Source organism: Delphinus delphis, chromosome 18, assembly GCF_949987515.2.
Source record: "Delphinus delphis chromosome 18, mDelDel1.2, whole genome shotgun sequence".
In the NCBI taxonomy this organism is placed as follows: Eukaryota; Metazoa; Chordata; class Mammalia; order Artiodactyla; family Delphinidae; genus Delphinus; species Delphinus delphis.
This window is the reverse complement of record NC_082700.1, coordinates 77,876,281-77,989,219: the sequence shown is the minus strand read 5'-3', so window position 1 is coordinate 77,989,219 and position 112,939 is coordinate 77,876,281. Positions and strand designations below refer to the sequence as shown.

Genomic DNA, 112,939 nt, shown 5'->3' with positions numbered 1-112,939 from the left:
CACGTTTCGTAAGGACTCACACATTAAAGGCCGTGGGTACGTTTGTTCTAAAAGCAAGGCAGAGCACAAACCCTCTCCCCACCACTGGCCGCGTCCCCGGGACCTCCTTCCTCGGCCCCGCCGCCGGGCAGCGGCAGGACAGGCTGGGGGCCTCGGCGGGTCCTGCGTGCACTGCTGGGCCTGGACCCTCTCCTCCCTCCAGAGAACGGCCCGGCTGACGGGAGAAAATGAGCTCCAGACAGCAATCCCGAATCAGAGGGACACACGACTTGTTTAAAATGCCCATGCGCACTTTATTAATAAAAACTAACAGTGCCAAGTTAAACAAGTCAAACAATTTAAGTCTCTTTATTCCACAAAATATTACAGAAAAGTCTGTTTGTGTTCCGATAGAAAGACAAGTATTTTAGAACAGGCAGCTAACAGCAACTGTGCAGTTAATGGTTCTTGGTGAATAAGTTTTAAAAGAGACTACTGCCTGTCCTGAAATTCCTTTTTCTTTTTATAAAAAAAGAACTATTAAAAATGATTGACAAATTTTGAGTTAAAAAACTGTTAAAACATTCTCTATATTTAATTTCAACTTTATAATAGATTACAGGAAGATGCTTACGAAACAAATACAACATTTGTTTCAGTACATGTCTTTAAATGACAGACTTAGAAGTATGTAAACAACTATATAATAAAAGTTCCCAAACGCTGCCTGTAAGAAATCAGGCACATTTTACCATAAGCATTAAACCACTCCGAGCTCTCAGACAGTCTCCAAAGCTGCACCAGCGTGGCAGTAAACTCCTACCAAACCAAACACACAGAAACGAAGAAAGAGCTTCGCAATTCATCGGCTGCAACACAGAACAAAACCCAAGTAGAAACCCGATGGAGTCACGCAGTCAATATAATTTAAGGGAAATAAGGTCGTAATAAGACGTCGAGAGGCAGTGCCTCGCCATCTGCCGGTTCCGTGGTGCCTCCCCCTCGGCGGCTGCCTCGGGCCCGCCGGGCAGCAGGGCCTGTACCTCCCTCGGCGCGGACGGAGCGCAACGTCTCCAGCAAACTCGGCAAGAACTGTGAAGGGGCGAAATGAACTCTGAATTTAAAAAACAGCAAACGAAAACACAAAATCCAGAAGAGTAAAGAGAGGCCGTGCGTCGGCACCAGACAGCGCAGCTCGTCAGGACCCCGCAGAGGACGGCGCGTTGCGTATCGGTGGCGCGTGCCGAGCCCGGCGGCTCAGCGAGCTCTTCTTGGGAGGAGGGCAAAGGAAACAGAAAGACCCACGTTCACAGCAGTTCTCCTCCCCAGACGTGTCCCCGGAGCCGGCGGGGCTCAGTCCTCCCCCTCATTCTCGTTGAGGTCCTCGTCCTCGTCGTCGTCCTCCCCAGCGTACGACACGGGGGTCTCCACCCGGGACCCGCTGTACTGCGACCCGCTGGAGCTCGTGGCCAGCGCCCCGTCCGCGCCGTTGGCCAGGTCACTGCAAGGACAGGAGGTGTCAGTGGCGGCGTCTGCGGCGCCAGAGACGGGCCGGCACCCCCGGGAGGTCCGGGTGTTCTCAACTACACGAGCAGAAACGGCAAGCCTTACCCACGTGCAGCACAGAACCCAGCGCCCCCGAGGCTGACGCCACCCGTCACGCCCCCTTCACACATCACCACTGGACGAGGGGCTCCGGCAGGGCCCTGGCAGGGCCCCGACACTGAGTCCTCCCCATTTATCACCATGTCGGAAGCGAGACTCGGGCACACCAACCGGAAAAGCCCCGAGACTCTCCTCCCAGGGCTCCGCCTGTGACTTCCCTGACCTCCCTGAAGGCTGGGAGCCGGGGAGTAAAGGGGCACCCAGGGAGCGTGTGCTGGCGTGTGCGTGTGTCCGCTTGTGGCAACGCCACCCCAGGCCCCACCCTCAGCTCCTCTGGTGTCCGTGCTGAGCCAGGAAGCTGGGGGTGACGGGCGCGTCTTACTGCAGCCTGCGCCTCCAGGACGGCCCCAAGGACACATGGCTCTTGCAGGTTTTATTCTTTGGAATGCCGGCCCCGGGGGTGGGCCCAGGCGGGGACCATGGACCCAGGGGGCAGAGCTGCGGGGCTGGGCTCTAGGGGCTGGGCCCAGGCCGGGGGGTGATGCTAGCATCTGAGGTCGAGGGCACAACCCAGTGCCCCACAAGGCACGGGCAGCATGCACAGCAAAGGGTGGTCTGGCCCAAAATGCCAACAGGCCCGCAGGCGAGACCCTGGCCTACAACGGAGGGGCTTCAGGAGCCAAAATCCTGGGCAAAGACCCCCGGCTTCAGCCACCGCCCGCGTCCCAGCACAGCGCACACGAGACGCGAAGGGTCAGCTGTGGTCAGTTACGGTCCCAGGGCACCAACGGGAGATGGCCACGCCCACCACGAGGGGAGGGAAGGCGACGTTTCTTCTGAGCTACAACTTGCTCAGGCACCGTCCCAAGTCATTCAGTGTCTTCATGTCTGAGCTGAACAGCAAGGGAAGGCCCCGAGGGGACCCCGACCTAGAGCTACAACTTGACACAGGTCATCCAGGCTCCAGACTCGGAGGAGGCCTGTCTCCACGCGGAGACACAGCGGCACCCTCGGGGGGGCCCTCACAGCATCCTCTCTGCACCCAACCTGCGGCCTTCAACTGCTCTCCACAAAACGGAGGAGCTTACTTGGTAAACCGTGAGTCTGTTTGAAGATAACAGGACATGAAAGGGTCAGAACCACCCTGGAAACGCGGCCGTGATACACTTGAATCAGACGGCACGGGGCAGGGGAGGGTGATGACTGAGTAAAAGGGTTCTTGTCCCGCCACGCGGGTCAGGACCCTGAGAGGCCTGTGGCACCACAGAAAGCCCACAGGGCAGAGCTGCACAGATTCCTAACGTTAAAGGTGTTTTCCCGTTATCAGAAAACCACACGCATGTATCTTGATACCTCTCACTGGTATTTACTGACGCTGCTCTTGGACAAAGTAATCCCACATCTGGGAAAGCCAGCCTGGAGGCCAAGCCAGGAAGAGTGGAAAACTGAGCCATCAGGCGGCTCGTTGTCGCTTTTCTTGTAACTGGGAACCACCTAAACGTTCAACCAGAGGGCAGCTCAATGCACAAAACGGGCCTTTGTAAGAACAGCGCGTCCACCACTAAGGTCAGCTTCTCTTCTGAGATGGTAATGGCTTTGCTTCCCTCTTTAGAAAACCTGACGTGAGCCTCTGAAGTTTAATCAATAAAAACAATTTCTGCAAGAGGAACGTTTAGGAAACACCCAAATTCCACCTCTTGGTGTAACCAGTGTTCAGATTACACCAAGCGGTAGATTCAGAGTTAAAAACGGAACCAGCCTCAGCCCAAACCCAAACAGACGCAGACACCCTGGGGCCTCCCTCAGCCCCGGAGGTCGACACAGACCCCACGGGCACTGGGGCCCTCGCGGGGCGACCCCGCCCCTCCCTCAGGGCCGCACTGTTGCCGGGCCAGCGCTGCACGGGGACCAGAGGACACGGTGCCCGCAGAGCCCCCTCGAAGGCGTGCACACGTGACTTATTAGTCAATTCCATTTTGTTGGACCTACACTCTGCTGATTTCACTTACACTTTAGGAACATTTATTGATGTTTAGAATTGATATAAATAGGTATGACACATAATACCACATAAAAAATAAAACCACTGTTTTGTCAATGCCTAACGTTGGTATTACTTTACATTTATCTTCAAAGAACTAAGACAAACCCTGAGGTCTGACACTTCTGCTCTGTGGGACTGCTAGGTCAAAAGTCAAATACACATTGATTTAAATGATAAAACTCCTTCAATAATATCAAATACACTCAATACACGGTAACGTGAAAAAAAGGAACCTTATATGCGTATTGTGACTTCAAGTGTATTAAAAAGAAAAAGGAAAAGAAGAGATGGAGAAACGGCCTCTGTCACTCAGGCTGCGGCCGTGGGGTTCAGGGGGCTCTGCCCGCACTTCACTGAAGTACTTTTCAAAAAAATAAGAGCTGTGCACTACTTTTAACCTTTAGAGGAAAGAAACCAATCAGAAAAGCAAATCTCCTTTGCACAAAGGACGAGCTCTGAGTGACTCTCGGGCGGCATCCGGAGTGGGGGGAGGTCTGCCCTGCTCTGGGCGCCCCGACTCCGGGCGTCCCGCTGCCAGGTGACAGTGGCCCCACCACCCCCAGGCCCCACCGGGGACGGCGGTTACCTGGCAGAGAGCCTCGTGCCGTTGGCAGTTGAAACAGCCGACGTGACAAAGACACCGCCGAGCGATCCCTGAGCCATTTCTGGAAAGAGAAAGAAAAGAAAGCAAATTTCACAAAGCAGAGACCGCAGGAAACAGGCCCACGAGCTGAGACGGGACGGCTCTCCAGGCGAGGCCCCTCGGGCCGCCCAGCGCCATGCCCGCTACCAGCCAGAAGGCAGCCCGCTCGCTGGGCCCGGCCACCGGACCAAGCCTCGCGAAGACAGCATGGAAGTCCTCCCTTTACTTCTCTGAATCGGCGCGGCCACCGACGACGCCACCGCTGTGCCACGGGAGGGCAACCGCCACCACAGCGCAGAGGCGGGACCCAAGGGGAGGAAGGACCTACGTCAACCCCCGTCCTGGACGCAGCTGTATCGCCAAGAACGGGGGCCGTGGGGAGGGCAGCTGCTGCATCCAGAGGGGGTGGGAGGCGCCCCCACGGGACGCTCTGAGGCCAGATGCCCACTTATTCGGGGCCACTTGGGAGCGCTCGGGGGTAATCCACACCAGAGGCGCAGGGGCAGCGTCTCCTCTCTCACCGCAAAGCCCTTCCCCTCGGCGGCTGGGACCCCCCAGCTCAGCCAACGAGCCGGCAGAACGGACGCCGGGGACCCAGGAGGCTCCCCACACCTGCCGTCGGGGGCAGGCCCAGGGCTGCCGAGACGACGCTTTTCTCGGTCACTCTGCTGCAGTGACTAAGCCACTCCCTGGGGTCGGGTCCATGCCTGCCACGCTCCTCACAGACCTGGGGCCCTACCTGGAAGGTGAGATCCTGACGTAACACCTGCACCGTATGAACCACACGGCTCGGCCTTGTCGCCACCCCCCCCGCCCCCCTGTCCCGAGGGGCCACGGCCCCGCCAGATGGCGTCCTGCTGCTGCCGCATCGGCACCCCACAGCCCGCCACCGTCCCACGTCCCACGTCCCATTTGTCTCTGCTCTGGGCACCGGGCGCGAGCCAACCCCAGCGGAGGGGGCGGGCGTTCCGCCCAGGACGGAGCGGACCTGTCACGTAGGGTTCCAGCGCCTTCGGCACCAAACTTCTCGCCACCTTCAGGTCGTCGGCGGAGCAACTCCCGGACTCCAGCCCGCAGGCCATCCCCATGCGCTTCAGCACCTCGATGTCATCGTGGATTTCAAACGTGTTGTCGAAATTAAACAGGTACTCAAACCTAGAGGAGAAAGTCACCGTCAGAAGAGCGCCGTCTCCACGACAGAGCTGGACACCTGGCTCGGGGGCCCCGAGCGGGACACCCCACTCACCCCAAACCTCCCTCAGCCACAGAACCCACCACCTCAGCGCCAGCAACCAGGGAGCGCGGGTGGCACCTACGCAGCCCGGGGCTGCCGGCCGCCCCAGGACGCCCCGGGCTGGGCCCCGAGCACCGCCTGCTGCCCTGACAACACTCCTCCTTCCCGAGGAGCCGCACACTCAGGGAAGGGAGGAGGACACCTGCAAGGTAATGACGCTGAAAAGATCGCACTTGGTGGCTATAAGCTAGACCCGCAGCAAACCAACCAGACGGGCCACCTTCTCTCTGCCCCCGCCCCCCGACCAGGCGTCTTCACGCGGCCAAGGCCCTTCCCACCACGACCTACTTGTCGTTGGAAATGCTGCAGTCGATGACCGTCTTCTTGCTGGTGTTCACGATGATGAAAGGCAGGTGGATGACGGAGTTGGCGGGGGGCGGCCGGCTGGCCTGCTGCTCCGCCTGGCGGTTCCTCTGCACCAGGTTCTTAAAGGCGATTTGCTAAAAAGATGCACGATTGACGCGCACCCACACCTGCTGCCACCGGCCACCTAACCCTCCCTGGGCGTCCTCAGCGGCCCTGCCCGGCACCCCCTCAGAGACCAGAGCAAACACGCGGAGGGGGGCCGACGCCAGCAAACGGCAGTCCCGCTGCCCCCACGGCGGCGCTGCGTTACCTGCAGGATAAGCTCTTGGAGCTGCGACTGTTTCTGCTTTATCCTTTCCAGCCTTCTCTGTCTCTCCACCTTCAAAGACAAGCCATCGGCATGAGACATCATCACAACTGGCTTTCACAGCATATTTTAAAATCCAAGGCAACACAGGGTCACCGAGGAAAGGTCCTCGCCGAAGACGTGTGCCCTGGGCCTGACGGTGGGGCAACAGAAGAACCTAGAACATGGCAGACGCTGCGGGCACAGGCCAGTTTCTCTTAATCTCAAAACTACACAAGCTTCTTCCGTCTTCTCGTCTTCTGGACACGGCTATGGTGTCTTTTTGAAAACCCCACAAACTGGGATGCAGAGTTCACCCACACTGGGGGAAACCCCCCCCGGACCGGGCCGACTGCCCTGCCACCAGTGTCCGCGGCCCCAGACGGCCGGAGGGTCACCGTCAAGTGGGAAAGCACGGACGCGATCAGGGGCTTCAGGACGCGGGGAGACCTGCCCCCCACCGCCGCCCAAGACACTCAGCAGGCGCCAGTGGTGCAGACGACCGACGCCTGCTAGGAACACGCGGCGGACGCAGGGCTGGAGGTACCTCTAGGTTCTGACACTCCTGGGCGGAGTTGGTGGGCAGACCGATCCACTTGATCTCCTTCTTCTCCTTGGAGATGATGTTCATGGCCATCAGCACATTCAGGGCGTCGTAGACCCGCCGTCTGATGTTCTTCTGGTCGTAAGCCTGGCGGAGACAGAGGGAGATCTCCAGACAGCCCAAAACCCGAGCACACTCGAGGCTGGGCACCGTCCGCAGCCCCCGTGAGGCAGCCCCCCGCATGGCCCCGCTCGGCCCGCCAGCCCAGGCAGGGGGCGTCGCCACAGGGAGGCGGCCGACACACGGGGCCGGAGCCGGTGCGCGCTGTGGAAGCGCCGGGGACGCGGGGGCATCACCACACAAGCGGGCCGGGAGACCTTTGGAAGTGCTTTCAGAGCTTCTCTGCATGTCTGAGGCCGTCTGAGACACAGAGGGCCGGGGTGTCCCGCCCCGCCAGCCTCGCGGCCCTGCCAGCCCCGCCGGCCCTGCTGCGCACACGCTCACCGACTCGTTCGGTAAGATGTGGTTGTCCGCGGCGCTGAACTCTGCCACCAGCTCGTCCGCCACCTCGTTGTAGGACGTGGTCCCCTTCCGCTGCACCTTCTCGCAGACCTTCATGGAGAAATGCCTCAGCCCCTTGCCGTTCTTCTCCCCTTTCCTGCTACGCTTCCTTCAAAGACACAACAGGAGAGCACTGGCCTCAGCACACAGCGCCAGCCCAGGATCCAGACCCGCCTCCTAGGACTGGCGGGCGCCTCGAGGGGTCCCGCGGGCTGCGCTCAGCAGAGCAGGGACGGGAGCCTGGCTCCGTCTCCCCGTCCAGGGACCCCCTCCTTCCTTTAAAGGCTGGAGAACAAACTTAAGTGGCCGGACCTTACACGTGTATCTTCAGCTCTCGGGAAAAGTGGGGCACGTGACCCAAAGGGCAGACCCCAGGACACGTCCGATGTGTATCGGGACGCCAGACAACGCTGCTTCTTAAAAAGATGTCGACCGACATCAGGGGTTACGGAAGTTCTGCTGCACATACAGGAATCTGGGGGCAAACGTGAGCCAGTGCAGACACCCTGATGGCCACGTGGCTGCCGGCGCCCAGCGCTGAGGCTGGGGCGCTTCCCCTTGGCGGGGAGCCCCAGCGCCCGACCTTCCTGAGTCGCCACAGCGAGGAAACGGTCGCCCCAAGTTTCCAGCTGGCGAATTGCGGGAGCTGATGCTTTAGAACCAAAAATGCGGACACGATTCTACATCTTTGCTTTCGTTTGCTCTTAGGGAAGCTGCACAGCTGGCCTCTGAGTAAAGTCGCTTTCACATCGCTTTGCTTTTGGAGGAAAGGAACAGGGTGGTGTGGCCGTCACACAGGGCTGTCCCCACGGCCACATTTAGCTGTTTAGGAGAAGCTGCTGCGAAACCCGCCACGTTTATTGGGGTTCGAGAAACGGTACTTTCTGGTACAGACAGCGCAAAGTGTGAAAGTTACCGCTGTGTTGAGAAGCCAGAGCCCACCCCCAAAACCGCAGTGGGGTCACCACCCCCAAAACCGCAGGGCGGCGCGGTCCACGCGTCTACTCCGGGCACGCGCTGGCCAGGGCCCGATCCTCTGGCGTGCTGGTCGGCCACGTAGCCAGAGGCTGGGGGGTAAATTCTAGGCGAGTGCTCACCCGGCAGACCAAGGTGAGGGGTCTGAAGACTGGTTCTGGGAGACAAAGTGGGTGTTAGGGGTGTGTGGGCTTCCTACCACGATAGTGTTGGGCGCTGCAGGTCTCTGAGGCGTACCAATTACCTACAGTCAGAAGAGACAATTCAAAACAGTCAGAATCTCCTCCACACGATGCTGCCGCTTCATCACTCTCGTTACCTACAGCCGCCGCCGAGCTCTATTAACCACAAAGGTCAGAGAACAGTCACGTGGGCACCCAACGGGGACACCTGGAGCCCTGGGCAGCGGGGGACGCCTGGCGGCCTGGCCGGGCCTGGAGACGACTCCGAGGGGGACTCCCACGTTCCTCTTTTACTTCCTTTCCTTTCAGTGACACGAGACAGGATAAAACGCTATGCTTCAGCGGTGCTAAAATGAGGCCCCAAATGAAGGAAAAAGGAACGCAGGGCTAGCGAGGCTTGCCAAGCGGGGAGCCCCGGGCACCCCAGACAGCACAGGGCGGAGGAGAGGCAATGGCACCGGGGCCGCCCCCGACATCCACACACCCGTCCCTGCACAGAAGGCGTCTTCTGACACCAAACGCTCAGAACTCTGGTCCCATCCGTCGACAGTCACACATTACGGGGACACGGGGACACTGCCTCGTCCAGCCACGTAAAATCCTAGCTTCCCAAAGAGCTCGTGCCCGACCCAGGAAACCACTCGAAGCACCACTTCCTGGTGACTGCACGGGGATGGCGCCGAACATGTCAGCACTGGTCCCCAGCACTGGGCGCGTGGAGAGCAGGCCGTGTCCCGGCTATTTTAAGCTGGACACTCCCGCTAGTCCGCTGCTTAGTGGGATAAGGGCTACCTGCCGTGGCCCTGGGACAGCTGACCTGGCACGTTGCAAATTATCCCTAAGCCCAGGTCACCTGTCAATGTTAATGATCTGCAAAAGCCACAGAAAGGAGAACAGCTCAGCTCAACTGCGTTCTTTTAATTCACGCTCCCAGTGACTGAGGCATCGTCACCGTGTTTTTCAAACTGCAGTTCACTCTCATCCCAAAGACATGCGATCAAATAGCTAGCGTTCTGGAAAGTGAGGCAGGATGGAAACGAGGGTGAAGCCCCAGAGGCGAGGGCCCCGGGTCTCGGCGGGAGGCGCGTGCAGCCAAAGCCTGTGGCCACTGGCTCGGGAACCTCGAGACCCGTCCCTCTCAGCACTCCGCCCGCTACGTCCTCAGGAGAGCAGGCTCGGGACGCCGGCCCAGCCCTGCGTGGCCGGCAGAGGCCAGGCTGCTGCCGCTGCCCCCAAGAGGGGTGCCCAGCCTCGGTGTCACTGCCCCACCGGACACAAAGGCCCACTCCACCGTCCACCCCTAAGGACACCTCCCGTGGGTTCCACTGTTCTGCAAGGAGAACAGAGCACCAGGCACACAGCAGGGCCCAACAGGTGCTCACTGCAAGGGCAGCCTCCTTCGACAACAGGACAGGTGAGCGGGGAGCGCACCCTGGGCCGGCGGGCCACTGCCCACGGCCCCGCGGAGGACACCACAGGTTGTGTCCCCTCACTCCCCTATTTTCACTGTTTTCCATGGACTTCCCTCCTGTGGGAACCTGCCAGCTCTTCTGCTTTTAGCCCTGTGTCTGTAGAGATGGACAGGCATCTGTGGCAGGCCAGCTTTAACTCTGAGAACGGGCATTCTGGGAAGAACACATTTCCACAACTAGCTGGGCTCCGAGACGGCTTGGGGCAAGTCAGCAGTGGAACTTCAGGTGGATAAGCTGCAGGTCGGAAAGGCACCACCAGAAAACTCTTCACGTTAGCTTCCTCCCAACTATTTAAACTGGTACTAATGACAGAACTGTTGCTATAATCACCAAGCTATTCTCAGGCGTGACTCTGCTATAACGTAACGCACAGTACCTATAAAATAAAATGATGTGGATTATAACTTCTATCAAAAGGACATTTATTGGATATCTGTGACGTGCCCAGCAAGGCCTAGGACTCCCACACACCACGGATTTGAAAAATCACAGCAATGCTGCTGAGCAAACGTGGTCCCAGCTCCCTGACGGGGGGCGGCCACACCGCTGCCCGGGGGCCGCCTGGCGGGGCGGTGGGCGCTGAACGCCCCTCCTCGCACGGCCCCGTGGAGCCCGTGAGTCCCGTCGGGAAGGGAGCCGCCAAACCCCACAGGTGGGAGCTGACGGGCCGGTGGGAGTGCTTGGAGGAGAGGCGCCTGGCACAGTCCCAGGAGCGCAGGCCCACCTCTGACCCCCTCCCATCGGCCAGGATGGGCAGGGAAGCCCCCGCCCTGCAGCACCTGACGGCCGGCAGAGCCCTGAGCCCGCCGTGAGGCCCGCACGGACACCAGTCTCGTGTCCCGGGCCGGCAGTCGGCCCGCCCTGAGCGGCCAGCCTGCACCAGCTCGGGCCCAAGAGCACGCGTCACCCCAGGAAACACCATCAGGGCAGACGCGGGACCAGCGTGGCCGGCGGGGAAGCTGCCCTGGCCTGGCCGGGTCCCGCCGTCCAGCGGCACACACAGGAAGGCCCAAGCCGGGGGAGGACACACGGCACTGGCCACGTGCTCCTGAAACCTGCGGGCCCAGGAAGGGAAGCCACAGGGCCAACCGTGCACCACCCTCCCGGCCTTACCACTTGCTGAGCGATGTTGACATTGGACTGTCCGAACGTTTTTGGCAAGAGCTGCTTCCCAAGCGTGTTTACTGTGGAGGGATGAACGGCCACTAAGGACACCACACCTGCAACGCAAGGAGACCAGAGGTCACGCCCTTCCTGAACTGAGGCTCCAAGTGCCAGTGTCAGGGTGAAGCTGCCCCTTGGGAGACAGCCTGACTGCCCCCGACCGTGTTAGACCCGCGGTCCGCCGCAAGCGCCGCTACGAAGCCCGATGCCCAAATCTGAGGGGGCTGCCGCTCTCCCTACGACGACCCCTACCCGCCCCTGTGCCCTCGCGTCCAGGGATCGGGGGCTCCGGGGCACCCAGGCCGTCACCAACCTACCCGACCCCTGTGGGCTGTCTGCCCACCGACAGAATGCTCTGCTGGGACCACAGGCCCCGAAGCTAAACGGCTCTTCAAGTCTGCAATTCTAGACAATTACAGAACTTCACAGTTGGAACTAACTCGTGTTCCAACACCTCTCTGTGTGCTGGCAACCTGGCGTAGAAATCTAACGACCTGCTTTTCCTCGAGAGTAGAATCCGCTTCTGCTTCCAGGAGGACTGACTTGTGAGGAGCTGCCACCTCTTTAACAGTCAGATAACCTAACACACAGCTGGGGAAACACCTCAGGGGGGACGGAAACGTTCCTCCCCTCAGCACGAGCCCGCTGAGAGCGCTGTGTGCCCACACCAGCCTCGGCCCCAGGGACACAACGGTGAACCCCTGGCCCCGCCGACACCAGAGGGCACGCGTGCCCGGGGAAACCAGCAGGCGGGCCCGGGGGCACGAGCGTCCTGGAAGGGCCGGGACGTCTCAGGTGAGAAGACATGGATTTCCAGCCCCACTGGCGGGACGGAGAAGCCCCGTGTGGACAGGACCCCCCGGTTCCCTAAAGCACACGGGCTCCGGGCCCCCAGGGTGGGTGGCGGGGGTTCTAGAGGCGGGGAGCCTTGCACCAGGCTGCCACCGGAGGGTGTTTTCCTTCACTTCCACCAGGTTCAGCAAGAGGGAGAGACACGGCCTTCCGTCTGGCCTGGTCCGAGGTCTCATTTTTGAACTCTTCACAATCCATGCATTTTAAATACACTTCTTCAAATTCCAGTAAACAATGAATTCTGATGCTACGTACGAACAATGAATCATTTCTATTAACCTAAGTTGACGAAGACAGATATGCATCCTTCAACTGCCTAAATATTAATATTTTTACCAATCAACACCAAAACAATTTAAACTATTGGCTGTAAGCAAAATAGGTTTATCTGCTTTGAGTTTTTTATATTCCTCTAAAAATAGAGATCTGTATCTTAACAAAAACAAATATTTAAAAAATTGTTTTGGATATGAGAAACATTTTTTAAAAGACACAAAATTATTCTGTTTTGCACTGAGAGATTTAAAATACACTTAGGCAATTAAACATACCACGTTCAGATTTACATACAGATAAGTAACTAGGAAGTTTAAAAATACGGAATTGGTTATTTTCACTAAAAAGAATAACTTTTTTTTCAATTTGCAAATGATTCCATTTTCAACCACCCGTGAGCGCGGAAGCTCGCCGGGTCAAAGCCCACAGCAGCTGTCCGGCACGGCTCCTGGCGCCGGCCTTTAAAGCCATTTGTCCGTCGTTATGCGGAGGCCACATCCACGGAGGGCTGCGTGGCCACCTCGCCGCCGGTCTGCAGGTCCGGCTGCGACACCCAGCCGCTACCCGGGCTCCCGCCTTTGCCCAGCTCGGGGCGGGGAGAACTCGGGGGTGGACCGGGCCAGCCCCTCCTCACCTGCACCCATGCCGCCTGTCCCACCCCGGGGATCTTCCCCTTGCGTGTACGCTGCAAATACAAGTAATAACTTTGCAGGCAGCCTTAGCGCCAGTACACAGCACGCACAGAATCACGAATGCCATTTCACTGTCTCTGCCGAAAAGCTCCCCACTCCGCCCGGCCAGCAGCTACCGCGCTCAGAGCGTTCACTGCGTCTTCCACGCTTCCCACACACGCCCACGCATCCACGGACAATGTGAGTGCTGTTTGCGGGCCTTTACATCTAGAAGGTAGTACGTACTGTACACATTCTGCAACTCTGATTCTGATGTTTTTGAAACTGACCCACAGAGAGATCTAGCTGACTTCCTCGAAGGCTGGGCCGATTCCATTTTAATATCAGGTGTAACTATACAAACATACAATGTAATATCTACATGTTCCCGGTGCCCCTTCTCCAAGGGAACCTGGGTCCCAGGTGACCTTCTGCGTCACGGGATTCAGCCCAGCGCTGGCCTGCGGCTGTTCTGCGGCACGGGTACGCACACGCACGCACCCCAGCACCCTCTCCCAGGTTTCTGACAACTGTTGACTCAGTTGAGATTGGCTACTTTTGGTCAACGTCGGGCATGGAATGGTATTCCGCTTTTGGTTTAATCTGGCCAGAGCAATCAGAATGCTTTACACGTTTTCCTGATAAACGTGCCACACACAACCCATTTATGGGGGCGGGGGCGTAACGTCTCAGCCACAGGGAGGCTAAATTACAACACGAGCTAGGAATCTGCTCCCTGGACATAACACCGCTTTAGCCATAAAACGTATACAGAGCCTTTCTTAAGGGAACTACCAAACAAAGTATTTTCAAATATAACATTATGAACTAGAGAATTCCTTTCAAAAAAGCGAGTTAAGAATATATACTGTCTGACCTGTTATAACCATTAACAGAAAAAGGATTCTAAAATTATTACATAGGTTTATCATTAGTAACCATATCATTAATATCCAGAGGTTTTAAGATACCTTAAAGTATGAAAACGTGAGGTTCAGTGTTTTCTTGAGAATAATTTTAAGCAAACGTTTAAAAATTTCCAGAACCTAATGTTTGAAGAGTTACTATTTGCCTGCCATGCTACAAATACCCTGTGGGCTAACGTGGCCAAAAGGGTCAGGGTCAGGCGGCCACTCGCACGCTGGGTCTTCCCAGCCCCGCCAGCCGCTGGCCTCACTGGCACTGGAAGAGCCCGGCGGCTTCCTTGGTTCTCAGGCATCAGCGGGAGCTGCCCTCTTGGGCCATTACAGCGGCCACACCTGCCCACGTGGACACACCACTCACAGGCAGGCCCTGCGGGAGCTCCCGCATAGATCAAGGGGCAGCATTCACGGGCCTGGGGCGCCCTCTGGCCGTCTTGGCGCCCTGACCCCGGCCACTCCTGGGCGACTCCCCACCACGTCCTGGGGAGCAGCCTTCCACCTCCCCGAGAACCATCCCCACCTGGAACGTCCTCTGAGCCCCCGCCCTGCCCCAGGGGGCCACAACGGGGAGGGGCACCTCGTCCTCCTACAACAGGCCTCCCAGCAATACCGGAAGCTGAGTTCACCCTGCGGGTGTGTGTCTGGAGGGTAGGTTCCGAGTCTCAAGAATCGTAAAGTGACACCAAGCCTCCAGCCGCACGTCACTACTAAGTTCTCGCCTCTGCTGCCCGAGAAGCCCATCCTCAGGCTGAGGGACAGAGTGACCCGGAGTGACCCGCGTTCCCAGAGGACGCCCCTCACCAGTGAGATGAGGACCCGCCCTGGGAAACAGCACGTCCCGGGAGTGGAAGATGGTGGCCTACGCGCACCCAGTACTCAGGTGCCCAGAGCTGCCATCGGGCCACAAAAGGTGGCACCAGATGTTGCCGGGAGAGGACAACGCAGGTCCCAGGACACCACGTGCATGGACACCAGGTGTCAGACGCTCCCGAGGAAACGTGCGCTTAAACACACGTCTACGTCTTCAACTGCACCCTTGGGTACGATCAGCGCTTTTTTTCAGTGAGCACGTATTATCTGTTTGATGAAAACTTTCCAATTTGAAAGGCAACAGCAAGCATGCCGAAGGCAGACACAGATCAGAGGAAGGCAGGCCCTGCGGCTGCGGCCCCGCAGCTGCGGCCCCGCACGGCACGGCCTGGTCCACCAGGCATCACAGGCCAGCACCTCGAGGTGGGCGTCCTTCTGACCCAGCAAATCCACAGCTGGGAGACCGGCTCAAACACACCCACTAGCAGGCGTCCATCCCGTGTCCCTACAGGAAGGAAACTGCAAAGCTTGGGGCCCCCGGGAAGAGGGGCCGCAACGCCCCGCCCCACCCCCTCCCCTCAATCCCAAGGGTGCAGACAGACGTCGAGGCTCATTCAGGACACAGCGCGGACGAGGAGACGCCGCTCTCTCACGGGGGCACCGCACGCCCGCAGGCTTGAGGTGGGCTTCACGGGCATCAGCGTGGCTGCCCTGAGGCGGAAGGAGTATCCGTGCCCTGTGCTGTGTTCTCTTCCTCACACTTTTCCCGAATCTCTGCGTATAGCACGCAACTTACTAACCAAAATAAACTGCGGCGCTGACCCCGGTCCTTCGGGGGCTCCAGGCAGGCAGCTCCCCAAGTGGGGCTCCCACCGCTGACAGGGGTCTTCACGTCAGGGCACTCACACCCACCCCACACTAGACACGCTTATCCAGAGACGTGCCTTCCCGAGACGGGTGCCCTTACCTTTTCCAGGACTAAGGTTCTGGTCGATGAAGACCTTGAGTTCCCCGTTGGCTTCAATTAGACCGGCCTGTGGGGGCAACGACAACACAGTGAGCAGGCGTGGGGAGCGCGGCAGTCCATCCAGCAACCCGCCGCTCGCACACCTCGCCGTCCCCACGCAGCCGCGAGGCCCGGGGGCACGTGCTGGCTCACCCACCGTCATCGGCTCTCAGCAGCGGGAAAAGGATCCTGTCAGCCTCTGAAGCTCAGCCTTTGGGACACCGTGCAACACTTCCCTTAGTTATCAACTAAGTCACATGGCATTTCACATTTGGGATCAGCGATGCGTAACCACGGGTGGGGCCACCGGGAAAGCAAACTGGTGCTCTGGCCTGAGAACAGCACCTTTGGTTCCGTCAGCGTGCCGGACACCACGCTCCCAGCATCAGGACAGACCTCTGTGCATGGGGGGCGTGGGCCTGGGGCCCGGGGCGCGTCCGTCCCCGCCCTTCACGGCCACGGGATGCACCCAACACCCCCCAGCGGCCCCCTCGTCCCAGGGCGACCAGAGGGGCACAGGGCGGCACCTCACGGTCAAGCGTGTTTGGGGCACCAGCACGATGGGCCGCTTGAACGAAAGAAGCGTGTGCCCGACACGTGCGACTACGGAGGGCTCGGAGCACCACCCAAACTGTCACAGTGACGGCCTCGGGCGAGACACGCTGGGGACCCGGACCTCCACAGACCAGCCACGGTACCGCCCTGCCCGCCCGCGTCAGGCCGTGTGGCGGCAGCCTCCCCACGTCTGGGAACCGCCAGCGTTTCTCTGCTCCGCCAAGCGCCAGGAGGGGCACCTGCAGCCACACCCTGGACCCAGCGGCTCTGCTCGGAGCGGGGCCCGAATCCAGCCCTCCCGACCGGACCTGGCCGCCAGACACGGATATGTGCGTGTGCACATACAGACGCACACAGACACGCGTGCACGTAAACACACACACCAACGCACGCCACACGCTCACACGCAGACACGCGTGCTCGTAAACACACACCCCAACGCACGCCACACGCTCACACGCATGCTCGTAAACACACACACCAACGCACGCCACACGCTCACACGCAGACACGCATGCACGTAAACACACACACCCCAACGCACGCCACACGCTCACACGCCCACACACACGCTCACACACGCTCACACGCCCATATACACAGCAACGCACACCTCGCACGTGCCCGCAACAACCAGGTGTGAAAACAAAAGCTAACGGAGACCCTGCCCAGCGCCCCCCGAGACCGGCCGTGGAGAAGCCCACCTCAGCCCTGCACCGAGGTGGGCTGGGCGGGCACGTCCGTGAGGCGCTCAAACGCACGCACATCCCCCATGGGTAGACGGGGGAGCCCCCCGACCTGCTGAGGCCCCAGACAAAGGCAGGCCCCACGGGGGAGGGGCCACCCACAAGCTGAGCCCAGCAACGCCCTGTAGCCGTTTCCTGACCCCCCAAGAAAACGAGGGGGAGGACCAAATGCCTGACCACCAGGACCGCCGCGGATCACGGCTGGGGAGCCCGCATCTCACGGGTCCCAGAAACGCCCCAGTAATGCAGGCTCGGAGCCCCAGAGCCCCAGAGCGAAGACCCGCCACGGCCAGGAAGGGCCGTATGAGGACACGCACCTGAAAGAGGCGACGAGAGAGGCTGGTCCCCCTCGCCTGGACGGCAGCACCGGGCAGGGGGCCCCAGGCCCCCCGCCCTTCCCTCCGGCTTCCGTGTTCCCCGTCCTGCTCCCCCAGAGCTGACTCCGCGTGGACGCTGCAGCCGCAGAGCAGAGACCCGATGCGGACATGCCAGCTGGCGGTCAAGGAGGTCTGCCTGCCCCCATGACGAGGCCAGTGCCCGCAGGGCGCAGGGGCGGCCCGCCCTGGGGACCAGCGTCCCCTGCGCCGAACAATGCCGCTGCCCCCGTCGGCCAGGGCCCCGCCTCCGGCCTGCTCGGTTCTCACGCTTGGCCCGCAGCGACGTGACCCACGATAGCTCGGCAGCTCACGCCCAGGAAGTCCTGCGTTGGGGCGCTCGCCCCCCACCCCGGACGCAGGGCCCACCCTCCGTTCCTCGGCCGCAGGCTCTCCGCAACGGCTGCCCGGCCAGAGCCGACGGGCACAGCCCATCCTGCAAACTGCTGAGGGTGGGGCAAAGGGCCACCCTTCTCTGCCAGCCCCAGCCTCCCACCTAAGCCAGGGGAACTTGGACCAGGAAACATAGGAGAAACGAGGCAAACGGCTCACGAGCTCTGGGGCAGAGCCGGCTCCGCAGCGACACTGCACAGAAGCGGCCTCCTGACCCTGGACGCCACGCCGCCTGCACCCACCGCGCGGCGCTCCAGAGCCTCCCACACTCCAGCGGGGAGCCACTGCGGAGACGGGGCCGGAACCCACGACAGCGCCTGCGTCTCCCGCTGGGCTCTCAGCGGTCCCCTCACGGACATCTGGGCCGCCGCAGGGCCCCCCACCGGTGCCAGCTGACCCCCCGTGGTGACACCACCCAGAGCCACGGATCGGGCTCCGCCGCCTCCAGAGAGACCCCCCCCCCCCAGAGCGGCCGGGTGCTCGGCCCTGATCTCCCAGCAGGGGGGAGAAGCCTGTGACACCCGACACCCGACTGAGGCCCAACGGCCCGGAGGGGCCCGTCCCCTCACACGGACGGCCGCGTGGACGGCAGCCCGCACCCAGCCAGGCTCCCAGGTGCAGAAACTCCCTCTACGTCCCTACACAACGTGTCAGAATCACAGAGGAGACACAAGCTCGCCTGCATGTGAAGGAAACAAACACCTGAGAAATCCTCCCTTCAGACAACCTGAAGCGCCGCACCAGCACCGCGGGGACCTCCTCGCTGAGCCTGGAGGAGCCGCCTGGACCTGGGGCCTCGGGGGCTCCCGCCCTCACCGGGGACCCGTGGGGACCGCGGGCTGTGCCCCACAGCGGGGTCGCCCCTCCTCCTGTGCCGCTCGCTCGGGGTGCCGCGAGGACACCAAGGCCCCCCCGGGATGGCCGCCAGACCCAGGGACAGACCCCTCGGCAAGGCCACCCGCACCCAACCCTCCCCGGCTGCTGGGAGAACACGTGTGCTGTTACTTTCGGCCACTGCATTTTGGGGTCACTGTTCCCACCCAGAGATGATGCCGGTTGCAGGTTTCCTCAGAACATAACAAAGCGCTGCCGTTCACCATCCGGCCGCCACTCTGGGGGCAAACCTCACAGCCGTGGGCAGCCGCGGCCGTGACCCCTGGGTGTGACGCGACCGCAGACCATCAACTACACACGGTCACAGCCCAGCAATTTCTCAGGCCCCCGACCCCAGAGGAGGCCTTTCTGAGGGACTAAGCGAGCGGCACTGGCCTCGGGGGGGCGGGCGACAGCCACAGTCAAGCAGCTCGAGACGTCAGAGCGACGGCAGCGGAGCAGGGCAGACCCTCGAGGCCACCCCGCTGCCGAGACGGCTCCACCTCACCTTCTAGACCTACCAGGGACGCTGCACACAGACGTCGCCATCACCCCTGAACCCGAGGCCCCTCTCGCCCGGCTCTGTGGGAAGGTGACAGAGTCGTCTGCGGGCCTGAAGACGACTCAGGCCAACACCCTAGCCCGCCCCAGGCTCCGTGTGGGGACAGCATCTCTGCACCGCCCCTGCCCTGCAGGACACCGCACCGGAGCGGGACAAACCACGGACGGCGCAGACCTTGGGAGAGGAGCCGGTCCACCCAGGTGCGCATGGAGGGGTCGCAGGCGTCGTCACCCACAAGCCACCCCAGTGCAGCCTTCTCTAAAACGCCCGCGTCAGGAGCAGGCCTCAGGGCCTCTCCCCGCACCTCGCAGCCCAGAGGCCACGAGCTCAGGGCCTTGACAACAGGCATCAAAACACAGGTGGCGTTTGACCCTCGAGACGTATTTCTGAAATTGCAGTGAATTGGAACATCAGCGCTCTGGACTCGCTTTCTGACAAAATCTTTGTACTTAAGGTGCAAACCTGGCTTCCTCTAGGGAAACACCATGCTGCTCAATCCATTACATGCAAACCAACAACAAAGGCACTCGTTTGCCATAACTAACCTTAATTTTCCTTAGAAAAACCATATTCTGCCTTTTGTGTTTGTAGTTAGCGGAAAAAGTCGGTTGCTCAGTTACAGTAGGTACAGCTATCCCGTTCACAGTAGCCATGACGGTAAGACACGCGTTCCCCAAACACACAATGCTGCTAGAAAGAGCTGAACCAATTAAGAACGAAAGCTGAGAAGCTGACAACTACTTTACTTAAACTAGCAAACCTTCCTACTGCCGACACCACCACGCTCCAGGCTTGAGAAATGCAAAGTGGGGCCCCAGCTCGTCGCCTGCCCCCAGGAGGCGTGACCTGGCTGAGCCCTGCCGCATCTCCCCCCCAGTCTGCCTCTGCATCACCTCCCGGCCTCCTTCGCTGGACCCCGAGGATTCCGCACAGGCCAGGGCCCGCCCACCGGGGAGGGGTGCTGAGGGAGCCAGTTTGCACGCACACGCACGCACGCACCTTCACCTCAGTAACCTCCTCCTGACTCATCCTGAAAGGCTGCGGCACTTCCCGAGCCACACGGGCACACCCAGCGCATCAGTGCTGTCATGGTGACGAGAAAAAGCCAAAATCCATCATCGCTGGCCCTCGTGGAAATCATGAGAAAACCTAGTCCACAGCATTCCTTAACGTCAGCACTGACGCGCATACAAGAGAAATACGAGGTCCTTTCAGCACAGCAGTCACAGGAGCAGCCCTAACGTAAAAGGACATGGACCCCGAAGAACACTGCCCCCCTCGCCGGGGGACACGCACCCGGTGAGTGAGCCAGGCCCCCCACTGGCGGGACTTCGCGCCTGCCCAGTCCCCTCCCCCGGGCGCGGCCTGACCTGGTGGCCAAACCCGCAAAGGCCAGGGCAGCTCACGAGGGACCAAGTCGCCTGCCCGCTGGCTCACCGCCCCTCCCACCTGCATCTTGTGTCCATCTCTGTCTCTCCCCATCTCTCTGTCTCTGTCTCCCTCTGTCTCCTCGGCCCCCTCACTTGCTCTCATGATTTGAGGGCGACAAGTGGCCCCCGGGGGCCTCGGGGACCATCGAGGACACCTTTGGGTCCCGTGCTCCTGCCGCAGACGCCACAGGTGACAACACTGCTCTCCAGGTCCCTAGACTCTGGGTGACCTGCTACGGAGCTGACCGAGGCCACCTGCCACGGAAGGGCCACCACGGAGACACTATGAACCAATGAGGCCGGAGCGCCAGGGCGAGGGCTGAGGTCCATCACGTGAAGAAAGACTCCAGGTGGACAGCACAGCTCGGGAGGCTGTGCCTGGAGCCTCAGATCCAGCTCCTGCCACAGACACCACAGAACAGGTGAAACCGGCCCCTGGCGCTCACAAGGCGGTACAGGGGAGGCTGCCTGAACGAGTGAGGACCCAGGGCCACATCCACGTGAAACAGCCCACAGGGCCCCAGTGGCAGAGCCCCTCGGGGTTCAGGACCAGCGGGGAGACACTCGGGAAGCAACGTGCAGCATTTGGGGTATTTCTCTTCTTTACTTATTTGCATTATTTTTTGAGGTACGGCTGATGTACAACATCATACAAGTTTCAGGTGTAAAGGTTTCTCACCTTCGAGGGACACGGCCTGGAACATCTGATGCCACGACAGTAGCAGTGTAACCAGTCCCGGGGGAGGCAGGACGGTGGGACAGCCCTGAACCGAGTCACTCAGGACGCGACAGGGGTGCGGGCCCCTCCCCCCCGCACACATTTGAGGTGGCCCACGAAGCCGCCTCTCATCGTTCGTATTTACCAACATGAAAACGCCCGGGACAAACCCGTGGAGAAGAACAGCAGGAGAAGACCGTCTGGGAGCACGTATGCAAAGCCGTGTAACGGACGTGTAAGTTACTCCCAAAACAACCCCCAAAATCTAACAGCAAGGCCACCCTGGACTGTGATTTCAGACGACTCTTAACTTTCTTTCCGACTCTTACATGGATTTTTAAATAAACCCTCTACTTCCGTAACTGGGCAAACATGAGGCTCCCGCCACTTCCTCAACAGAGGATCCAGACGCCCCAGGATCCCGAGATCCAGGAAGCACGAGGTTGGGGGGCTGCAAGCCACGGCTCTGAGGCCGGGACCCCCGCCCCGGGACCCCCCCAGTATCCACGGAGAGGAAGCCAGGTGGCGGCCAGAGCCACGGTGGCCACGGCCACAGTGAGTGGCCTGAGCCACAGGCAGGGAAGCATCGGCCACAGGTCTGGAGAGGAGACGGCCAGCGAGCGCCAACGCTTCCCGCACCAGGCCCAGGGCTCGCCACCAGTGGGGGTCACACTCACAAGGCCCAGCGGGCTCCAGGGATCGGGGGGCACAGGCGGGGCCAGGAACCAGGGTGAGGCTGCAGAGTTCAAGTGAGATCCTGACCCCCTGCCGGGATGCTGGCTACTGTCCCCGAGGGGCACACGACCGGGAGGCAGGGCACAGCCCAGCCCGCGTCTTCTGCTTCCTCCTTAGGGGCCCTGACGCCCTGCTCGGAAATGCCAGGGCTCCAGGGCCTCCCATAGGGCATCAGAGCCCCCCGCACCCCCAGAGACCCACGTGTGAAGGAGCGCTTCCCCCCACTCCGCCCCCCAACCTGCTCCCAGCGCCACGCAGATCGTCTAAACCATCACCTTCCACCCACCAGAGAGCAGGTGCCGCCCCACTCCCAGCCCCCAACACCAGGTCCTGGGGCTCCCGTCAGACCCGGCCTCACCCTCCCTAGAAGGACGCGGCCTCTAACCCACAATCTGGCCGGCCTCACCCATCATGGACAGAAAAACAGCGAATTCACTCCACAACAGGTGCAAGCGCAAGACTGCCCTAAGAAAGCGTGACACAGCTCCGGGACAACTTCTACATGCCTGCTTGCGTCCTGCTTTCTGGCCTTTCTGCGGCAGATCTGCAGGGGTATAGCCCCGCCGCACCCTCTGCCAGGCGACGGAGACTGGGACCCCGCCCTTCTGCAAGTCGCCCCCAGGGGAACATGATTTCAGGTTCTTTAGGACCAGAAAGGCTGACCCAATGGGCGGGCTTCTCCCCTTCCCCAAAGCCCCCAAGGCCTGTTCTGGGTTTGCCCCTCGTCCGCCCTCCTACCCACTGTGCCCGGCCCGCGGCCCCTCAAGGGGAACCCCGTCCCCCGACCCAGCGCAGCAGGCCCTTCCCCCCAACAAGTCCCTGCTGCCCACACCCCACGGGCACGTCCACACTGCAGCCAGGGTCCTCCCTGCACCCCGATGCTGGCGGCCTGGGGCCCTCGGCTGCACGAGTGGGTGTTCACCCCCAGAGCTCTGATCAGATCCAGATGCCATCGATTCAGCATGAGACATTTTCACTCAAACCCTGATTTTTCTGAAATGCAAATGAAACAACATAAAGATGAGACCCACGCCAGGTACTCAAGTCCCCAAGACCAGGAAGCAGAGGACAAGCCATCACGTAACAGCTGAGGCCGAGACCACGGCCCCAGAGGGGCAGGAACACAGACCCGTGCCGGCCGCGGTCACACTGCACCGGGACGACAGGGAAGGAAGAACGTTCAGACACCTGGAAACTACTGTTCCTAACACGAAACTGCCAGGTGTGAACTCTGGTGTGCTCTCCATGGTGTAGCCTGAAATGATGGTATATCTGCCACTCGTGCTGACGACAGAAGAACCAAATCTTAACGTTTTGCTGTGAAATGACGACAACAGTTTCACGAACATCCTTAGTTCCTGGAGTGGATGCAAATCAACAGGAAATCGGCACCCGAACGGAGGACGCAGCACGGGGCGCGTTCGAGTCACAAAGAAACGTGATGTCTTAAAAGGAACATATTCAGTCTCTGAATCAAAAATGCAAACTAAAACAATGAATTTAAAACCTCACCCATCAAATGGAGCGAGTCTGTGGGTTTTTAAATTAGCAAACTTGGTGTTAAAAACGGGCGGTTAAAATGGGCTCCGACAACCTGATGGGAGTAGATGCGACTCGGCACGCCCGCCCCAGGAAGTCCTCTGAGGACGCCTCAGGCACGGCGCACACGTGTGTGAGCGTCCACCCGCAATTACACTGCCAGGAACCCGTCCTGGGTTATCATTGTGGATCTGTGCAAACGTGAGAAGACTGAACTGGAAGCCGCCAGCATCCCCACGGCTGGGGCCTGGGCACGGGGGACACGGCAGAGGGGCTCTGTCGAGTTAACCCAGCCCCACCCCTTCAGGACCCTCCGAAGACCCGCGTGTCAGACCGCCACTCGGCTGTGTTCGCTTCTAAACGCCCACTTGTGCCGCTTATGTTTGTTATTAAACGCGTGGAAAAAAGGGCAAACAATCTAGGTCGCATTCAGCACCTTTAAACGTCCTCTACGTCCTCCCTCCATCCTGCAGAAATCAAAGCTGGGCCTTACGGGCTATGGTTTATGCAAGAAACGTGAATCGATGGACCCGTTCGCCAAGAAAGGGCCTTCGCTCTACAGCCAGGGGGCTGGGAGGGCAAGCATAGGTGTTTGAATTTTACAAGATGAGTTTAGGAATGTATCCTTTTTTATTATTTCCCAGTTTAGGTCACTTTTTCGGTAAGTGACCACCTACGATTCCCCAACGTGTCAAATAAACGCACAGCTGCTAAAGATGACACAGGAGAAGAGAAAGCCCGACTGGGGGAAACAGCGACAGCACACGGACGTGGACGGGGTAGACGTGGGACGCACAGAACGTTCACACGTGGGTAAAACCTTTGTTATGTACAACTAAGTGAAGATCCAACAGGAAGAACCTACAAACCCCCAACAATCCCCTCAGATGCCGCTGGCAGATGGCTCCTTTCTCTTGTTCTCGTTCTCCTGGAGCTTTTCCAACTCTGGCCCAACTAACAATGCATTTACGATCACGAGAAACATTCCTTGAACTTTTTCAGTAATTCACACTTGTTCCTTGCGGAACTTCTGCTAAAAGGAAAACCCAAGGTTTGTGACAAAAACGCCCGCTGGTGCGACGTCAACCAGCAAAGACAAACTCACGGCTGCCACAGTGAACCCCTGGGGTGGCGAACCCTCTGCGGGATGGGCCAGGAAGGGCCGGCAGGTCTGTCACCGGTGACTGGGCAGGGAGGCAGAGCCGCACGGCCCGCGGCCCGGTCCACAGGCAGAATCCCACCCTGGGTACCATCCAGCAAGCGCTCCGTGTCCCTCTGGGCCCTCGGTGACACGAAGTCATCTGTCGGGACACCGGGGTACAGGTGTCAGGAGGTGCTGCGTTTCAGGGCCCAAGGGAGGCCCAGGGGTTTCACTCTGTCAAACCAGAATCCCCTTAAAATCTGGATCCTGTGAACACAGGACCTTGATGAACAGAGTCCTGAGCTCAAACAACAGAGGCCGGGCTTCCCTGGTGGCACAGTGGTTGAGAGTCCGCCTGCCAAGGCAGGGGACACGGGTTCGTGCCCCGGTCCGGGAGGATCCCACATGCCGTGGAGCGGCTGGGCCCATGAGCCATGGCCGCTGAGCCTGCACGTCCGGAGCCTGTGCTCCGCAACGGGAGAGGCCACAACAGTGAGAGGCCCGCGTACCGCAAAAAACAAAAACAGAAACAAAACAAAACAAAAAAAAACAACAGAGACTGAGAGAAATAAGTCCAACTTCACCCTGGACCCTCGAAATCCGTGCAGCACATCTGCTCCGGGCCCAGATAGCGCCACCACTCTTGAGCCACCACCGCCGGCTCCCGTCCAGGCCCGCGCAGCGTAGACAGACTCCGTACCGGCCGTGCCCGTCTGAGCAGAGGGGCCGGGTTGAGTCCCACCTCCATCTGGGCCAACACGATGCCACACTGCAGAGGTCTGGCCCTCACGCCACGAGTGACCCAGGGCTGTGGCCCAACCCCGCTCCCCCCGAGGCCCAGCCCCCCTCAACAAACAGCACAGAGCCACAGGAGGAGAAGCCAGGGCTGGCGTCCGAGCAAGAACCACGCTGTTCTACGCTGCAGAAAAACGAGGCTTGCTCAACACCAAAGAGAAGGGCTTCCAGCGAGGGACTGTGTGCGGAAAACGCCCCGAGGGGCCACAACGCGCGTCAGGCTGGGTGCCGAGCCCCAGGTCCACAGCGCACCCCGGGCTGACTCGCTCACCGAGGAGCAGGGCTGAGAAAGCATCCTGGCTGTACCAGGAGACAGACAGCATTTTCCACCAGGTGCGACGCAGCCGCGGGGTCCAGGGCGGCACTGCTGGTCCTGCCACAGCGTCCTGCTCTTCACACGGCCTCAGAGTTTCTCCAACTTCACTCCGGGCAGAAAAAAGGTGATTCCGAGACAGGAAAAGCCCGTCGGCAAACAAGCACAGCAGTGCTGGCTGCACCGCTTTCGCCGCAGCGGGCTGAGCTCTCTCGCTCATGTCTCAAGCGGGAAGAGAAGCACCGTCAGCGCCCGGCGGGCCCCCACCTCACGGCCTGAGAGACACGGCCGGTCCCGCCAGCCCAGATCCCCTTCCGCGGCCCGAATCTCATCACCGAGGCCCAGGCCTGGGAAACAGCATTCAGGACGTGTGTTTCTAGACAAGCTCATTAAACCAGGCCTCGTTATGCATCCCTCACAAGCCTAGATTCCACGCGTGTTTCTTCGGTCTCCTGCCCTCAGTAACACAATCCAGGGGCTTTTCCATAACCTCACGGAACGCAAAGTGCAACCACAGAGCAGCTCCACGGTGAGGTCCCCGAGCCCTGACGGCAACTCACAGGCCCTTCCGGGACTGCTGGGGCCAAACCGCGGCTCACCTGCCCTCTGCCCCCAACCTGAAGCAGGGAGGGGAGGGTCCCAGGAACATCTCCGCAAACGCAGGCCTGAGATTTCACGAATCGACTACCCCCCACCTGCTCTTTTCAAACCTTTGTGACGCTGGAGGAGGACTGGTCCTCCCAGTGGGGACGCCAGCCCCGTGTCCTCCTTCTGAGGGTCACTCCGACGGCCGGGGCGGGGGCTAGTCACGGGCTCACTCCCTGCGGCCCCTCCAGTCCAGTTCTAGAACAACTACAGCCGCTACACAGGCCCTTTATCTTAAACCCACAGTCTTCCAAAGGCCAATGGCACCAAAGCACTCATCAGGGCCACAGACCCTGGGTCACTCATGGCGTGAGGGCCAGACCTCTGCAGTGTGGCCCCACAGACACAGGGACACGCGTCCACCACACGTTTAGCACGCGCACACGCTCAGCACACACACACTCAGCACACACACACTCAGCACACACACACATGCAGACGCACACACACGCACACGCTCGGCCCCCTACACGCACACGCTCAGGAAACAGACACACATGCACAACGTCAGACGCCATCCACTCTCTACTTCACACAACTGCAATTTTTAGTACGATGAGACATCTCTGCTGGTGACAGTTTTCACATTTCCTTCCACGCCTACATTCACCGCAGGAGCGTCCTGGGCACTGGAAGCCCTCCCATCAGGATCTGTCATGGGACCAGAGGCACAAAACAAAACCCACAGATACCCGGCTTCATAAATCAATAACCAATGAACTGCATTTCCACTCAGCAGGGTGACAAGTCCCCGTGGGGGAGGGAACAGGCAGCCCCAGGACGGCGCCGCCAACAGCGTCGCCACCACCTTCGACCCGCGCGCCTCTGACCCACGGGCCTCGTCGCAGGAAATCGTGGCAACACCGCCACGTGCACATTAAGGACAGCCCCTGAGCTCTGGTGTGAGTCCCACACACGAGGGCCGAGGGTCCCGGGAGCAACGAAGGGGCCAGGGAAGTTAAGGACGGCGCGGAGACCCACTTTCCAGAGGGAACGGTGGTGGTGAACCCCCGAGCCACCAGGCTTCTTTCCACGTATTGCCGGAAAATGGTTAAACGCGGGAATGACAGCGTTTTGTCCAGACGCCTTTTAGAAAAACACACGAAGACTTCACCTCTTCGTGCACTAGGCACAGAAGCCCCACGGCGGGCGGGCAGCTCGGCCTCAGGCGCACCGGCCTGTGCCCTCACCCTCCCGTGCCCTCACCCTCCCCACCCCCACCCTCCAGGGTTCAGGGGGAACGCGCCGCTTGCTCCCGACTCTGCTCCACCCTCACCGCCGGGGTCACCGTCACGGCTCCGGCAAACCCCAAACCCCACGCGAGGCCGGCAGCACGCAGGGGTCCTCGGCCCAGTAGGGCAGGACCCTGGGCCCGACGCACCTACGACGGGGTAGAGAGAAGCTCCAGGTACGCCCAGGAGACTGGCCCACCCGCAGGGGGACAGCCCACGCTGCCCCGTCCCAGCCCCTCCAGCCCCAGCAGTCCCCCACGGAGCCCCCAGAGCTCTGTCGAGCTGGAGTCCCAGCCCACCACCCCCTTCAACTCAAGGGGCTTTGATCTTACACGAGCGACCACACTGAGGCCCCACTGCTTAAGTTACCGCTGGCTGCCAGGGTCGGCTTCCCAGGCTCAAACGTCACACCCTCCTTAAGACTCAGGCAGCGGGACACGGGCCAAGCCCTGACCCGGCCGTGGCCTCCAGCCCGCCGACCCCCAGCCCCAGTGAGACCTGGTTCCAGCACACTTGACGGCCCCTAGCTCAGCAAAGGCAAGGCCACTTCACCTGCATCTCCTCAGGCCGGTATCACCACGGCGCCGACCTCCACGGCTGGTGTCACCTACTCACATCGCAACGGACGGTCCTGCATCACTCCACCCAGCCACCGGGCTGCCTGCGCTTTGCGGGGCTGTGTCTCCAGGAGGGACCATCGGAAGAGGCCGCTAAGCAGTCCTCCTCCTGCAGCCGGGCCCGGGGCCGTGACCGTCTGTCTCTACTTCCCCCAGACGCCCCGGAGCAGGAAGATGGCTCTCCTCCAGGGGTTCACACAGGAGGGCAAGAAACTCAGCCCCCGAACACCAGCCCCGGCACCGCAGCGCCCTTACTGCACGCCTGCTGCCCGGCCCGCGTCCTTGGGGCGAACATAGCAGAGAAGCAGGCACGGCCTTCGACCGACAGAGATGATAAACTCATACCCACAGACACCACACAGGGGCACCCGAGTCCACACACGCTGGCGGGAGGACTTCACACCTGTTATGTGGTCCCACAGATACAGACACATTTTACGCCTCCAGCTGTGTCTCGGGCTGTACTTCCGTGCAATTAATGAGTGAATAAGTCCACGGCCTCTTTTCCCTAACGTTCACAGAACAGCACATTCTGAGAAACACTGAAGGACAGAGCTGGGGTTTCAGTTAACTATTACCAAGGGTAGCACAGGGCTACACGGCCCATAAAATATATTTGGGGGCCTAAAAGCCTGTTTCTTGCAAAATGTGAAGAGAAATCACTCACTACGTCCTATAGCTTCATAACAAATATAAAGCTAAAGGAGAATTTTTTACCACATTTTGTCCATCACGGAACTTCACTCTTTCTGAGAAAAAGAGTTGCCGAAACCAGTGCTCAGCGCTTTACGGATCGAAGCTGAACTAGCTTCCCGCGAGGTACACAAGGCAGGTGCTCGGGGCGCAGCCCAGGGCCGGGCCCAGCCCTCCTGCACTCAGGGCGTCCTCCCACAAGGGCATGATTGATTTACGAGTTAACCGTCGGCAGGACCCAGAAATTGGGCTGCGACTGAGCCTCCTAAGGGAGCTTACCGCCCGGCGTTCAGGCCTGCGAAGCCCAGGCGGAGGCCGGCGCACGGCTCCACACAAGCTGTGGGTTTCTCCTCTTCTTTTCACCTTTACCTTGTTTCACGTGCTTTAAAAGCCTGAAAATCAACTCTTCTGTGGTTTATGTGTGGTCATTCTGAAACAAAGTGGGAACCTACCAAGAACACAGCACTAGGCAAACGTCTGTCCAGCAAGAAGCAAACATACTTACATCTTTTGCCATGTTACCAGATCCGTGAAATCGATGCTATAAATGTTCACCCTCCAGAGAAGAAAAAAGGTTTTTCTGGTAAGAAGAAGGAAAAACGAGGAATGAGTAAGGATGAAATAAGAAGTAACACCAACGTTCCCCCAGCACCACCGCTGTCCCCACTGCCCCTCCGGGTAGCAGGTGCCTTCCTTTCCAAACCCTCACACCCCATCCCCAGAGCGCGCGCAGCCCAGAAATGCCCCCTACCTTGGAGACTTTAAAGTCATCCCAGGCAGGGCAGCCCGTCAGCCACCAGGATGCCCGCCCAGCCTCCCTGACGCGCACAAAGACCCCGCGCGGATAAGCCTGGCACCGCGGCCCCGCGCACACGCGCTCCCACTGGCGCTCCCGGCCCACCCGCGACCACCGGCCGACCGGTAACTCTGACAGGTGGGCTTCCGGGGTCCCGGCCTCCGGCCTGTCACTAGGCCGCGGCCGCCACCCGCGAGCGCCCCCCGCGCGCCGGAACCGGCAGTCGGCGGGCAGGTGGGCCCGGCGCCGCCCGGACCCCGTGCCCCAGACCCCGCGCGCTCGGACCCGCCCCGCTCCGACCCCCGCCGGGTGCGGACGCGGACGCGCGCGCCGCTCCGCCTGGAGGCCGCCCGCAGGCCCCGCCCGGGACCCCGGCCCGCGACCCCGCTGGGCCGGTCACCTGGGCGCCCACGCGGCGGCCCTCGGCGCGCGGGGACCGGGTCGGCGCACGCGGCGCGGGGGCGGGGGGCGGCGGGGTCCGCGGGCGCTCAGCGCGCGCGCCCCTCCGGGACCCCGGCCCGCCGCACCTGGCGGGCGGTCGGCGCGCGGACACCGGGCGCGCACACGCGGGCGGGCGGGCTGAGGGCGGCGGTCCCGGCGGCGCTCGGCCGGGGTCCCTGCCCTGCCGAGGCGCCGGGGCGCGGGGCTCACCCTGCGAGCGTCGGGCGGCGTGACGTGCGCGGCGCGGTGACGTGGGCGGCGGCCCGGCTCCCGCAGCGCGCCTGCGCGCCTTTTCGCGCCTTCGGCTCCCTCCTCCTCCTCCTCCTCCTCCCCCCTCCCCTCCCCCTCCTCCCCCTCCCCCTCCCGCCCGGAGGCCCGCGCTCGAGCTCCGAGGGGATGGGCTGCGCCTGCGCGTGCCCGCGTGTGTGCGCGCGCCGACCGGGGATGGAGAGGAGGGCCTGGCCCAGGACGCGGCGGTGCGCGCGCGGGGTAGCCGGGCCGGGGATGTGTGCACGTGTGCGCACACGGGGGATGGGAGCCGGGGGTGCACGGGCGAGTGTGCGCACCCGGGGAACAGGGGCTGGGATGTGTGCACATGTGTGCGCACCTGGGGGATCGGGGCAGGGGGTGCACGGGCGTGTGTGCGCACATGGGGGACAGGGACCAGGGTGCAAGCGCGTGTGTGTGCACTCGGGGGACAGGGGCTGGGGGTGTGTGGCTGTGTAGGCACACGGGGAACAGGGCAAGGTGTGCAGGTCAGTGTGTATGCACACGGGGGCCAAGCGATGGGTGTGCATAGCCAGGGGCAAGGTATACTGTGCACACGGAGGACAGGGGTCGAATGTGTGTGCGCGCGTGCACGTGCAGATGTGCGGACTTGGAGGAGCAGGGTTCCAGTGTGTGCGCAGCGTGTATGTGTACTCGCGGAGGAGAAAAGCAGGCTGGGTTTGTGCCCGTGGGCGTGTATGGGCGGGTGCATGTGTACGTGCACAGGAGGGAGAGGAGGCCAGGCGTGTGCCTGTGCAGGTGCACGGAGAAGACCGGGTGTGTGCGCACGCCGCGTGGAGGGCCCTGTCCACTGGGTGCTCTCCTGCTCCTGCCTTGCCGGTGGGCTCCACGCCCACGCCCGGCCTCTGGCCAGATTCCGTGTCCTCGGGGCAGAAGGGTGCGGGTTTGCTCCTTATCGCCGGGTGGACTGGACCTAGTGGATACTGAGCCCTGGACACTTGTCCCTCCTGTAGCCCACCACCGGCAGGGCCAAGGGCATGGGGCTGGCTGCCGGAGACCCAGCAGAGGGTGGGCGGGGCCTGGGAGCCAGTGCAAAGGTCAGCGCCTAGTCAGAGAACTGGAGGGTGGATAGAAGGCCCCTTCCCTGCACCTAGGGTGTCGCTGCCCCCACCCAGGACTGGGAGCGTTTCACGATTAACCACTGTTATGCTGATTATGCCCACACCAGCTGGCAAAGCCACTCCAATCTTTTTTTTTTTCAATCTATATGATTGCACGGGGTCTTGGTTGAGGCTGGGCTCCTTAGTCGGGGCACATGAACTCAGCTGCGGCATGCGTGTGGGATCTAGTTCCCTGACCAGGGATCGAACCCTGGCCCCCTGCATTGGGAGCGCGGAGTCCTATCAGGGGATAGGGAAGTCCTATCAGGGGATAGCGAAGTGGGACGCCACCAGGGAAGTCCCACCACTCCAGTCTTGAACTGTTAATGCCCTGGTTAGCGCTGGTTTCTTGAAGAGCAGAAATCTTCCCATTCTTTCTGCTGATTAGTACACTGCACTTAGAGAAACAGGGATGGAGAGGAGAAGGGGGGAATAAAAGGCTTCAGAGGGACAGTCCTGCTTTCCTGCGGGCAGAGCACCTCGCTTCTCTGTGGTGAAATGCACACCGCTCCCCAATGGCCACCAGGGCCCCATGGTGTCGGAACCTACAGCCCTCCGTTCTGTCCCTCAAGTGGTCATGTGTTACTAGCCCCACAGTTCTTTCCCAGGAATTCTTTCTTGTTTACTATATTGGAATCTTCACCCCCAGACGGCAGGTGGAAGCCCACTCCCAGCCCTTGGACCCAAGTGCACAGCCAGCAAGCCTCTTGGTGACGGCTGGGGGCTCAGAGTGAGAAAGAAACGCTGGGCCAGAGTACGACTCTTAGACCTCTCCCTACAGAGTCAAGATTCCAAGAATTCAACCACATTGACACGGATAACTAGCTCTCATATTCAAAATAATTTCTGCGCAGAAGTCACTAGTGAAACATTCTGAACTCGCAGGAGCTACCGCAGCACTAAGTCTGCTGAGGCTGGTTTGCGTGGAACCTCCCTGCCTCCATAGTCAGGTGCCCCCCAGAGCCCCTGTGCCTGTGTTAAAAGGTAACAGAATACAATTTGGGGTTGAGCATCCAAAGGCTTTTTGCCACTGCCCCACCTTAAACCCCTAGGCTGGCAGAACAGTAACCTTGGTGTGTGGGGAGCCGCACGCCCGTGTTCATCTGATCGCTCCACGTCCAGTCTGCGTCGGGGGGTGTACAGAAGCACAGCCCGTAGTGCCGCTTCCGTTCAGTGCTGACTCGCTCCTCCTCCCAGGGGCTGTATCACTGCTGTGTCGTGCAGGACACCACAGGAAAATGGTGCTACTCTGTGTTTTATTAGAAGGAAGTGACCCGTCCTTCCCAGGAAAACGGCTCACCTCTCACAAGCTTCCTCTTTCTTTGGGCACCTGCTCTGTTGAGTCTCGGAGTGTGATATAAAGCCTTCCCCCACCCCCACTAAACTCTCCTTTAAAGAGAGAGAAAGTTTTCTAATCCCTTGAAAATCTGAATTCTAAATCTGTCTGTTAGATATCCAGTTTGTCTTCGGTTCCCTTCTCAATGACTGGCCTTTTCTCCAGCAGTTTTCTGTTTTCCACCTTCTTGGGTAACCATGGCAATGGTGACATCAAGAGGTGGGAAGACAGGGAGGGGGGCAGGGGCTCATGGGACTTACGGGCGGGGTTCTGCATATGGACAAGTGACATTTTCTCTTTCTTTGGCCAAATATCAATAACGGCATCTTTAGAAAATTTTTTTCTACTTATTTGTGTGTAACATGAAATGTAAGTGAATTGGGTGGCTGGATGACTTGTTTGCAAACCTCAGGAAAAATCCCCTGGTCCTCTCCCCACGGAGGTCGCCACTTCTGAGCCCCACCCACCGCCCAGACACACGAAGACGTCCGTGTTTCTCCCTTCCTTACATCACGACTCCTTTTGAAAATTTCTGGTCAAAGCCAAGTCCCCCTCTGGGAAGGAGGGTCAGTCCTCGGCCTTCTGGCATTACTATGTCCTTAGCACCTTAAACACCTGCACAACCACTTACAGGTTGAAGCCACGGTCCTTCGAAGAGCTCCCCTTGGATCCAACAAATTTTAGAAGATCACGGCATCCAATCTGACTCAGATGTACTCAAGCCCCTTTCATTCCTTTGCCCATTAATTCCGCAATTCACCCCAGTGTTCCCTCTGGGTGACTCGGTGTTGCTCCGGCTAAGATGACACCCAGGTTGTTTTCCACGGAATCCGACAATGTAAGGTTGGAGGCCCACCTCTCCTATGTCATGTCCTTCCTCGACAGAATCCATTACCATCAGCCAGGAGGAAAAGCGCCAGAGCCCACAGCACGACTTTAGGGAACTTCACTTTGGGTAGAACCAAAAGCCTTTGGTCATTTCCCCACTGCTGTCCACTTACCTTGCTGATTCAGAGAAGGGCCCTACAGCCCAACCTGCTACGATGGAGCTGAGATGAAGGGAAGTCAAATGACCCCAGACAGGTAATCTCAGCCTCTCCGATGCTCAGATTCCTTTAGCTGAGAAATAAGTAGATAGAAATATAGTTCTTTGATAAGAAGACAAGCCACAATTTCAGAAGCTTTACCTGTCCTACATTCCTCACTCACCTAACAGTTCTGAGGCCTGAACATGTGCCAGGTAGTATCTGAGTGCTGACACTGCACAGATTAATAAGACACGATTAGAAATTCCCTGGCGCTCCAGTGATTGGGATTCCGTGCTTCCATTGCAGGGGTGGGGCGGGGGAAGAGTTCAATCCCTGGTTGGGGAACTAAGATCTCTCAAGTTGCACGGCACGGCCAAAACAGAAAGAAAGAAGACACAGGATTGCTGAGAGTCGGACGGGAGAGACAGACCGCCACAAATGAAATACAACGCGCGGGGGCAAGGCTCCCTGCATGGTTGGAAACTGGAATTGCGGAAGCACAGAGCGAGGAGCGATTATGGCCCCTGCAGGCAGTCAGGGAGTGCTTCGCAGCAAAGGTGACACTGAGATGGGCTATGACCAGCTGAGGTGTGTGTGTGCGAGCGTGCACGTGCACACGTGAGTACGTGTGTGTTCCTGCACATGCAGAAAAGGACACATCTTGGAAAATGCCTGTAGCTGCTTACATCCGTGTCTCGGGCAGGGCAGCTACAACCAAACACGACAGACTGGTGGCTTATAAGCAACAGAAGTTATTTCTCATGGTTACGGAGGCCGGAAGTCCAGAATCGGGGCGCCAGCCTGTGCCGTTCTGGTGGGACCCTCTTCCTGGCTCACAAACGGCTGCCTCGTTTTACCCTCACAGGGCAGACAAGGTGAGCTGGCTCCCTGGCCTCTTCTAACACGGGCACTAATCCCATCTGTAGGGCTCTGCCCCATGACCTCCTTACCCCCTAAAGACCCCCACCGCCAAACACCGCCTGTAGCAGAAGAAAAATAAGTTCCCCTCTATTCTAAGTTCTAGGCTGTGGCCCTTAGATCAACAAGAGAAAAGCAGAAGGTGAACGTGTGTACCTCGTGTGTACAGGGGAGCACCTAGCGGAAGATGAGTAACTCCCAGAGTGGCTTAGAACTCAGGCTTAAAGACCACGTCCAGCTAAAGACAAAAGAAAGAAGGGTGCGCAGGAGGTGACAGGGAAATGCAGAAGACAAGTAAGGTGCCTGTGCAGGTTACACCCCAGTCCCCTTCACTGACACGCATTTCTCCTGACTTCCTCACCTACGTCCTCCTGGGACAGACAGAGTTCCTTTACGCATGTAGCTTTCCCAGGTGAAAGGGTTAGCCTCTGCCCTGTTCCCAGAGCTTCTCCCGAAGGAGCGGCATGTCCTGTCGCCTTTCACACCTCACTGGGGCTGCAAACGTTCAGACCATAACAGTCCTACTGGCTTAGCTGGGGCCACACCTGGCTGTAAGTGATGCCAGAAATGCAGCCGTCATTCTGGGTCCTTTACCTGCCAAGCATTTCAAGCTCTATAAAAAAAGGGGGCAGAGAGTGGGCGTGAGGAGACAATTATCAGTTTGTTCTGAACGATGAAGAGAGATTTGTGTTTCAGAGAAGTAAGGCACGTGGTGGGCAGAGGAGAGGTTGCAGAGCACAGCTCTGGGGACTGACTGAGAAGGGCCACAGAGTCAGGGGTCACTTGAGGTCTGGACTCAGAAACAACAACAAGGGCCGAGGAAGCTGGGCGCCCTCGGACGCCCACCCAGCAGCACCGGCGCACAGATGGGGCCGCGGAGGCTGGAAGGGCTTTGGAGGCACCCAGCCAGAGCTCCTGATCCAGAGTCAGAACTGTGCACAGGTGCCTCGGCCTGGGTGGGCCTCCTCTACTCTCCAGCTCCTGGTGGCGGTGCCTCTCGGGCTCCCAGGGTGGGACGTGGCACCAGCCTCCTGCCAGTGTTAATGAGGGCACATTTCCTCACTATAGGGAGTTGCTTCAGACACCAACAGCCTCCAAAACGCAGGTGTTTGCTACCAAGAGCTGCACCGGTGGATGCTGAGGCAAGGGGTAGGGGCAGCCCCCGGCCCAGATTCACAGGCGCCAGGCGAGGACCGGGAAGGTGGATGTGGGCAGGCTGGGCAGCTGGACAGACGGGATGGGTCAGGGAGGTCGGGGCAAGCATTCCTGACGGTCGAGTTGCAGAGGAACATGACAGTGAGACACGGACAGACGTTCAGGGCACAAGACCAGCACCCGGACACGCTCGGGTTGAAAACGTGCCCGTGCCGTGGGCGGCGTGCAGGGGCTGGGGTGCTCTGGGAGCTCAGTCCCCAGAGGAAGACAGAGGACGCACTCCCAGGAAGGAAGACCTGCTGGTCCTGCCCCATCCCCACCTGGTCCCTGGAGGGCTCTTCCCACCCCTCCCCCACCCCGACCTGTCGCCCTGCGATCACTGGACCCTCTTCCTCCCTGGCCACACTGGCTGGTGGCTGCAACCCCCTCTGTCCATGGCTCCTGCAGGGCCCCTCAGCTGTGCCTCTTCCACGGGCCCAGGCCGGGTGAGTAACCTCCTCCAGGTACCCACCACCTCCTACTGCAGTAAGTACCACCACCCACACCTCTGTGCACCTGCCCTCGCCCCTCACTACAGACAACGGAAAGTAGACCATGACACTTCCTGCTTAAAATTCTCCAGTGGACTGCCCCTGCTTCTGAGCTGGTGAGAAACTAGGGGCGCCTGAGTAAACAGACTCCGAGTACGATGCATTCTTTAACGCACTGCTGTCTCACAAAGTGGACGCGACGTCTCCAAGGCCCCAACTCTGGTGAATGTTCCACGTGCACTTGAGAAAAATGTGTATTCTGCTCTTGTTGGGGGGGTGCTCTACGTATGTCAGTCGGGTCTCAGTGCTCTATGGCGCCGTGCTAGTCCGCTGCTTCCGTGCTGACCTTCTTCCTGGGTGTTCTATCCACTGTCGAAAGTGGGGTGTTAAAATCCCCTATATTATGGTATGCTGCCTATACTCCAATTCCGTCAGTGTTTGCTTCGTATATTTAGAAGCTCTGATGTTTAGCATATGTACATTTATAACTGTTATATCTTCTTGGCGAATCTACCCTTTTGTCATTGTGACAAGTGACAAGAGACATTATATTATCATTATTATAATCATATAATGTTCTTCGTCTCTTGTAACAATTTTTTACTTAAAATCTATTTTGTGAGATATTAGTACAGCTACCCCTTCTCTCTTTCGGTTACAAATTGCAGGTAAAACCTTCCATCCTTTCACTTTCAACCTGTGTGTCCGTAGGTTGAGAGTCAGTCTTTTGTAGACAGCATATAGTTGTATTCTACTTTTTATCCATCTGCCAATCTATGTATTGTGATATGGGAATTTAATTCATATTAATACATATTTATACATTATTTTTTCAATAACATTTATATTTATGCATTTGCCATTTAAGTCATGTAGGAAAAATAAAAAGTGGAGTTGAGAATCAAAAATACAACAATATTGGCTTTTACATTAACCTGTGTATTTACCCTTCACGTAGGTCTTTACTTCTTCCTATGGCCTCTGGTTATTGTCTAGTGTCCTTACATTTCAACCTGAAAGACTCCCTATAGCATCTTTTGTAGAATGGGTCTAGTGGAAATGAACTCCCACTGCTTTTGTCTACCTGGGAATAGCTTACTTTCTCCCTTATTTTTGAAGCACAGTTTTGCTGGATATAGAATTCTTGATTGGCAGGTTGTTTTTTTTTTCTTTCAGTACTTCAAATACGTTATTCTACCGCCTTCTGACTTCCATGGCTTCTAATGAGAAACTGGCTATTAATCTTACTGAGAATCCCTTGTAAGTGGTAAGTCACATCTCATTGCTTTCAAGATTCTCAGTCTTTGTCTTTTGAGTTTGATTATAACGTGTTTCAGTGTGGATCTCTTTGACTTTACCCTACTTTGAGTTCATTGAGCTTCCTGGATTTGTAGATTCATATTTTTCATCAACTTATACACCATGACCAAGGGGAATTTACTCCAGGAATGCAAAGATAGTTCAACATAAGAAAATCAATCGATGTAATGTATCACATTAATAGAACAACGTATATACACACACACACGTGTATCTGTTAGGTACTTGCATGCTCTGACCTGTACACTGGACTCCAGTCTGTGCTTTCTCTACTGAGGGCCATGGGGTGTAGAGGCGTTCTCAGGTCGTGCCTTAGCTGTCTGCCTACATATCCATGCAGACTATCCCAGACGGTTATGTTAAAGCTGATGGCATATCAGTGCCCTCAACAAGGTGAAAACTTCTCTCTTCCGTGTGGGAGTCTGGCCAGACTGCTAAGGGCTGGTATGATGCTACATGGTCACACCTTCCCCTCTGATCTAAGTGCTCGTCACTCCTGGGGATCCTGCCGCAGCTAGTCTTTGTCCTGTGGTGTGGCTGTTGTCTTACTGAACACCACGATGTTAGCTCCAGGTGCACAAATAGTGACTTGGTATTTGTGTGCATATGAATTGATCACCACTATAAGTCTAGTTACAACCTGTCACCAAAGGTATTACATAGTTATGGACTATATTCCCCACACTGTACATTTCATCCCCATGACTCACTTATTTTATAATGGGAAGTTTGCTCCTCTTAATTTCCGTCACCTATTTCACTCATTCCCTCACGCTCCTCCCCTCTGGCAACCTGTTTGTTCCCTGTATTTATGACTCTGTTTCAGTTTTGTCATGTTTGTTCATTTTTAAAGTCCACATATAAGTAAAACCATACAGTATATGTCTTTCTCTGACATGTTTCATTCAGCATACCCTCTAGTTCCATCTGTGTTCTCACTAATGGCCAAGACTTCATTCTTTTCCATGGTACATAAAAACAACACATCTTCTTTATCCATTCATCTATTGATGGGCGCTTAGGGTGCTTCCACATCTTGACTACTGTGCATAATGCTGCAATGAACATACGGGTGCATGTATTTTTTTGAATTAGTGTTCTGTTTTCTTTGGTTACATACCAAGAGTAGAATTGCTGGGTCATATGGTAGTTCTCTTTTTAATTTTTTGAGGAATCTCCATACTCTTTTCCATAGTGGCTACACCAATTTACACTCCCACCAACAGTGCACAAGGCTTCCCTTTTCTCCACATCCTCACCAACGTTTGTTATTTGTAGTCTTTTTCACAGCAGCCATTCTGACAGGTGTGAGATGCTACCTCATTTGTGGTTTTGATTTGCATTTCCCTGATGGTTAGTGATGTTGACCAGCAGTGCCTGCTGGCCATCTGTATGTCCTCCTGGGAAAAATGTCTATGCAGATACTCTGCCCATTTTTTAATCTGTTTTATTCTTTTTTTTTTTGATGTTGAGTTGTATGAGTTCTTTGTATATTTTGGAATATTAACCCTTTATTGGATACATTGTTTGCAAATATCTTCTCCCATTCAGTAGGTTACCTTTTCATTTTGTTGATAGTTTCCTTAACTTTCATGTAGTCCCATTTGTTTATTTTTCTTTTGTTTCCCTTGCATTGAGACAGATCAAAAAATTATTGCTGAGACCAATGGCACAGAGTGTACTGCTTATGTTTTCTTCTAGGAGGTTTCAGGTCTTACATTTTTATGGTTTCGGGTCTTACATTTAAGTCTTTAGTCCATTTTGAGCTTACTTTTGTATATGGTGTAAGAAAATGTTCTAATTTCATTCTTTTGCATGTAGCTCTCCAGTTTTCCCAAAAACCACTTATTGAAGGGGCTGTCTTTTCCCCCTTGCATAATATATTCTTTCCTCCTTTGTCACAGATGAATTGACCAAGTAAGTATGGGTTTATTTCTGGGTTCTATTCTGTTCCACTGATCTATGTGTCTGTTTTTGTGCCAGTACCATGTTTATTGCAGCTTTGTAGTATAGTTTGAAATCAGGGAGCATGACACCTCCAGCTTCGTTCTTCCTTTTCAAGATTGCTTTGGCTATTTGGAGTCTTTATGTTTCCACAAGTTTTAGAATCATTTGTTCTAGTTCTGTAAAAAAAAAAAAAAAATGTCATTGGTATTTTGATAGGGATTGCATTTAATCTGTAGATAAACTTGGGTAGAATGATTATTTTAATATTAATTCTTCCAATCTACGAGCATGGAATATCTATTTGTGTGTTGTCTTCAATTTCTTTCATCAACGTCTTATAGTTTTTCAAGTACAGGTCTTTTATTTCCTTAGTGAGATTAATTCCTAGGTATGTTATTCTTTTTTTGATGTAACTGTAAATAGGATTGTTTTCTTAATTTCTCTTTCTGGTAGTTCACTGTTAATGTACAGAAATGCAACAGATTTCTGTATATTAATTTTGTATCTTTCCATTTTAGTGAATTTGTGTATTAGTTCCAATTGGTTTTTGGTGGAATCTTTAGGATTTTCTACATATAGTATCATGTCATTTGCAAACAGTGAGAGCTTTCCTTCTTCCTTTCCAATTTGGATGCCTTTTATTTCTTTTCCTTGTCTGATTGCTGTGGCTAGTACTTCCAATAATACATTGAATAAAAATGACAAAAGTGGGCATCCTTGTCTTGTTCCTGATCTTAGTAGAAATGCTTCCAGCTTTCACCGTTGAGTATAATATTAGCTATGGGCTTGTCATATATGGTGTTTGTTCTGTTGAAGTATGCTCAATCTATACCCGCTTTGTTGAGAGTTTTTATCATAAATGGATATTGAATTTTGTCGAAAGCTTCCTCTACATCTATTGAGATGATCATGTTTTGTGTTTTTTTTATTCTTCAATTTGTTAATGTGGTATATCACATTAATTGATTTAGATATTGAACCATTCTTGCATCCCTGGGATAAATCCCACTTGATCATGGTGTATGATCCTCTTAATGTGTTGTTGAATTCATTTGCAAATATTTTGTCCAGGATTTTGCAAATTCATTTGCAAATATTTTGTACGGAATTTTGCATCTATGCTCATCCGTGATATTGGCCTGTAATTTTCTTTTTTTGGAATATTGTTGTCTGGTTTTGGTATCAGGGTGATGCTGGCCTCACAGAATAAGTTTGGAAGTGTTCCTCTCTCTCCAATATCTTGGAATAGTTTCAGAAGAATATGTGTTCTTCTTTAAATGTTTGTTAGAAGTCACCCATGAGGTCATCTGGTCCTGGATTTTGTTTCCTGTGGGCTTTCTGATTACTGATTCAATTTCATTACTGGTCATCTGTCTTTTCATATTTTCTATTTCTTCCTGATTCAGTCTTGGGAGAGTGTACATTTCTAGGAATCTATCCATTTCTTCTAGGTTGTCCTTTTTATTGGTGTATCATCATTTATAGTCATCTCTTACAATCTTTTGTATTTCTGTGGTGTTGGTTGTAACTTCTCCTTTTCCATTTCTGATTTTATTTGGGCCTCCTCTCTTTTCTTCATCTTTTCTTCTCTCTTTCTGCTCTTTTTCTTTCCTTCTACTAGCTCTGGGGTTTGTTTGCTCTTTTTTCTAGTTCCTTTAGGTGTAAGGTTAGATTGTTTATTTGAGATTGTTCTTGTTTCCAGAGGTGGGCTTGTATCACTTTAAACTTCCCTCTTAGAACTGCATTTGCGGCATCTCATAGATTTTTGGATCATTGTGTTTCCACTTTCATTTGTCTTCAGGTATTTTTTTAAAATTTCCTTTTTGATTTCTCCAGTGACCCACTGGTTTTTTAGTAGCACATTGTTTAGCGTCCATGTGTTTGTGTTTTTGCAGTTTTTATTCTCATGGTTGCTTTCTAGTCACATACTGTTGTGGTTGGAAAAGATGCTTGATATGATTTCAATTTTCTTAAATTTTGGCAGACTTGTTTTGTGGCCTAGCATGTGATCTAAATTGGAGAATGTCTTGATTATCTGCAAAACTTCATTTCTCCTTCAAATCTGAATAACAGCGTTACCAAGTAGAGTATTCTGAGTTGTATGTTTTTTCCTTTCATCACTGCTGGGCCACACACAGGCCCAGAGGAAATGGTGATGGGTCAATGCTGGTATCTGGGAGGCAGGTGGTCTGCAGCCCCAGGTGCGGGGGTTAGAAGGGCTCTGAGCCTTCTGCGAGTCTGCAGGTGAGGGGAGAGAGAGGACAGGGGTTGACAGAGGGCTCTGTGAGTTCACCATGGGGGCAGACTGGAGCAAGTTTACAGATGGTAAGGACCAAGAGAGGTGAGGGTGAAGACACCGGTGAGTAAAAGGTGGCGAGGCCAATCCTGGGGCTGGAGCAGAGTGGGCCTGGTGGGGTAAGCCCCCACGGCTTTGGGGAGTCCTGATGGTCTAGACCTCTCCAAGGAGCAGGCTGGAGCAGAGTGGGCCTGGTGGGGTAAGCCCCCACGGCTCTGGGGCGTCCTGATGGTCTAGACCTCTCCAAGGAGCAGGGCTTTTCTAACAGCATTTCCTCTTGTCACAAAGTTGCATCTTTATTAATTACTTCAGTCTCACAGAGTGATGTTAGTTCCACATTTCAGGGAGAACTTTATGTCAGCACATCAGATAGGTTTCATTCAACAAAATTTAAGAGGTCCCAGCTCTGCTGTGGGTGCTGGAGATATAAGAGAAAACAGAACAACGCCGGAGGGAGAGGCACACAGACAGACACGGTGCAGGGTTACAGGCAAGGCAGGAGGGCTTGGTGCCTCAGCTAACACCTCCCACTCCGCCCAAGGATCCCGAGGGAATGGCGCCGTGTGGAATGATTTAAAAATGAATAGAACCAATGCTAGTTTCTAAAAATAAGCACGTTTACATCATTTCTCCATTGATTTACTTCAGACTAGATACAATTTACTTCACCTTAATGTGTTTTAGTTAGTATTACTGCAACCCATAATTTACATCTGCGATCCGTAATCACACCTAACATCTCTGTCCCTCTACACCAAGTGTTCTGGACAAATCATTGGGCCCTTAAAGGCAGTATTTATAGGAAAACTCAACTTAGGTGCCCCTTAGGGAAATGTGTGTAAGGATCAGATCTTCAGCTGTGTGGTTTTCTAAAATGGGGCACACTTTGGCCGCAGCTGTGGCTGTCTTGCCGCTCTGTCTCGTCAGAGCTGGGAGACAAGGAGGCTGTTGTAATTGCTGACCCCACTGTGAGCATGTGAGACTGGATAATATATGGAATGAAAAAAAAATCATCAAAAGTAAAAAAAAAAAAAAAAAGGGCACGTAATCACCAACACACTTTTCGAATTCAAAGTCAGAACTCAGCCTGTACAAGCAGCTCTGCGTTCATTTAGCCTCTATAAAAGTGAGGTAATAGATGACACACCTTAATTTTCTTTTTCTTTTGTTTTTTTTGGCCACACCATGCTGCAAGCGGGATCTTAGTTCCCTGACCAGGAATCGAACCTCCACCCCCTGCAGGGGAAGCATGGAGTCTTAACCACTGGACCGCCAGGGAAGCTCCCGCCCACCTTTTTTTTGCATCTTAATTTTAAAATCTGACAAAGATTAGTTCAACATAAAAATCTAATTAAAAAGACAGGTTTTCAATAAATTTCAATTAATTATACTGATCATAAATGATATTTATTAAGGAATGCATAGTCTTGTGATTCAAAACCAAATATTTTAAAAGAATGATTTACCTGATAAAAACTGACATGAAAGTATTGTTTAAAATTGTAATAAAAAGCAAAAGACATTTAGAAGAACTTGTCTCCTTTTAGAAAACATAGACTTTAAGGATTAAAAGTAACTTTCCAAACACATTCTGAGAATTAAAAGCTCACGTCACAGAAACATTTAATAACAAACATCGACCAACGGTTTACAAGTTGTACAATAAATTAAAAAGCCTCCTAGTTTTTTTCCTTACCAAAAAAACATGAACTGATGAAATAACAACAGAAGGTTGACATTAATTTCTGAAGAAAAGGCACATCCAGGCAAAGGAGTCAAGGCGATTTGTAAAACGCAGAGTTACATGTACACGGTGCATAATCACTGCGCGCAGAGGCGGGCTCCGGGAGACTCTGAGGCCCGGGAACGCGGTGCCAGTTCCGGCCGGTCGCCTGGCTGCGGTCCTCAGAGGCTGGGCCTCCTCTCGGGCCGCGGCGCACACCTGGCGACGGCCGCGCGCCACAGCAGCGGGGCCAGGAGGAGGCTGAGCGTGGTCACACTCAGGATGAGGAGGCACACCTGCCGGGGGCGGGGCGTCAGCGCGGCCGGGGGCGTGTCTCCGCATCACGGCGTGCGAGCCTCTGGTGCCCGGCCTGGACGAGGGCGCCCCCTTCCCCAAGAGGTCCCGGGGACTGGGGCGCCCCCCCACCCCAGCCCTACTGCCCCTAACAACCCCGCTCCACCAGCCGGGCAGAGACTCACCTCCCGAGAGATGATACGTGCTCTGCGCGCCCGGCTCCCCAGGACCAGAGAGAACTCGCTGACCTGGGCCAGCCCCGCGGCCACGATCCACTTGACGTACTGGCTGGTCTTGGGCAGCAGCAGAGACAGGACCAGGGCTGCCAGGGCGAACTGGCAGAGCGGCAGGTCACGCTCTGCCAGGCCGGGCCCGGAGCACCGCCCGCAGGAAGCAGGGCGGGTCCGGGGTGGGGGGAGGCCGCCCCAGCACCGCGTGGGAGGACGCACGGAGACACCCCGGGGAAAACCAAGGCCCTCCCGCCAAACGAGTATCGTGCAGCCTTCAGAATGGAAACTTTGTTTTCAACGCAACGTAAAGAAAGCGGAGGAAAGCAGCCTGCGGCGGGCAGTGCAGTTCAGCCGCCATCGGGGCACCGCCCCTTCTCATCCGCAAAGCCAGCGGCCACTACCCAGGCCACGCCCACTCCCAGACTCCCACGCTGACACGGGCACCTCAACAATTTGTAGTCACAGAGATCAGACAAGTGGAAAGTGGCGAAATAGTTCTCAGTGGCCGTGAAAAGGTACGTTTGCGTCACCAGAGCCGGGTTGCGGTTCTTTAGACTCACTTAGAAGTCAAATTACAGAGCAAGGGTGTCACTGGAGGATCCAGAGAGCGGTTTCTCCAGTCCCAGCTTCTGAAACCCCCGTTTTCAACACAAACTGAGCCGAAGGGCCATCCCGATCCAAGACGCCCCAGCTGCCGGGCTGCGCTGGGCGGGGGGCACACACAGGCAGGAAGCGGGGCACGTGGTGTGACAGGGGAAAGCAAAGGCAGGGCGGACTCGCAAGCGGGGGCCCTACCTTCATGGCCACCACCGAGAGCGTGAGGGCCAGCAGCACGGCGAGCTCGCGCAGCACGAAGGTGGGGAACACGTGAAGGCCTGGGGGACGGGCACGGGCGATCGTCTGGGCTGGGCGGCCGGCCTCCCTGCCACCCCTACATCCACAGGCTCCTCCGCCAGGACGGGAAGGGGCAGGGTGTCTCCCACCCACTCCACCCCGAGACCCCGAGCAGAGGGCCGGGTGACTCGGTGCTCCCCACCCTGTTTCCACGGGCTTCAGAACCTGCCTCTCGAGGCACCCAGAGTCTCTGGGGCTCTTGGACCCACCGAGCGGTGCAGGGTGTGAGCGAGAGGCCAGATGGCCGTGCTGTGACCACGAGTGGGACCGCCCCCCTCCACGGGGACATTCCCAGGGCAGCAGCCTCGACACACTAGTTTGATTTTTTGTATTAAAATTAGAATTTCTTCCTGCACTTGATGTGGACGTGCTGAAGTGGGCCTGCCACCCTGCTGAGCGGTGGACCCTCAGGACCACCAGTCAGGAGCCCCCGTCCCTCAGCTCAAACCTTCCCTCCTTCTAAGGTAGAGTCCCTCAGACCCTAGTCGCCATGGGGACTGTTTCTGCGGCACAAGCTAAGTAGAAACACGTGTGAGCAGATGAGACCCAGTGGGAGTGTCACCCCTGGAGGAGGAGGGTCACCTATGGACGCGAAGAACACGATGGCCAGGAAGTCGCGGACGGGCTCCACGCAGGACACGACCTCCTCAGCGACCACGTGGCCCTGGGAGGACACCAGGGCTCCGGCCAGGAAGCAGCCCAGCTCCATAGACACGTCCAGGAGCTCGGTGACCTGAGGGGAGGAGGACACAGGTCACGCCAGGTGCACCCGCCAGTGACTCTGCTGAGGACACACGAGAGGGCCTCTCGGACGCGGCGGGATGTCCCCATAAAACTGCGACAAGCCAGCTTCCCTGCCCCCGCCCAGGCCCCTGCGGCGTCCCAGGAGAACCCCACAGAAGGCACAGCAGGGGACGTCAGCTCACTGACCACGAGCGAGAGGAAACGGTCATACAACAGTTGCAACCATCGTTCGTGTAGACTGCTGCAGACGTTTTGAGTGGGACTATTTCCCAAGATCTAAGAATTTGTGACACACTTTCTTTACCCTGAATCAATAAACAGCCCAACTCCCCTGGCATTAAACACGTGGCACACAAAACTATTCCCCCACCCCCACCCTGGCCAGCGCCTAGAGGAAGGATCGGACACGGTGTTTAACTCGGGGAGGTAAATCCAGTGACGAGAGCAGCAAAGACAGATGGACGATGTTCCAGGAAGCCCTGCTGACGACCGTGTCAGAGCCCATCAGATGCCTGGGAGCGGATCCGACACAGCGCTCGCTGCCGCCGCACACATGACACACGCCGGGCAGCGCGGACACGGACGCGGGGAACCAAGGGCGCCTAGCGTTACGGGAGCAGTCACAGAACTCCCTGTGCCTGGAAGCCGACCAGCTGAACCCATCCCCGTGACCCAGAAGACCACGACCAGACAGCCTGCAGAGAGGGGGCCAGGCTGGCCGCCCGCCCACCTGGGGACAGCAGGGCGTCTGGGCCACCCATGCTCGGCCACGCGGCTTCTGTGCTGTGACCTTCGACTTCGACTTCACGGGGGTGAGGAGACGCTCGTGGAGAACAGGTCCTGACCACGGCCATCCACCCCGCGCTAACTCGCCTCCCGTGGATGGCAGGTCTCAGTGAGAAAAGAAAGCAGTGCGTTTCCAGAGGACAACACACAGCATCTCCGTGACCTGGAGCCGGAAAACACGTGTCACGCAGGACCCTGAAGTGCTGCCCTTAAAGAACGATCACAGCGCCACGCTACAATTAGGAACTTCCGTTCAAAAACACGTCGTCAAGAGAGTGAAAGGCAAGTCACAAACTGCAAGACATTAGCAAAACTGTATCTGACAAGGAGTACCATTCAGCCGTGGGAAGGAATGAAGCACTGGCACGGGCTACAGCTTGGGGTCAGCCTCTGAAACGTGCTGGGCGGGGAGAAGGGCACGGCCACCTGGGGAAACCAGCTGCGGTCACGCAGGCCCACACGGCCCGGGCCTAGACCCGCACGTCCAGCCTCACTCCCACGGCCCGGAACGTCTAAGCACAGACGGCGCGAGTGAGCGGCGGCCTCGGGCGCTAGATGCCTCCCCCAGCGCCCGGAACCCGCGCAGGCGCTCGGGACACACGGGCCGCAGAGCGAGGCTGCTTCGGCTCAAGTGCCGCTGGGCGGCAGCACGGAGCGCCGGGTCAGAGCACTCTGCCGGGTGCCATTGCAGAGGACACTCCAGGTGGGGCGGAGCAACGCACAAAACCCAAGTCGGTCACATACGCGAACGGCTCTGAGCAGAAGCAAACCTCAGTCTTCTCCCAAGATTACGAGACACTAGCAGGCAACGCAACTGTGTAAGGAAGTTCTTTTCCTCAGTGTCCTTTATAGGATTAAACTTTTCTCTTGACCTAACTGTAGGCTCATGTGCAGTTCTACGAAGTCATCCAGAGACCCCGGTACCTGCCCCCAGGCTCCCCCACGGCAGCATCTTCCCAAGTCACAGCACGAGTCCCGTGGATGTGACACCGTGGAGCCACGTGGGCCGCCCGTGACCTCCGGGGTCCTCCCCACCGCCCTCCCTCCTCAGCACCCGGCCAGCGGCCTTCCCCCATCTCTGATCTGTCTTCACGAACTGCACGGAAGTGGAGTGACATAGCTCCTGACCTTGGGGACTGGCTTTTCGAGTCAGCACAGCTCTCCGGCGACTCACAGACCCACGGTTCAAAGCTGGGTGGCTGCCCTGGCGTGGAGGGCCGTGGCTGGCTGAACTACGCGCCTGAGGAAGGCCATCTGGGCGGTCTGGGCCGATGGGAGCACAGCTGTTGTCACGCTCACACGTCAGTTTCCACGTGAACACGGGTCTTCACTTCTCCGGCGCACGTCGAGGGGCGCAGCTCTTCCGTGCAGGTGATGCCCCCAGAGCTGGGACTGTTTACGGGGTCTCCGGCCCCTCCCCTGCTCTCCCATGAGAAGCCTGTCCCTTAACTGGGACGGCCGCCTCCCAAACAAGCCTCTATGGTGAGCTTTTCACGTTACAGTGAAAGAAGTTACGCTGCTCACTAGCTTGTTCTCATCAAACAGAACAAAAAGTCGTTTTAAACTGTGATTCTTGCTTCGGATGCAAAGCGTCTAAGACACACTCGCACGGTTTCACACTCACAAACACCATCCCAGCAGAGAGCCTAGAGCGCGGGCAGAAGCGCCAGGCAGCACGACTGTGCGCGGATAAAACACCCACAAGCGTCTCACGGATGCCAACTGTTAGTAAAATGAAAGAGAAAGGACCGATCACAAGCTCTCGGTGAACAGAGGATGAGTCAGGCGATGTAAGCGGCGGGCATTTGGGGCCTTACCGTCAGCATGAGGAAGGTGAAAGCGGAGATTCCCAGGATGAGGACCTCCTTGTTCCCCTTGCTCTCCGCGTGCAGCCTCCGGCAGTACGGTCCCACAAGGTAGGTCCTCACGACAAGACAGAAGAGGAGAACCGCAGCAAGCGAGAAGAGGACCTGCCCGACCAGGCCCAGGACCCGCAGGATCTCCATGGCGACGCTGGGAAAGAGAGGGAGACGCCTGATTCTCCTCAGAATACGCTCAAGTCCAACGAAATGACCTTTCATTCCTTTTTAGCATTACAAAATAAATGACCCAAATCGCAGACGTTTTCATTTCTAAATGTTAGAATAAAATCCATCAAACATTAACCTCAGAAATTAAGTTACTTGAATATAGAAGCTGAATTGTGTTGCAATTAATACTTTGGAGTAAGTACATTTTATAGGATGTAATGACTGGTGACTGACAGCTTATGTGTCTCCATCGATGACAGATGATAAAAGTCCTCACTAGGAATTAACCCCCATTTGAAATTCTTTGTAAGGCAACAGTCGCTCTGTAACACGACACTGCAGGCTCCCCACCAAAGCGTGACTGGGGGATGCCAGCGACTTTCAGAAAAGCCTTCCCTTAGCCCAAGCCAGAACTCTGAATTTTCTGCTACTTAGTCACGGAGAAAAGGCTTCTGCACGAAGCCCTTTTTAGAATATGCTACTCAGATCTCAATATATTGTTAAGATCTCAACCTAATGACCTTCACAAGATAGGCATTATTGTGCATCTGTCGTGTTCATGGTAACATACACAGTTTTTAACCCCAGTTCCCCATCACATTTAGGAAACCCTTCAGTCCAAAATTCTGGTTTAAGAGCTCTTGATGGAAGAATATAAATCAGGTGGTAAGAGAGGACTCGCCCCTGCAGCCAGGCCTAGACCAGCAGCCCAGACACGTCCCAGGGTGTGTGATGCCTGAGGGCGTCACAGCAGAGCCTCTGTGAACACCCATGGCTAAGGCTCAGGATGACAGCCCAGGGGAGAAGGTGGGGTCTGTGGCCTCGGCAGGAAGAGAAACCTGCGCGAAGTCCCAGCCAGGCCCCCACAGCCCGGCAGCTGACGCCGAACTCCTCACCCACCGCCCGCGACCCGGACCCTCAGGGCCGGCACCGGGCGCCCCTTCCCCCTGTACCCCAGTGACCCCTGACTCATCCCATTCAGTGGGCTGCAGAGGCCAAAGCAACACGTGGGGATGCGGTCTGACGTCCGTGACCCGAGGGCCGGGGCCACGTCTCCTGGGCTGGACCCGGGAATGGGTCGTCCAGGCTCAGCCACACTGGGGGCGGCGTGTGGGGGAGCTCGTGCGCCGTCCACGTCCACCCTTGACAGACGGCCCTGCCCACCAGGGAGAGGCGCCCCCGGACTTCCTTCCGTGGGGGGCAGGGGGCGGGGTGCTCTCCCACTCGCTTGTTGCTGAGTTAGCCGCTCTCAGCGCTCACCTGTCTGTTAACCGCGTTAGTCTCGTTTTTCTCATTGATTTGTAGATCTTCATGAAATGAGAAACTTAACCCTCTGTCTTAAAATCAACTATACTTCGATTTTAAACAATAAGACAGAACGTGTACACACATCTCTTTCCCATTTGTCTTTGGCCTGCTTACCTAATGTGTTCCTGTACATGTATGTGCACGCATACGTGTGTGCACACATGTATGTGTGTATATGTGTGTGTGCAGGCCTGTGTGTATCCATGCGTGTGCGTGGGTGGATGTGTGTTTGTGTGTATTTAAACATTCAAAGTATGAAACTTCAGTGACACTGATCGCATTGCTCGTCCTTTATGGCTTCTGGAATTTGTGTTCCGCTTGAACATCTTCAATATTTAATACATTCATCCATACTTTCTTCTAGAATGTTCATGGTTTTGCAAGATTTTAATTCTAGTAAAATTTGAATTACTTTATAATTTTATCATAGTCTCTGTGTTCTGTCCTTTACCTGTGAAATATTTGGAGGGAAGAAGACAATTCTTTCCTTTAGGAAAGATCAAGACGAGTTCTGAATAAAGCTGAATTAAGAGGCAAAGCTTATATTAACATTACTATTGATTTTATTTAATATTTTTTACTATAAATTTTCCCTGGTTATCAAAATTGGAAAAGAGGTTTTCCCAAATTATACAGAAAAGTAAATAAAGTAAACAGTAAACTCACCCTAATCTACTCCTCTACTGGACACTCTGTAATGCACATTTCTAGCCCCCATCTTCTCCTTTATGCAGTTAGAATAGTATTGTATGTAATTTTTAACAGCTTTTTTGATACATGTCTCATTTCACACAATTCCCCCATTTGAAGTCTACAATTCAACGGCTTCTAGTCACAGAGCTGTGCCACCACCACAGTCTCAGAACGTATTTCATCCCCGAGAGCGAGCCTGCGCCCCTTACACTCACTCCCCGAGCCCAGCCCCAGCACCACCAACTGCTGTCTCCGTGGACCTGCCTGTTCTGGACGTTTCATATAAACAGAATCGTTTGTGGGAACCACGGTGTGGGCTTTGGCGTCTGTGCTCAGGGCTCATCCGCGCTGTAGTGTGTGTCGGCGCGTCATTCCTTTTTATGGCTGAATGACATTTCCCTGTATGTTTTATTCACCTGTCTGTTAGCTAATGGACATTTGAGTTGTTTCCACGTCTCAGCCATCACGACGAATGCTGCCATGAACATTCACGCACAGGTTTTTTTTACTGTGGTAAAATATTCGTAACATAAAATTTACCACCTTCCCCATTAGTGTGTAACTCATGGCATGGGGGCATTCACGTGGCTGTGCCGCCTTCGCCCCCCCCAAAGGTGACACCTGTGGACAGGTGTTCCCATTCCTGTGGGGTACACACCCTGGAGCAGAAGAGCTGAGTCACGTGGCAGCTCCATGTTTCTCCTTCTGAGAAATACTACCTGTGGTCTTGACTCTTTTTTACAACCTAACACAACGCAGGGCACTTTTCCACGTCATTAAAATTCTCGGTAAACATGGCTTCTCATGACAAAACAGGAATTACATCAACGGGACCAGTACCAGTATTGGATGAAATTTTAAATTAGGAAGATAAAAAGAAAAGCTTTCCAAGTCTTCTGCCTGAGCCGTACCTGTCTACCTGGCAGGGGGCCTGGTTCCCAGGTGATACCCGTAGTTCCCAGGGGGCCCGGACACTCTTGGCCGCGGTTCGGATTCTGCCTGGGAAAGGGGGTTCCCGCCTCTCCCGGGAAGGACTTACTGCACATCCCAAACAGAACTCAAACGACTTTCAGCTAAAGTTACAAATCCTTTTTCTGTCTAAATGTTTTTTCAGTTACTTACCCTGAAAATCTGTAGCCAGAAGGACTAATGCAACAAAGGTCGCTTTTCTGACAGTTAAAGACCTTTGGATCAAAGAAAAATGACAGACAAAGGGCCTTCCTGACAAACGGCCTTTAACAGCTGCACATACGAGGGGCGTGTCAGGTGCCTTACGAGTCTCTCCTGTTGACAGCCAGCACACTGTCCAGGTTCCACCTTGTTCCCATCCTACAGGCGAGAACACAGCCCGCAGGGTTGGCAAATGAAGAGCTGGGGCTCCAGGGTGGCCACACACCAGGGCCGGAGCCTTCACCTCTGGGAATCTCAGTTAAAAACCATTCCCTCCTTCTACTTTCCCCGCCAGGCTGAGCTTCCTGAGAGCAGAGAAGAGATCTTGATCACTTTGGATTGCTGAAACTTATTACAATATCTGGCAAAAGGCAAATACTAAAAATACAAAACGCTTCCACTCCGCCGGTCAGCAATGAGGCAGGCTGTCCACGCTCCCCGGACGGGGCTCAGCAGGAAGATGAACACACACCCACCCTCAACCACGCCTCAACATGGGGCTGCTGGCTTTAAAAAATAATGAAAGGATCCAGAGACTTATGTTATCAGATATAAAATGTCCAGGATACGACTGGAAATCACTCAGCACACCAAGAATCAGGAAAACCACAACCTGAATGAGACTCCAACATCAAGACCCGTCATCACTAGGGTTATCTATCTGACAAAGATTTTAAAGCAGCCACATCGTAAAAATGATTCAATAGCACTTAAGAAATTCTCTTGAAACAAATGAAAAAATAGAAAATCTCAGCAAGAAACAGAAGTTATAAAAAGAAGAATCAAATGGAAATTATACCACTAAACAGTATAATAACGCGAGCAAAAATCTTGCTGGATGGGCTGAACAGTAGAGAGATGACAGAGGATGGGACCAGTGGACGTGAGGACAAACGGACAGAATCTACCCAGTCTGAACAACAGGCAGAAAACAGACCGAAAAAGAAGTGTCTCAGAGCCCCGTGGGACAACAGAAGAGCCACGTGCGCATCACTGGGGTCCCACGAGGAGGGGGCAATCGGGACTGAAAAAAAACACCTGAGGAAACAATGGCCGAAATTCCTAAACTAGGAATAGACAAGAGACATAGAGCTACAGCTTCGAGGAGATGAACGAACGCCACACAGAACAAACCCAAAGGTATTACGGGCCGGAGGTGTGTGTCCCCCCAGAGTCATCTGGAGGTGGGGCCGGTGCTGGGACTAATGGCCTCTATAAGAGAGACCGGAGGGCTCTGCAGCCTCTCCACCTCCCCTACCGTGGAGACACAGGAGAAGACAGCTGCCTGAGAGGGCACCAGCACCCTAATCTCCGGCACCCAGCCCCCGAGGCTAAACGTCTGCTGTGTAAGCTGCCGCATCTGTGGCGTCTGCTGAAGAGCCCAAGCTAAGACACCAAGACAGCGTAATTCAATTTCTGAAAACTAAAGGCAAAGTCTTGAAAGCAGCCAGAGAGCAGCCTTGCGTTACTTGTGGAGAAACACAGATCTGAACGACAGCCGGTTTATCACTGAAGCCGTCGGAGGCCAGGGAGAAGCAGCACAGCACTGCCAGGCACTGGAAGAAAGAAACGTCTGCTGCAGACCAACACCCGGTGGCCACGTCCTCCAGCGGGAAGGGAGATAAGACTCACATGAGGAAACCGAGAGAACCTGCCATCGGCAGCAGACTAACCATGAAAGAATGCCCAGAGCCCTCCAACAGAAACTGGAAACAGAGCAGAAGAAACCTTGTACTTGAGAAGGAAAGGAAGGTCGGTATTTCGATAAACAAATGATCTGAAGCCAGAAAAACAGACCGTGAACTGAAGTACGGCAGCAACCCTACCTGGCGTGTGCGCCGGCTCCCGCCTGGATGAGCGTGGGCAGGACAGCCATGAACAGTCCCAGCTGCACGTCCTGCGTCACCAGCATCCCCAGCAGCACCGCGCCGTAGTCGATGTCGCCTGCTTGGGGAAAAGTCACTAAGAGCGTGTGGACTCAAGTTGGTTAACCTTGACACACGCTCAGAACGCGCGGCCACCTACCTTCCTTGTCGCTGCGAGCGCTGCCCACAAGGAACTTGGACACCAGGGGTGTGCTCGACAAGGAGAGGCAGGTGGAGATAAAGACGCTCTGGGTGGGTCTGATCTGCAGAAGGTGGCCCCAGAGCAAGCCAAAGGCCACCATGAGCAGAGTCATGTAGCAGGGCCCCTGCAGGGAGATCTTCCACACCTGGGAGAGAGCACAGGGGTGAGCACACACCTCAGTGCCCGCGGCCCCGCAGAGCGCGGGCACGCCTGCCCAGGAACCGGCCGGCCCCGCAGCAAACACACCAGCGCAACACCACGAAAAGCGGGGGCGGGCACACGCGGTCACCGAGCGCTGGGCGTGGTTAGGGACGAAGCACGCCCTCCACACTCTCCGCGTCGTGCACCGCCATCCTCAGAACACACCTGGAGCTGGGGACCCCTCCGCCCCCTCTTCCAGCGGAAACGGGACACACCTGAGCGGCCCAGGTGATTCACAGATAAACGACAGACAGTCGAGGGCACGAGCATCCTCGGTGACAAGGCCCGGGAAGGATCTCGCAGACGCGGGCGTCTCTGAACTGTCTCTAATCAGGCCTCTAGGAGATTTCACAGAAGACTGCGAGGGACCTGCCAGCAACTGCTGACACTTCAAAACCCCGCCAAGTAACCTCCCACCGCGACAGGGCCACACGGCTGCCCCACAAGGCAGGAGAGCCACCGGTACCTCAGGGTGCGCTAAAGCTGTCAGTCACTTATCGCTGAGAAATAAAAGCAAAATAAACGTGGACTTACTAGCGTAGTTATCAATGGATATAAACTTTCTGCACGCCGAGCCCATGGGCCTGCCTACGAAGGGGCGGGATGCGCTCCAGGTGCAGGTCAAGGGTCAGGGCCGCCAGGCGGGGAGCAGCCAGGCTCGGTGGCGCTCAGGGACATCGGAGCTAGGGGACATTAGAGACCCCAGCTCGCCCCAGACCCAAAGGCACCCAATAAGGCCGGTCCCCGCCCAAGCCCCTGCCCTGACTTACGACACACACCTGCTCCCACGAGCCCTGCCTCAGGCTGCATCCCCCGGCGCAAAATCCCTAAAGCATCACAAAAACGTATCACACTGATGCAGGCACGCAAACATCATGGTGAATGACGTTACTTCCTTATTTAACCCTGAACACCACAGTGCTGGGGAAGACAGCTATGAGACTCTGGACCCAGAGGACACCTGACTCTTCCCAACCCCTCACAGCCCAGATGAGAACGCGCCAGCTGAGGTGGCTGCACCAGGGACGCGGGGGGACCAGACGCTGCCCCTCCGCACTCCTAACCGCAAGGTAACACCGCTGCTTGCTGTGAACGTCTGAACGCACGTGAACACCGAGGGGTCCAGGCTGCGCTTTCACAGGGCTGCCTGGGAAGACCCTCCCGCTCCCGGGAGACCCCACAGGTCCTCGCCAGGCCCCTCTGGCCCAGCCACAACACACACCTCAACGGAATTAACAGGAAGAATTCGGCCACTTCCCTTAGGACCAAGAGAAGTGGCCAATTTTCTTTATACTTTAGATTCAGAAATTAACACATGGAGGTGATTGTGCCAGAAGGATGAAAAAGATACCAGAGTACCAGGAGAAAGCCCTGAACTGACTCAGGACACTGTATGAGGAGGAAAACTGACAGGAAGTGAGTCGTCAGTGGATGGACAAATGGAGCTTTAATAGAAAAAAAGGGGGCGGGACTTCCCTGGTGGCACAGTGGTTAGGAATCCGCCTGCCAGTGCAGGGGACACAGGTTCGAGCCCTGGTCTGGGAAGATCCCACACACCGTGGAGCAACTAAGCCCGTGCACCACAACTACTGAGCCTGTGCTCTAGAGCCCGAAAGCCACAACTACTGAGCCCGCGTGCCACAACTACTGAGCCCACGCGCCACAACTACTGAGCCCACACGCCTATAGCCTGTGCTCCACAACAAGAGAAGCCACCGCAATGAGAAGCCTGCGCACCACAACAGAGTAGCCCCTGCTCGCCGCAACTAGAGAAAGCCCGCGCGCAGCAACAAAGACCCAACATGGCCAAAAATAAAAATAAGTAAATAAATTTATTAAAAAACAAAAAGAAAGAAGAAAAGGAGGAACTGGGGAGAGGGGTGGGCAGGGCCGGGCACAGCTGCTCCTACGGCAGCGCAGGCTCAGGCCGAGCTCACTTCCCTTCCTGCAGGAAGCACGCTGGTGGTCAGAGAGGACTTGGAGAGCAGCACCCACGGGTGTTTGACGCTTCTGGGCTCCTTCTGTGTCGCCACAGTCACACTATACGCTCGCTTTTTCTTCTGAAGTTCAGCATTTAACATTTTTCTCTTTGTTACTGCACATTCTTATAACACTTTTAATGGCTACGTAAGAGTCCACCCAGCAGCTACACCCCAGCTTAGCCTCAGACACCCAGCCTGCTTTGGATCTTCCATAAAAATGCTACAGTGAGGAGCTGAGTACCTTTTAGGGGCTAATTTTAAAAACAAAAACCAAAACTTGGGCTTGACTCTTCCCTTTGCCTAGAAACCCAGGAGCAGAACCACAAGTGAAGGACGTGAACCTGGCAAGGCTCTCGAATCCAACTGCCGGACTGCTCCCCAGAAGGGGCACGAGCTGTCACTCTCATCAGCCTGGTGGGAGGGCGCCCAGTGACCACCCGCAAAGTCACTGAGACCCCTGCTGGCTCGACACTAGTGTCCTGTTAAGCTGGTGGCAAACGGGGCCTGGATGGAGCTGCCCCTTCCTGTAACCAGCAGCCTCCCTGTCATTTCCCACACACCCCCATCTGCTTTCTCATCAGCTTTCTCCTCTTCTGTGAGCTGTCTGTTCAAACACAAAGTAGCTTTTCATGAATTCACTTCCAACCTAACCCCGTTTCCATTCTCGAATATTCCGGCTTTCAAAGTAATCATTCTAAAAGTCAACAAATTTAGGAGGAACTGTTGCTTCCACTATTTTAACATTTATTCATACATATGGTCTTAAATACTATTAACCTTTCAGATATTTTCATCTTACAGTGACACAGCAATAATCAAAATTTGCCACTTATTTAGGAAAACGAGGAGTTTTTCCCCAGAGTAACACACTGAATGTTCCATCCCTATGATATTTCGGCCTCTACCAGCGTTGGACCCTCTTGGAGGGACTCAAAATCAGTAAGTTTGAACACAGCACTTCTCAGACCCAGTTTGGAATTAGCCACTGAAAGCTAATTCCATTTATTCACTGAATTTTCACTCTTTTTTTTTAAACATTTTATCTTCTGGAGTTTATGTTCCAGAAATAACATCAAACTACAACACCATATTCTACTCTAAACAGACCTCATCTGCTGGGCAAGTCTCCAACGAACGTGGACGGTGGTTGCAGGGCACGTTAATCTCAGTGGGGCAACGACACAAGCACACTGGTGGACTCACCTTTCTCAGCTTCTCTGGGGAAAATTCTAAGCCAACGAGGAAGAGAGTAAAGAACACGCCAAATTCTCCCAACGTCTCCACCTGCACAACTGACTGAGAGACAAGAAAGTTTTAAAACCGTAAAACTGAACGTATTTAAGACATCACGTGTGCTTCACAGAACCACCTTGTCCTAACATACGCAGTGGCACTCCACCAAAATGCCCAGTATTTGAAACAACAAACAACGATCTGAATTTCCTCTATATCTGAGATACTCTGAACTTCCTGACGGTAGTGCCTTTTTTCCTTTTTCTTGATTAGCTGGAGGAATATTTTTATTTATTTTCTAGGAAACAACTCATGAATTCACCCACTTTCAAGTTCATTAATTTCCACTGGTACTTCCATTACTTCCTTCCATTAGCTTCCTTTGGGGACGGGGAGGCATTAAACCTGAGTTTAACACTTAACTGACAGGAGTGCTTTACTTTCCTTGGGTCTGGGTGAGACTGAGTGTGGGATTTTCTCCTGGACCCCATCTGGCCACTCCCCACAGGTCCTGACGTACAGTGCCCCTCATTTGCTTTTTGCCATCAACGTTCCTGCACTACAGCAGACAGTGTTGTTCATACCAGTACATTTGGTACTACTTATATTATTTACAGTTGAGGTTTGCATTATGGCCACTAACTTTTTGATTTTTTCAACGTTCCCTGAACACGTGAAAATAGAGTCCAGGCCTTCGTGTGTCGGTGTGCCACCCAGGCCCCGCCGTGCACCTCCTCTGTCTGCTGGCTGTGAACACCACCGATTTGCCCTCTTTCTATCAGCACATTTCCTCCTTTCACTCTCAACCTTTTAGTCACTTTATTTTTATTCAGTCTCGTTTGTTGTACTTTTTTTCCTGACACCATCTGCAAACCTGTCTCTTTTCATACAGAAGTTTATTCCACATATATTTGCTATAAAACAACATTTGCTCTCAATTCTCTTATGTCTTCTGCTTTTTATGCTTCCTTACTGCTACTATTTATTTTCCCTTTTGAAAATTAGGCTGCAACCTGACTTCAAAGTAACATACTTAAACCTATACTTCTTGACTTAGAAAATGAAAGTCTGTTAACTCCCTCCTATGAAAAGATAAATACTGAAGTACAATTATATACAATTAGACTCTCTCCATTAACCACTCCCACTTTCGGCTAGTATGATCTTGCACTTTTAATTTGGTAATTTTATCTTGGTATTTTTGTTCGTTTGTTTGGGGTTTTGTTTTTGTTTATGTTTTTTGTTTCTGGCCACACCATGTGGCATGCAGATCTAGTTCCCCGACCAGGGATGGAACCTGGGCCCCCTGCATTGGGAGCGCAGGGAAGTCCTGATCTTGGTATTTTTATCTACTGTAATTATATGGTTTTTCCAGGGTAGAGGTAATTTATTAAGAGACGCAATATTCACAGTATCCAGTTGGATCTATTGCCTAGTTATTTAGCCTTAATTCTTCGCTTATGAGCTATCTTTGCTGTTAAGTAAAAAGGAAAAGGAAGATACATTTGTGTCTTCCAGTGTTTGCAAATGTTCTGGAAAGGGAGGGATGGGACAAGGTCAGGCAAAGATTTTTCACCTACAGCTTTTTATACTGTTTCAATCACATAAAAACTACCTATTTAAAAAGCTGAGAGAAAACCGTAATTGAAAAAGAGTCATGTACCACAATGTTCATTTCAGCACTATTTACAATAGCCAGGGCATGGAAGCAACCTAAGTGTCTCTCGACAGATGAATGGATAAAGAAGATGTGGCACATATATACAATGGAATATTACTCAGCCATAAAAAGAAATGAAATTGAGTTATTTGTAGTGAGATGGATGGACCTAGAGTCTGTCATACAGAGTGAGGTAAGTCAGAAAGAGAAAGACAAATACCATATGCTAACACATATATATGGAATCTAAAAAAGAATAGTTCTGAAGAACCTAGGGGCAGGAGAGGAATAAAGACGCAGACGTAGAGAATGGACGTGAGGACACGGGGAGGGGGAAGGGTAAGCTGGGACGAAGTGAGAGGGTGGCATGGACATATATACACTCCCAAATGTAAAACAGATGGCTAGTGGGAAGCAGCCGCATAGCACAGGGAGATCAGCTCAGTGCTTTGTGACCACCTAGAGGGGTGGGATAGGGAGGGTGGGAGGGAGACGCAAGAGGGAAGAGATACGGGGATATATATATATGTATAGCTGATTCACTTTGTTATACAGCAGCAACTAACACACCATTTTAAAGCAATTATACTCCAATAAAGATGTTAAAAAAAAAAAAAGTTGAATTAAAACCAGGCTTCCCAGAAGCCACCGGGCTGGGTAGCGGCTACACTCATCTCCTCACCAAGGTCCAGGCTCTCAGCCGGCAGCATCCAGGTACTTCTCACCTGGCAACACAGTCTGCTGTGAGGATCAGTCAGTGTGAAGGCCGCCTCGACCCCCCCGTGTTGTCCAGCGGGGGGATCCCTCAGGACCCTCCAGACCCGGTGCGGGTGGGCTACGCCAAGGAGGGGATGAGGCTGCAGGTGGAGCCCCCGCTTCACCGACTCCCATGCTACCCAAAGGGAAGCATCAGGCAGGGCGGGGCACACCGTGGCCCCTTCCCACACCCTGCAGTGCAGGTTCCGCTGGGGTGGGACCAGGACACCTCTACATGGCACTCTCTTTCCCTTTGTCCACATTGCGTTTTCTTTTCAAGGACCCAGCTTGAAGCCCACAAGGCTTGGGACTCTTTCCTCACCGTCAAAAGCGCCACCAACACAGGACAATGCTCCCCTCAATCTGCTCAGCAAACAGCCTTCAGCAGGAGCAGCCTCAGCACCCGCATCCTCCCGGGCCTCCAGACACCCACAGCCAGGCTGGGTCACTGCTCACTACTTTACCAGCTTCTCAGGGTGTTAAGCGTGGTTTTTGGTTTTTTGGTTTTTTTAATTTTTATTTATTTTCTTGCTGCACTGGGTCTTCGTCGCTGTGCGCGGGCTTTCTCTAGTTGCAGCGAGCAGGGGCTACTCTTCGTTGCAGTGCACGGGCTCCTCATTGTGGTGGCTTCTCTTGTTGCGGAGCACGGGCTCTAGGTGCGCAGGCTTCAGTAGATGCGGCGCGTGGGCTCAGTAGTCGTGGCACGCGGGCTCAGTAGTCGTGGCACGCGGGCTCAGTAGTCGTGGCACACGGGCTCAGTAGTCATGGCTCACAGGCTCTGGAGCGCAGGCTCAGTAGTTGTGGCACACAGGCTTAGTCACTCCGCAGCACGCAGGATCTTCCCAGACCAGGGCTCGAAGCCGTGTCCCCTGCCTTGGCAGGTGGATTCTTAACCACTGCACCACTAGGGAAGTCCCAAGCATGTTTTTTTGTTTTTTTTTTTTACGCGGGCCTCTCACTGTTGTGGCCTCTCCCGTCGTGGAGCACAGGCTCCGGACGCGCAGGCTCAGCAGCCATGGCTCACAGGCCCAGCCGTTCCGCGGCATGTGGGATCCTCCTGGACCGGGGCACGAACCCATGTCCCCTGCATCGGCAGGCGGACTCTCAACCACTGCGCCACCAGGGAAGCCCTCCAAGCATGTTTTAAAAATACATTTAATCCAGGATTTTTAGTTCCTTTCAGTGTCCGAATAATCCAGCCCATAATATTACTGCGAACAGAATCTTTAAAACTAATATAATTTTAAAGACACGAAGAGGATCATTTGTCTGGTCAAGCTGCTCATTCATTAATGAACAAAATGACTTTCTTACACTTTAGAGATTCCTCAGTTAACTTTAAAAGACATCTTCTTTAATGTGATTTATAAGAAACTGCTATCTTCATTAATTCAAGGTCAACAGACACTAAACAGTTCAATTTTGTTCTTACCTTAATACTGTTGAGTCCGGAGGGCCCCAGAAGCACGCCACAGATGATGTAACCAAACATGGTCGGCAGTCCTATCGTTGTACAGAGCCAGCCGCATGGTAAGGACAACATCCCTATGGTGACGATGTCCTAACAGAAGGATAAACAGACAAGAAACACACACATAAGATAACAGGCAGCAAGAGAAAGGAGAAGGTAGGGTGGGACAGTACCCTGGCCTCACTGAGGGGGCAGAAAGGCAAGTGCGGGAGCCGAGGGAGGCTTCTGGGAGCAGGTTAGGCTCGCCCCTCAGCGTCTAACGATTACAGTGATGTGTCTGTCTCGCGTGGACCCCGTGACAGTCCTCTGAGAACTGTGAGTACGAGGACTCCTCTCAGGGCTCGAGTCCGGGAGCCCTTCCCCACTGTGCTCCCACGGCACGAAGGCGACCTAACCTTCAGGGTATGAACCGGTCCAGAAGAGACTCGTGGACGGTGCTAAGGCTGCTGGCCTGCGGGTGGCGAGGAATGGGGTATTCACGTGGCCTCAAGATGCCGCCCCAGAAGCTATGCTACGTACAAAGGGGAAGGGGGGCAACTGCGCAGTGGAGAGACCCTGCCCCTCGCCAAGGGCACGAAGTCGCGTTCTCAGACTCAGCCCCTCCCAGTCCCCACGTGGTCAAAACCAAGGAAGGCCGCACACGTGCTGTCTTTTACCTCTGGATTCGAGACAGCAGTTCAGGGATCAGCCCCTCACACGGGACAAGCCCGTGGGGACCGCATGTCTACCTGCCCCTCGGCTGTCTGTCCTGGCAGCACCTTGAAGGCTGAGTTCTTTGCCTCGGTCTCTTCTCCTGAACAGACTCCAGCGTCAGGGAGTTTAGCTGGAGACCCAGCGACTGATGTGGCCCTGCGCAGGCTGCACTCCCTCCCTCTCACACCTGTCACTCACACGGTCCAGGTCCAAACAGTGATCCCGAACCACAACCCTGTCGACCTCGAGTCTAAAGAATTCCACGTCCCCCAACTAGCCCGGCTCCCTCCAAGGGTGCAGGTGTGCACCTCAGGCCGCCCCCACGTCGACACAGGCCACACGTGAAACCACAGCCAGGCCCTCTCTGCCCCGTGAGAAGGAGCTATTCTAGCGAAGTCAACTTTTAGGCAGCGGACGTGGGTGCCAGGCGGAGGCGCGGGCTACCTTGATGAGGTGGGGGTCTGCCCGCGGGATGGTGGCATCCCTGGGCTTGGTCAGGATGTACTGGTTATTCTGGGAGTCGATGAGCATGCTCAGGCCCAGGTCCTCCTCGACCTCCCGGTTCGTGAGGTTCTGCTTGGAGCCGGCCTCGTCCTCTTCCACCCGCAGAACTGCCTCAAAGTTGACCCCTCTGACCTGTAACAATGACAGTGTTGTGTCACTACAACCAATTAGACGTGTTTAAGTTCAAGGTCAAATGTTAGAGAGTAAGTCCCACACAGAAGAACGACAGGAACGTTCTCAGCATTCTGTCAAGTGTGACCGAAGACCGATAAATTAGAAAATTCGAAAAAGCCTTTCAATTGAAAAGTGATTTAAGGATGGAAGTGTTCAGGATTTCTATTACTTCCAAACACCTACTCTACCTGATTCAGGGCATGGCGCTGTGATCTGTAACAAGGAACACATATTTGGTCTTAGACCCCTTTCCTGCCCACAGCCCCCAAACCCTCAGGACTTCCTGAGTGATAAAGAGCGATGCAAACATCTTGCCCTATATTGGGTCTTTTGGCCTCGGTTCCCGAATCGCTCCAGAGCAGCAGAGGTGAAAGGAGTGTGCTGTCCTTCATAATAAGCCCCTCGCAACCTCACCTGCCCTCGGGTGAGCGAGGGGTGGTGGAGAGCCCCCGGGTACCCACGGGAGGGGCTGGTCACCAGAGGAGCCGGCCACGTGATGAGGGCTGAACTCGCCGCTCCACCACGGCCTCTGGGAGGGCAGAGGGGCTGAAGGCCGAGTTTGTCAGGAGCCTAAATAACAAAGCCTCCGTGAAGACCCTTCAGGCACGAGCTTCCGAGAGCTTCCAGGCTGCTGAACATGTGGAGGTGTTTGGGGGAGGCCGCCAGGCCCGGAGCGGGCAGGGGAGCGGCCACCGTCCCCCACACCCTGCCCCTGTACCTCTTCCATCTGAGCTGTGTCCTTCGTGCCAATCTGCTAACCTAGCAAACAGACTGAGCTCTGTGGGCAGCACAGCAAACGCCGGAGGGAGGAGCGTTGGCATTTGGAGTGGGGGGCCGTCTTGGGCTGGGCCTGTCCCCACGGGGTCCGCGCCAGCCCCACGGGGACGGTGCCAGGCTGAACTGAACCACGGGAGGACCGGGGGAGGGCCAGTGTGGAAAAGCCCGGAGCCGCGGAGGGCAGAGTGCCTGGTGAGCGGGGTAAAAGCAATGACACTTTCCCCAGGCGCACGGCCCTCACACACCCAGAGCCTCCCCCGCCCCGGGGTCACTGTGGGCCCCACTCCCCTTCCCTCTTCAGCCTTGCTCTGGTTTGCTGTCATTACCTAACCCTTTCCTGAGTCCGTCCCAGGACTCACTCTGACATGCTGCTTGGGACCCAAAGGTGGTTTCCTGTAAGGAGCGAGCCTCTCCCGGGCAGATCTGCACCGAAACGTGGCCATCCAGGGCCAGCTTCCTGAGACCGGAGCCAAGGCTGGGGAGACAGACGAGCTGCTGGGCGCGGGGCAGTCGGGGGGGCGCGGCGCTGACCAAACACGGGGCCGGGCGGGAAGCAGCGGAAACGGGGCACGTCTTCAGGGCCACACGAGTGCGTCAGCCTCATCTTCGTTTTCAGCCTGCACTACCGTACACCCGCAAACAGTCCCAAGTGCACGTCCTCTCAGCGGCTCGGCAGGCGGAGGGGACCTTGCTGGGGATGCTACTCACCGACCTATTGTCGTCAAAAGCGCGTTCCTCCGTCTCCTTCTCCAGACGGTCTGCCGCCTTCCTCACGTCCTCAAGGATCTCATCCAGGAGGGATAAACTTTTGTTCCGATGCTGCATGCTTTTAAGAACTTCAGCCTGATGTCTTTCTGCTGCCAGAAGCTCCACATACTCCGTCTCTTCCTATTCATTTGCAAGAAATGAAGGGTGGTGTTTATGACGAAGGAAACCTGGACGACCTGCCCGCTGCGAACACGGCAGTGGAGGCCAGGTGCCCCAGGGCACTGCAAAGCCCGCAGGAAGGCTACTTACACACACACGGATGTAACACACCAGCGTAAAGAGACGCCGAAGGTCCTCTCTTCACACGAAAACCACCCGCCGACCCTGATGCGGTTGCAGCCACTGTGCCGGCTGCGTGTGAAGCCCAGCTGCGCACCTGCCTACTTAGCTAGACGCTTCTGAGCGGAACACAGTGGGCTCCCAGGTTACGAAGGGGAGATGTTCCAGGAGAGCCTGACAGCGTTGCTTACGTGCACGGTTGACGGCTGGTGCTGGGAACAGAGTTTAACACGCGTAGAGCGCACGGCCATGCTCAAGCTCGAGGGATCGCAAATCAAATCCCTCTACTTGCTCACGTTCGAGGCGTAGTGGGCGCCGAGCGGAGGGCGGCCCCAGGCACAGGCTCGCCGTTTCGCGGCCTCTACTCAGCGCCTGGACCGCCTCAGACCCGTGAGGCCAGAACCAGCAGAGAGCAGGCGGGTGGGGGCAGCGCCACTCAAACTCATGTTTGTTCTCTGTTCTACCGTTAAACTACCGCAAACCGACACCCCTGTGACTCCCTCTTTAACGCCAAGGAGTTTAATGTCCCACCCGTGCGAAGGACCTGGTGAGGCGGTGATCCCGCTGGGGGGGGGCGGTCTGTTTCCAACAACAGGCAGGACGCCCGAGTCCAGGGGGCTACTTACCCCATCACCACATTCCTACCCAAACTACCACACTTGGGCAAAACAAAGTTTAATACTTTGTACCTTCTTTACTTTTGAAGCTGTATGATATTGCCACAGCCTTTCCATGAAGACGACATGATGCTTCGTACATTTACAGGGCCTGGCACACGACAGATGGCTTAAATGACAGCTTCAAAGTATTATATAACTATCGCATCTGACGTAATAATAGTTTCTTCTCATCATTTTAAAAGTATCCTTCAGGGTAGGGCTTCCCTGGTGGCGCAGTGGTTGAGAGTCTGCCTGCCAATGCAGGGAACACGGGTTCGTGTCCCAGTCTGGGAAGATCCCACATGCCGTGGAGCGGCTGGGCCCGTGAGCCATGGCCGCTGAGCCTGCGCGTCCGGAGCCTGTGCTCCGCAGCGGGAGAGGCCACAACAGCGAGAGGCCCGCGTACCACAACAACAACAAAAAAAAGTATCCTTCAGGGGCTTCCCTGGTGGTGCAGTGGTTAAGAATCTACCTGCCAATGCAGGAGACACAGGTTCGAGCCCTGGTCCGGGAAGATCCCACATACCGCGGAGCAGCTAAGCCCGTGCGCCACAGCTACTGAGGCTGTGCTCTAGAGCTGGCAAGCCACAACTACTGAGCCCACGCGCCGCATCTACTAAAGCCTGTGCACCTAGAGCCCGTGCTCCACAACAAGAGAAGCCACTGCAACGAGAAGCCCGCGCACCGCAACAAAGAGCAGCCCCAGCTCGCCGCAACTAGAGAAAGCCTGTGCGCAGCAACAAAGACCCAACGCAGCCAAAAAACAAAAATAAATAAATTTATTTAAAAAATAATAAAAATTAAAAAATAAAATAAAAGTATCCTTCATCAAAATCCTTAATTCAAATGTATACATTTGTTTAAAACTACCTTTAATATTTTTGTTTTCAGTATGTGGGCCTTGAAGAAAGTCAGCCTTCACACTACAAGTAATTCTTATCAGAAGCTCAAAACCCTGACGGCAATTACAATGGGCTTATTTCCACGTCAGTTCACTGGGGGAACATGAGTAACTCCTTTCAATACCCAGGGATCTCCACCATGGAGAAAGCATGAGAGACCCCTAGAAGTGCTCAAGTGTGGCCCTGCTAAGTGACTGCGCCAAGGGAGCGGCTCTCCTGCGCCTGCTGGGTCAGATCGGAGCCCCCTCCGCTGGGCACCCCGCCCCGCCTTGGACCCACCTTGATGGCTGCCTTCCGCAGGGCCTCCAGGCGCTGCCTGCTGCTCTCCTTCACGTTGGCCACGTCCCTGTAGTCGCCCTGCAGGGCTCTCTGGAGTCCATGGACGGCCTGGAAGACTGAGTTTTCACTTTCATTCAGCTCTTTCTGGAAAATTTCAAACATGTGCACCTGAAACAGCTTCTCTTCATCCGAAAGGCTGGCGTCTTTTTCCACTGCTCTGACTGCACTTTTCAGTTTGTTAAGAACCACAGCCTTTTGGCGAAGAAGCCCGGAGAGCTTTCTGCAACCGTCCAGGACCCACTGTCTCCTCTGGGTGACGGCCGCCCCTTGGCGCCGGTGCAACTCGATGGCGTGTCTCACCGCTTCCTCGTGCTCCGCGCCGCTGGCCAGCAGGTGAAGGAACGGGAGCCACACCCACAGGTGGCTTCTCCCCAGCACCTTCATGATCCGACTTGAGGGACAGGGCAAGGCGGTCCAAAGACTCCTGCTAAGTCGGGCTTGCATTTGAGATGCGCATTCTCAGCTGAAAGAGATGTATTGACACGTATAGTTGAACGATGACTCATTGCTATGGAGATTAAAGTTTTAAATAATTACTAAAAACTACCACTTTTCCGAGGAAAATGTTATTTTTCGTAGAACAACATCTGAACTATCTGCTGCACTTAGATCACAATCAAACACTGAATTTAAAGTATGGTGCCTGATGAAGAGCTGAGATTAAAGATTACATCTGAATTTAAAAGCAACTTTTTAAAGTGAAACTCAGCCTCATATACCTACTAAATCTACCATGTACAAAAGACAAAAACCAATTCCATTTCATACGGTTCACATATCAAAGGCCAGGAAACACCACCTGCTTCCCCCATCACAGATGAGGGGCCCTGGAACCAGGTCCGAGGGGCTGGGAAATGGAGCCGAGCTGGCTGAGCCGTACCGTGTGCTTTCCTGAGTCACCTGGAATTCCGTCAAATTTCCAATGTCAGCCTACCTTTACGTGCTAACAAGATGTCAAGGAGAGAAAAAAAATTACAAACTACAACCACACTCAGACACTTTCTATCATGCAGATTCAGGTTCCTCCTCTTCTCCCTTAAGGAAGACTTCAAGCAGCGCCTGGGAGCTCATCCTGGCAGCAGGGCGCAGACAGGACCCCGGCCCCAGTAGCGGGGGGAGCTGCAGCTGTGTCGCCCAGAGGAGGGCTGATCCAGGCGCAGATGGAGGCCGGGTCAGCAGGGTCACCAAGAAAGAATGACCTCGGAGGCAGGAAGATAGAGAACAAAGACGGAAGAGGTGACAAATGCAGGAGAGCCCGGTAAGACGCACCCTGAAATACACCCACTGAGCCTGGCATCTAGGCCCAAGTCCTTATGCCAAAAAGAAAACGAAACAAAACAAAACCCACCGTTTCCAAGGAATCATGTTATTCTAGAATATATATATTTTCATTTCACTGGTAATCCCAATTCTAATGAGTTTAATCTGGTTTCCCAGGTAAAGTAGATTAGCAAAAATAAGAGTGTGCACTTCTAGAGATAGAATGCTGACCAAACCAAGGAATGACAGCCAACAGAAAGTGGACACCAACAGAGCTTACAGAGACACACGTGGGAACGCAGCAAAGAGCCCCAGCCGGCGGTCTGGGGGGCCGACTGCTCCACGCACCTCAGCAGACCCTGCAGAGGCGACCGCTGAGGGCAGGAGACCCACCGTGTTCAGAATGACAATCAGAAGTCACCCATTACAGACTGCACACCGGCTCACTATTCTGGGTAAAAAGTCAGGAAACTGTCCGATTTCAATACTTGTTTAGATACTCTGGGTCCCAGCATCTCCCAGAGGATCCACGGACGCAGGACAGCGCGCTTCCTAATGAGGTGGGATAATCGAGTAGGGCTGAGTTCCTGAGTTCACTGGCACAGTTTTAATACAACCTTAAGTAAACGTTACCGCCTTAAGCAAACAAACCGCTGATCCCACAGACAGCCGGCAATATCACTGGTCCGTTATTTTATTGACTCAGTTGCTAAGCTCCTACTGTTTCAAGGGAAAGACAGAATTCAAGCACTGCTGCAGACACGCACACATTTAGTATCCTTCAGAACCAAGACACAAATTGCAGGCGCTTTGTTAACTGCACAGACCTAGACATGCACATTTCCTCCAAAAGATCTCAGAAAGTGATTCTTCTACAGATTTCAAACTTCAGGAAGATAAACTGCTGCGCAGCTGGCATGTAACACCCCTCCGTCCATCTCGGGCCCCTCCCTCAGACAAGCTCCCGAAGTTAGCTATCCCTCTCCCCGAAACACCGAAGATAGCTATTCACGTTTATGAAAAACCTCTGCGAATTTTAGCTGTAGTCACACTAACATTTCCACTGAAAAGAGCTTTTACCGTGAACATGAAGTTATTTACAGACCGTAAGATATGAACCACTCCTTTTCCATAAACACCTCATTTTACCTTCAAACTCGGCTACCAAATCCTACAGACTACTAAACTGTAACATGTTTTTTTCAGTAAATAGTGTTATTTTGTTATTGTTATTCTTAATTATAAAAAAAGACACTCTGGATTTGTTGTGGTTTTATAATGAATTCTTAAAATTTCCACATCTTGAACGACTGATGCAGTAACCCGGGTGACCTCAAGGCCGAGGAGAGCCTGCCACGCTCACGCATGATGCCATTTACACAACTTCTTTTCTTTCTTCTTCTTTTTTTTGGCCGCGAGGCTTGTGGGATCTCAGTTCCCAGACCAGGGACTGAACCTGGGCCCTGGCAGTGAGAGTCTGGAATCCTAACCACTAGGCCACCAGGAACTCCCTACACAACATTCTTAAAATGACAAACTGCAGAGACGGGGAAGGGACAGTGGGGGTCAGGGCCCAGGGAAGGGGGAGGCGACGGCTGTGGACGTAACAAGGCAGCAGGAGGGACCCTGTGGGGTGGACGTGTTCTGTGCCCTGACAGTGGTGGTGGCCACACGCGCGTGCACGTGTGACAGAATGACACAGATCTACACACACACGAGTGCGTGCATGTGCCCTGGTGCACCCGGATCGGGCAGCGGGCTGTATCTCTCCCAGCTCCTGCTTAGGATACAGTTTTGCAAGAGCTCCCGCTGGGGATACTGGGTGAAGGGTCTATAGGATTTCTCTGTATTTTCTGAATTTATCTAATTCTTTTATTTAATTATTGGAGTATAATTGCTTTACAACGTTGTGTTACTTTGTGCTGCACAATGAAGTGAATCAGCCATATGTATACCTATATCCCCCCTACCTTGGACGTCCCTCCCACCCCCACCATCCCACCCTTCTAGGACATCACAGAGCACCGCACTGAGCTCCCTGTGCTTTATAGCAGGTTCCCACTAGCTGTCTATTTCATACATGGTAGTGGATTTATGTCAAACCTAATCTCCCAATTCGTCCCACCCTCCCCTTCTCCCGCTGTGTCCACATGTCCGTTCTCTACATCTCTATTCCTGCCCTGCAAATAGGTTCATCTGTACCATTTTACTAGATTCCACATATCTGCATTAATATACGATACTTGTTTTTCTCTTTCTGGCTTGCTTCACTTTGTATGACAGACTCTAGGTCCATCCACATCTCTCAAAATGACCCAATTTCGTTCCTTCTTATGGCTGAGTAATATTCCATTGTATACATGTGCCACGTCTTCTTTATCCAGTCATCTATCATTTGACATTTAGGTTGCTCCCGTGTCCTGGCTATTGCAAATAGTGCTCCAATGAATACTGTGGTACATGACTTTTTTTTTTTTTTTTTTTTTTTTTTTTGCGGTACGCGGGCCTCTCACTGTTGTGGCCTCTCCCGTTGTGGAGCACAGGCTCCGGACGCACAGGCTCAGCGACCACGGCTCACAGGCCTAGCCTCTCTGCGGCATGTGGGATCTTCCCGGACCAGGGCTCAAACCCGTGTCCCCTGCATCGGCAGGCGGACTCTCAACCACTGCACCACCAGGGAAGCCCTACATGACTCTTTTTGAATTATGGTTTTCTCAGGGTATATGCCCAGTAGTGGGATTGCTAGGTCATATGGTAGGTCTATTTTTAGTTTTTTAAGGACCCTCCATACTGTTCTCCATAGTGGCTGTATCAATTTACATTCCCAGAAACAGTGCAAGAGGGTTCCCTTTTCTCCACACCCTCTCCAGGATTTACTGTTTGCAGATTTTTTGATGATGGCCATTCTGACCAGTGTGAGGTGGTACCTCATTGTAGTTTTGATTTGCATTTCTCTAATGATTAGTGATGTTGAGCAGCTTTTCATGTGTCTCTTGGCCATGTGTATGTCTTCTTTGGTGAAATGTCTATTTAGGTCTTCTGCCCATTTTTTAATTGGGTTGTTTGTTTTTTTGATATTGAGCTCCATGAGCTCTTTGTATATTTTGGAGATTAATCCTTTGTTCGTTGCTTCATTTGCAAATATTTTCTCCCATTCTGAGGGTTGTCTTTCCATCTTGTTTATGGTTTGCTGTGCAAAAGCTTTTAAGTTTCATTAGGTCCCATTTGTTTATTCTCGTTTTTATTTTCATTACTCTAGAAGGTGGGTCAAAAAAGATCTTGCTGTGGTTTATGTCAGAGTGTTTTTCTTATGTCTTCCTCTAAGAGTTTTATAGTGTCCGGTCTTAACATTTAGGTCTTTAATCCATTTTGAGTTTATTTTTCTGTATGGTGTTAGGTAGTGTTCTAATTTCATTCTTTCACAGGTAGCTGTCCAGTTTTCCCAGCACCACTTATTGGAGAGGCTGTCTTTCTCCATTGTATGTTCTTGCCTCCTTTGTCATAGCTTAGATGACCATATGTGGTGGGTTTATCTCTAGGCTTTCTATCCTCTACCATTGATCTATATTTCTGTTTTTGTGCCAATACCACACTGTCTTGATTACTGTAGCTTTGTAGTATAGCCTGAAGTCAGCGAGCCTGATTCTTCCAGCTCTATTTTTTTCTCAAGATTGATTTGGCTATTTGGGGGTCTTTTGTGTTTCCATACGAATTGCAAAATTTTTTGTTGTAATTCTATAAAGAATGCCATTGGTAATTTGACAGGGATTGCATTGAATCTGTATATTGCTTTGGGTAGCATAGTCATTTTCACAATAATGATTGTATATTTCTCCATCTGTTTATGTCATCTTTGATTTCTTTCATCAGTGTAAGTTTTCTGAGTACAGGTCTTTTATCTCCTTAGGTAGGTTTATTCCTAGGTATTTTATTCTTTTTGTTGCGATGGTAAATGGGATTGTTTCCTTAATTTCTCTTTCTGATTTTTCATTGTTAGTGTATAGGAATGCCAGAGATTTGTGTGCATTAATTTTGTATCCTGCAACCTTACCAAATTCATTGATAAGTTCTAGTAGTTTTCTGGTGGCATCTTCAGGATTTTCTATGTATATTCTATAGGAATTCTCTGTATTATTTTTTAAAACTTTATGTGACTCTATAATCATCTCAAAGTTTTTAAAACTCTATATAAGTGCTTCCTGTTTCCACTACACCCTTATTGTGTGTAATGTGCACCGTTTACACTGCAGAGCATGGCAAACATGCCTATGACATTTGAATATTTTAAAGTAGGAAACGCCCTAAAACCAAAGGTTTTCAGTATGACTCAACTAAAGTGAAACCCAAGGTTACTTTTCATTTAGCGTGATAGCAAAAATCAATACTTTGAGCACAAACCTTCCCTCCTACAACTTTCTATTTATACATATTCCAATATTAATTAAAATATATCTCCCCAACTTTGCCAAATTTCTAGGAGGTTTTGCTTGTTTTTATAAAGGCAGAACAGGAATCCCAAAACTAACTTTAAAATCGATGAGATTATTTGATTAAGAAAAAAAATTTGTAATAAATGATTCAGAATAAAAAGGCATATGGGTTCATTATTAAGCCTACTCAAAAACAAAGAAACTTCCAATAATTTTACATAAAAAGTCCAAGATCTGGGGCTTCCCTGGTGGCGCAGTGGTTAAGAATCTGCCTGCCAATGCAGGGGACACAGGTTTGAGCCCTGGCCCAGGAAGATCCCACATGCTGCGGAGCAACTAAGCCCATGAGCCACAACTACCAAAGCCTGCGCGCCTAGAGCCCATGCTCCACAGCAAGAGAAGCCACCGCGATGAGAAGCCCGCACATCGCAACAAAGAGTAGCCCCCGCTCGCTGCAACTAGAGAAAGCTCGTGCGCAGCAGCACAGCAGCAAAGACTCAACACAGCCAAAAAAAAAATGTAAAAATAAAGTCCAAGACCAGGTTTTTTCAGAGCAAAGTCACCAGGTTAAGATTTCTCTCTCGCCTCCACTCTGAGTTCTATCAAGACTGCAGGGTGTGCAGCACTCTCCTGGGACACCCGCTGCTGGACCACAGAGCCCTAGACCATTGCTGGAGGCCCTCCGGAGAATGGGGGGCGGGGAGGCAGCGTCCCTGTTTTTCTACTTTACACACTAGGCTAAAATAAAATGCGAGAACCTGGCAGCCCTGCCCCCCAGCCTCCTGCACACGTGTAGCCAGAGGCCCCTCCGTCTCTCTTCCTCAGGACCTTCCAGACCCACCACCTCAGTTTTAGCAGGTCCAACTGCTCAAAGTCAGTGTGGTTTATTGACAGCAGCCTCTGTCTGTGGGCAGAGGCCGTCAGGACCAGGTGGGACACAGCTCCCGGGACAGCCCACCCTAGGGGCCGGCCGTCTACCCAGCTGAACCCAGACCCTAAAGGGGGGAGGGTGGCTGACCTGGTATGGGAGCTCCAGGCAGGAATTCCAGAGCGAGCCGCTTGGATGGGGCAGGATCAGGGTTAGCGGGTGCAGGGCCTCTGGAAAAAGGAAAGCAGGAGGGTTGTTTGCAGTATCTCTTCCTGATGCCACCAGAACTTCCAGGCCAGGCACAGAACGGGAAACAAAGGGGGGAACTTGTGGAAAGATCCAAGGAAGCAAAGAAACCCCCAGTGGAAGCGATCTACCTCAATGTAATCTGTGGAGGAGTTTACCTGAAAAGCCTATTTTACACTTTAACAAGTTAGATGACGTAAAGTCTATTTCTTAAAAGATAAAGCACTTATAAGCACTTACAATACAATTTATGGTTCACTTCTAATCAGTAAAATGGGAGAATGAGTTAAAAAAAGGGGGAGAGGAAGGAAAGAAGAAAATTCTTACGGACAATAAAAAGTTTTAAAGTATTTAATGTTAATTAAACTGTACAAAAACCCAGTATTCCGTTAATAATCCAATCACTGAGACACTGTCTTTTCAAAAATTTATATTATAAAAGAAATTTGGGACCAGTAAGACAGTATGCCGCTCTGGCCGAAAAAATGATCAGAAAAACGTATAAAAAGGCTGTGAACTCAGTTACGTTATTCGCCATCCGGTTCCCCCGGCCAGCCATGGGGTGCCGGGCGCACACAGCGCAGCCCGAGGGGAGCGCAGACCCAGGACGGAATGAGGCCTGGCGCTTTGGGAAAACAGGCCCTTCGAGGGTTACACTCTAGGAACAACATTTACAGAGCGGATCCTTGCATCTTCCCACCCTCAGGAAAGCGCTAGAGTCATTCACAGGATACTTGTCCCCGTGACAGGCAGCGACCCTCCACGAGGCCCCCCTCCTCGTAGCGGCTCCCCGGAGCTGGATGACGGGCTGTCCCCGAATCACGCGGAAACTCGGGGCTCACGTCGTGCGTCCTTTTCCCAGGGGACCTGGAACCTGGCGGGGCCGCCTGACACCTGGACGACACCGTGAACGGGGACCACGGGTGAGGTCCGACGGGAACCAGGGAGCGGCTCGCAGAGCCAGGACCCCCAGGGGCTCGTGGAGCGGCGGCTCCTCCGCAGATCTGACCCGAGGATCAGGCACCGGGAGAGTGTAGACTGTCCAACCGAGTGGCCCGCGGTGTCTGAAGCCTCGCCAGCTCCCGCCCGCACCCCCATCGGCCCTCCCCGCAACCCCGGGGCCGCCGCCAGGTGCGGGGTCCGGTAAAGGGTGCTCAGGTGCAGCACCGCTCTCGGCGCAAAGCCCGGAGGAGGAGAGAGTGGGCGGGGGCTGAGTGAGGCCGAAAGGACGGAACCTCGGGAGAAGGCGGAGAGACCCCTGGAAAGGAGGAGGGGAGACCTCTAAGGAGAGGAAGGAGAGACCAGACACCGCCCCCCAGGGAGGGGGAGAAGACATCCTCGGGAAGGGGAGACCCCCGGAGAGGGGAGACCCGGGAGGGGGATGGGAGACCAGACTCCCGGGGAGGGGGAGAAAGAACCCCCAGGAAGAGTAGACCTTGGGAGGAGAGACCCCGAGGGGAGACCAGACCCCGGGGAGGAGAAGAACTAACACCCACGGGAAGGGGAGACCCCCGGGGAAGGGAGGGGAGGAGAGGGAAGCCCCGAGGGCCGCACTTCAGGCCGGACCCGGGGCCCCGCGCCGAACGCTCACCTAGACGTTCCGGCCGCGCCGCGTCCCGGGCCCGGCTTTCCAGAGGGGAAGACCTTATCCGGCTTATCCGCATCCCTTTCCGGGAGGCGGGGCCGCCCCCGGGGCGGGGACGAGGACGGGGACGAGGTCGGGCACGGGGAGGGCCCAGGAGGCCCGCAGTGCTCTCTCGAACGCCCTCTGAGCCGACGCGGCTCAAAGGCAGTCGCGGCCCCTTTAAGGAGGCGGGGTGTGGGTTCCGTCCACCCCAGGGCGGCGCGGTGCACGCCGGGAGTCGGAGGCGCCGCGGGGCCTGCATCCCGGCGGCCCCGGGCGGCGCAGTGCACGCCGGGAATTGGAGTCCCGCCGGCCCGGCCTGACCTGTTGCTGCCTCCCTGGGCGGGTGTCCCGGGGGCTGAGGACAGGGACGGGGATGGCGCGGCCGGGCCGGGGCGCCTGCGCAGACGGCCAGGGCCGGCGACAAGCTGGGGAGCGCGGGGAGTATGGTAGGTGGCCCGCGGCTCGCCTTCCTCTCGGCTGCTCCCGGGCATCCGGGACTGGGGGCCGGCGAGGCGCTGCTGGGGCCGAGGGTTGGGGTCGGAGGTCGTGGGTCGGGGACTGGCGGTCGGGGCCCAGGGCCGGGCGCGGAGTCCTTAAGCGCGGCGGGGAGCACGCAGGTGGGACCGGACCGGTGACCCAAGTGCGGCGGTGCTGCTTGACGAGACGGAGGCACAGAGCGGGCCGGGGACTCCGAGCACTGCCTCCTCGGGAGCGCGAGCAGCCGGGTGACCCCGGAGGGAGGACGTTCCGGGCAGGCGGGCGTCCTGCCGGGAGATGCGGTGGACCGGATCGCGCCTGAGCCTTGCCGGTGGTCCAGAGCGGCCGGAACGTGGACTTCAGGGTCGAGAATGGCAGGGCTCCCGAGCAGGGTCTCGTGTTCCCCGCCGAGGAGGGCAGAGTCTCCCAGGAGAGAGCGGGAGCCTGGAAGGTCTTTGAGAAGGAGGGGTGTGTGCGAAGCGATCGCCTTTTGTCCGGAGAACAGGACTTGGATGGGAGGGGGTCAGGACTGCGGGTCGGGGAGGCCAGCTAGGAAGCGGCGGTAATAGCTCGGTAAGAAGAGAAGACTTGAACGAAGACTGTCGGTAGGAACAAGGGGCATGAGAGGAGGGAAGGGTGGGGAATTTCACAGAGCCGTTCAGAAAAGGAGCTAAAGGAGAGGAAGGGCTGTGCAGGCCTGGCTGGGGCGTCTGAGCAGACGGTCATGGTATTGACCAAACTAGGGATTGTAGAAGGAAGCGCAGGTTTGTACGGAAAGATGATGCTGTGAGGAGGGGGAGATAGCGGGATCTAGTTGGTTAGAGACGTAGATCTGGAGACCAGGAGAGGGCGGGCTTTCTGGAAACGTACAGTTACTTTGAAACGTCGTGGAAACCATGGTAGTTGAAGGGTTTCAGTGTTCATTCAGTACATTCAGTGGCTTCTGCGTGCAAGCGAGGTGGTGTGCAAGGTGCCGGGGCTTCGACGCTGAGCAAGCAGACGTGGGTTTGGTACTGATGGAGACGATGTCCCAGCAGGAGAGACGGGCACTGAACACGCAGCTACATTATTATAGCTGGGATAAGTGCCAGGGAGAGGCACCGGTTCCAGGCACCCGCAGGGTGAGGTGTGGGGTGTCAGATGCCCAGCCAGTGAAGGCTTGACCGCGGCAGCACGGTGTGAGCTGAGCTGAACTCTCGAGAATGAGTGGGAGTGGGGCAGCCAGATGTGCGCGGCGCACGTGTGGGGTGGGAGGGACAGGAATGGGAAGAGGGCACCGCGGAGCGCAGAGAGCCAGGGAGCAGCCGCGGCGGGAGGCTGTGATGGGCACTCATCTGGTCACAGGGAGGAATGGCAGCCTTTGTCCTCGTGGTAGTGGGAGGCCGGGGAGAGGCTTTCAGGCCGGAGAGAGGTGGTCCAGGAGGAATGTGCCAGGAAGAGGGGAGGCGTGAGAACCAACCTTCTGGGTGGGAAGAGCAGGCAAGAAAGCAGATGGAGAAGCGCCAGTCAGAGGAACGTGAGGGCTCGAGAAGGTCGTCCCCGCCTGCTGTACCTGAAACCGTCAAGGCGACTGAACTGATGGCACGAACTGGGTCAGTGTGGTTGCCCTGGCAGCCCCTTGTAAGTTGACCCTAAGAGGAGATCTTGTTGTATTCAGTGTCTCTGGAAGGGCATTTTAAGGATAACATTTTCATTTTGTATGTGGTCAGTTTTGGTGCCCAGATCACATGGGTGATTTTTTACAAGGTCACAATTAAAATGTTTGAGACTTTTTCCAGAGGTAGAGAATTTATCTGATGTTTTTCCTGGATTGTCCAGATTTTTTTTTTTTTTTTTTTTTTTTTTTTTTTTTTGCTGTACGTGGGCCTCTCACTGCTGTGCCCTCTCCCGTTGCGGAGCACAGGCTCCGGACGCGCAGGCTCAGCGGCCATGGCTCACGGGCCCAGCCGCTCCGCAGCATGTGGGATCTTCCCGGACCGGGGCACAAACCCGCGTCCCCTGCATCGGCAGGCGGACTCTCAACCACTGCGCCACCAGGGAAGCCCATGGGTCCCTTTTTTTACAAATTGCAACTTGAAGCTCTTTGTCCCTTTTGGGCATGAAGCACATATAGTCTTTAGATTTAGCTCTTGGTTGTTGTTCTAATCACCGTAGGGGTAACATTGAATCATTGGAACCTTACTGACCATCCCCTCCCCTTTCATCCTGGCCAGAGACCTGCTCTGGGCTCGGCTTGGACCCACGGCTGCGGTTGCTCATGCAGAACCGGCACCTTTGTGCCACTTCGCGGTTCCAGGGGGTAGGATCTGTCTTGGGATAGACAGGTCCTGCCACCTGGAATAGATTGATCATCTGCACTCCCCCCACTTTGTAACTCACGCGGTGACAATTCAGAGCGCTCTGGGTGGCCTGGGGCCACGTACTCCTCCTGCCTCCCTCCTCCTAGGCTTCCCGGAAAGCGCTCCCCATTATACTGTCGTGTGGCCGCTTGGTCGCGGTTTAGGAGGGGCTGCGGGAGGCTGCTGTCAGGAGAGGGACCTCGAGATGGGACCTCTCCTGGTCTCCAGGTGCTGGGCGGCGTCTCCTTGGCGGGGATCTGCCGACTGCATGGTTGTCACCTGAGCAACCGTTGCTCTGTTGGCTCATCTTGGAGAGTCTCAGGGTGCTAAGGTGGATTCTTTTGAGGTGGAATCACGTAACATAAAGTTAACTCTTTCGAAGTGTACAGTCCAGTGGTGCGTAGGACCTTCACCGCGTTGCGCTACCGCTGCCTGTGTCTAGTTCCAGAGCACTTCCATCCCCCGAAGGAAGGCCCACGCCTGTCGGCAGTCCCTCCCACGCTGCCCCCCCAGCCCCTGGCCGCACCGCCCGCCTCCGTCTCAGGACTTGCCTGTGCTGCACGTTTCACGCGAATGGAACCTCACAGCGTGTGACCGTTTGTGTCCGACTTCCTTTGCTCAGCATAATGTTTTCGAGGCCCACCCACATCGTAGCATATATCAGTACTCCATGAATTTCATTGTATGTATGTACCGCATTCTGCCATCACAAGCCTGACAGAATGTTAAAATCTAGCATTGACCGCAGTTTCCGTAGCGAACATGTCATGGGTCTTCTGAACGGTGCACCATTTTGGGGTCGAACACCTGTCACTGTCTTAAGGTGTCTGAGGTAAGCCTTGGCTTTGCCCACCTCCCTTGGGGAAGCCATCGGTGTCATCAAAGATGCCAGCATTGTCTTTTGTCAGTTTACTGTCAAAGCCTTTGGCATCTGACCGCACTGAGCAAAATTTAATCTTCCCAGAGAACAGAACCTTGAACTCTTTGGTTTTTCTCAAAGGCTCAATTTCAGGAAATAAGGTAGAGAATATGCACTCTACGTGTGCCCCTGGAACCCGGACTGTAGGCTGCAGTCGCTGGGTAGCTGCGGGTTTGTAAATGCAGCCGCGTGGAGCACAGTTCGCCCACCTGTCTGCGCGGTGCTCTCACTGCGGCAGAGACCAGCACCTCCTGACCTAGCTCCGGGGTTCTTAGCCCGAGTTCCACCTTCCCCCAGCCTCTGAGAAGCCAGGATGGTCCTAAAAGGTCCATGAAAACCCTGCATTTCTGTGCCAAACCATATGCCCACGTGTGCACCGCATACGTTTTCCAGGAGAAAGGATCCATGCTGTCATCAGATTCCAGAAGGGACCCAGGACCCCAAATGATCAACAGTCATTGTTCTAAGTAGCCAAAATATTAATTCCCTGGGTTACTCTAGATCAGTGTTTCTCAAACTTCTAAGTCCCAGGCCCCCTATACACTTTAAAAAATTATTGGGATTGTAGCCATTGGTATTTACCATATTAGAAATTAAAATGGAAAGTTTAAAAATATCTGTGTTTAAAAATAACAATAGTAAACCCGTTATATATTCACATAACATTTTTGCAAACATCTTTAATCAAAGTTAGGTTCTCCAATCCTCTGTGTTCAGTCTGTTGTGATGTCGCCGGTCAGGCAGCCTCTGGAAGCCTCTGCTGTGCCCCAGTGAGAGTGAGAAAGTGGGTAACGGCTGGAGGCACTTGGAGATACTCTTGTGACCGTGGAACCCCTGAAAGGTCTTAGGCCCCCGGTGTCCCCAGCCACACTTGGAGAGCAGTGTGTGTGGACTGCAGTGGCGTAACTTCTGCTCAGTTGTCCCCTGCTCTTCTGGCACCAGCAGGCACTGAGGGAGGCCTTAGCAAAAAGCGTTGCAAGCTTGCTCTGCTGTTCACTGGTGGCATTTGGTGAGGAGCTGGTCTGGTACAAAGGGGACATTTCATGTCTCCAATTCCTTCCAGTCTCAGCGCCAGGAGGGGCCACTGGGCCACTGGTGGGTCTTTAAATCTTATGAAAATAGATTTTCCTAACTAATCCTCTTTTCTTCTTTACGTTGGCAACTGAGAAGCTCAGAGCCTAATTTTCAGCTCACTTTCAACTCATATATATGGTGTGCGTGTCTGTGTCTTATCTCTGGCTTTCTTATTTTCCTTATTTCCTCTGCTTGATTTCCTCATCTACAGTTTGTTTTCCAGTTACACATTTCTGTAAATTATAATTTATTCTGTGTGCTTCTATAAACTCATCTTTTTTTTGAACAAGACTGAGTATAAATCATTTTAAGTAAAACTTTTCCCCTTATCATATTATTGTGTAAAGTGTCTTTTAAAGTATTAGCACCCAGTAGACTACAGAGTCTGTTTTGATTTACAGAAATTAATGAATGACTGTCATTTCTGCTGTTGTTTTCATCAGGCTACCTTGGATAAATAAAACCTTAACCATCCGATACCTGGAAACATGAAAATGCTATTCGGTTTCATTATATGCTATATATAGTACTGTTACATGGCGGTTTTGTTATTTACTACCTACCGACAGCCTCTGCCCTGTCTTTCCGTCTTATTTCTGTCTCATGTACACAGTCGTTCTCATTATTAGTATCATCTTCATTTAACCATAACAGGCTTTTTGCGCCTGCTTCTGGAACTTGTATAAGTTATTTTTCACACAATTCTTTGTTATGTGTGTTTGTTTTCATCAGCGTTCTGCTAATTTTAAACGGAGAAAAACTTAAAATAATGATGTTTCCAACCATGAGGTCCTCCTCCTGGCCATTAGGGCCTGAAATTAATTGAAGCCAAGGAGGACCCCCAGGTGGGCAGTGGTGATGTGGTCGGGCCTCGGGTTAGCCGCATTTCATCAGAGGGTACATATGTGTTATAAAGAGGAATTTCACTGAGACTTAGAAAAAAATTAACATCCTACTTCTTGCAAAGTGAACCAGATAGAGAACAAAATGTATTTTGTATAAAACATTGATTCTTCTAATTCGGGGGAGATGAGACTTTGTATATTTGTTACTGTGTAGATGCTGTCGTTTGAATTTTCAGAAGGCTGTGCAGTCTTTTTAACTGATGAAAAACAAGGCTTTGTCTTCCTGTAATTCTGAAGTGAAGTCCGGTCACCCAAGGAAAAGTTAAGTCCAGTTACAATATAGGAGTTAGTGATAGAGCTGAAACAGCTCTCTGGACTGGCCTCATTGGCTTTCCTGCTTCTTTTGCTTCCCACAGCATAAGCTTAAATCATCTCAGAAGGACGAGGTCCTCCAGCTCGCGGCACTCAGGCTGGTGAGAGAACTGCCATCCGGCGCTCAGCCCAAAGTGAGTGGAAACTGGACGCGCCACAGACAGCTTCTTCCAGAACCTGGCCTCGTTCCACAAGGACTCCATGCGAACCTCCGTGGACAGGAAGACGCTGGAGCCGCTGTATAACTGGTACAAAGGGAGGGGCGCAGTGGCGAGTGCGTGTGTCTCCAGGGAGCAGGGTGACTGTGCTGGAGTCTCCGTGCTGCGTCCCAGGGCCCCCGACGTGCATTCCCTTCCCGTGCAGATGTTCAGCTGCACAAAAGTCTGAGGACTGATGAGCAGCGAGCCCTCCTGCACGTGGCCTGGGCGGAGGCTCGTGTGCCCACGGTCGGCTGCGCACGGTCACTGCTCGGAGGCTTGGTGTCCAGGCCAGGTGGCTACACTCGTTAAGACAGTACTTCTCCCCAGCACTTGCACGTAGGCAGGGATACGTGGTGAGAAGGCCATTCCAGAACGATACCGACTCGTAAGAGTAATTCTGACGCGAGGGTACAGGTATCCTGCCCTTAACACCGTGTGCTGGTGTTGGAGCCCTGGAACAGCTCCAGCTGCAGAAGCTTCTGGAAAAACTCTTGGCAAAAAAACCTGTGTGTTGTCAGCTGGGGACAGTTGTTATTTTCATTGAAATTGGCACTTAGAATGGAGCTTTCCCTATCAAAATGCAGTCATGCGGCAAAAATAAGTCTGCGAGATGAGTCTGTGCAGATCCAGGCTGCTCAGCAGGCTCTAGATTCCACATCAAATGTCAGGTCTGTGCTGTAATGGGAGAGGCGGCAACGATTCAAGAGCTGATTTTTTTTTTTTCTAGCAGTTTCTAAGGTTAATCTTATCTTTCCAAAACTTAAAAAATAAAATCCCTCATTTAAACAAGTATTAACACAAACAGAGTAACTCCCTTGGCTTTAAGTTCTTGTTTATTTATTATTTTCATTTTTCACTTTTGAAAATACTGTGTATAATCTGTCTATCTAGATCCAAAAAATCAATTGAAAATTGCATTCCATTAAAAAAAAAAATCTTGGTTCAGAAACATGTTCTGTGGTTTAAAAAACAGATTTGTACTTGTTGTAGTTCTCCAAAAATGAACATTGTTTTCAGTGTGCTTTAAATTTTTTTGGCTAAGTTAATTACTGAGCTAATTTTGTAAGTCATATGCTATGCAGATTCTAAAAGTTATTCAGATATGTGCAGCTGCCTTTGGAAAAATATTTTTATGTGAAAATTATCTTTAGTCTTTAAGCTTCATCCCTTATCATTTAATTTTATTCATGCAATTCTAGTCATTTAAAGTAGACATATGGTACAGTCATTTTGGCCCCTAAACATAGATGTATAGTTCAAAGCCAGTTGACAAATAGAACAACTGTTGTTACACAATGTATACAAATGAATGAGTGCTTCCAGACTACTTTAAAGCATTCTAAATTATTATATGTGAAGTTTATCAGGACGGTTATTAGGTGAGGGCATCGTAGACCCATTTTTCTGTTATCCTGAAGGTCTGTTGTGTTAGGAGCGCAGGCTTGAGTCAGGAGGTGTGTGGGAACCTCTGTCCTATGAGCCCACGGCGGCAGGTTCTCACGGACACAGGAGCGTAGAGTTGGAAGGGTCTGTGATTTTGCTCATTTAAGGTAGGTCAGCAGTTCTTCTTTGGTAACAACATATGTATATATAAACGTGGCGTTGAGCACGTAAGAGTTCGATCTCGTGTGATGGAAGAAGAGTTTGTTGCACTTAACCTTCCTTTGCGGGAAGGTGCCGCGGGCCTGCTTCTCCCACCTTCTACGGCAGCAGGTGGTCTGTCATTGTGATGCCGGTTAGGAGACACAGGCTGAGGTCACAGGACCTCGCTTGGTGAGGCCCTGCTGATTCTTTTGATGGATTTCACGGTTTGATTTTCCCATGGAGAAATGCTAAGTTCCTTAATTTTATGTCTAAACTAGAAATTGCCCGGGGGGATATGGGGGGGCGGGGGGAGCCTGAATTTCTACGCTGTTAAACGTGGATGCAGAAACTAAACAACTGAAGAATGAGTATTGTGCAGTAGTATTAGCACTGTAGCAAATGAAATCACTTTTAAAAGAAAATCATCTTTCTTTTGCTTTGACAAGGTGGTGATAAAAACTTAAAATATTTTGAATGCTTTACAGTGTTTTTCATCGCAGTTTGCCTTTGGGCAAGGTAAAATTCTGTAAACTTGAAATTTTATTTTACTTTAGGGAGATTAATTAATTTTTTCTTAATGATGAAGTCTTCAAAGAAGTTTCAATGATTTTCCCCACCCCAAAAACCCAGGAACCTAGATTTTAAAAATAAAGAGTATTTTCTGGATAAATCATTATTTATTGCTATGTCTTTCACATATGGTAGAAAATTGCAGTGCATTGATTGATGTATTTGAAACACACTTGCCAAAACTATGTAGTAGAGGTATGATTCTTACCACCCATTTTAGTAATGCTTTTCAAAATATCCAAATTTTTAACTTGTTTTCCCCTTAACTTTAACTACAGACCCACAAGATGAAAATAAAATTGGAATTGATGGAATTCAGAAGTTTTGTGATGATTTAAGCCTAGATTTAAGCCTAGTATCACCGTTTTGGGTATAGTGTGGAAATTCAGGGCCATGACTCTATGTGAATTTAGCAAAAAGAATTTGTAGATGGCATGACAGAGCTTGGGTAAGTAAATTGGTCTCAGTTTAAACTTTTTCAGAAAGGAAAGTACTTTCAACATTAATTATGTTTCAGCAACCTGTAAACTTCATATCAATTTATGTCCTTTGAATAGTTTACGAATTTCTTATGCATTTGTACTATTAAACCTTTGGTTTTCTTTTAAATTCCAGTTAAAGTTTTGTTCAGTGTTTTTATTCAGATTAATTTCTTTTGTAACACTTTCTCCTTTTAATTTTTTTCCTTCCAGTTTTGAATTGACGGTAGACATCCAGGTGTTTTTGCTGGTTTGTTTTCAGCCATTTAATTTATCTCATAATACTGTGTGCTCCATGTATAATTTGTTGTGTTGCTGTATTAAGCATTAATAAAATGTCATTCTGTCTTTTTGCTTGTAACACCTCCCTGTTCTACCTACAGGGTTGGGATAAAAGCTTCATCCATACCGTAACGTGTTTCTGACTTGCTGGATGAGTCGGAGAGGTAAATGAAAGTACATAAACTTCTAATCACTGAGCTTATTACTGTTTCAGGAGGTGTGTAAAAGCTGACTTGCTGCTACTCTGATAGCTCAGTGTTGACAACCTAAACTCACTTATTTTTAGCCCCGGAAGGAGCTCAAAAGCCTTAGGTAAACATGTTGTGAGGCTGTGCTGACAGCGTGCTTGTTTTCACTAAACCCATGTGTCTGTTGTGACGTTAAACTCTATGAGACTTTATTTCTAATATCTCACCACATTCCTGGTATTGAATAAAACCAACCAAACGAAAGGTATCATTGTAACAATTTGTAACAGCATATGTGTTCCGTGTTCTTTTCACCTAGGAAAGCCTAGATGAGTTACCAGTAGTTTTAGAATAGGAAAGACCTCTTAAAGAAGCGTTCCCTTGGCATTGGACCGCCTGTTAAAGGTTGTCCCGCCTGTTAAAGTCTCCCCAAAATGGGACATTTTGGAAAGAAGTGCTTCTTATAGAGACGGTTGATGGCATTTCTTAGACGTTGTCTAGAAATACACTGTACAAGTAAAAATTTTTTTTTTTTTTTTGGCAGTAGGCGGGCCTCTCACTGCTGTGGCCTCTCCCGTCGCGGAGCACAGGCTCCAGACGCGCAGGCTCAGCGGCCATGGCTCACGGGCCCAGCCGCTCCGCGGCATGTGGGATCCTCCCGGACCGGGGCACGAACCCGCGTCCCCTGCATTGGCAGGCGGGCTCTCAACCACTGCGCCACCAGGGAAGCCCACAAGTAAAATTTTTAACTTCCTATTATCCTATAAAGTATCATAACTTAAAAAGTATATTTTAAAGATTTTGAGAGTGAATCTTCCCAAAATGTTTTAGATAATCTCACGCCCTCTTACCTGGAGTACACAGAACATAACTTTAGCTTACAAGTTAATGATGGTTGGTGGACTGCTCTCTCTACACCTCAAAGAGCAGTTAAAGGTGAAACTATTTTTCAAAATATTAAACAAAAGTATTATGAATGTATTAGTGAGCTATATTGTGGAGATAACCTTGTTTTTAGAGATGTGAAGGACTTTGCTTCTAGTCTGAACAGCACTAACCTCTAGGAACGCTTTGGCTTTCGTGTCTGCTCTGCTGTGATTTCTCCACATGTCTTCCTGCCTGCTAACTCCTGACTGGTTAGAACACCTGCCTTTAACAGTTAATTCTACATCCTTTCTTGGGGCTGCAGGATTCTTAGGTAAACTGAGTAAACTTTATGAAATACCTTGACATCTTTTTAAAGACAAAACACTGTCTGTGTGGATCTTCTCTCTTGTGTTCCGTGGGTCTTTTTATCTGTGTTTAACCCAACACCACATATTCTTAATTGCTGTAGCCTTAGAGTAAGTCTTGAAATGAATTAGTGAAGTCTTACTACTTTGTTCCTCTACTGCAAGATTGTTAGTCAGCTTTTATTATTTCAATGGGGGAAAAAGAGCCTTGTCAACAAATGATGCCAAAGCAACTGGGTAAAGGTGAAAAAATTTAACCTCGGTCCCTCTTTCACATCATATATAAAAATTAATTGGGGCTAGATTGTAGACCTGTACAAGATACTGACAACCGTAAAGTTTGAGACAAAACATTAAGAGACTATCTTTGTAACCTTGGGTTAAGCAACACTTTTTCAGGGAAGACATAAAATGCACTAGCCATAAGGAAAAAATTGATAAACCGGACTCCATCAAAGTTAAAAACTTCTGCTTATCAGAAGATGCTTTTAGGAGAATGAAAAGGGTAAAACAGTGGGAAAATATTTGTTCGCTCTTTGTATATGTTATAATGACTATAAAAACAGTAGGAGAATTATAATTTATATATAATTCCTAAATAAGAGAGCAAGGAGTAAAGTTATTTTAAAATTCAATCCAAAAGAATCCAAGAAAAAAAAAAAGCACACAAGGAAAATTAGTTTATGGCAGGACAAATAGCACATGATAAAATGGAGGATTTAAGCCTGAAAATGTCAGCATTTACATAGTTATATTAAGTGTAAGTGACTTAAATGTTAGATGGATTGTTTAAAATCAACTACCGTGGGGCTTCCCTGGTGGTGCAGTGGATAAGAATCTGCCTGCCAATGCAGGGGACATGGGTTTGATCCCTGGTCCGGGAAGATCCCACATGCCTCGGAGCAACTAAGCCCGTGCACCACAACTACTGAGCCTGCGCTCTAGAGCCCGCGAGCCACAACTACTGAAGCCCACGTGCCACAACTACTGAAGCCCACATGCCTAGAGCCCGTGCTCCGCAACAATAGAAGCCACCGCAATGAGAAGCCTGCACACCGAAACGAATAGTAGCCCCTGCTTGCTGCAACTAGAGAAAGCCCACGCGCAGCAACGAAAACCCAATGCAGCCAAAAATAAATAAATAAAATTTAAAAAATTTTTTAAAAAGTCAACTACCATGTGTACTGTCTACAGTAGATACAACTAAGACATAAGGGCACAGAACAATTTGAAGGACAGAAGCTGATACATTATGCAAACATTAACCAAAAAAAGGCTGACGTGGCTGTTAATATTAAAACAAACTTTGAAGCAAATAGTAATTCTAGAGATAATGAAGGGCATATCCTTTTCTTTCTTTTTTTTTTTTTGAAAAAATAAAAGGTGCTTTATTCAGGAAGCCAGCAACCTGGGAAGATGGTGGACTAGTGTCCTCAGACCATCTCCAAGTTGCTGGTTAGGGAACAAAGATTTTAAAAGGGAGTCTCAGGTGTATACAGGCTGGGAGGGGGGGCTACATGCAGAACAGCACAGTCAGCTCCAATAATCATCTCAGACTGGTCCTGCAATGGTCTGGTCAGCATCATCTCCATGGTTTTATGCACAATTAATCTTCTATTCCAGGGTGGGTCTGCTTCCACCTTCTTAAGGCCCTGGAATTCTGTGTTCCTGGTCATTTTCAGCTGTGGATGCACATCCCCTGAGTTCTCAGTTCCCCCAACTCCAGCCCAAGGCAGGCAGAGCAGGATGGTATTTAGCAACGGGTATCACATTTCCAGAAGACCTCACATCATGTCTCAACTAGAGACATGTTGACAAAGAGGAACCAACCAGTATATACATGGAGGAGACAACAAGGAGGGGAAAGTTATGTGTTAATGAATTAAAGAGCAGAGGAAAGGGGGAAGGAAGGAAGGAAGGAGGAAGGAAGGGGAGAAGGAAGGAAGGAGGGAAGGAAGCAAGGAGGGAGGGAAAGAAGGAAGGAGGGAGGGATGGAGGAAAGAAGGAGAAGCAGGAGAGGAAGGGAGGGAGGGAGGGGGAATCTGAAGGACATTTCTTAATGATAAAAGTTTTATTTCACCAAGAGGGTAATAGTTTATTTAAAGCAGAAGTTAACACTCTAAAGAGAAAGAGACAAACTCCAAGCAAAGTGGGGAATTCTCACATCTTACCAACTGGTAGAATAAGTAGATGAAAAATCAGTAAGGAAATAGAAGATTTGGAAAAGGAGATAGAACTTTTCCCTTGATGTTGAAGAATACATATTCTTTTCAAAAAGACATAGAACATTTATAAACATTGACCATAAACTGGGCCGTAAAGTAAGTTGAACAAATTTCAAAGACTTGAAATGATACAGAGCATGTTTTCTGACCACAATAGAATTAAACGAGGAATATAACAAAAAGATAGATTGAAATAAGTGTGGATATGACACCTCTGAATAACCCTTGGGTTGAGAAAAGTTACAGTGGAAATTAGAAAGTATTTTGAATGATAAAACACTGCATATGAAAACTTGCAGGATTCAGCTTCTTAAATGCATATTTTAGAAAGAAAAGTTGAAAATCAGTAAGGAAAGCATCCATCTTAACAAGCAGAGAAAAGAGCAGGAAGTTAAGAGTGTTGACAGAAGGAATTAGTTTTTTTAAACAGGCAGTCATTTCATGAAATTTTTTAAAAGTTGTACGTAGAAAGGATTTGTAAAGCCAAAAGCTTGTTATGTGAACACTTATAAAGTAATGAATAACAAATAACCAATATAGAATGAAAGGGGGACATCACTATAGACCCTACAGATTAAAGGAGGAGAGTATTATGAACAACTTTATGTTAGTAAATTTGAAAACCTGAATGAAATAGAGATGTTCTTTTAAAAATGACAACTTACTGAAATGGACACATGAAGAAATAGTTCCATAACTCTTACAGAGTCTAAACCCATAATTTAAAATCTTTTCAAAGAGAAAACTCTTGGCCAGAATTGGTTCACTGGCACATCCTACCAAGCTTTTAATAAAGAGAATAGCACCAATTTCACACCACCTCTTCCAGAGAATAGTATAGGAAGAAACACTCCGCAATATGTTCTGAGGCCAGCACAACCTAGATAATAAGGCCTAGAGAGGACATTTTGAGAATGGAAAATTATAGGCCACTCCCAGTCATAAGAATCAAAAGATGCTTATGATGAACATAAGACCCAAAAATCCTAAACAAATTTTCAGCAAAATAAATTAAGCCCCCAAAACAAATCAACCAAAACACCAGGCTAATTTGTCATGACAATGTTTGTTGTAGTCCAGGAATGCGAGATCTTTTTAACATTACAAAGTTGATCAATGTAATTGATCACAGTAACAGAAAAGTGAGGGGGTGGATATTAGAGCATAACATGGGACTTTTCAAGCTACAGGAATTAAGAGTACATGACACTGGGGGCCAGATTAGGTGAATAGGCCAGTGGAGCAGAATGGAGAGCCCAGAAACATCCGTGTTTACAGGAAGACTTGATTTATGGGAAAGGTGGCCCTTTGGAGAAGCGGAGAAGGGACAGCTTTTCAGCAGATGGTCCTGGGAGAATGGTCTGGTCGTATGGAAAAAATGCATCTTGATCTCTGCCTCACACCGTACATGAAAGTCAGTTCAGGTGGGTTGTAGATCTCAGTGTGAAAGGCCGAAGGCAGAAACCTTTAGAAAATACTGGAGGAGAATATCCTTATGGCCGTGCAGTAGGACAGGTTGTAAAACACATGAAAAATCACTGTAGAGAAGACTGTAGAGTGTGCTACGCTAAAATAAGAACTTCTGACCAAGAAACAGCATCGAGAAGTGAAGAGGCTTCCACGTGAGGGGTGGGAGCCATGAGATACTCAACTGACAAAGGGCTGTGTCCCTGATACGTAGAGAATTCCCACAGAACAACAAGAAAAAGATAACCTAACTGAGAATGGGCAAGAGACCTGACCAAGGCCTTCACGAAAGATGCATTCCATATGGCCAGTGAAAGTACAAGCAGGCACTCAGCCTCATTCATGGCAGTGTGCACATGAGAATACACAGCTCACTCTTCCAGGACGGCTCCAGACAACTCACTCTTCCAGGACAGCTCCAGAGCGGCGCTGGTGGGCAGTCAGCTTGGAGAACTGTTTAACAAGACTCATGAAATCATGGGTGGGTGTCTGCCGCAACACATTCACTTGTGTGCCGGGATACATGTCCAGAAACCATTTAACAACATTCTTTGTGACCAGAAAACAAGGAACAGCCCAAACATTTACCGTCAGCAGCGCATAGAAGTTATAAAATATGAATACGGTGGAGTGCTACGTGACAGTCTCAATTCATTACCTAATTGAAAGTTTAAAAATTTACTTTCTTTCTGCATGAATAATTTCAAAGAAATTCAGTATGAGGGTACGGAGCATTTTGAAACACTTTGGCAATACGGAGCCTAGTACGTTTAGCCTCTATTTTAAATAGATCTGCCGTAGCATGAGGCAGCACAAAAGGTGAAATTTATAGTTTATCCTGTAATTCCTTTACTGAGAAAAAAACATTGTCTTATTTATTTTTATGCCTATAGACACTTAAATAACATGTTTATAAAAAAATCATTGACTAGGGACTTCCCTGGTGGCGCACTGGTTAAGAATCCTCCTGCCAATGCTAGAGGACACGGGTTCGAGCCCTGGTCCAGGAAGATCCCACATGCCATGGAGCAACTAAGCCCGTGCGCCACATCTACTGAGCCTGCGCTCTAGAGCCCGCGAGCCACAACTACTGAAGCCCGCGTGCCTAGAGCCCACGCTCCGCAGCAAGAAAAGCCACCGCAATGAGAAGCCCATGCACCGCAGCAAAGATTAGTCCCCACTCACTGCAACTAGAGAAAAGCCCGCATGCAGCAATGAAGACCCAACGCAGCCAAAAATAAATAAATAAATAAATTTATTTTAAAAAATCATTCACTAGAGAATTAGAGCAGTTACTGATTTTGTTTCTTTGCTTCGTGAGACTAACTGAAGGAATATAAAATGGTTAGATGCCTGAACATTTCACATACATTTTATTTTATAAGGTTTTCTGAGGGCTTTTTTAACAAAAATAAAGCAAGATGAGGAATTTTACGGCTGCGAACCCCAAATGGAACAATTGATTTTACAATTTCCAAAGTATATTACATGGTCTGTCCTCTGAAGGGTTAAATATAAATTAAGGAGATTGATACAAGTGTTCCTATAATTCCTAGAAAAAGCATGGACAGCAGTGGAAAGGGGTAATCAAAAAAAAAAAAAAAAAAAAAAAAAACCCACAGATGAACCCTTCCTTTCCTTCAGGTTTCTGTGTCTGCTTATGTGTGTGTGAAGATGTGCATGTGCTGTATTGTTTTGTGTGTGATGGTTCCTTAGCCTGTGCTTAACTGATAGGCTAAAAGAGGAGATCATTAAAGCTCCTTGACCCCGTGTTTTGAGGTAAGAAGCTTCGCATGGTTTTATACTGGCTAGAGTCCGCAATCAGTTGGCTTTGAAAAATCATAATTTTTGAGGAAGTAAAGTTTCATGATTATTAGCTAATTTTTACATTGGCCCAAAGACCCTTTTTTGACAGAAGGAACATCTTTATGATCTAATTCTAAAGGGAGTACCTTCTAAACATTTTCTTACTCGGGAGGTAGGATTTTAAGAGGTTATTGGAAAGAATATAGGTGCTGTGAAGGTTCCTTTTATGGTCACTGGAGTAGCTTTTATTCTTGATTTCAGCTCTCAAGTTCTGTAATTTTGAGTTTTGTTGTTCTGCAAATGGCCAAGTCCATCAGGACAGCACTCGGCGTGTTTATGTAAGTGATGCTAGGTCTCTGAAAATGCACACTTCTACTTTAGTTGTGTGGTTTGCAAACATACAAATCGGGAACTTTATAAGAAGGGTTTCTAGGACCAAACGAACCTAAAAGTAACTAGATTTAATATCTGCCAAAAATCTTATTTTTCTTTCTTCCCCAGGTTTACCTCCATTTCTCAGTGTGACACTTTTCATCATTAAGATGCGTTGAGTATAGATTTCCTAAGTGATAAGGATGCAGACTTAGCAGGACGGGACTAATCATCTAGGCGTAAATGCCGAGGGCCCCGTAGGTAAGGTCCAGCCAGCCTTCCCTTCTACCAGCTCCTGCAATTTCCTGACCATTGCTTTCTTTCTGATTAAGACTCCAGGTTATTTCAGACTGAGAACATCTCATGCACTTTAAACACACAGGGAACAGAGGCATTTTATTTAAAGTTGGCTGCTACTCATAGATTCTTTTGCTCATCCAGTGTTAATGATTGACCCTGGAAAGCTCAGGTCAGAGCTCCAGCTTTAATAGTTTTTTGTCCAGGTGGGACCAAACCAGATTTAGGTAAAAATCTGAAAAGTGATTAGCTGAGTATTTTGCATTTAAAGGAATTTGTTACCTTAAATGTTTACTCATCAGCTTTTCACATTAATCTAACTGGTGTGCACCCGTAAGCATTATTGCAGTATGACTGTTTGGTCATCCGACAGTGATGAGTGCTCGCCGACATGGTTAAATGCTGTCAGCTTTAGGAAGTAACCTTCTCAGCCCCTTGACGTACTTGTGTATCAATCATATAGAAAGAAATCAGTACTAACCTTGCAGTGAGCAGAGAATGAGTCTGTATTCCAAGCACGGTGGGTCGGGGAGCATCCTCTACTGCAGCCCTGAAACGGCGTTCATGTGGCATTAAGACACCATTTTATGATCGAGCCCCACAGCGTCGCGTTCATGTGGCATTAAGACACCATCTTATGATCGAGCCCCACAGTGTCGGTCTGTATAGAAGTTGTGAGATCATCGCTACCTTCCAGCCAAGGAAAAATGAAAACTGAGGACGTTGACTTTGACTAGTGACCAAATAAACATGCTTAATTGTCTTGACTTTAAATTCCAAGTCTTTTTTTTTTTAAGCTTGTTGGGTTTTTTAAATAAATTTATTTATTTACTTTTGGCTGCGTTGGGTCTTCATTGCTGCGCACGGGCTTTCTCTAGGTGTGGCGAGTGGGGGCTACTCTTCATTGTGGTGCGTGGGCTTCTCATCAGGTGGCTTCTCTTGTTGTGGAGCACGGGCTCCAGGAATGCAGGCTTCAGTAGTTGTGACATGTGGGCTTGGTAGTTGTGGCTCGTGGACTCTAGAGCACAGGCTCAGTAGTTGTGGTGCATGGGCTTAGTTGCTCCAAGGCACGTGGGATCTTCCCGGACCAGGGCTCAAACCCGTGTCCCCTGCATTGGCAGGCAGATTCTTAACCACTGCGCCACTAGGGAAGTCCCAAGAAGTTCCGAGTCTTTATAGTACTTATATGATCGACTTTTGAATCAGATTCTGTTTTAGTTCTTAAGTGGCAAGGCAGGTCTATTTGGAAAGCACTGTGTCCCTTCCTTTCTAAATGAGTTTTTAACTTGTAGTTCATCACTTAGAAAGTGCATTGGGCTATTTTTTAAAAATAAATGATATGTGTTAATAGTATCCAGGTCGGTTCAGCTTTCAAGAAAGCCCAATACATAAGAAAATGAGAGTCTTTGAAATGGTTTAATTAGGGGATACTTACTTACATGTCCAAATAACATAGTACACAAATCCTTTTTTTTTTTTTTTTTTTGGCTGTGCTGTGTGGCTTGTGGGATCTTAGTTCCCTGACCAGGGATTGAACCTGGGCCACCGCAGTGAAAGTGTCAAGTCCTAACCACTGGACTGCCAGGGAATTCGCAACAAATCCTTTTTAAAAGACATTTCCCCGGAGTTACAAAATTAGATTACACACAACTTCAGGAACACTTCTGAACGCATTAGCCCTCGTGTCACTTCTAGGTGAGGTTGCTGATGGTTATTGAGTAAGTGAACACCAGCGCGCTGAGAAGTGGTCGCTGTGCAGCGGAAAAAGAAACTGGGATTCACTAATGCTCTTTCCCTTTTTTCGCCAGACTTAGAAATGGCCGTCGCGTATTGGAATTTGGTATTCTCCGGAAGGCTTAAGTTTTTAGATCTTTGGAACATCCTTTTGTTGGTAAGTGGCTTCCTGCTTGCCGGGGCCCCGCGGGAGGGCTCAGTGGGTGCGGTGGCCTCCGTACTAACTGAGGGCCTGACCGCGGGCACTGTGGGGCCAGGGCCTCGCGCAGAAGTCACCAAGCAGCAGACCCGCGGCCACGCTCTGCCACCAGCTGAAAGCGGCGCCCAGGGGCTCTGCCCCGGCTGCTCCGAGGCCGCGTCCTCTGGACTGCCCACCAGCGGGCCCCCCCACCAGCTGTGTTCACAGGCTGGGGCCACCCCGGATGTCCTGTGCATCGCTCGGGAGGAGTGGGGGCTCAGCTGGCCCCGGGGGGGCGGGTCCTTCGGGCCGGGGTCTCGGCTGCGGCTGCGGGGAGCGTGCAGGGTGCGGGCCGCCCTGACCTCGGGCGGTGGCCGTGCTGTCCTGCTCAGGTCCCCCTGCGTGCGAGGAGCAGCCCTTCCACCGGGTGGCGGGGTAGGGACTGTGTGGGAAAGCCCTCCTGGAGCAGCCTGGGAAGGACCCCAGAACGCCACGCGGCAGAGGGACACAGGGCTCACGTGGGACGGCAGGTGCAGAAGAGCACACTGTGCTGGTCACGCGCGTGTTCTGAGGTGTGAGACGAGCTGGCGAGCCGTCTGTGAACCGTGTGCCTGTGACGTGTGCAGACGGGCCCACAGCGGCACCTGCTGCCTTATGAGCTGGGAGCCTCTGGGAGATAAAGGGGAGGCCGGGCCGGGGCCGGGGCTGCCCCTTGAGCTGCGGGCGGGTATCCTGCATGTGTTCGCTGCACCTGAAGTACCGAGGAACTACCGAGGCATTTCCGGAAAAGTGTCCCATACCACTTCAAAGAACTCCCCGGTATTTAGGAAAATAAATGTATCAAAATGCTACTTGCCCGCCCTGTTTCTGAATTGGTTTGGGGCTTAGGTGAAGAGATTAAAAGTGCTGCCTCTTGATTTGAAGTAAGTTTATAATTTTTGTATTTTTAAAGTTTTATTTCAATTTGTGTCTAAATAAGTCTGCTTTCTACATCTGCACATTGGCGTTATGTAGCGCTCAGCGTTTACCCAAAGCGCTATTATTAGTTTAACTTCTGACAATATTGTTCCGGTACTTATTCCTTATCAAATTCTGTTCTGAGATAGCCAGGCCAGTAGAACTCCTGAGAGCTAAGTCTGTACCGTAAGTCTGGTGGCTTTTTTCTCTTGTGTATTAGAAGCATCGCAAAAGATCAATCCCAAGAAACACTTGGAACCTTCTGCTAGATTTTGGAAATACGATTGCAGATGACGTGTCCAGCTAAGATGAAGAAGGTACGAGAAGTAGTCGGAACTCAGGCGATGGCCAGAGGCACTGACGCGGGCGCGCACGTCTCTGCCCCCGGACCACGGGTCAGTGATGGCAGCGCAGGCCCCGGGGCGGACAGCACCTGCTGACTCCTGGCCCGACCCCGTCCGGAGACGGGGGTGGTGATCATAGTGACTAGTAGTCACTTTATTATGTCTTGTAAATCACACAAAAGAAAATACAGCTTCATATTTAGGTAAAGTCAGGAAGACAGTTGTCCGAGCTAAGCCATTTCAGAGTGGACGTGCAGAGGCCCTGAGGCAGACCTCAAGCAGGACAGTCACTGGGGCCCGCTGCCCCGCGTGTGGCTGCAGCGGCTGTTCCGTCGCACGGCCGAAGCTCACGGAAGACCGCAGCCTCCATTTGCTCACCTGAGCACGACCACGCCTGCTGCGGCCCCCACCCCAAACATTTCAGGACTCGGGGAGCGTTTGCCTGCCTGCTGAGCTGTGGGCGCTGCCCTGTTAGGGAAGGATGCCCACCCCCCGGCCCCGCCCACCATCGGCTCCCTCTGCCCGGCCAGGAGGTGACTGTGCACATTCCCGGCGGGGTCAAGGGTGGGCGGTCCTCACAGGGCCGGCTCCACACAAGCACACCAGCACTTGCCAACCCTGGTCTGGCTAGAGCAGAAGAGGGTCACTTTAGCCAATTCTTTAAGTGGAGCACAGGCTATAGAAAGTTAAAATCATTTGAGTTCTTGAAATATAAAAGTTGGATTGTGAAAAAATACTTTGAATGTAAAAATACTGCTCTAAGTCGTTGATTTTTTTAAAAAATCTATTTGCTCTCCTTCAGGAGTGGGGCCTGTTCTTATAGATGATTTCGTAGAATGTGCACGGCCAGTGGTCACGGGTGGTTAAGGCAGCCCTCTCTAGGCAGAAGATCGAGATGGATTAAGATGAAAAGGGAGCTGTCCTGCAGGAGACACTGGCCAGCCATGCCCGTTGCCCATTTTGGAAGTCATCCTGACCAGTCGTGAGACTGGAGACCCTCTCCTGCTGCTTAGAGAAGACGCCGCTGACTGTGGACGCCGCACGGAGACCCTCTGACCTCGCTGCTGGGGCGCCCAGGGACCCAGTCATAAGAGACCTCCTCATGATTTCCGCGTTTACGGAGGAGCTGGGGCCTGTCTGCAGGCTGCAGGGTGGCTGTTGATCATGACCCAAAGCGAGGCTGTGCTCACCACACTTGCTGATTTGTCCGTAACCACCCCGAGAAACTCCAAGTCAGGCTGCTGGAAACGTGCCCCAAAGAGGACGCGTGTCGTGGATGCTGGCGGTTTTGAACTTGGTGCCAGGGTTAAGATTTATATTTTTTGAATCATCAAGTGTCTGGATTTATCAGCTCTATTTTCATTTCACTTTTCTCTGGATGCTCATCTGGGAATCATTTTACAGGTTAACGCACCGTTGCAGTTTGCACAGCGATGGTGTCATCGTGATTCCAGAAAAGTGTTCTTTTAAATTGCCTGCAAGTCAGTGGGTCTGCTTTACTTATGATAACGTCAGCTGAGCTTCCTAAGAAGCGTCATAAAGTATGCTTTTAAAAAATGTAGTTAAGGGCTTCCCTGGTGGCACAGTGGTTGAGAGTCCGCCTGCCGATGCAGGGGACACGGGTTCGTGCCCCGGTCCGGGAAGATCCCACGTGCCGCGGAGCGGCTGGGCCCGTGAGCCATGGCCGCTGAGCCTGCGCGTCCGGAGCCTGCGCTCCGCGACGGGAGAGGCCACGACAGTGAGAGGCCCACGTACCGCAAAAAAAAAAAGTATCTAAAAGGACATTTTTCCATGAAAAATTATTTCTTTCATGATAAATTATAGATTTAAACATCAGCGTTCTCTCCTTTCAGCCGTCTGTAATATGAGTACTGTTCACCCACCCGCCCTCCTACGGTTGCCACACTTGGGAGGCAAAATACACATTGTTGTCCCAAAACCCCACACCGGAAGCCGCGTCACGTGCAGGTGGACGTGTGTGTCCGCGTCTCGTTGCCCGGCCTCCTGTGCCCCCTGTCGGGGGGACGCTGTCCAGAACCGCTGTGTGGACCCCACCTCGTACTGGGAACGATCTTCACGCCACAGGCATGCTCGCTGCCCAGCCCGCAACCCCGTTCGTGAGACAGATAAATCGGGGTGATTTCACAGGAGAGGGGAATTCACTCAGATTTCCAGAAAGTGTGCCTAAAATGTGTGGTTGGTTTGGCGTTCAAACATGTGACCCACTCAGGCCTGGGGCCTGGAGACCCAGCCTGGGCGGGTCGGCCCGTCACAAGGTGCAGGGCCAGGGAAGTCACCTGATCTCTCCCAGGCCCCGCTGCCCCGTCCTCTACCTGTAAGACTGGAGTTCTAAGAGGCGTTAATAGAAACTTCACCAATTGTAACACGTCGTTCAAGGCCTCGTGGGTTCTGACATGTAAGAGTTCTGTTCAGAGAGGTTATGGAACTCGGACGGGCCTGTGAGAATCATGAGGTCTGCGGCACTGTTTCATTCTTGAGGTTTAAAGTTATGTAGAGAAAAGGTGTTCTGTGGAGTTGTTTATCAACAGATACCAAAACAGTGACAAAGGCTCTTCCAACACTTGTAGGTTTCCCTTCTATAATACACGTTTAAGTCGTGCGTGCTGTGAAAGTGCTGAGGACTCTGGAAACACTAAAATTCTCTTCCTGGTGTCATGGTGCCTCTCAGGTCTGTCCTCGGATGCTTGGCCCTGGATGTCAGGGTCCTGGATGTCAGGGTTCTGGATGTCAGGGCCCTGGATGTCAGGGTCCTGGATGCCAGGGCCCTGGATGTCAGGGCCCTGGATGTCAGGGTCCTGGATGTCAGGGCCCTGGATGTCAGGGTCCTGGATGCCAGGGCCCTGGATGTCAGGGCCCTGGATGTCAGGGTCCTGGATGTCAGGGCCCTGGATGTCAGGGTCCTGGATGCCAGGGCCCTGGATGTCAGGGCCCTGGATGTCAGGGTCCTGGATGTCAGGGTCCTGGTCCCACGTCAGGGGAGTGGCCACCACACTTGGGACCCTCCCAACCTGTGTCCCTGCCGCCTTGTTACAGGATCGCGTCCCACACGGACGGCCTGGGTCACATACTTTCCTTTCTAGGTATCACGTGGTATCTGCTAAATACACCTGTTCCACGTGGGCGGTCACAGATCTCATAATACACGAATTTCCTTGAACTGGCGGGAGTTACGTACCTAACTGATCCACTGAAACGCAAACTATACATACAGTGAAGACATGCGGGTTAACCAAATGTGGGAGGTTTAACACACGTGGCCTCCCCGTGCCTGCCGGGAGTTCCTGGGCTGGACAGCATCACCTCCTTCCATGTTGGTGACATCGCACATGTCAGTGTGTTCCTTTACCTTAGTAAACGCTTAAGTGGGATATTACATATGTCTCCAGCTCCAGGCTCTGTGGGGACAGCCATACCCACGACTCGTGGCACACGGCCGGGGCTTGGCAAACACTGCAGGAACGATGCAGTGGGCTCGCCTCACCTCTTCCTCTCGCTGACATCGGCCAGATAGTGTGGGATTGCTCTTAGCGTCTCGACGACAGTGTCTGCTGCCTCAGATTCAGCAAAAGAGACCAGCCGAAGACGGTACCTCTGCCTAGCGATAGACGGCTTCTGCCACATGGTGCCTTTCTCCCTACGTGGGTGGCTGTCTGAGGGGCTGCCCTCGGGGAGGGAGCCTGCACCCTAGCAACCCGGGTCAACTGCACTGGTCGTAAAGGACTTTTGCTTTAGGACCTCTCGGACTGTGCCGGCCAGAGTCGGGTTCCAGAACCTCTCTTTTAATAAGTGCTGTGATGATACTACCCATTCATTTACCTTTTCTTTTATTTTCTTGCCACGCCACGCGGCGTGCGGGATCTCAGCTCCCCTACTAGGGATCCAACCCGTGTGGAGTTGTAACCACTGGACTGCCAGGGAACTGCGACCCGTTCATTTAAAGGCATCTTAGTATCTTGTTATTGAAAGAAACTTAAGTTTTATCAGACGTGTTTCTTACATCCCGGCGTGACGCCCTTCTGCTTGTCCTGGTCTGACGTGGGACCAGAACCTGGGGGACAAGGGGCCTGGGGACAGAGGTGGTAGCTCTCCTGACCCCTCTTTTCAAGTCAAGGTCCCTGGTTTGCAGGGCTTCCCCCCACTCTCAGCCTCAGCACGGCCGTGAACATCTTCCCCGTGGAACGGGATCGGTGGGAGGACGCTTAAGGTGCGTGAACCTTCACGGGGCGCCCTCGCCGACCCCTCGGGGCTCCGGGCTCTGCGCACACACGGAGCGGCCGGGAGGCTGGCTGTCGGGGAGCCTTCGCTGACGCTGGGCCGCGGGGACGCCCGTGATCACACACGCGGCGGCTCCACGTGCTTTCCCCCTTCGCACGTGGCAGTTTTCTACCATAAACACGCTTTATAATCAACGAGTCCTCCGGAAAACAGAGCCGTGCGTGTGACAGCCGAGTCGCAGCGTGGAGGCCGCCGAGCGCGATCCCGTGTAATTGAAAGTCCCGGAAAGGCAGAGCTACAGAGACCAAGTGGGTGGGTGGAGGCCCAGGGAGCGGAGGGACCGCAGCTCGGGCGGGCTCTCCGCCTGGGCCGCGGGGAAGGTCGACGCACGCCGCGTGACTGGACCGAACGCAGTGAGCCCGACAGTGCGCGAGTTACACCTGGAAGCTGTAGAAACGTGTGCATCTCCCCAGCGCGCCGTGCAGACCGCCCTCTGAAGCGGTGCTCTGAGCCGCAGGTGCCCCCACTGAAGAGCCAGCCCTGGGCGCACCACGTGGCTGCGGGCTGCGGGCCCAGACGGCTTCCTCATTGGTGCCGCCCGCCCGCCCGGGACAGAAGAGGGCGCCTGGCCGATCGGGGAGGCTCCCGACGGCGACGCGGCGACCAGAACAGGGGCCGGCGGGGCGGGCTGAAGGCTGGGCACCCGGCAGCTGCCGGCAGAGATGGAGAAGTTTCAGGCTGCGATGCTGCTGGGGGCCGTGGGCGATGCACTCGGGCACGGACACGCCTTCGGGGAGGACAGCGCCTCGGGCCCCAAGGTCCAGAAGGAGCCGGGAAAGGTGGGGGGACTGGACCACCTGGTGCTCTCTCCAGAGAGGTGGCCGGTGAGCGACAACACCATCATGCACATGGCGACGGCAGGGGCCCTGGTCACAGGTGAGGCTCAGCCCCGGCGTGCTGGCGGGCGGGAGCGCGGGATCCCGCAGTGAGGGGGGGGCCGGGGGTCACCCGCTGCCGCTGCTGAAACCAGCTTGTCACACCCGGGTCCCCAGCAAACCGGACGTGCCGTGGGTTGTGTTCCCACGCAGCCTCTCGGGTGACAGTATCACTCTCTGCTCATCTGCAGCCTCAGGTTCTTAAACCGGGACTTTCACTGTTTTGTAAACATTCACTCGGCCGGCCGAGCCTCTGTCTCTAGGGTTAAAACCAACCGAACGGCTCGCTTCGGGGCTTGGAACGAGGGCTCAGCTGTTCACTGCGGGTAGTAAGCCTGCTTCTGAGTTTATTTCAACAATACATAAAATAATAAGCCAGTTTGAAGTTTGGACCCATTACGATGCTATTTGGGGGAATTACTTCTAAATTCCAATGAACTGTGGTTAAAACGCCACCTACCAAAATAGGATTTAGCTCGGAGAGTTGCTGCAGTTTCCCAGTTGTCCTAAGAAGATGCTATGACTTGAGGGGAGACACGCTTCCTTAAGGAGCAGGTTGATTTTCGGAGCAGGTCTTCACTGAGTTTCAGAGAAGCAGCGGGTGTCTGTGAGGCGCGCCTTCCCCACAGGTATCGAGTGGTGAGCTCGTCACTGCAAAATTAGAACTTACGGCAGCTCTGAAGTGGCTGGAACATACGTGTCACCCTGTGCTCACCCCGCAGGCCGGTGCCAGCAGCCGGGTTTAGCTCTGCTGTCACCACACAGGAATGCCGTCTGCTCTGCCGGGTCCCAAGTAGCCGGAGGGGAGAGCTAAGGCACCTCAGATAAGACAGCGTCACGGCAAGCTGGCACAGCGAGTGTCCTTCTGGGTCTGCAGACTCCGCAACTGGGGGCAGCGGGGGCTGATTGTGAGGCTTTCAGGCAGGTTCCCGTGTCCCTCCGTGTCAGTCCGTGTGCCCTTGTGTTGGTCCTCACCTGGCAGAGCCCACGGCGTGTCTCTGTCCTGTGCGGCGGCCCCCAGGACAGCTCCCGGCTCGGCCCCCGACGAGAACGTGCTCCCCCGGGTTGGATCGAGTCCTGTCCCCTTGGCAGGAACAGGGCGGAATCCGCCCCGGGTGAGGACGGTGGCAGTGGGCCCAGTTCTGATGGCTGCGGGCGCAGCTGGACAGACGCACGCCCTCTGGCCAGCGGGCCACCAGGGCGCGCTCGGGCAGGCCTGTGCCCCCAGAAACTCGGCAAGCAAACGTGTTTTCAGCTCCCTAAACATACAAGTTGGAATTTAATTTACGTTTAGTTTTCAAACAGCCCAGCTTTTTTCTTTAATAACAAACTGCAGCCTGTGGAAGGGGCCTCTGAGCCCCCGAGTCGCAGCGACAGCAGACTCTGACTGTGGCCGGGTGCTGTTCTAACTGCGGGCGGCGTCATCAGGTCCTCGCACCGCCCTGCAGGTCGGGTTTATTACGAGCGGCTACAGATAAAGGAACCGACGCACAGAGTGGTTCCAATCACACTCGCTGTTTGGCACTGAGTAGCCTGCCCAGCGGCACACAGTGCGTGCGGACCGGAACCCAGACAGCTTCGTGCCTGCATCTGAAGCGCCATCCCGCCTGCTGCGGCTGCTGGACGCGCGGTAGTTCAGGGGCCCCGATGGACGACGGCTCTTCGCGCGGTTTCCAAAGCCAGGCAGGCAGGAGAGGAGGGCCGGTCCCCGAGGCCTGAGATGCAGCCCCGCACAGGCCGGCTTCCCGGCGCCCGTCAGCTGTGTTGGCAAGTGTGCCCTGCGCTGCACTGTCCGGTCTGCTCTCCGTGCGACCAGGCACCTTGGGCCCCAACTTTGGAGGGTGTGTGGCCTCTGTACACCACGCTGTGGATTCATTTAATGGCAGAAGTGCTCAGGCTTTGCGATTGAAATCCATTGGCCAGCTCTGGCCTCGGCAAGTGACCGCCCCTCGCTGAGCCTTGTCTGGGAGGAAACAGTAGACAGACAGGAGCCTGACCCTGCAGTGATGGGCGCGTTGCGGGGGGGGGGGGCGCGTCACGTGAGGTCACCCAGTACAGGTCAGCCAAACCCGGTGCCACCCAGGTGACAGCCTGGGCGCCCCTGTCCTGTGGCCCATGGTCTCCGAGGGACTCGAGACCACGCTTGTCCCCAGAACGCCTTCCTACGAGGAGGCAGTGGGGACGGTGGGCAGCGGGCACTTGGCCGCTTCGCTGACAGGGAGATGGGAGAGGGTCAGCTCCCTGTACCCTGGACGTGGGTCCCCGAGGGCCCGAGGAACAGGCAGGTTTCAGGCCAGCTGGGCGTCTCGGATAGAACCGCGAGCCGTGTGTGAGGATCCTGGGTTTTCCTAGATTCTGGTGTGTAGCTAGAAGAGGCACAGCAGCAAACCACAGCATCTGAAATTCAATGAGATCCACAGCGCGTCGTTCGTCTGCGGTCAGGTTTCTCCGGGGAGCCAGGGTCCTGTGAGCCGACCCCAGACTCTCCCTCCTCCTGGGGGGATGGGGCCGGACGCCGGTCGTCGCTTCCTTTGTCGCTGCCTTCCACCCGCCCCTTGTCTGACCCTGCCCCCCACACACCCCCCTTCCGCCCCAGACTTCTGGTGCCTGGACGACCTGTACCGTGAGATGGTGCGACGCTACGTGGACGTGCTCGAGAAGCTCCCGGGGCAGCGGGTAGACCCGGCCACCGTCGAGGGCTGCTCGCAGCTGAAGCCCGACAACTATCTCCTGGCCTGGCACACGCCCTTCAATGAGAAAGGTCAGAGCATGAGTTCCTCTCCCTCCAAAGCCACGGGGCTACAGGGCCCCGCGACACTACCCTGCCTGTCACCCCACTGAACGGCCGCCCAGGGAGCCAGCCAGCCTGGGCGCCGGCTTCAGAGTCACTAGCATGCCCAGCTCCTCTGTCACCATCCCTGGTTTAGGAACATTTTCCCACTGCTTTCCCTTTAAATGTGTTATTTTTAGCCAGTGCATCAAGGAAAGCATACACCACCTGCATAAATGTCTGTCTCTGTGATGATCTCATGTGTCCTCGGGGTGATGTTATCAGGCAGCTGCAGTCTCTGCCCCCAGGGCCTCTGCTCCTGGGGTCCTGGACACGCCCTCCGGGTTGACTCTGAGGGCATACCTGTCCTTCTGGGTTTACCTTGAAGGATGCCATCAAATCAAATGTTACTGGCACATAAAGAAGCAGGAGACATGGTCCATAACAAAGAGAAACAGCAGTAAATCAGAACTGACGAACCCTGACACAGTCACTAAAGTTACCAGGTAAGGATAGAAAATAGTGTGGATTCGATATTTCTGCAAAAGGTTAAATAGAGACACGTAGGTGTAAAAACGATCTACATCACAGTTCTAGAGAAAAACAGTGCAATGTCTGAGTTTAAAAATTCACTGACTGAGGGGCTTCCCTGGTGGCGCAGTGGTTGGGAGTCCGCCTGCCGATGCAGGGGACGCGGGTTCGTGCCCCGGTCCAGGAAGATCCCACATGCCGCAGAGCGGCTGGGCCCGTGAGCCATGGCCACTGAGCCTGCGCGTCCGGAGCCTGCGCTCCGCAACGGGAGAGGCCACGACAGTGAGAGGCCCACGTACCGCAAAAAAAAGAAAAAAAAAAAAAAAAAAGAGGAAACATATCGTTGAAAGCATACTGTGCGTGCAATTCTCTCTCCTACGTTTCCCAGAAGGAGCATTTCCTCATCCCGTCAAAAATCCTGTTTTTAATGGCTGCTTTGCAACTTCTTTCCTCTCTTTTCTTTGTCAGGAATGTGGGCAATTTCCCTACTTCTGACTCATTTAAATGACCCTGTGCTAATCATGGTAGCACATAGTTTTTGTACATCTTCATATGGTTCGTGAGAGCTAGACTTCCAGAGCCGGCGTCCCCGGCACAGAGGTCTAAGACCAGGTATCCCACGTTCCACGCAGGCTCCGGGTTTGGCGCTGCCACCAAGGCGATGTGCGTGGGCATGCGGTACTGGCAGCCGGGGCGGCTGGAGACGCTCCTCGAGGTCAGCGTGGAGTGCGGCCGGATGACGCACAACCATCCCACAGGTGAGGCAGCCGCGGGCGGCGGGGAGGCGTGGGGAGGCCAGACGGGAAGGCCTTCTCCCCGCTTCAAAGTCGGTCACGTCACAAGAAAAGCAGGACGGCACCGGTTCCGAACGAGCCTGGGGTCTGGCTGGAGCCCCGGGAGCCGGCATTTCGGCCGGGCTGTCCAGCGGGGAGCCGGCGCCGCCGTCGGGCCCCGTGGGCGCTGTGCGCCGTGCCCTGGCCGGGTCCGGTGGCTGTGGCGGCAGAAGCCGCTCCCCCCGTGTGTCAGGACAAAGCGCTCGGGGTGCGCAGGGGGCCCACACTCCGGGCTGGCCCCCCAGGGTCGGGCTTCAGAGGGAGGGCGGGCCTGCCGACCCAGCGCCCGCCTGTGAGACGTGACCGGGGAGCAGCCAGCTCAGCTTCAGGAAAGGAGAACCCTCCTGAGTTCTGGCTGAGCTCGGCTCCCGGCCCCCAGGGTCGAGGGTGTCGCTGCTCTCGGTGACTGTGCTCCTTTCAAGGTCACCTGCAGGGTCCGGGCTTACTGGTGTCGCCCCCGAGCCGCGAGGGCCACCCTGTGCCCTCCAGGAAGCAGCCGACGCGGGCGCCGTGGCACCTGAGTCCACAGCAGGCGCGGCCGCTGAGCCACGGACGCCACGGATGAGCCCGTCAGATCTCTGAGCACAAAGCCATGTAATTCAGCCGGGCGGCAACGTCCGGGTGGTGGAGAGGAGTTTGCTAACCCCCAACTCAGCAGAAGTGAATTAAACATAAACAGCCTTCCAACAGGAAAATGTTGAACGTTTGGAAACAATGCCATGAGTACGAGAGCCTGGGGTGAGAGTTTAAACATCTATAACATTGGTTAATTTATTGCCCACTCTTGTTGTGGCCTCTCCCGTTGCGGAGCACGGGCTCCGGACACGCAGGCTCAGCGGCCATGGCTCACGGGCCCAGTCGCTCCGCGGCATGTGGGATCCTCCCGGACCGGGGCACGAACCCGTGTCCCCCGCATCGGCAGGCGGACTCTCAACCACTGCGCCACCAGGGAAGCCCTGCCCACTCTTATTAAAGAAATGTTGTTTCACGTGTTTAAGAGCTGGGTAATTTATATATTACTAGGCTGGTGACTAGGGTCGGACAGCACACACTTAACACCGGGAAGCACGTTTTAACTCCACTCTCCTTTGCAATTTTTGAACTGCCTTTGGAGGCAAGTGTCAGTTTTTCTTACCTTTATTGCCTGGGAGCGTGCGTCCCGGATCTGGAGCTGAAGCACCCCATGACGGGAGGTGGGCTGTGGCAGGTGGTCAGGACGGCAGCTGGACCCCGGGCGCGAGAACCAGACGCTCGTCCCTGCCCCAGAAGTGGTTGCGGCTGACGCCTCCCTGGGGTCCCGCTTCCCATGGCCACTCGTGGGGCAGCTCTGCAGGGGCTCACCCGGGCTTGGATCCCGTGCCCACAGCAGCGCTTAGAGGTGGGGATCGTGCTCTCCCCACCCCGCCTCTGCCCCCTTGCAGACGGTAACTGAAGGTCAAATTGGCAAAGCCCAAGGACACAGCGTGTCCAGCACCTGGGAGGGGGCGTGGCTGGTGCCAACTTTGACCCTCTCTCCTGCCACCCCAGGCTTCCTCGGGTCCCTGTGCACGGCCCTGTTCGCGTCGTATGCCATTCAGGGCAAACGGCTGGAGCAGTGGGGACGAGACATGCTGAGGACAGTCCCGCTGGCCGAGGAGTATTGTAAAAGGACCATCCGGCACCTGGCAGGTGAGCCCAGCCTCCCTCCTGACACCCTCCCCCGGCACCTTAGAAGGAGGTGGGCTCCAGCCACACCCAGAGAAGACTTGGACAGACTGGGGGGGCCGTGTGACAGGCTGACCCCACAAAGAAGGTCTGCAGTATTGCCTGGCCAGAGGGCGGAGGGTCAGGCGAGCACGGGGATCCCCTCTGGGTTCTCGAGACGCGGGCACCCCCCCGACACACACACCCGTCATCCACGAGCCGTTGCAGCTGCTGCTCCAGACTTTGCAGCAGCGTCCTCCTACCATGACTTCAGAAAAGTCGCTTCAGCGCCTCTGGGGCTTGGAGGTCAAGCTGCTAGTTAGGGATAACGAACGTCCTCTCTCCTGACTTCGCAGGCACAGTGTTGAGTTAATAAAAATACACAGGTTCAGGGCTCCCCTGGTGGCACAGTGGTTAAGAATCCGCCTGCCAAGGCAGGGTACACAGGTTCGAGCCCCGGTCCGGGAAGATTTCACATGCTGCGGAGCAACTAAGCCCGTGCGCCACAACTACTGAGCCTGCGCTCTAGAGCCCGTGAGCCACAACTACTGAGCCTGTGCGCCACAACTACTGAGGCCGCACGCCTAGAGCCCGTGCTCCGCAACAAGAGAAGCCACCGCAGTGAGAAGCACGCTCACCACAACAAAGAGTAGCCCCCACTCAGCAACAAAGACCCAACGCAGCCAAAAATAAATAAAATTAATTTTGAAAAATACACAGGTTCAGAATTTTCAAGAGAAGCCACTTAAAAATAAAAATACTGCGATCGCTGCCTTAGTTCAGCGCATTGTCAAGCAATTCTTTGGGCTGGTTTCGATCTCCATCTTCCTTGCTGGTATTTCAAAGTAGCTACAATGTGAGCATTTTCGAATTTCCCGAGCCTTAGCCGAGGCGGAGGGCGTGGGCTCTGCCTCCTCCCTCCCGCCCGCTGCCCACGGCACCCAGCTGGACGGCCGCCACAGCCCGCTCACCTGGCCTCTGTGTTTAGAATACCAGGAGCACTGGTTTTACTTCGAAGCTAAATGGCAGTTTTACTTGGAGGAGAGAAAAATCAGTGAGGACACAGAGAACGAGGCCAGCTTTCCCGACCGCTACAGCGCGGAGGAGAGGGACAAGGTAGGTCTGCCGGCGACGTGGGTGGCGAGCAGGAGCTGTCGGGGCCGCTGCCTGCCGCCCCCGGCTGTACGGGACCCCGCGGTGGAGGTGGGCTGAGGGAGCAGCTGGCAGGCGGGGCCGTGGAAGACTTTTCGAAGGAAGCCCATTGCAAATGGATGGTGCTTTTATCTTTTCATTTTCTCTGATTATAAGCACGATTTGTGCTAGAAAAGTTGAAAATGTGAAAATAGTCCATCTCACTTCATCTCTTCTAGGGACTGGGGATAGAGGGATGAATAAGTCTGTGCAAACCACCGGCATTCCCCATGCTGAGAAACCCCCCCAAGTGGCTGAAATTGTCAGGATCGTGTTTGGTAGCATAAGAGAAACCGCTGTAACTGCGGTTTAACCAAGACAGAAGTTCATTATCCTCACGTCAAGGGAATCAGAGCTGAGTCAGAAGCCCCTTGCAGTGAGGAGCTGAGGATCCTCTGTCTGGCTGCTCTGCTGTTCTGCAAGCACGCCTCATAGTCCAAACTGGCTGCTCCCACTCCAGCCAGCACATCTGCATTCCAGGTGTCAGGAAGGAGCAGGGGGAGAGGAAGGGTCCACCCTTCCCTTTTTAGGTGCTTCCTACCGCCCTTTCATTTATCTCTCATGGGCCCCCCGACGCAGAAAGACTCAGAAACACCGTTCTTCTTCCTGTGGAGATGCTGTTGCCCCAGACCGACACTGACTCTGCTGCTAAGGCACAGGGGTGTGACCTGCCTGCGTCCACCTCCCCGGCCCAATCTGACCCCTGCCCCTTGTCAGCCTTCGCCACAGACCCACAGGGACCTGCTCTGAGCCACCAGCTGCTCAAGCCACCATGGCCTCCCCAACCATGTCCTCCGGCCGGCCTGCGGCCCTGACCACACGCGGCACCCCTGCCCGGCCTCGCGTGTCCCTGTGCCCCACACAGACCTCACATCACGCAGTGGCGCCCAGCTGTGCTGTCACAGCAGCCCCATCACAGCGCTCCAGACCCCCTGATGGCTGTCTCTGCCCGGCAGCTGGCTTGTTTGCTTATCTGCGGCACGGCTGGCGTGAGGCACACGGGAAGCCAGTGCCCACCCGCAGCCCTGGGGCAGTGCACGGCACACAGGGGCGCCACGTCGGCGCACAGATGAACCCAGAAGCTCGTGCCCTAGCGCACGGGACGTGGTTCCTGGCGGCCTCTGACCTGTGGCGCTTTCTCCAGACCTACAGGAAATGGAGCTCGGAAGGTCGAGGGGGCCGGCGGGGCCACGACGCCCCCATGATTGCCTACGATGCCCTTTTAGGAGCCAAGGGCAGCTGGACGGAGCTCTGCCACCGGGCCATGTTCCACGGAGGTGAGATGCGCCTTCTCGTGAGTGTGAAGTAAGAGGCCACCAGCCAGGCCCTCCTGCCGGGCCCCGGGCTCCCCACCTACACTGCTGGGACCTCCGGGTGCCCAGGTGTGGAGACGCGACACCTCCCGGAGCGGGGGAGTGGAGCAGGGGCAGCGGGCCAGGGCCGCCGGCGGACGGGGTGGGCAGGAGGCTGAGAGCTTGAAGCGGGGGCGGCGGGGGTGGTGCGCAGCGCGTGCGCAGGACCCGCGGGAGGTGCTCACCCGAGCGCACCAGGGTATGCGGCTGTCCCAGGAGGGGGAGGGGGAGGGGACCCCCCGCCCCCTTCCCCGGCACCTCCCAGAGCAAACCTGGGCTTGGCTGAGGCCAAGGGCAGAGGCTGAGGTGGCCCGGCCTCCTGGCGAGGGGGCAAGGGGGCCAGGGGGCCAGGGACCGCCGTGCAGCCCTGAGGGCCGTGCTTCGTTCTAGGTGAGAGCGGGGCCACGGGGGCCATCGCCGGCTGCCTGTTTGGGCTGCTGCACGGCCTGGACGCCGTCCCCGCGGGCCTGTACCGCGAGCTGGAGCTCAAGGAGCAGCTGCGGCGCCTGGGCGAGGAGCTCTACCGCCTGTCCGCGGAGGAGAAGTAAAGCCCCTTCCCCGCCCCCAGCCCCTGGCGGCCCGCTGGTGCCTCTGGGGCCCCGGGGGGCCCCCGCAGCTCGTGTGACATCTTAACTCTCCTCCCGGTTTCAGAGGCCTAACTGCTGTATAAAACACATCGGTTGTCCTATGAGAATAGTCTTCCCGCCCTGGCCAAGCCTAGCGCCTCACTGACGTCCCTCTGGACGCAGCAGCCCCACCTCCAAACGCGAGGCCACGGAGGGCCTCTGGGACACTCGGTGTATTTTATTCTGCCGCAAAACTAACGCATCCGCTCACTGATTCCAATAGCACCCATAAGCACGATGGCTCTGCTCGGACGGCCTCCTCTGTCTGCAGGGCGCCCAGCACGGTCTCTTTCTAGCTCTTAGGCGTGCGGTCCGACACCTGCACACCTCGGGCCCCCAGCCTCACGGGGCCGCACCTGGCGCTGCGTCTGCGTCCTCGCCGCCGCGTGCCCAGAGCTGGAAGAGTGGCCGGCGCCTGCGCCTGCGGGGCCGCGCGCTGTTTAAGCTCCAGCCCACCTGTGTCATCTCGCTAGATTTAACGCCAGCCTCTCTCAGAACGACTAACTGATGCAGCCAGGAAACGGGGGCCTCGTGCGGCCCGCATCCTCCCACGTGCCGCCCTGCCCCGGGCTCGCTGACGAGGACAGAGCTGGCCCTGTTCCCCGTGGCCGGGGCTTCTCCACACTTGCTCTTGTTAAAAGTAACCCTGGACACAAATCTCTTTGAAGTAGTCTCTGGTGTGAGTAAAGTAGCGGTTGGTGATTGACGTGCAACGTGCTTTGGCGGCTTGGCTGGGCCCGTCTTGTGACCGCAGGCCCCGCGTGCTGAAGGCTTGCCTTGGAGCACAGCCGGGCCCGTCCCTGCCGGACACGCAGACGCTCAGCCCCGAGGCACCTCCCGGCGTCCTGGGCGAGGGGACGGGATGGGCATGTTTTCCACAGAATCCATCACTTTGCACTCCTTGGGCAAGGGAGGCTCTCAGCTGTGCTGGACAGAAACCTTGGGCCATCCTGCACATGGTAACGCAGTGGGCTCCACGCCGTGTTTCTGAATAACTGGACTAACCTTTGCTGCTCAAGATGCTTTGCAGTCAGAAGAGGCAGAGGGGGTCCACCACGCGGGGTCCAGATAGGTTTAGGGGGGCTGGGAGATTAATGACAATTGTCTTCCAGGAACAGAACCCAATTAAGGTAAGTCGACACTTGCCCAGACACACACGACAGGCTGGGCTTCCTGTGTGGAGTCTGTCCCGTGTCCCCGGCTTTCCCGAAAAGCGGCCCTTCACGATCTGCTGCGCGGAAGGGAAGTGATCAGAGGAATGGGGGTGGCTGCACTGGAGGCCACTTGGTCTCCACCTTTAGTGACGATGTAGGAGAATTAAACCCATCCTGAGAATCAGGGAGTGAGTCTCCTTATAGACTGATTAAATTAAAACACACGAATAGAAATTCACCAGCATCATAAAGTAAGAGTGGAACTATCTCCCCATTTCCTTTTCCTGTTCCAGAGAAAGGCAACAGTTGAAAAACAAAACCATAAAAAGTAATGGCGAGAATTCCATACCTACTCAAATTGTTTTAAAATTTAACACTTGCTGATTTCATTTTTATTAGAAAAGTGATACCTGCACACGGCTTCAGAAACTCAACCCCGTAAACGGGGCATGTGGGGAACAGGGTTCCTCCCAACCCTCCCCCCGACTCACATCACCAGGCGCCAGAGAAACCGTTGGTCACGATTCCTTCGTGTCCTTCCAGAAAGTTCTCTACACATACGGCCGGGAAGGGGGGGTGTTTGCATACATGCATTTGTGTTACACACACACACACACACACACACACACACACACGACTTCCCTCCACAAATAGGAATGACACATTACCTGTGATTTGCTTTGGGAATTTTCCACTTGACGGCTTTCTGGATACTTTTCTGTGTAGTCACACGTGTGCCCCTCGGGATTTTTAACTCTTGCCTGAAATTCCGTTGTTGACGCGTGAGCTATCATGCTGTTTTCCTCCTGCACCTGTGGCCACACCCCCGCCTTAGCGGTGCCCGGGCGGGAAGGGTTTGCGTCCCCAGGGACAGGTGCACGGCCCTGCCCTGTGGCGAGCTTCCAGACTTCAGGCCGATTTCAATTAATTCCTGTCCCCAGACTCTTTGCTTAGAGATTGTGCATTAGATTTCCCAGCGTTTTCATGTCTGGAAGCCAGATGATGTCCCCCCCAGCCCCCCGCGGTCGGGGGAGCCACTCGGGGCTGAATCGCGGGGCAGGACCAGAAGGGCCCCCTCGGAGGGTGCAGCGGCCCCACCACCAGGTCTGCCCCTGAACCCGGGCCTCCTTAGCGGGGGGCTCCGCGGCGGCGCTTGACTGCCCCGTGCTGTGGGTTCAGGGGTGGGAGAGGCCGTCCGACAAGGCACTCCCTGAACGCCCCGCCGGCCTCCCGGACCCGTCGAGGCTTCACCACAGCCCCGAATCCGCAGGCAGAGCCCTCGGTGAGCTATGAGCCCAGCACCCGGAGCAGACGGGATGGGAAAAACGGACCAGATGCCACGTGATGGAGCAGGAAATACCCAACTTGACGTTTCACCCAAACACGGGGTTTAAAAACCTCATCACCGAAATTCACCCCAAAGGTGGGAGTAACTCTTAGGTAAGAGCGCGGACACCGTGACCACTTGAGTTAAAATCTCTCCCGTGTTGGCTCATCTCCAGTTAAGAGGTAGAAATATAAGGCGAGCACCCCTGATGTTACAGGGAGAAACCAGCGTGGGGGAACTGGCAGCCTCAGGCTTTCAGGGCTCCACGCGCCCCCGTCACTAAGGGTGGCTCCGGCGCGGGGCCACACACTAGGCCGTGCCTTCCCCTGGCCGGCGCTCAGGCTCTGGTGCCCGGTGACACGCAGTCAGAGCCCACGCCTGGCCCCAGGGGCATCTCCCCTCAACTGCCAGGCCCCCGGGGACGCCAACGAGGAAACGCTTGCTAGCTGGAGCCTGACCACAGGGCCCTCAGAACTGCACCCCCCCTGGGGGCACAGGACCAGGGGAAACCCAGAGACACCCCCCCAGGGTCCCAAGTGTCCCCACTGGCCCAGGACCATCTGTGCTTTCAGGCTGGCTTTGCTGCATCCCTGTCCCATCTTAACCGTTTGTTTTCAAGTACTTCAAACACACAAAACTCACAAAACAGCTCAAAGAATCCGTGTACCCTTCATCCAGTTTCACCCACTGTTACTGTACTAATACCGGGCCCCGTTTGCTGCATTGCCTTCTCCCCCCTCACTACACGCAGACACACAGAGACACACAGACACGCACAGACACAAAGACACGCACAGACACATAGACACACAGAGACACAGACACACACAGAGACACATAGACACACAGAGACACAGACACACACAGACATGCACAGACACACAAAGACACAGAGACACAAATAGACACACAGAGACAAAGACACACGCACAGAGACACACACAGACACACACACACAGAGACACATAGACACACAGAGACACAGACACACACAGACATGCACAGACACACAAAGACACAGAGACACAAATAGAGAGACACACAGACACACATAGACACACACATACACAAAGACACACGCACAGAGACACGCACAGACACACAGAGACACGCACAGACACACAGAGACACACACACAGACACACACAGACATGCACAGACACACAGAGACACACACATACAGAGACACATAGACACACACATACCCACCCACAGAGACACAAACACACTCACAGACACACACAGAGACACACACACACAGACACACAGACATGCACAGACACACACATACACACAGAGAGACACAAATAGAGACACACAGAGACACAGACACAGACACACAGACATGCACAGACACACACACAGACACAAACAGACACACACACAGACACGCACACCCAGCAGTAGTTGTCACTAGACAGGA

At 53.8% G+C, this 112,939-nt stretch overlaps 3 protein-coding genes and 1 long non-coding RNA gene across 11 annotated transcripts; 2 read left to right on the top strand and 2 right to left on the bottom strand.

The window, feature by feature from the left end:
- Positions 1-519: 519 nt before the first annotated feature.
- On the bottom strand, positions 520-30,467 carry TFDP1 (transcription factor Dp-1). 3 transcript variants are annotated; one of them, XM_069540022.1, is made up of 13 exons: positions 30,338-30,467; positions 29,520-29,594; positions 15,615-15,681; positions 11,065-11,171; positions 8,420-8,541; positions 7,266-7,431; positions 6,765-6,908; positions 6,182-6,250; positions 5,854-6,005; positions 5,260-5,426; positions 4,215-4,293; positions 1,285-1,480; positions 934-1,071 (listed from the first exon to the last, which is right to left on the bottom strand). In XM_069540022.1, exons 2-12 carry the CDS (start codon positions 29,529-29,531, stop codon positions 1,333-1,335), a joined length of 1,233 nt encoding a protein of 410 aa, XP_069396123.1. In that variant the 5' UTR covers positions 29,532-29,594; positions 30,338-30,467; the 3' UTR covers positions 934-1,071; positions 1,285-1,332. The 3 variants fall into 3 exon arrangements, with proteins under 3 accessions (XP_069396121.1, XP_069396122.1, XP_069396123.1); XM_069540020.1 differs by lacking the exon at positions 1,285-1,480 and having other exon boundaries at positions 520-1,071; XM_069540021.1 differs by having other exon boundaries at positions 928-1,480.
- Positions 30,468-43,939: 13,472 nt separating this feature from the next.
- TMCO3 (transmembrane and coiled-coil domains 3) lies at positions 43,940-75,084 on the bottom strand. Of its 4 annotated transcripts, none has more exons than XM_059995887.1 (14): positions 74,902-75,084; positions 73,215-73,294; positions 66,447-66,969; positions 64,268-64,447; positions 62,549-62,740; positions 61,373-61,501; positions 57,495-57,587; positions 54,067-54,253; positions 53,868-53,985; positions 48,658-48,874; positions 45,893-46,043; positions 45,212-45,291; positions 44,372-44,521; positions 43,940-44,188 (listed from the first exon to the last, which is right to left on the bottom strand). In XM_059995887.1, the coding sequence occupies exons 3-14, from the start codon at positions 66,948-66,950 to the stop codon at positions 44,075-44,077; spliced, it is 2,115 nt and encodes a 704-aa protein (XP_059851870.1). In that variant the 5' UTR covers positions 66,951-66,969; positions 73,215-73,294; positions 74,902-75,084; the 3' UTR covers positions 43,940-44,074. The 4 variants fall into 4 exon arrangements, with proteins under 4 accessions (XP_059851870.1, XP_059851873.1, XP_059851871.1 ...); XM_059995890.1 differs by having other exon boundaries at positions 48,658-48,853; XM_059995888.1 differs by lacking the exon at positions 74,902-75,084 and having other exon boundaries at positions 73,215-73,347.
- Positions 75,085-75,246: 162 nt separating this feature from the next.
- On the top strand, positions 75,247-94,430 carry LOC132413725 (uncharacterized). 2 transcript variants are annotated; one of them, XR_009516794.1, is made up of 5 exons: positions 75,247-75,383; positions 81,008-81,211; positions 84,180-84,242; positions 93,474-93,556; positions 93,970-94,430. It is a non-coding gene; the product is annotated as an uncharacterized lncRNA (long non-coding RNA). The 2 variants fall into 2 exon arrangements; XR_009516795.1 differs by lacking the exons at positions 93,474-93,556; positions 93,970-94,430 and adding an exon at positions 86,353-86,875.
- Positions 94,431-99,836: 5,406 nt separating this feature from the next.
- LOC132413724 (inactive ADP-ribosyltransferase ARH2) lies at positions 99,837-110,434 on the top strand. Of its 2 annotated transcripts, XM_059995885.1 has the most exons (8): positions 99,908-100,050; positions 102,646-102,810; positions 103,983-104,108; positions 105,711-105,851; positions 106,855-106,982; positions 108,202-108,334; positions 108,800-108,953; positions 109,061-110,433. In XM_059995885.1, the coding sequence occupies exons 1-8, from the start codon at positions 100,017-100,019 to the stop codon at positions 109,077-109,079; spliced, it is 900 nt and encodes a 299-aa protein (XP_059851868.1). In that variant the 5' UTR covers positions 99,908-100,016; the 3' UTR covers positions 109,080-110,433. The 2 variants fall into 2 exon arrangements, with proteins under 2 accessions (XP_059851867.1, XP_059851868.1); XM_059995884.1 differs by having other exon boundaries at positions 99,837-100,050; positions 108,800-110,434.
- The last annotated feature ends 2,505 nt before the right edge of the window (positions 110,435-112,939 follow it).

Coding starts and splice junctions, on each gene's coding strand:
- LOC132413724 (XM_059995884.1), top strand. CDS start 99,837: ATGGAGAAGTTTCAGGCTGCGATGCTGCTGGGGGCCGTGGGCGATGCA. Junction 100,051..102,645: donor GGCAGGGGCCCTGGTCACAG/GTGAGGCTCAGC, acceptor CTTCCGCCCCAG/ACTTCTGGTGCCTGGACGAC. Junction 104,109..105,710: donor GACGCACAACCATCCCACAG/GTGAGGCAGCCG, acceptor CTGCCACCCCAG/GCTTCCTCGGGTCCCTGTGC.
- TMCO3 (XM_059995887.1), bottom strand. CDS start 66,950: ATGCAAGCCCGACTTAGCAGGAGTCTTTGGACCGCCTTGCCCTGTCCC. Junction 61,502..62,548: donor CAGACCCCCACCTCATCAAG/GTAGCCCGCGCC, acceptor TCCTTCTGTTAG/GACATCGTCACCATAGGGAT. Junction 46,044..48,657: donor TCACCTTCCTCATGCTGACG/GTAAGGCCCCAA, acceptor TCCTCCCCTCAG/GTCACCGAGCTCCTGGACGT.
- TFDP1 (XM_069540020.1), bottom strand. Junction 11,172..15,614: donor GAACCTTAGTCCTGGAAAAG/GTAAGGGCACCC, acceptor CTTGCGTTGCAG/GTGTGGTGTCCTTAGTGGCC. Junction 6,006..6,181: donor TCCAAGAGCTTATCCTGCAG/GTAACGCAGCGC, acceptor GCATCTTTTTAG/CAAATCGCCTTTAAGAACCT.